Source organism: Vicugna pacos, unplaced genomic scaffold, assembly GCF_048564905.1.
Source record: "Vicugna pacos unplaced genomic scaffold, VicPac4 scaffold_19, whole genome shotgun sequence".
Taxonomy (NCBI): domain Eukaryota; kingdom Metazoa; phylum Chordata; class Mammalia; order Artiodactyla; family Camelidae; genus Vicugna; species Vicugna pacos.
Window position 1 is genome coordinate 23,230,095 of NW_027328740.1, and position 144,179 is coordinate 23,374,273.

The window sequence follows — 144,179 nt, forward strand, 5'->3', positions numbered from 1 at the left end:
CAAGGGAGCAGGGTACAAGATTAATGTAAAGAAGTCTCTTGCACTTCTACACGTTAATCATGAGATACCATAAAATGGATGTTGAAAGCAATAATATTTAAAACCCCATAACCCCGAATATCTTGGAATAAATGTAACCACATATATGAAAGATATAAACACTGAAAATAATAAAACATTGACAAAGAAATGAAAAATGATTCAAAGAAATGGAAAGATGTCTTGTGCTCTTGGATTGAAAGAGTTAATATTGTCAACATGGCCGTAATATGCAAAGAAACCTACAGATTTATTGCAATTCCTGTTACGAAGCTGTAGTATTCTCCACAGAACAAGAAAATAAATAACTCTAAGTTTATATGAAACCATAAAAATTGTCAAAATGACTTCGAGAAAAAACAACAAATCTGGAGGTATAACCCTCCCAGATACCTTACTATACTACAAACCTAAAGTAATAAAAACAACATGGCATTGGCCAAGATATAATCAATAAAAGCAGATAGAGAGCCTAGAAAAATTCCACACAACTCTGAGAAATGAATCTATGATAATAGAGGCAAGAGTACACAATGGATAAAAGACAGTCTCGTCAATGGATGGTGTTTTGGAAGCTGGACATCTACATGTAAAACAGTGAAATGAGAGCATTCTTTGACATCATATACATAAATAAACTCCAAGTATATTAAGGACCTAAATGTAAGACCTGATCTATAAAACAGCTAGAAGGGAATATTGGTGATACTTTATTGGATATATATCAAAGGAATATTTTCTTATTTCAGTCTCCTAAGGCAAAAGAAACAAAAGCATAAATCAGCAAGTGGGACCTAAACAAACTTGAAAATTTCTGCACAGCTTAGGACACTATAAGTGAAATAAAAACACTGCCTGTGTAATTGGAGAACATATTTGCAAACAATGCAAGTGACCAGGGGTTAATAGATGTAGGTTAATAGATGTAACATGGATTTAGTTTACACAACGTAAGGTAAAAAACAAAAAAACAATCAAAAACAAGAGAAGAATACCTGAGTTAATATTTTTCAAATGGAAACTTACAGATGAGTAACAGGCAAGTGATAAAATTGCCCAACATTGCTAATTATTAGATAATTGCAAATCAAAACCACAATGAGTTATCACTTAAAACTGGTCAAATGGCTATTATCAAAAAGTCTACAAATAGAAAATGTTGGAAACGATGTGGAGGTAACAAATCTCTTGTATTCTCTTGGTAGGAATGTAAATTGTTGGAACTTGTATGGAAAACAGTATTCAGATTTGTTTAAAAACTAAAAAGTTAACTATCATAAGACCCAGTAATAACTCTCCTAAAAGAAATCTGGGAAAAAAACCTAAATTGAGAAGAAACAATGTTTACAACAGCACTGTTTATAATATGCAAATCAGGGAATCAATCCAAGTGTCCAGAGTAGACTATGGACTTAAGAATATATGATGTTTCTATAAATATACAATGGAATATTACTCAGCCATGAAAAAGTATAACACATTGCTATTTCAGCATCATGAATGGACCTATTAAATATTGTGCTTAGTAAAGTAACTTAGACAAAGACAAAAGTATATAATATAATTTATATGTGGAATCTAAATTATAACAAATATCTATGTACATCTATCTATAGCTATCTATTGATAGGTGACAGGTAAATAGATAGATAGGAGGATAATACTTGATAGATTGCTACATAGATAGATAGATAGATAGATAGATAGATAGATAGATAGATAGATAGATAGATAGATAGATATTGACATGATGGAGTTGTAAAGAGTTTAGATAGACAAGACTTAAGAGACTCAAATATATGGGAAAAAGTTTATGTTTACCAAAGAGAAGGGAAAGAGATTTTAATGGTAGAACATTGACAGATAGAAAATAGTATACATAAAGGAGATTAGCAACATTGATAGTCTGTATAGATCATGGAATTATACACAATAGCTTAAAATAATTGTGTGTTACAATCATTGTAATAATTCATAATGCATTATAATCTACAAAGTGGTTATAATTAACTATGCTGTACATCTGAAACTACACAATATAGTAAATCTACTCTACTTCAAATAAAAAGAAAACATCTCAGGTATAATTTAGTCCTTTTTCCGCTGATAGCAGCTTCCTTTAATATTGTTTTATTTTTATTTTTACCTTTGATGGTTACTGACTCAAATTATTTCTTTTACTGTTGTAAACACTTTACCAGTTTGAGGTATCTATATTTATTGTCCCTGATTTCCTATTTTTCCCCCTTTAAACCAAATAGTATAGTAGCATTTAAAAGCACACCCAAAGAAACTGTTGAAACTTTCTCGGGGTATCTCCTTAGATTTTTGGACAATGTTTTGCATATATTTGCCATTTTATATTTCTTTGAAGATTTCTATTCTACACCTCTTATTAGGTGTATCGGTTTTGTTTTTTTATCACATTCAGGTTATGTTTGTCTGGTAAATTCTTTATTTTCACTTTATAAATAAGTGATAACTGTTTAATTATTATTGGGTGAGTTAGTTCTTATTTCAGTTGTTTGAAAATGTAATTTTATTTACCCTTGGCCTATGTTTTCTGCTCAGAAATCTTCTTATAGCTTAATGGGGGATACTTTGTAGATTTTCATAACTTTTTTTGGCTGCCTTTACAATATTTTCTCTGTCATTGACTTGCCATTTTGCATATGATTTATCTTGAAGGAGGTCCCTTTGTCTTAATGTTATTCATGTTTTGTTGTCTCACGGACTTGAATATCAGTTCCTTACACAGGTTCAGGAAGTTATCAACTATTACTTCTTTATATACACCATCAGCTGCCTTCTAATTTTCTTCTCCCTCCAGGATTCCACTCTAATGTGCACTTCCTGAGGAAGTCTGATGGCTACTTTTGAATATCCTCACTTTTTAATATCTTGTATCTCTGCACTCTCATATCATTTCTAGTTTTGTATTGGTGAGATTGCTAATCTCTCTTCCACAAAGACAGTCTACTTCCAATGCTTTCTGTTGCATTCTTCACTTCATTTATTAAGTTCTCCTGGCCCTCAAACAATGTTTGGCTATTTTATAGTTTCATTCTCTTTGGTAATGTATTTCTTATCATCATTTAATTTATTCTTGAGCTCACTAAACTACATTCTTAGTATTGTTTTTTGTATTGAGTTTCTGAATGACACCTATTTGGATTCTCTCTTAGTTATATGGCAATATACCATGACTTAAGTCTGTTTGCTGCATGGTTCACATTGTGTGTGTGTGTCTGTGCGCAGGTGCATGTGTGTCTGTGTCTGTGTGGGTGTATGTGTCTGTGTATCTGTGTGTGTGCGTGCCCTATAATGTAACTGTGATTGGTCATGGTCTTGTAAATGATTTCTCTGATGACACTTAATAACAGATTGGGAGTTGGAGTCCTTGCTTTTGTTTTCTGGTAGTTTGCAATATTGCACAATTTTTGGTTTTACTTTTCTGAGCTACCTCTGATAATATTTCAAAATGGCACTTTCCAGTCGCTACTGTCTGGATAACAGATGTGCTTTCACTGTCACTTCTTAGACTTCTCTGGTAATTAATGCCACTGTTGTCACTGGGACAGCGACAAAATATCTCAAGGGATATGATATCCCTTGAGACTCAGTGTACACATTGGGGAAATGTGTAAAGACAGGTGGGTATTTGGAATCAGGCAAGGGCCTTTATAATGTCCAGTGTTGCAAGGTATCTTGTTTCCACCACTGTGAAAAGGGAGTAGGGACATTGTCATGAATGTCTGAGTGTCTGAAGGATGGAATTTCTGTCTCTATTGTTGCTCACTCCTAGTTACATGTGACCATGAGTATTAGTGCAGTGGGGGCTGAAGCTGTGTGAACCACTGAGACCCTGTTTCTACTGGGTTCTCTGAACTTGTGGACTCAGATATCCTATTCAGGGGGCCTTGGTTGCAGACACCAAATCTGCTCTTCCCTCACTTCTGCCACCTTTGCGTGTTTTAATCCACCAAACTTCACCTGTTCACTTGAGTTCTGAAGTATTGTTTTGTGTTGTAGTTATTTTTGTTGAGATGTGAACGTTTTACTGACTGTAGATATAAGGGGAGAGACAAAAATAGTTTAAACTTATGTCACTTTTAAAAGTATATACTTTTCCAATTAAAAGCTTAAATTCTACATAGGACATTGTAAAAACTGTAAAGAAAGTGAACAAATCATCTCCCCTAAAATCATAGTACTACAAAATATTTTGATTTTCCTGGGTTCTGTTCTTCAAAGTTTTTCCCACCTACATGCATATTTTACTATAATATATACTTATAATCTCTTTAAAATCAATTAAATTATTAAAATATTTCTCTGCACTGTAAATATAGCGCTGTTGTTTCACTAATTAATTACTAGTAGCTTTCACATTTCTGCCTTCTCCATCCTTCTTCCCTGTCCACACAGGAAAACACTACTTGGTACAGTACACATATATATGTGATTCTGTTCCTGTTTTTTTATGATTATTTCTCTTATATCTTTATTTTCCTCATTTAAGTGACAACATAGAGTGTTTTCCTCTGTATGATTTATTTTCTTGTGTGCAGCACTCTCTGGGTCCAGTCACATTGTTCCAAATAGCAGAAGTTTATTTTTTAATATGACAATGACTAAGTATTTATTCTTTTATCTATATCTCACATCTACTTCAGCCAAACATCTGCTGATGGGCAGTTGAATTGTGCATCTATCCTTGGGTATTATAAATGTTAATGTTTAAAACATTGGGGGTAATATATCCTTTAATGTGAATGTTTTCATTTTTTTGAGATTTATAAAAATAACTGGAATTGCTGTAACATATACTGCTTGTATTTCTAGTTTTCTGAGCACTGACCACACTATTATAATAGTGGATGCATCAATTTATATTTCCACAAACAGTGTACCTGGGTTCCCTTTTATCGACATTCTTATTAATTTTTGTCATTTGTAGACTTTTTTTAATAGACATTTTGGTTGCTGTAAGTTTATATTTCATTCTGGTTTTGATTTATGATTTCCTAATGAATAGCAAAGTTATGTTTCTTCTTACGTGCAAGAAAATCATTCACATGTCTGTTTTTGAAAAGTTTCAATGAAGATCTTTCTACTGTTTTTAAGTTTGGGTCTTTGTTTTTTAACTATTGAGTCTAATATGCTATATATATATTATGTAGATTAATATCTTGTTGGTTTCATTGTCTGAAACTCTTCCTTCTATCTGTGTGTTGTCATAATTCTTGCTGAACATTTCCTTTGCTATGCAAAAGATTTTACACTTCACACTTATACAAGAAGTGGAATCCCTGTATCACATAATACATCTATTATTTCCTCAGTAATATTAAAAACTGTTATTGTTTGTTTTCCTTATTTTTTTCACTAAGGAGATAGATCAAAAGTAAATATTCATATGATTTATCTCAAAGGCGGTTCTGCTCCTGTTGGTCAGAAATTGTATAGTTTCAGGTTTTACATGTAGGAAATTAATCCATTTTTATCTTATTATGTATAATATGGAAGGAAGTGCTCTTACATCTTCCTTTTACTTGTACTGTCCAGTGTTCACAGAACTACTTGTTGAAGAGACTGCCTTTTTCCATTGTATACTCTTGCCTCCTTCATTGTAGACTAACTGACCATATGAGTGTGGGTTTATTTTAGGACTTTTTATTTTGTTCCATTAATCTATGTGAATCTTTTAGTGATATATTTTGATGTTTTGGTTACTCTAACTTTGAAGTATATTCTTAAGTCAGGGAGGATAATACCCACAGCTGTGTTCATTTACTGAAGATAATTTTAGAAAATTTGGGTCTTTCACAATTTTGTATAAATTTTATTATATTTCTCCTTGTTTTGTGAAGAAACACATTGATTCTGTGAGAATAGAAATTTTCTAAAAGGAAAAACCTGAGAAAAATTTTAAAGTGTGGTGGATAAATCATAGAATATTAAACAACCAATGGATTGATGCATAAATCAAAATAAAAATACATAAAGAATTATGATAAGAAAAACAAAGTCCATGGGGGTATAGCAAAAGCAGTATTAATAGGGATGCTTATAGCAAAATAATCCCACTTATAAAAATAAGAAACATCTCTCTTTTATAACATAATCTTACATACAAAAGAAGAAGAAAAATAATAAACAAACTTGATAGTATGTGGAAAGACAACTGAAAGGTCAGAACATAAATAAATAAAATAAAGATTAATAATAGAAACATCTAGTCAAACTACATAATGGCTTTTGAAAGATAAATATAACTGATAAACTTTAACGAGACTCATGAGCAAAAAAGTGAGTACAGATAAAAAAGCTCCAAAATAAATGAGAAGTTACAGCTTATAAAAAATAACACAAATCATCATAAAATTATACAACAAATTATATGCCATTAAAAATGTCCCTAGAAGAAGTGGACAATTATTTAGAAAGACCTAATCTCCAGGATGGAATGAGTAATAGAAAATGTTAACAGATTATCACTAATGGAATTGAATAAGTAATTAAACAAAATCTCCCAAGATACAAAATTCCAGGCCTAGACAGCCTCACAGGTGAATTCTGCCAAACATTTAGAGAAGAGCTATCACCTATTCTTCTCAGAGAATTCCAATAATTTGCAGAGGAAGGAAGGCTTCCTACCCCACATTTCTATATCACACTACTACTAAAACAGGAACAAATATCTCATAAAATTACAGGTTAAATACTACTGATAAGCATAGATGCAAAAATCATCAATAAATTGTTAGCAAAGAAAACAAAATATTAAAGGATTATACAGTATGATTAAGTCCCTTTTATGCAAGGGATGCAAAATTGATTCAATACCCAGAAATTAATCAATATGATACACCAAACTAACAAACTGAAAAATAAAAATTATATGGTCACCTCAAAAGTGTCATAAAATGTTTTGACAAATTCATTATCTATTTATGATTAAATTTCTCCTCAAATTGGGCATGAGGAAACATACCTCAACACAGTTAAGTCATATATGACAAGAATTCAGCTAACATGACACTCACTGATTAAAAGCTGAAAGCATCTCCTGTAAGAGAAGGAAGAAGAAAAATAATGCTCACTCTTACCACTGTTATTCAATATAGTATTGGAAATTCTAGCCATAGCTATCCATAATACAAGTAAATAAAATATAGCTATTTCAAAAAAAGGAGTAAAATTATCTGTTTGCAGATGAAATACGTTAAACAGAAATCATAAAGAAGACGCCATAAGACTACTAGGGCTTATGAATGCGTCTGGTAAAATTTCAGAATGTAAAATTAACATACAGAAATCTTGCATTTCTACACACTAACAACAAACTAACAGATAGAGGAAGTGAGGTAACTGTCTCACTTACAGTTGCATTAAAAAAAATCAAGAAATGTATCCATCCAAGGAGTTAAATATCCTGTAATAAGAAAACTATAAATATTTATAACAGAAATTGAAGATAATGCAAATAGATGAATGGATATACTGTGTTCATATATTAGGAAAAAATATTGTTTAAATGACAGTACTAGCCAAGAAAATACACAAATTAAATTCAGTGCCTATCAAAATACAAAGTGCATTTTCAGACACTTACAAAAAATAATTCTTAAATTTTCATGTAAACACAAAAGAGTTGAAATCACTAAAAAAGAAAAGAAAAGAAAAGAAAACAAACAAACTAAAAACACAAACAAGTTTGACAAAAACAAATAGAAAGTATCACTGTGCCTGATTTTAAACTCTAATACAAAGCTACAGTAATGAATATGGTAGTGGCACAGAACAAACAGAATAATGGAACACAACATAATGCCTAAAAATGAAATCAGACAGTTATGCTCCTTTAGCCCATTACAAATAAATTAATATACAGTGGTGTAAAGGTAATCAACAGGCACATGAAATTGGTCAACATCACTAATCATCAGAAAAATGCAAGTCCAAAACACAATTAGATTTTATGTCAGTCCTGTCAGAATGAATATGATCAGAACTATTACAAATATAAATGTTGGTGAGGATGTAAGAAAAAGAACCCTGATGCGCTGATTGAATGAATGTAAATTTGTGCTGCCACTGTGGAAAACAGTATGGAGTTTTATATAAAATTAAAAATGAAATATGATCCAACATTTCTATATCTGGATACTTATTCCAATAAAATAAAAACACTAAGCAGAAAAGATAAATTCAACCATATACTCACTGCGGCATTATTTGCAATAGCCAGGATATAGAAGCAAATTAATTGCTCATCAATATATGATGGACAAAGAAAATGTCTGTTTATAGTATATATATCTAACCATCTATTAACTGAAGATTTATCTATATTTGAATATATATATGCATACAAACTATATATATATTATGCATACTATATATATATATGTATGCACACACACACATAAAATTTCAATGGGTTATTACTCAGCTCTAAAAAGTATAAGTTCTTGTCATTTGCAAAAAATGGATAGACCAAGAAGGTAATATGCTAAGTGAAATTAGTCACACAGATAATGACAAATGCTAAATTATTTTTCTCATATTCTGATTTTAAAACAAATTAACATAACAAAACAGAAAAGGAGTAATAGATATAGAAAGATACAGGTTGTTTACAAGAAGGAGGGAAATGTAGTGAAGAAAAAGAAATAGTTCAGAAAAATTAAGAGGGAATATTTTCCAGTTGCAATTTAAATGAGTCAGGAACAAGAAATGTACTGTATGGGGAATAGTCAATAACTATGAAATATCTTTAAATAGCAACATATCATAAATAAATTTATTCTTGTTATCAGTTTGAAATGTATTAAAATTTGCAAACATTATGTAATGTAAGAGAAACTAACACAGTGTTATACATTAAAGTACACTTCAAAAACAAACAAATATACTTATAGAAAAAAACAGATTTGTAGTTAACAGAGGCAGGGGTTGGGAAAGAAGAATTAGATTAATACACTCGAAAGATACAAACTTCCAGCCGTTAAAAAACGTGTTCTAGGGATGCTACATTTTAACATGATAAATACAATTAATACTGCTTTTTGTTATATATGAATGTTGTTAAGAGGGTAGACGCTAAGATTTCTCAACACAACTAAAAACAAATTGTATTTCTTTAATATTATATCTAAATGAGATAATGAATTCTCTGTAAAATTGCTATATTTACTTCATGATACATGTGACTCAAATATCTACCCTTTGCACCTAAACTTACACAATGTCTTATGTCAATTATCTCTCAATAAAAGCAGAAGGAAAAATGGAAAGACAATGATCATTGTTTCCCATGTCATTTCTCATTACTGTTTTTGAAGCAAGTAATCGTGAGTCATGATAGAGTTATCCTAGATAAAGATGCAAATATATAAGTGATTCTAATAAATTATACATAAAGATACTAATATAACTAGTGTTCTACCATGCCTTAAACTTTCTTCATGATAACAGACCACTGATTTTGTAGGCATCAAAATTTCACTATGTGAATTCATCTGAGATTAGGGAATGGATAAAAAATGTAACCATGGCTGCTTTTCTTTGAGTGTTAATATTCACTGTCTCAGACCAAAATTCTCATCTCCCCAACAGCATCAGTAAGTAAGGAACATGCTAGGTTGCAAAAAATCTCAGCATGGTAAAACCTCAGAACTCCTACAGTTCTTAACTGTTTTGCAATTGGAATGCAATAATGACAAAGACTTGATTTTGGAAAACAATATGGTGTTTTCCCATGGTTGCATTAAGGGATGTGAGGATAATCCCTGAGATCCACAGGAATTATCCTCGCTCAAGTGCTGGCAAAGAACTATAAAGTTTCTGCATTATTAGGACTGAGGACTGCTTTCAAAATAATGACTATGCTCACTGTATTCCAGGTAGTCCAACGAAATAAAGGTTATTGCTATTTGTAGTTGAACGGGAATACATCAGCAGTTCAGTCTCTATAAATTAGTCAATGGGTGTTCAAAGCCAAAATATGATGTGTCAACAATGAGAATTAAAAGAGAAAAAACTTGGACATAAGCTTAAATTAAAAAGGAGACACAATCCTGTGCTGGGCTCTGGGGATTGGAGACTGTATATGCCTCAGTCCAATTCAAGGGTTCAGTGGCTTGGCCCTAGCATCAGCTCGGGATTCAATGAAAAGATAACAATTAGCATACTGGGAGAAATATAATATTCCTCTCCCTGATCGGAAGAAAATCTGGTGGCTCAATGAAACTCTTAATTCACAGAGATTCTGCCAGATGCAGAATAATAATTCACTGATGACTCAACTAAGACAAACTTCGTTACTGCTTAAAAATGCATCTTCACACACACACACGCAGTGGAAGACAGATTTGTTGTATTTAGTGGGAAGAATTCAGTGGACAAAGCTCAGAGAATAGTTTTCAAAGCACCAGGCAACTTTTGTTCATTTGCCAATATTCTAGTTTTCCCAGGTAGAAAACTAGAGATGGAGAAACAAACGATATAATTTTTTAGGATTTCTAATTTTGAAATTAAAGTGTAGCTTTTGACTTATCACTATAGAGTCTTGTTATGATGATTATGGTAAGACCCACTGTCTGATAAGGGAGCTGGAAACTAGCTGCTGAACCAGCCCTTCTGAACCCCAGACTGATAATGTAAGCTACAACATAGCCACCATCAGATTTGAGCTGACAAACTTGAAAGGTTGATGTTTCTGTTATAGGAACAATCACTTCTGTCCAGGCATAGATCTTCTGTTGCAAGTGGGCTCTTTCCTTCTCTTGGTAAAAGTCATATTGGTGGGAAGTTGCTAGAGCTTACCCTGGCCCGTTTGCCCATTCTCCAGATTATCAAAGGCTTTCTTCACAAATGGTGACACATTTTCTGGACTCAATTTTGCCTTTCCAGTCTTATCAGATGACACTGGCTGCATCATTGTGAGCAGAAGCCTTAGGCTCCCTGAACTTGCCTACAATTTTTCCAGAATTTCAGCTCATTTCACATTCTGAAATTGCTTCACCATTTATTTTAAATTAATGGGAAAGAGTCAAAGTCTTCCATTAATATTATATATTTCCTAATATCTGCAGAAATTTGGTATTCTTGCAGTTAGACAAATATTTAATTCTACCACCCTCACCTCTTTTTTGTCCACACAGTTCAGATTGCAATTCAGTTACTGAATACGACCACCCCAACCAAGGGGCTAGTACCTCGCAGATACTTCCTGTGTGAAGGTTAGCAAGGGCACAAGTTATGTGGGGTGAATAAACCTACACTAAATGTTTGCAATGGCATTGTCAATTGTGGATAAAGCTCTGATTCTAAGAAGTCAATTAATTAGAAATAAGTATAGTTATTGGTATGGGGAAGAGAATCAGCTATTTTGGGGTGGGTGGGTGATGAAGAGACAGGAAAAAATCCAGCAAATGAGAATGGAATGCTTTAGGTCTCTGGAGGCATGAATTAATACTTTGTCTCCTGTACCTATCTCCAATTACAGTCTTGAGTGACTAGCCTTGGGCTACGAAAAGAGCTAGTTTGTGGTGAAGAATAAAGACCATAATGAAACTGTTTGTAAACCATGAAAGTTTTGTTGTTTCAGGAAAGTAGATTTTGCTTAAAGTTAACATGTATTTTTCATTCACTAAATACTAAAATGCATCCTGTGGCATGAGCTGTGCTTACTGTGCTGGTATCCAAGTTAGACAAGGAAAGGAGGATAGACAGAAAATATCTAGAGAAGGTGATTTCTGTACTGAGACTGGGGAAATCTAAATAGGTAAAAGGAGGACATTCTAAGTCTAAGGATAAGCTGGAGCAATAGTTGTGAGTTTGGATTTAATATGGTTGATAAGCATTTGCCTGGATGTATTTCCAGAAACAGTGAAACATAAAGATATGCCAAATTAGTCAGATGCCAGATCGATAATGAAATGACTAAACCAAGATGAGTTTGTGGGCTTAGATTTGGAAAAGTATTAAGTGCAACCCTGAAGATGTAAGCTTGTGTTTGGCTGGAACATAAAAGTAACTTAAAATATTCACTCTAAAAATATAGTGCAGACTCTTGAGTGGAGAAAAATAAAGCAACATTTGGAATGCTTAGAAAACAGCACAAGGAAGACCATAGATAAAATTCCTTGTTAAATTTTACCACATGCTGAATGTACCATCTGAGACTATATCATGTGACTTTTATTATACCAGAGATGACATAATAAAGACCATGATCCCTGGGCCGGTTCCTGCATTTTCATCCTGTTCCAACATAACCTAACTTAACACATTTAATACTTTTCAGGATGAACCAGAAACCACTAAGTAATTTTCCCTCTCTCCATGTTTTAGTCTTTTTCCAAATTCTTCCATTTTCTCTTCTTCCTCACAGAAATTATTTAAATTTACACTCATGTTGTTCCATCAAATGATCATATCAAACAAATATCTCTTTTTTTCTTTAAATGGTAACTTAGTATCACTTTTAACTCTTATCTCTATTTAAAAAAATAAAGATAATAAAGTACAATTCTATGTTTATTGTTCAAATAAGAAAATTGCAGATATTTGTCAAAATTTGCAAACATCAATTTTAATCTTTGTTATCATGCATAACCTTGTAGTCCTCTGGTAGTTCAGTTGTAATTAGGATGACGTTCATAAACTGAAGATGTCTGATGAGGTGGCCTTGAAATAGAAGTAGCTGATGTATCAGCTATCACTGGCACTGGAAACCGTGGGTTACTCACAGGTTGAAGTTTACAAAAACGACCTTCATTGGCAGATATGTTGTGATATCTATTTGGAAAATAAGAAGGCTCCACCATCAGTCCAAAATAATTGCTCTGTAAGGGGGACAAAATGCTGTATTGAGAAGTAGAAGTTGTAGTTGTAATGAAGTTCACAACACGGCCATTTGCTTCAGTGTAGCTGCTTTGAGAGTGCCCGTGGACAGTGGTCAACTGATTTAAAATAGCTAGTTGTTCCACTGCAATATTTTCTGGTGGTCTAACTGACGTTGATGATGGAGGAGAAAAATCACCTCTGAGCGGGGTAGTTTTATCACAAATTATGTGGCCAATAGAGGGCTTTCTTATTAGAGGCATGTTTAAATCTGCAGAAGGTAAAAATGCACTTTCTCCACTAGTGTCAGCCACAAAATCAGAATTATTTTTACCAACATTACTTCCTCCTTTAAAGTGCTTCTTGTTGAAATCTCGAGCCAATAAAGACACCAGAGAGGCATTTTTAATCCCAACTCTTCTTTTTATTCTCACTAAAAGCTGAGGACAGCCTCGTTTAAAATTTGGATTATGGTAGAACTGCAGCTACAACTAAAGGAGAAAGGTTTTAGTAATAATTTAAACCAAAATACATAACTACAATAAGCCTTAACTTTAAAACCTCAGATTTCATGTTTAGTATGCAAAGATAATATCATCAAAATATGAACATTGCTGACGATATTTTGAAGTTCCTTATTTGGAAAATACACATGTAAATAGTATAGTCATCAAATTAAAGAATTTAGTGTTTGCAGTAACGGTGAATGCCACTTTTGAAAAGCAGCTTTCATACCTTCACTTAAATTTCTGATAAGATTCATAGCTGCTAGCAAACTTTCTCATAGTCTTGAAGAGTTAAGTCACTGTCCTCATTTTTAGAAAAAATAAAGAATTTTAGCATTTGTAGTTTTATACTCTTTTCAAAATCTAGCTTTACATTTATATTACCATAGATTGATTTACAAAATAAAATTTTATACATAAGTTACCAAGTCATAACTAAAATTTGTGTATACCTTGCTTAAAACAGAGGCTTCTTTTTCTTCTGCCAGAAAGTCAACTAGACAAGCAGATCTTTGACATTTCTGCCGCACTTTACTAAACCCATAAAGGTTAAGCTGTCTAACTAAACTTTTCATACTTCCAGTTTCAAATATTCTGAAAGGGGCCTTTCTTCCCAAAACTTCCTTCTTAAAGACATCTTCATCAATAACTATGGAAGTTCCATTATCATCCCACCAGATGGATTTAAATTGGTCACTCCCAGCCATTTTCCAGAGTTTTCTTGGAAATGTCAGAGAACGAAAATCATTATCTTCATCTGGTTCCAAGACACAATGTGTGTAACATGGTCTTTTTATCAAGGATTTTTCAGACAAAGTCTGAAAAGCATTTTCTTCAATCATACACCTCAAGTCCAAGTCCCCAGAGAATGTTTGATCACACGATAGAGATCTACCGGGGTTTCCTGAATCAGTTGGTCCATCTTTAGGAGGCACATCTTGAATTTCTGAAGAAATATGTGCCATCTCAAATAACATTTCCTACAGCTACTATTCTAATCTGCATGATTTTGAGCAGTGCAGCTTCAAATGCTGCTTAAGCAGGCCTGCACAGTTAAACTGATAGGCCATCAACATGGTTCTCAACCTGAGTGGCTGTGACATCACAAAAAGACTGGTCTCTTAGCAACCCAAGTGTAACAATCAGCCAGTGTTTCCTTCTCATTAATCCAGTTAAAATGAAATATATAGGATATTTATTTTTATACTGTGATGTGCAAATATTTTCCCGAGAATATCTTTTTAAACAATTTAACTTTGGGGTGTATGAGATAAAACAATCTCATTCCTTTTGTACCCAAATTTATACAACATTGGTGAACAGAGTATAAATATGCACAAAGTAAATAAAATAATTTTAAAATATTGGAATTTAAAGTGAAATTTGTGTAAAATTTTTACAGAATGGTTATAACAATTTCATTATCATTTGTAATTAAAGTGAATCAAAATTTGATTTGTAAACAGAAGTAGTTATTTCTCTGTGTACTTTACAATAAGTAGCTCTATATTCAAAACATCAGCAGAATAAATATCAGTTTATTTGTTATGTTTATAAATAAATGTTAAATATTTATGAATTAAAATTAAATTAAAATAATCAATCAAATTTAAGAAATTCCAAAGGGAGGAATTTTGTTTAAATTTTATTTCAGTGCTATAAGTAAAACAAATGTAATTTAATATTCTACTTTACAATTACACAAGAGAAAAATCTGATTGTACACTTACAAATGTTTATTTTTGCCATTCTTTCACTCAGAGGTTTTTAAGTCCCTAGAAGGAATAATTTTTCTTGTCATTTTTAATCCATACTCTTGTGGCTTCTGTTAAGTGTTCCAAAATGATGTTGATAAATAAAGTTATGCATAAGGTCCTGGGTTCTATAAGCAGTGACTCCATTAAGGGGCAAACAAACAAACAATCAAAAAACAAAAAAGTAACATTATATGTGGGTTAGTGTGGAAAAGACAAGGTAATGCATTTTAGGAAGCCATATGTTTTCCAGTCCTGAAACAGTTGGCATTGTTAGTATAATATTGCATTTTAAGGCAAGTGTTTGTTCACTAATTGCAAATAATAGCTATGCTCTGTATCAGTAAACTGTAGTAAGTCCAGTTCTACCAAAACTTATATTATTTATTTAGAAATAAATTCCATTAAACATAAGCCAAATTCAAATTATTGATAAAATTTTAAAATAAATAAATGTACACTCAAGCTACAATGTAAATTTTTCCTTCAGTATGTGTATATTCCATTCTAAATAAATATTATCAACCTGAATTCATTGCATATTATAAGAATTATAAACTATAGTTAAGTATGATTTAGCCCTGATTCATAAATATTATTTAACATACACAAATCAATAAATGTGATACCATCCCTTAAAAAACAGAGAATTCAAAGGTAACAATCTCAAAAAAATGTAGGAAAATTATTGACAGAACTGACCTTAACTTTTGAATACAAAAAATTCTTAACAAATTCTCTCTAGATAGAATATAACTAAAGATAAAAATAGCCATATATGAAAAACCCATGACTTTCATCAAGTTCAATATTAACATACAGGAAAGTTTTCCTCTGGTACAGTAATACGAAAAAGTAGCTCACCCTCACAAGTCCTAAATTACACTACAAGAAGTCCTAGCCAGAAAAACTAGTCAAGAAACATTAAAAAAGACATCCAACTTGTAAACAAGCAGTACTATTTTTACAGATGACGTAATTACACATAGATGGAAAACTCCATAGACTCCTCCAGTGACTGTTAGAAATTGTCAACAAACTTAATAAACTTGCAGAATACAAAATCAATATACAAATATCTGTTGCATTTTTGTATACTAACAACAAATTATCAGAAAGAGTAATTAGGAAAACTATTGCGTGTAAACTTATACCAAAAAGAATAAAATAGGAATAAAATAGATAAGTGAAATTAAAGATCTAAACATAGATCTATAAATTAAAGGTGCAAGAAATATAAGTAAACCAAATAAATAGAAAGATATTCTGTGCTCATAGATTGTATACAATGTGAGGAAATACTATAATCTATCTTTCGCATATTCAATCTCCCCAGCACTACTTATTGAGGAGAATGTCTTTGCTTCATTTTATACTCTTGCTTCCTTTTTCATGGGTAAATTGATCATAGGTGTGAGGGATTATATCTGGTTGCGCTATTCTCTTCTATTGATTGGTGTCTGTTTTTGATCCAATATCATGTTTTTTAAATTACTAAATCTTTAAAGGACTCTTTAACATCAGATTATTTTACACTATTAGATTTAATACTACTTTTCAAGATTATTTTGGCAAGTCATGATCTTTATGGTTACATATAAATTTTGAAAGTATTTGTTCTATATAATGGAAAAATCTCATGGGTATTTTGACATGAATCACACTAAATGTAGATTGCCTTGTGTAGTATGTTTGTTTCAACCACAGAGTTTCACATCATTAACATAAGAGATCTTTTCATTTCTTGGGAACAGATTTAATTACATTCATCAATGTCTTCTATTTTTTAATGCATAGGTTTTCATCTTATTTGTTACCTTGATTTTAGGTATTCTTTACATATGTAAATAATTATATATATTACATTTGTTAACTGGTTCCCTACACAAATATAACAGGCAGAAGGCAGTGGCAAGATATATTCAAAGTCTTGAATGAAAGAAAGCTGTAATCTAAGATAATTTATCAAGCAAGTCTATTTTTTAGAATAGAAGGAGAGATAAATAACTTCCATAAAAGTGAATACTTAAAGAATTTAGCAACAGAAATGAAATAATGAAAGATCTAGTCTAAAGAAAAAAAACAGAAATCTATAGAAAGTAGAAAGAAATAATTAGAAAGACAATAGCTGCCATGACATAAAACAGAATATACATGATGTTGTAAAACAGGACATCATAATTTTTAAGGGTCAGAGAGCGAAACAGGACAATACAGAGTATTTTCTTCTTGTTTCTCTTCTCTGTAGGAGGGGTTAGAGTTTGTATTCCTATCAGTCAAAATAAACAGATATATTAACGGGTCAATACACATACAAAAGACGGTAACCAGAAGTCAAAAGCTTACAATGAATTAATAAAGCCAAAAAGAAACCAAGATAATAAAGAAAAGTTATATAGCCACAAAAAGAAAAAGAAATGAACAAAAAGGAAATACAAAATCAACTGGGAAATGAAGTTCAATATGGAAATAAACAGCAATCTATCAATAATTATCAAAATTGTTAATAGACTAAGTGCTTCAATCAAAAGATATTTATTGTCAGATGGGATATTATAACGAGACCCTACATTATGAAGCATACAAGGGACCCACTTTAGTAAGAGGAAAACACATCAATTGAAAGTCAGAAGATGGAAAAATATATTCCATGCAAATGGACATGACAAGAAAGCAGGACTATGAGTACTGACTTCACACAAAATAGACTTTACATGAAAGGCCATAGAGAAAGATAAACAAGGACATGATATAATAATTAAAGGAGCAATACAAAATGAGGGTATTATACTCATTAAGATATATGCACTCAATATATGAGCACCTAAATAAGTAAAGCAAATACTAATAGATAAAAAGGGAGAAATCGGAGGGAACACAATCACAGTAGGAGACTCTAACTCCCCATTACCATGACTAGACAAGCTTTCAGACAGAATATAAATAATAGAACAAAGATACTAAAATATACGATGAAATAATTGGAGTTGGTTGATATTTTCAAAACACTACTTCTCCCCAAAGCAGAATATACATTCTTTTCTAGTGCACATGGAACATTTTCGAGGAAAGATTATGTACTCAGGTACAGAAGAGGCCTCAACAAACTTAAGAAGATAAAAATTTTTTCAAGCATCTTTTCTGAGTATAATACCATGAAAGTAGAAATAAATCACAGAAAAACAGGGAGAAAAATTTACGGCATGTAGATTAAACAACATGGTACTAAAACAAGTAGGGGAGGTGAAGAAGTAAAATAATAAATAAAAAATATATCGAGATATATGACAAATCCCTATGCAAAGTTTATGTAATACAGATAAAGCAGGCTTTAGAGGGAAGTTCATAGTGACAAGGCCCTCTTCAAAGAAGAGCAATTTCAAATAAATAATCTAACGTTCTATAAACACTAATCATGAAAGAAGAGCAAACAAAACCAAAAGTCATCAGAAAGAGGGAAATATTTAAGGTCATGGAAGGAAGAATTGAATTAGAGTTTAAAAAATAGAAAAAATCAAACTATTTTTTGAAATAGTAAACAAAATTGACAAAACTCTGGACAGACTCATCAACAAGAATAGAGAGAGTACACAAATAACATAAGAAATGACAATGGAGAAAATACAAAGAGTACAAAAAATTTGCAAAATATCATAAGGGAATAACATGAGCAACTATATGGAAACAAACTGGAAAAAAAGGAAGAGATTCAGAAGTTTCTGGAAACATTCAGCCAACCATTTTTGCATTAAGAAAATATTGACCATTTGAACAGAGAGATCACCAGAAATGGAATACAATTATCAATAAAATAAAAAATCGCTGCAAACAAAATTCAGACCCTAATAGCTTCACTGGGGAATTTGACTAATCATTCAAAGAAAAATCCATGCCACCCCTCCTCAAACTTTTCCAAAAGCTTGATGTGGAGAGAGTACTCCCAATCTCACACCATAGGGCCAACATCAAACTGATACCAAAACCAGAAAAAGACACTACACCAAAGACAACAATAGGACAATAACATTGATAAACATAGATATAAAATTCTTTATGAAATTATTAACAAACAGAATCCAACAGCATGTAAAAAGAGATTACACACTATGGTCAAGTTAGGTTCATACCAGGAACACAAGGATGGTTGAACATATGCAAATCAATCAATCAATTGTGATACACCATATCAACAAAGCAGGACAAAAAACCACATGATCATCTCAGTAGATACAGAAAAAGCATTTCATAATATTTAACACCTATTTGCAATAAAAGTTCTTATCACAGTGGGCATAGAGGGACCATATCTCAACATTATGAAAGCTATTTATGACCAACATATAGCCAGCAAAAATCTCAATGGTGAAAAACTGAAACCCTTCCCAAAAATCCTGAGACAAGACAAGGTTGCCCATTCTCACAATTTCAATTCAATATAGTCTCAGAAGTCCTAGCCACAAAGATCAGGCAAGAAAAAGAAATAAAATGATTCAGACTGGAAAAGAAGAGGTAAATTTGCCACGATACACAGACATGACACTATATAAAGAAAACTGTAAAAGCTTCACTAATAAGTACTTAGGCTAAAAAAGGAACTGGGCAAGGTACCCAGAGTAATGTACAGAAACTAATAGCATTTCTTTACACTACCATTCAATCAACAGGAAAACAAATATAGAAACAACCGCTTTTATAACTGCACCCAAAACTACTAAATGCTTAAGAATAAATCTAACCAAGGAGGTGAATATCTTATACAGGGCCAACTAGAAAACATTGATTGAGGAAATAAAAAAAATTTGAAGAATTGAAAAGATACCCAATGGACATGTAACGGAAGAAACAAAATTGTTAAAATGGCCATACTGCCCAAGGCAATCAACAGACTTATTGTGATTTCCTATCGAATTATGAAAACATTTCTTTTTAGGACTGAACCAAATGATCCTAAGACTTACACAGAGTACTAAAAAATCCATAATTTCCAAAGCAATATTCAAAATAAAGTAAGAGGCTGGAGGAATAAACCACCAGGTCTCCATACACTTTTGCAGAGATACAGTAATCAAAATGACAAGATATTGGTACAGAAAGAGGCATATGGAAAAATGGAACAGAATACAGGGCCTAGGAATAAATCTACAGACGTATGTTGAATGAATCATTGACAGAGTAGCCAAGAATATTACAGAGAAAAGACCATCTCTTCACCAAATGCTGTTGGGAAAACTGGATAGCAGCATACAGAGCAATGGAGTTAGAACACTCCTTCATTGCATACACAAGAATAAACACAAAATGGCTTGAAGACTTCAATGTACGGGAAGACACAGTAAATCTCCTAGAAGAAAACAAAGGCAAAACACTCTGAGGTAAATCTCAGCAATGATCTCCTAGAACAGCATACCCAGGTAATGGATGTAAGTGCAAAATTAATAAATGGAACCTAATTAAACATAAGTTTTTGGACAGCAAAGGAGATCATAAACAAAGCAAACTGACAACCTACATGACTAAAGAAAACATTTAGAATTGATGCAACTGACAAAGTCTTAATTTCCAAAATATAAAGACTTTATACAACCTAATAATAATAATAAAAAACAAGAAACCCAATCTGAAAATCAGCAGAAGCCCTAAACAAGCAATTCTCAAATAGACACATACAAATGCCACACAGATATATGAAAAAAAAATTCTCACTATCATTATTATAGAAAGGCAATTTAAAACTATGATGAAGTATCACCTCACAATAGTCACAATGGCCATCATTCAAAAATCCACAAACAATAAATACTGGGGAAGCTGTGGAGAATGTAAACCGTCATACACTGATAGAAGGAATGTAGTTTGGTGAAGTCATTGTGGAATACAGGATGGGGATTCCTCAAAAGAATAAAAATTGACAATATACATTCCAGCAATCCCACTTCTGGGTATATATCAAAGGGAACAGTAATTCAAAAAGACACCTGCACCCTGATGTTCTTAGCAGTGCTATATGTAACAGCCATGACATGGAAGCAACCTAATGGTCCAACAACTGATGACAGTATTCAGAAATTATGCCATATTTACACAATGGAGTAATATTCTGCAATAGAAAATGATAAAACAATGACATTTGCAGCAAAATGGATGTCCCCATAAAGTGACGTTCTAATTGAAGTAAACCAGAAGGAGAAAGAAAAATAATACATGACATAACATATGTGTAATATTAAAAAAAAATTTCGATGAGAACACAATGATTTCATGTACAAAATTTAAGCACACTCACAGACCTAATAAAAGATTTTATGATAAATGCGGAAAGGGACTTTGAGAGGATATATATGGGAGCTTTCATTTATAAAAAGTTATCCACTATATATAAAAATAGATTTTTTCAAAATTTCTTTCGTATGACACAGGGCAGTAAGTTAAATATCGTGAAGTAAACTTTAATAGTTACACAAATGTATACATGTACGGGAACACTGTGATCTACCCCACAGATTTACACATTGTAAATGGCTGTACTTCAATGATAAATAAATGAATAAATATGTAAATAAATAAATAATATATAAATTAATAAGTAAATAAATAAATAATATCTAAATAAAAAATTTAGTAATAAATGAAATACAAAGATTCACACTACTTAACTTTTCACCTCAAATTCTAGGGGAAAACTGAAAGAAAAAAGATGATAATTGAATGAATGATAGTAAGGAAAATAAGAGAAACAATTGAAAATATAAAAAAAAATATACCTTAGTCTTTTTCTTTTAAACATAAAGTGGACAAAAGTTTAGGCTGATAAAGAAATTAAAGACTCAATTAAACTTAGAAATAAAAGAGAATATATGACCACTGATGTTGTAGAGATGCAAAGCATTATAAGAAATTACCACTAGACAATGATTTGAATGACTTACAACAAAAGACAAATTCCCAGTAACATATGTCTTCCAATACTGAATCAAGAAGAAATAAGAATGTTAAATAGAGCAAAAGTGTATAGGAGTAAATCAATAATCCAAACTTCCCAAACAAGAAAATATTTGCAAGACGACTTTACTGGTCTTTACTGTCATTCATTTGAAGAAAATTTCTCACCAATTCTTCCCCAAATCTTCCAAGAATTTGAAGGGTGTGAAAGATTCCAAACATGTTTTATGATGCCAGCTTTATATGCATAACAATGATAGAAAGGACATTATATGCAAAATATAGAATATTACCCCTGATGAACATATGTGCCAAAATTCTCAACAAAACACAAGCAAAATGAATTCAACAACACATTTAAATTATAATACACACACATGAGTAAAGGGATTAATACCTGGGTTTAAGGATACTTCAAAATATTGACATCAATAAAGGTGACATCTCACACTAATAGAATGAGAAATAAAACTCACATAATCATCTCAATACGTGTGGAAAGTGCATTGTATATGATGCAACATACTTTTAAGATACTCCCATCAAATTAAATTAACCCTGTCAGTGGCACGATATCATTTACACACAAACACTGTGTGGAGAGAAACGAAGCAGTTCTCTGTTTTTGATTCTAAGAAGAAGGCTTTATATAGGACATACACAATGCCTCACATATCATTTAAGTTATAACAATGATAATAATCTTAAGCTATTTATCTCCCCATTCTACTGCAGTAAGCACAGGATGTTAAATGATCAAGGAATGTTTTAAAGTTCATCACGGAACTTCATTAAGTACGCCATCTCTTATCCAGCTGGCTGTGCCTTTCTTAGGTTGTCCTCCTCTGAGTATCTTACCCAGAATAAGATATCCATCCATTCATACTGGATACATTGAGTAGGCCATTTCTTATCCAGCCTGGATATGTGACATTCCTCACAGCTTATTTATCAGTTCAGTCCATGGGCTTATTCTCTAGAGCCTTCAGACAGGGGCCTAAAAACCCAACATCCCTTGACCGAAAAATGGATGAAGAAAATTTGATGTATATATGCAATTAAATCAATATTTTGCATACCTATCAACAGTTTCCTTGGTGTTCCTTTTTCTCCATAATCTCACCAATATCTATTTGTTTTCTTTTTGATGAGAGCCTTCTGACAAGTGTGAAGTCTTGTCTCATTTTTGGTTTATGACTTTCCTAATAATTTATAACTCTGAACATATTTTAATGGGTCATTTAGCCAACTGTATGTTTTCTACAGAAATTTGATTCATGTCTATCTATTCAGTTCCTATGGACATTTTTTTAATTGGATTGTTTGCTCTCTTTTGTTGTTGTTGTGGGGAAAGAGTTTGCCATATATTTTGGATATTAACACCACATTGGAAAATATAACTTGCAAATATATTCTCCCATTCTGTTTGTTCAATTTTCACTTTATTGATCATTTCTTCTGCAGTGTAAATCTCTTTAGAGTGATACAATCATATTTTGTTAGGTTTGCTTCTGCTTCCCATGCCAGAGGAGACATATGTAGAATCATATGAAGTCCAATGTCAGAGTGTACTTTTTATGTTTTACTCTAGGATTCTTTGTTTTCAGGATTTATATTTTATATGCCCAGGAGTGGGATTGCTGGGTCATATGAAATGTCTAATTTTATTATGTAAAGGAACTTCCATACTGTTTCCAAAGTGGTTGCATCAATTTTCATTCCCACCAACAGTGTTGGAGAGTCCCATTTTCTCCACAACTACCCAATTCTTTACAGATTGTAGACATTTGAATGACAGCCCTTCTCAATAGTGTGAGGTAAAACATTATTTTATATTTGTCTTACATTTTTATAATGATTAGAAATGTGAGCATGTTATTTTTCCTGTTTGTCATCTGTGTGTCTTCTTTAGAGAATTGTCTTCTGCTCATTTTCTGGCTGAGTTGTTTGTAGACTTTTGAAATGGAGTTGTATGAACAATGTGTGTATTTTAGAAATTAGCCTATTTTTGATTGCATTGTTTCCTAATATTTTCCCTCATACGGAAATTCATCTTTTCATTTTGTTTATTTTGCTGTGTAGAAGCATTTAAATTTAATTAGGATTTTTGTTTATTTTGTTTTTATTATTTTCAGCTTGGGAGAATGACATAAGAAAATTTTGCTACAATTTATGTCTTGTTTTGTTTATGTTAGTTTCCAGGATTTTTATTGTGTCATGTATTATATTCACATATTTAAAGCATTTTGAGTTTATTTTTGTACAGTGTGAGGGAGTGTTCTAATTTCATTGATTTACATGTAGCTATCTAGCTTTCTCAATATCACTTGCTGAAGACTGTATTTTAGACATTGTATATTTTTGTTTCCTTTGTCATAGTTTAGTTGACCATAGGTGTGATGTTTTATTTCTGCCTCTGTGTTACATTCCAGTGATATAGATGTTTGGTTGTTTTCCAGGATTTTGCGGTTTTGATTTAGGTATTTTTGTACTATAGTCTGAAATCTGGGATGGATATAGGTTTTGCCTCCAACTTAGTACTTTTTCCTCAGTGTTTCTTTTGCAGTTCTGGTTCTTTTGCAATTCCATACAAATCATAGTACTGTTTTTAGTTCTGTGGAAAGTATCATGTAGTTCGATTTGAATCAATTTATATCTGTAGACATCCTTTGTAGTATGTATATTTTAAAATTATTAATTCCTCTAAACTAAGACCTTGAGATTTTTTTCCATTTCTTGACATTATCTTCAGATTTCTTTATCAGTGTCCTATTCATTTTATTATGTTTTTTTATAGGTTTTTCATTTTTTGATCTGATTTCTTATGGATCTTTTAAAATTATGGATTATTTCATTGTTTGTGTAAAAAATGTGACAGTTTTTGTATATTAATCATGAATCATGCTACTTTGCTAAATGTCTTTATTAGATTTAGTTGTTTTGGTTTGGAGAATCTTTAGAGATCACTATATAGATTATCATGTCATCTAAAATAATAACAGTTTTACTTCATTCAATCCAACTTGAATAACATTTTTTCTTGTCCGATTACTGTTACTAGAACTTCCCATACTGTGTTTAATAAAACTGGTGAAAGTGGGCATCCTTGTCTTATTCCTTAATTTGGCTTTCAGGTTTTCACTTTTGCATATTATGTTGTCTGTGGTCCTGTAATTAACGACTTTAAATATGTTGAAGTATATTTCCTGAATCCTACTTTGCTAAGAGGTTTCTGCCATTGTTGCTTTTGTTGTTGTGGTTGTTGTTGTTGCTGTTGTTGCTGTCTTAATGAATAAATGTTGAATTTTACGAAATGCTTTTAATGGATTTATTGGGATGAATATGTCATTTTCTCTTTTCCTTTTGTTAATGTGGTGCCTCAAACTGATTGATTTGTGTATGTTGAACCTCTCTTGTGACCCTGCAATGAATCCAAGTTGATCATGGTGTATGATATATTTTAGGTATTGCTGGATTTAGTTTGCTAATAATATTTTGTAGAATTTTTGCTTGTAAATCTATCAAATATAATGGCTTGAAATTCCCTTTGCCAGTACTTTTTTTGTTGGTTTTGCTATCAGGGTGATGAAAGCTTCATAGAATTAATTTGGGATTTTCCCACATCTTCACTATGTTTGAATAGTTTGAAGACTATAAGTTCTGCTTTGTGTAATTTTACAGTTCTCCACGGGAGCTGTTTATATCTGCACTTTTATTCAACAGTTTTTTTTTAAATGCAGATTCTATCTTTCTTCTAGCAAACTTTTTTCAAATAATTTGTTTCTCCTTATCTCTGTGTCTTTCTAGACATTTGTTTATTTCTTCTAATTTGTCCAGTTTATTGGCATGTAAGTGTTGACAAAATGATCCTTTTGTATATCTGAGGTAACAATATTTATTTCTCTTCTTTTCTTTCTTAATTTTTTTCTTTGGAGCATCTACCTTTTCTTCATGATGCACTTGGCTAGAGGTTTATTGAATTGCTTATCTCAAAAAGAAAACATAAAACAAAATCTTTGGTTTTATTACTCTTTAGCATAGATTTTTTTCTCTATAATTTATATTTAAACCTCTAATATTTAGGATAATGTTTTTTCTGTTTTTTCAATTTTTTTAATTGATTTACAGTCATTTTAAAAATTTGTCTCCAATTCCAGCGTAGAGCACAATTTTTCAGTTACAGTGACCATATATACATTTTTTGTCCCATTTTTTGCCTTTCAGCTGCCATAAGATCTTTTATAAAATTCTCTATGCTATACAGTAGAATCCTGTTTTATCTATTCTACAATTTTGGCCTCCCAGTCTATCTCTCCCAACCCCCCGTCACATGGCAACCAAAACTTTATATTCTATGACTGTGGGTCTATTTCTCTTTTGTATTTGTCCTCTTTTTGTTTTGCTTTATTTTGTTTTTAGATTCCACTGATAAGCCATCTCTTATGGTATTTTTCTTTCTCTTTCTGGCTTACTTCACTTAGACTGACTTTCTCCAGGAGCATCCATGTTGCTGAAAATTGCATTATGTTGTCAGTTTATATGGCTGACTAGTATTCCATTGTATAAATATACCACCTCTTCTTTATCCAGTCAACTGTCGATGGACATTAAGGCTGTTTCCATGTCTTGGCTATTGTAAATAGTGCTGGCTATGAACATTGGTGTGCAGGTGTCATCCTGAAGTAGGGTTCGTTCTGGATATATGCCCAGGAACGGGATTCCTGGGTCATGTATTAAGTCTATTCCTAGGCTTTTGAGGAATTTCCATCTTGTCTTCAACAGTGGCTACACCCAATTGCATTGCCACCAGCAGTGAAGGACAGTTCCCTTTTCTCCACAGCCACTCTAACATTTTTCATTTGTGGATTTTTGAATGATGGCCATTCTGACTGGTGTAAGGTGATACCTCACTGTAGTTTTGATTTGCATTTCTCTGATTATAAGTGATATTGAGCATTTTGTGATGTGCCTATTGATCATTTGTATGTCTTCCTAGGAGAATCGCTTGTTTAGATTTTCTCCCCATTTTTGGATTGTGTTCTTCATTTTCTCTTATTCAGTTGGATGAGCTGCTTATATACTTTGAAGATCAAGCCTTTGTCTGTTTCATATGCAAATTATTTTCCCATTCCGTATGTTGACTTTTTGTTTTACTTCCGGTTTCTGTACTGTGCAGAAGCTTGTAAGTTTCATTAGGTCTCATTTGTTTTTTCTTGCTTTTATTTCTTCTGTGAGAAAATTTTCGAGAATTGTCAGTTAATATCTTGCCTATATTTTCCTCAAGGAGTTTTATTGTATCTTGAATTGTGTTTAAGTCTTTGATCCATTCTTATTATATTTTTGTGTGTGGTGTTCTAGCTTTATTGGGAGTGCTCTAGCTTCATTGATTTACATGCTGCTTTCCAGTTTTCACAACACCAGTTGCTGAAGTGTCTGTCTCAAATCCATTGTATTTTCTTGCCACCTTTGTCGAAGATTAATTGACCAAAAGTTTGTGAGTTTATTTCTGGTCTCTCTATTCTGTTCCATTGGCCTATATGTATGTTTTCCTATCGATTCAGTGCTGTCATGTTGACTGTAGCTCTATATTATTATCTGAATCATTAGCATAAAGAAATGTCACTGATTTTTGAATCTTAATCTTGTAACCTGCTACCTTGCTGAATACTTTGATCAGCTTTAGTAGTTTTTGTCCGGATCTTGCAGGGTTTTCTATATATAGTAACATATTACCTGCATATAGTAAGACTTTTACCTCTTCCTTTCAAATTTGCATCCCTTTTACTTCTCTCTCTTGTTTGATGGCTGTTTCTAGGTATTCCAAGTCTATCTTGAGTTGGAGTGGAGATAGTGTGCATCCTTGTCTTGTCCCAGATTTTAGTGGGAAGGTTTAAATTTCCTCACAATTGATTACTATGCTAGCTGTAGGTTAGTTATCTATAGCTTTCATGATGCTTAGTTATGTTCCCTCTATGCCCACTTTGGTGAGAGATTTTATCATACGTGGGTGTTGAATTTTATCAAATGCTTTTCCTGCATCTATTGAGATGACCATGTTGCTTTGGTCCTTTCTCTTGTTGATGTGCTGTATTACATTTTTTGACTTGTATACGTTGAACTACCCCTGTGTCCCAGGCATAATCTCTACTTGGCCATGAAGTATAATCTTTTTTCTGTGTTTGGATTCTATTTGCTAGTATTTTGGTGAGGATTTTGGCTTCTGTGTTCATCAGTGATATCGGCCTATGATTCTCTTGTTTGGTAGTGTCTTTGCCTGGTTGTGGTTTCAGGGTGATTGTGGCTTCATAGAATGACTGGGAGTATTCCTTCTTTTTCAATCTTCTGGAAGAGTTTAAGAAGCACTGGTATGAGTTCTTCTTTGTATGTTTTGTAGAATTCCTCATTGCATCAGTCTGGTTCTGGACTGTTATTTGTAGGGAGGTTTTATATTGCTTTTTTGATTTAATTTCTGGTGCTCTGCTTGTTCAAGGGGTAAGTTTCTTCTTGATTCATCCTTGGTGGACAGTATGTGTCCAGAAAATTGTCCGTTTCCTGTAGGTTATCGAGGTAGTTTCCATAAACTTTTCATAATATTCTCATATGATATTCTTTACTTTTATTTTATTTGTTGTAATTTCTCCTTTCTCCTATCTTATTTTGCTAATTTTTGCTCTCTCTCTTTTCTTCTTTTTGAGTTTGGACAGAGGATGTTCGGTTTTCCTTACTTTTATAAAAAACCAGCTTTTGGATTGGTGATATTTTTCCTATGGTTTTGTCAATCTCTATTATATTTATTTCCTCACCAATATTGATGATTTCCTTCCTTCTGCTGCCTTTTGTTGTTTTTTGTTCTTCTTTTTCTAGTTTATTCTGCTGGTGGGTTCAATTGTTTATTTGTGATTGTTCTTCTTTTATGAGGAAAGCCTTTATTGCTGTAAACTCCCCTCTCAGCACTGCTTTGCATGTGTCCCATAAATTTTCTTTGGTTTTGCTTTCATGTTCTTTTCTCTCAAGGAACTTTTCCATTTCAGCTTTGATTTCTTCCTTGACGCATTTGTTTTTCAATAACATATTGTTTAATCTCCATGTTTTACTTTTGTCCTCCTTTGTTTCTCTGTTGTTGATGTCTAGCTTCATGGTTGTGTGGTCGGTAAAGATGCTTGAGGTAATTTCTATCTTCTTAAAATTGCTGAGATTTCTTTTGTTCCCACCTATATCGTGAAATCTGGTAAATGTCCCATGTGCACTTGGAAAGAATGTATATACTATATTTTTGGGGGTGCAATGCTCTGAAAATATCCACCAAGTGTAATATTTCTATTGTATTATTTAACTTCTCTTTTGCCTAATTTATTTTCTGTCTGGATGATCTGTCCAGTTATGTTAATGCTGCGATGAAATCTCCAACTATGATTAGGTTCCCATCACTATCCCCCTTTATATCTGTTAGTAATTACTTTATGTACTTAGGTGCTCCTCTATTTGCTGCATATGTACTAACAAGTGTTCTATCCTCATCTTTTATCACTCCTTCAATCATTATAAAGTGTTCTTTATCTTTCTTTATGGTCTTTGTTTTAAAGACTGTTTTGTCAGAAATCAGTACTGCGACTCCTGTCTTTTTGGCTTTTCCAATTGTATGAAATACCTTTTCCATCCTTTCTCTCTCAATGTATATGTGTCCTTCTCCCTGAAGTGGATCTCTTGTAGGCAGCATATTGAAAGTTCTTGTTTTATTATCCACCCTGCCACTCTATGACTTTGACTGGAGCATTTAGTCCATTAACATTTATAATAATCGATGATATGTTTGCATTTATTGCCAATTTGACCTTATCTTTGCAGTTGATTTGGTATTTCCTCTTTGTTCATTTCATCTTCCTTTTATGGTTTGGTCATTTTCCTTTGAAATATCATGGAATTTATTTAGTTTTAGTGACACCCTGATAAGTTTTTGTCTTGTTGTTACCCTTTTATATGTCTTTTAGACCATTATTATAACTGTTTTTATTAAACTGATAGTAACATGATCTCAAAACCGTCCTACCGATAACAAAAATTTTTAAAAAGAAAGACCAAAAAAAAAATTCTCTATTTTCCTGCCTCCTTCTCCCTCTTTCAATGATTTGTATGTCTTTTTTTTAAATTTTGTGTTTATTTTATTTATAATTCATGAGTTATCACCTTTCCAGCTGTGAGATTCTCATTTCTGTATCATCCTGCTACTTTTCTTTTTAGAGTAGACATTTAAATATTTCTTTTAGTATGGGTACAGTGTTACTAAACCCGTGTAGCATTTTGTTGTCTGTGAAAACATTTATGTCTCTTTCTACAATAAAGTATAGCCTTTCTGGTTAAATTATCCTAGGGTATATCATTTTTTTCATTCAATACTCTGAATATATCTTGCCACTTCCTTATGTCCTGTAGTATTTGTGTAGTGAAATCAGCTGGGAGCCTTATGGGGATTCCCTTGTAACTCACTCTTTGCTTTTCCCTTTCTTCCCTCAGGATCATTTCTTTATCCTTGACTCTGGCCATTTAATTATATGTCTTGGTGTGGATGTATTAGTGTTCTCCCTGTTTGGGACACTCTGATCTTCCTGTACATCAATATTTGATTCCTTATATATGTTTGGGAAGTTCTCAGTCATGATTTATTCAAACACCTTTGCAATCCCCTTTGAACTTTCCTCCCCTTCTGGAACTTCTATCATGCCAACTTTGGCATGTTTTATATTATCACATAGGTCCCTTATGCTTTTTTCATTTGTTTCTCGTTGTTCCTCTTGTAGCTCTTCTGAATGGGTGCTTTCTTTTGTACTGTATTCTAAGTCACTAATTCATTCCTCTGCATTATCTAGTCAACTTTGCGACACATTTAGATTTTTCCTTATCTCAGTCAACGAGTTTACCTATTCTACTCAGCTCTTCTTTATAGATTTCATTTCATTTTTGACATATTTTATATCTCTAAACACTATCTTTTATTTCCTTTAGTAATTTGATCACTCCTTTTTAAGAATCTTGATCAAGTAAACTATCAATGTCTATTTCACTGATCATCCTTTCAGGGGATTTCTCTTGTTCTTTTAATTGTGAATGGCTTCTCTGCTTCTTCATCTTGCTCCTACCTCTCTGGCACTGTGGTTTATGGAGTAAGAGATAACTAATGTGGTCCTAAGGGAGTTCCTCTACCTAGTGTCTATGTAGTAATACAACTTAGAAAAGAGAAAAACGAGAGAGAGAGACAAGGAATTTTAAAAAGGGGAAATAAATTTTTGAAGACATTGTATAATGCATAATAGAAGAGCAAGTTGAAGCAGGGTGATGAAAAATAATAATAATAAAAATATTTTTAAATGTTTCAAAGGGTGAAAATAGGGGTATGTATATTTGCCAAAGAAGTGAAAATTTTAGGGTAACAGAAAATGGAACAGGTAAAAACAGATTAAAACAACGAGGTGGTCTGTGTCCTCCTGGAGACTGTGTTCATTTAATGTAAAGTCTTTCTGTATTCATCCTATTTTGGAAGCTCATCTTCCTGTTTTCAGAGGCCCTCCACTGGAGCCCTCAACTGTGTCGCTCCCAGTGCTTGTCGGCAAGCAGATCGCTCCTACCCCAAACACTGCGTCCGAAGCAGATCTCTTTACTTTGGGCTGGCTTGTCACTGCCCCGCCTGATGCTGCAGTGAGATGTTGCAGGCTGACCAGGCAGGAGTGGGCATCACGCCCTCTCCTAGCACCATGGTCAGGGGCTGCATTGCAGCAGAAAAGCTTGGGGGCCACACGCCCCCTCAGGTTGCCAGTCACTCTGCTGCTCTGTGCCACTCTACGGTCCGCCTCGTGTTTGCACACCAGAAGTGGGATCAGGGAAGACTGAGGAACATCCGTGTCCCTGGTCTGGCCCAAAACCCAGCTCCTTGTTTGCCTTGGTGAAGCAAGTTCTCTGAGGAACCAGGACAGAAAGATCCTAACTGTCTCAGGCTGTAGAGAAGTCTTCGTCAGGACGTTCAGGCTGTTAAGTACTTAATAATGAATGCAGATATTGCCCCTGCTGCTGCCTGGGTGCAAAGCACCAGAGGGTATGGTGGCTGTGTCTGAGCCCTAGCTCTCTTCACCTAGAAACTTTTGTGGATATTCAGACACGGTTATGCACCCTTCCACCCACAGGGCACATCTGCCCTGTTGTTTTATAAAGGGCCCAGGTTGTTCTGCCCTGTACACCTACAGCAATGACACACAGTCCCCTCCAATCCCCTGGACTGCCTCAGTGCAGCCATTCCCAACTTCCACCAAGCTCGTGCAGCATGGACCTGCCCCCAGCTTCCGGGCTGCATCTTGGCCTGGGTGTCTGTGCCTGTTTAACTTAGTTGTGTCAATCAACTAATACTCTGTACAGATCCAAGCCTTGGAGGCTCCCCCTCCGTCCTGCCAAAAACTCAGTTGGAGAGGGGTGACCCAGTGAATGAGCGCCAGTCATCTTTGAATCTCCCTCCCTGTGGGACCTGTTCCACTCTGTTTTGCCTTTTCTTCTTTCTTTCTTCCTTTTCTCCTGCCAGATTTTATGCATCTTTACCTTTTCAAGAGGACAATTTTCTGCAAGATTTCTACAGGTTCTCTGGTTAGCTGAGTGGGTCTATGGATGTGAGTCTTGGTGCATTTGTGGGAAAGGGTGAGTATCAAGCATCCTTCTACTCCACCATCTTGGCCAACACCCCCAGAATGTCTCACTTTATGGTGGAAGATAAACACAGCCTTGAAATAGATGGAAGAGGTATTTCATGGAAATGATAAGATAGTGCAAATTGCAATGCTCCACTCATACAAAGTATGTTGCAAATTAAGGGCCACAATGAAAGATATATATGAGACTATATAATGAAAAAGAGATCAATATAAAAATAGAGTATTACACTCATTAATTTATATATAGACCCAACACCATAGATAATAAGAATATTAAGAAATATTAGTAGACATGAAGGAATCATTTTATTATAAAACAATAATAGTAGATGAATTTAACGCCTCACTATTCTGATAGACAGATCATCCAGAAAGAATATCTGTAAGGAAATAGAGGTCTCAATATTATATTTGATCATTTGAACCTAACTGGGTTATTGGACACTGCATCAGAAAAGCAGAACACATAAACTTTCAAGTGTGCACAGGATGTTATATAAGGAATTAACCACAAATTATGTCATGAAAAGTGCCTCAGGAACTTTAAGCAAGTATATATTACAGCAAGTATTTTTCCACACACATAATCATGAAATAATGCATCAACTCTAGAAAGAAGAAAAAAAATGCACAAACATGTGATTAAACCACATGCTTTAAAATAATAAAATAAAACAAGGTCAATGAATAAATTAAAGAGGTAATAATATCATACGTATAGACAAATTACAATGAAAACACAGCTTCATAAAATGTATGGGATACAGCAGAGACAAAACTATGAGGGAAGCTTAGAACAATTAAGGTCTTCTACAAAGAAGAAAAATCTCACACAATGGGCCAAACATACCACCCAAAACAACTAGAAATAAGAACAAAAAAATCCCAAAGGCATTAGAATGAGAAATCTTTAATTAGTAGGTTGAAAATAAATGAAATATAAATCAAAAAATTAGTTGAAATTCCTATAAACATGAGCTAATTTTTTCTTAAAAATATTAACACACTGGTAAGCATTTAGCCAGGCTTTTCAAGAAATACACAAAGTGGACCAAAACAAAATAAGAAATGAAACAGTGGAAATAATATCTTTTATTACAGAAATGCAAAAAAGATTATGAAATCACTATGAGCAGTTATGTGACAACCAATTGGATGACCTAAAAGTAATGGACACATTTCTAGATACGTGCAGCCTACCAACACTGAATAAAGAGAAAACAGAAAACTTGAAAAGAGCAATCAGTATTAGTTAAATAAAATGTATAATTTTAAAAACACCCCAGGGACAAAATGCTTGGATGCCTTCACTAAAACCTCTTTCCCCCCAACTATTTCAAAAAATGAAGGAGGAAGGACAATTTCCAATGTTATTCTATGAGGCCACCATTACCCTGATAACAAATCCAAAGACACAACAAAGAAAAAATGAAAATGAAAAGCCAATATCCTTGATGAATATACATTCAAAAATCCTCAAAAGAACATCAGCAAATTAATCCAGCAATACATAGAAAGGATTATACACGATGATCAGTTGGATTCCTTTCAGAGTCACAAGGATGGTTCAACATACACAACTCCATCAGCATGACACTTATCTAATAAAGGAAGAAAAAATTCCACAGGACCTTGTCAATACAGAGAGAAAAAGGATTTGACACAATTCAACATACATTCATGACCAGAACTCTCACGAAAGTGAGTATAATGGGAACATCTCTCAGCATAGTAAAGGCCATTTATAGCAAATTATAGTACTCAGGGGTATAAGCTGAAAGCCTCCTGGGTAAATTCAGGAACAAGACAAGGACTCCTATTCTCACCCCTTCTGTTTCATAGTAATACAATAAAGGAAAAGGGAAAGAAAAAGAAGTAAAGGAAACACAAATGGAAAGAAAGAAGCAAAATTATCACCAATAATGATGGCATAACAATCTACACAGATAGTCCTAAGGGCCCCACACTGACTGTTATGAATAATAAATAATTTCAGCAAGGGAGCAGGGTACAAGATTAATGTAAAGAAGTCTCTTGCATTTCTACACATTAATCATGAGATATCCTAAAATGGACGTTGAAAGAAATACTATATAAAATTCCATTCCCTGGAATATCTTAGAATAAATGTAACCACATATGTGAAAGATCTACACACTGAAAAGTATAAAAAATTAACAAAGTATTTAAAAATGATTCAAAGAAATAGAAAGATGTCTTCTGCTCTTGGATTGGAAGAGTTCATATTGTTAGCATGGCCGTACTACACAAAGAAACCTACAGATTTAGTGCAAATAATGTTATGAAGTTGTAGAATTTTCCAAAGAAGCAGAAAAAATAACCCTAAGTTTTATATTAAATCATTAAAAATTGCCAAAATGATCTTAAAAAAACAACAAATCTGGAGATATAACCCTCCCAGGTACCTTACTCTACTACAAACCTACAGTAATAAAAACACCATGGCATTGGCACAAAGATATAATCAATAAAAACAGAGAACCTAGAAACAATTCCACACACCTATGAGCAATGAATCTATGATAAAAAAGGCAAAAGTATACAATGGAGGAAAGAAAGTCTCGTCAGTGGATGGTGTTGTGAAAGCTGGACATCTACATGCAAAACAGTGAAATGAGAGCATTCCCTGACATCATATACAAAAATAAACTACAAGTGTATTAACGACCTAAATGTAAGACCTGATAGTATAAAACTGCTAGAAGTGAATATAGGTGATACCCTATTGGATATATATCATAGAAATATTTTCTTTTGTCAGTCTCCTAGGCAAAAGAAATAAAAGCAAGAATAAGCAAGTGAGACCTAAACAAACTTGAAAACTTCTGCACAGCTAAGGACACAATGAATGAAATGAAAACACTGCTTGTGTAATTGGAGAACATTTTGGCAAACAATGCAAGTGACCAGGGTTTAATAGATGTAGGTTAATAGATGTAACATGGATTTAGGTTACACAACTCAATTTGAAAAGCAAAATCCCAATCAAAAATAAGAGCATAGTAACTGAGTTAATAATTTTCCAAAGAAAACTTACAGATGAGTAATGGTCAGGTGATAAAAATGCTCAACTTTGCTAATTATTAGGTAATTGCAAATCAAAACCACAATGAGGTAACACTTCACACTGGTCAAACGGCTATTATCAAAAAGTCTACAAATGGAAAGTTGGAGACGATGTGGAGGTAAGAAATCTCTTGTATACACTTTGTAGGAATGTAAATTGATATAGCTTCTATGGAAAACAGTATTCAGATTTCTTTAAAACCTAAAACAGAACTACCATATGAAACACTAATTCCTCTCCTAGGAAAAATCTGAGGAAAGATCCCTAAATTGAGAAGAACGAATGTTCACAACAGCACTGTTATTATCATGCAAGACTGGGAAGGAATCCAAGGGTCCACAGTAGAGTATGGACTTAAGAAGATATGATGATTCTATAAATATGCAATGGAATATTAGTCAGCCATGAGAAAGTATAACACATTGCTATTTCAGCATCCTGAATGGACTTAGTAAATATTGTGCTTAGTGAAGAAACTTAGACAAAGACAAAAGTATGTAATATAATTTATATGTAGAATTTTAAGAATAACAAATATCTATGTACATCTATCTATAGATATCTATTGATAGATGACAGATAAATAGAAGGATAGATACACAGACACATGGTAGATAAATAAATAGATAGATAGGCAGATAGATTGATTGATTGATAGAGACATGGAAGATAGATAGACAGACTAGATAGGAAGGACTGAAACAGAATGAAAGATACGGAAAAAATTTATGTTTACCAAAGTGGAAGGGAAGGACAATTTTATGGTACGATATTGAGAGATATAATGTAGTATACATAAAGGAGAGAAGCAACAATATAATCTGTATAGATCAGGGAATTATTCAAAATAACTTATAATAATTGAATGTTAAAAGTATTGTAATAATTTATAATGCAATATAATCCACAAAGATGTTGGAATCTCTATGCTGTACATCTGAAACTACACAATATAGCACATCTAATATACTTCAAATAAAAATAAAACATCTCATGTATAATTTAGTCCTTTTTCCACTGATAGCAGTTTCCTTTAATATTGATTTATTTTTACTCATTATCTTTTATGATTACTCTCTCAAATAATTTCTTTTACTCTTGTGAACATGTTACCAGTTTGATGTATATATATTTATTGCCCCTGATTTCCAATTTTTCTCTCTTTAATCCATAAAGTATAGTAGCATTTAAGAAAATACCCAAAGAAACAGTTGCAAATTTCTCGTGGTGTCTGCTTAGCATTTTGTTCGTTTTGCATATTTTGGCCATTTTAAATTTATTAGAAGAGCTCTTTTCTGAACCCCGTGTAAGGTGTCTCAGTTTTATTTTTTTTCATCTCATTCAGGATTTGTTTGTCTGGTAAAGTATTTTCACTTTGTATCTAAGTGATAACTGTGCAAGATAGAGTATTCTTGAGTGAGAGATTTCTTCTATCAGTAGTTTGAAAATGCCATTTAATTTACCGTTGGCCGATGTTTTCTGCTGAGTAATCTGCTGAAAGTCTAATGGGGTTCCTTTGTAGCTTATCATAACATTTGTTGGCTGCCTTTAAAATTTTACTCTGTCATTGACTAGCCAATTTGCATATGATGTATCTTGAAGGAGTTCTCTTTGCCTTAAAGTTATTGGTGTTTTGTTGGCACATGGACTTGTATATCAGTTCCTTACACAGGTTCAGGAAGTTATCAACTATTACTTCTTTAAATAAACCATCAGCTAACTTCTAATTTTCTTCTCCCTCCAGGATTTCACTCTAAAGTGCATTTCCTGAAGAAGTCTGATGGCTAATGTAGAATTTCCTCACTTTTTAATATCTTGTATCTCTGCGCTCCTCTATCATTTTTAGTTTTGTAATGGTGAGTTTGCTAAACTCACTTCCACAAAGGCAGTCTGCTCCCAATGCTTCCTGTTCCTTCATCTATCTCAGATATTAACTTCATCTGGTCCTCCAATATTGTTTGGATATTTTTTAGTTCCAGTCTCTTTGGTAATGTATTACTTATCAGCATTTAATTTATTGATAAACTCACTAAACTGCTATCTGAATTTTGTTTTTGTATTGAGTTACTGTATGACACTTATTGGGATTCTCTATTAATTATATGGCAATATACCATGACTATAAGTTTGTTTGCTGCAGGGTTGACATTGTGTGTGTGTGTGCGTGTGTGTATTTGTGTGTGTCTTTATCTGTTTCGGTGTCTATGCCTGTGTATCTATGTGTGTGCATGCAGTATAATGTTACTGTGATTGGTCATGATCAAGGTAAATTTTTGCTCTGATGACACTAAATAATAGTTTTGGAGTTGGAGCCCTTGCTTTTGTTTTCTGGTAGTTTGCAATATTGCACAATTTTTGGTTTTATTTACCTGAGCTACCTCTGATAATATTTCAAAATGGCACTTTCCAGTCTCTACAGTCTGCATAAAAGATGTGCTTTCATTGTCACTTCTTAGAATTCTCTGGTAGTTAATGCCACTGCTGTCACTGGCATGGTGAACCCTTCCTTTTATCTGATATCCCTTGAGACTCAGTTTATACATTGAGGAAAGGTGTAAAGACAGGTGGGTATTTGGAATCAGGCAAGTGCCTTTCCCATATCCAATTTTGCAAGATAACTTGTCTCCACCAATCTGAATGGGGAGTTAGGACAGTGTCATGAATGTCTGAGTGTCTGAAGGATGGAATTTCTTTCTCCATTGTGGCTCCCTCCAAGTTACCTGTGACCATGATTGCTGGTGCAGTTGGATGCCGAAGCTGTGTGAACCACTGAGACTCTGTTTCTCCTGGGTTCTCTAAGCCTGTGGGCTCAGACACCCTAGTCAGTGGGCCTTGGTTGCAGGCACCTAAACTGCTCTTCCCTCAGTTGAGCCTCCTTTATGTGTTTTAGCCCACCAAACTTCAGCTTTACACATGTGTTCTGGAGTATTGTTTTGTGTTGTAGTTATTTTTGTTGAGATGTGAACTTTTTACTGACTGTAAATTTAGGGGGAGAGACAAAAATAGTTTAAACATATGTCACTTTTGTCAAAGTATATATTTTTCATTTAAAAGCTTAAATTCTAATTAGGACACTATAAGAACAGTAAAGAAAGTGAACAAATCACCTCCCTTAATGTCATATTACTACAAAATATTTTTATTTTCCTGGGTTATTTTGTTCATTGTTTTTCCCACATGCATGAACATTTTACTAAAATATATGCCTATAATCTCTTTAAAATCATTTAAATTATTAAAATATTTCTCTGTGCTGAAAATATAGCCCTGTTGCTTCTCTAATTTACAACTGGTAGCTTGCATATTTCTGTCTTCACCATCCTTCTTGTCTGTCCTGAAACAAAGCCACTACTTGGTGCACTGCACATATATAAGTGATTCTGTTCCTGTTTCTTTATGATTATTTCTCTTATATCTTTAGTTTCCTCATATAAGTGATAACTTACAGTGTTTCTCTCCGTATGACTTATTTTCATATGTACAACACACTTTGGGTCCAGTCACATTTTTTCAAATGGAAGAAATTTATTTTTTGATATGACAATGACTAAGTATTTATTATGTTATCTATATCTCACATCTACTTCAGCCAATCATATGTTGATGGGCAGTTGAGTTGTGCATCTATCCTTGGCTATTTTAAATGAAGATGTTAAGAACAATGGGGATAATATATCCTTTAAAGTTAATGTTTTCATGTTTTTACAGATTTATGTCAAAAACTGGAATTGCTGTGACATATATTGCTTCTATTTATTGTTTTCTGTTCACTGTTTACACTTTTATAATAGTGGGTTTATCAATTTATGTTTCCACCAACAGTGTACCTGGGTTCCCTTTTATCGACATTCTTATTAATGTTTGTCATTTGAAGTCTTTTTAAATAGCCATTTTGGTTGCTGTGGATCATATTTCATTCTGGTTGTGATTTACGATTTCCTAATGAATAGCAACGTTATGTTTCTTTTTATGTGAATGTAAATCATCCTCATATCTGATTTTGAAAATTTTCCATGAAGATCCTTAAAATGTTGAGGCCTGTGTTTTAAAATATTGGGACTAATTTGGTACATATATATTATGGATATTAACACCTTTTTGTTCTCATTGACTGAAATTATTCCTTCTATTCTGTGTGTTGTCATATGTCTTCTAGAAGGTTTCCTTTACACTGCAAAAGCTTTTGCACTTCACACATATACAAGAAGTAGAATCCCTGTATCATGTAGTACATCTAATTTCTCCTACGTAAACTTAAAACTATTATTGATAATTTTCCTTTCCTTTTTTTTTTTTTACTTAGGAGACAGATCACCAATAAATATTGGTATGATTTATCTCAAAGTCAATTCTTTTCATGTTTTTGATCAGAAATTGTATAGTTTCAGGTTTTACAATTAGGAAATTGATCCATTTTTATCTTATTTTGTATTCTATGGAAGGAAGTGCTCATACGTCTTCCTTTTACTTGTACTGTCCAGTTTTCCCAGAATTACTTGTTGAAGAGACTGCCTTTTTTCCATTGTATACTCTTGCCTCCTTTATTGTAGACTAATTGACCATATGTGTGTGGGTTCATTTTCGAACTCTTTATTTTGTTCCAGTGATTTATGTGTCTCTTTTAGTGATATATATTGATGTTTTGATTACTGTAGCTTTGTAGTACATTATAAACACAGGGAGGATAATACCTACAGCATTGTTCATTTTTCAATGATAATTTTAGAAAATTTGGTTCTTTCCTATTTTTGTATAAATTTTATTATTATTCTCCTTGTTTTGAGAAGAAATGTATGGATTCTGTGAGAATAGAAATTTAGTAAATGTAAAAACCTAACAAAAATAGTAAAATGTGGAGGACAAATCATACAATATTAAACAACTAATGGATTGCAGTAAAAATCAAAGGAAATATATATACAGAAAAATGACAACAGAAACAAAGTCCATGGGGTATAGCAAAAGCAGTATTAATAGGGATGCTTATAGCAAAATAATCCCACTTATACAAATAAGAAACATCTCTCCCTTATAACATAATCTTACAAACAAATGATGTAGCAAAATAAGAATAAAATTGTTAGTAGAAGGAAAGACAGCTGAAAGGTCAGAACATAAATAAATAAAATAATGATTAAAAATAGAAACATTCAATCAAACTAAGTAATGGCTTTTGAAAGATAAATAAAGTTGATAAACTTTAACCAGATTCATGAGAAAAAAAGAGTACAGATTAATAAGCTCAGAAATAAATGAGAAGTTACAGCTTATATCAAAGAAATACAAATCATCATAAGAAGATATAAGAAATTATATGTAAATAAAATGGAAACACTAGAAGAAATATACAATTTCTGAGAAAGACATAATCTCCAGAATGGAATGAGAAATAGAAAATATGAACAGATTTCCACTAATGAAATTGAATAAATAATTAAACAAAATCTCCCAAGAAACACAATTCCAGGCCTAGACAACTTCACAGGTGAATTTTGCCAAACATTTAGAGAAGAGCTATCACCTATACTTCTCTGAGAATATCAAAAATTTGCAGACGAAGGAAGGCTTCCTACCCCAACTTTCTGTATCACACTACTACTAAAACTGGAACAAATACCTCAAAAAATTACAGGTAAAATACTACCGATAAGCATTGATGTAAAAGCATCACTGAAATGTTAGCAAAGCAAAAAATACATTAACAGGATTATATATAATGATAAAGTCAATTTTAATCCAGGGATGCAAAATTGATTCACTACCTACAAATTAATCAGTATGATACACCACACTACAAATTAAAGTATAAAAATTATATAGTCACATTAATAGAGTCATAAAATTTTTTGACAATTCATCAACTATTTAAGATTATATTTCTCCTCAAATTGGGCATGAGGAAACATACCTCAACACAGTTAATGTCATATATGACAAGAACTCAGCTAACATGACCCTCACTGATTAAAAGCTGAAAGCATCTCCTGTAAGAGCAGTAAGAAGACAAGAATGCTCACTCTTACCACTTTTATTCAGTGTACTATTGGAAATTCTAGTCATAGCTATCCAAAATAAATGGAAATATAATATAGCTAATTTAGAATAGGAGTAAAAGTATCTGTATGCAGATGACATACTTTAAACAGAAATCCTTTAGATTGCACCTCAAAACTACTAGGGCTTATCAATGCATTTGGTAAAATTTCAGCATGTAAAATTAGCATACAGAAATCTTGCATTTCTGTACACAAACAACAAGCTAACAGATAGAGAAAGTGAGGGAATTCTCTCATTTACAGTTGCATTACAAAAAGCAAAAGCTAGAAATATATCCATCCAAGGAGGTAAAAGTCCTGTACACAGAAAACTATAAAATATTTATAACAGAAATTGAAGACAATGCAAACACATGAAAGGTTATACTGTGTTCATTGATGAGGAAAAATATATTGTTTAAATGACAGTAATAGCCAAGAAAATACATAAATTAAATTCAGTGCCTATCAAAATACCAAGGGCATTTTCTGAATTTACAATAAAGAATTCTAAAATTTACATGTAAACACAAAAGTGTTGAAATCACAAAAAAAAGAAAAGAAGAGAAAACAAACAATAAACAGAATCATATTTGACAAAGAAGAAAGAGGATGTATCATTTTCCCTTATTTAAAACTATAATACAAAGCTACAGTAATAAAAAGAATATGGTAGTGCACACAAAAAAGAAAATAATTTAACACAAAAAATGTCTGAAATTGAAATCAGACAGTTATGGTCATTTAGCCCATTACAAAAAATGAATATACAGTGGGGAAAGTTAGTCAACAGGCATAAGAAACTGGTAAACATCAATAACCATCAGAAAAATGCAAGTCCAAAACACAAAAAGATTTTATGTCAGTCCTGTCAGAATGAATATTATCAAAAAAGATACAAAAGATAAGTGTTGGTGAGGATGTAAGAAAAAAAACCCTGATGCACTGCTGAAGTGAATGTAAATTTGTGCTGCCACTGTGGAAAACAGTATGCAGTTTTATCTAAAAATAAAGAATGAAATATAATCCAACATTTCCATATCTGGATACTTATTTCAAGAAAATAAAAACAATAACTAGAAAAGATAAATTCAAACATATATTCACTGCAGCATTATTTACAATAGAGAGGATATAGAAGCAAATTTATTGTTCATCAATAGATGATGGATAAAGAAAATTTGTGTTTATAGTATATATATCTACAAATCTATATTTTTTATTTTTATATATTATAGACTTATCTATATTTTTATATATATATATATATATATATATATATATATATATATGCACAACCACAGATAAAAATACAATGGGTTATTACTCAGCTATAAAAAGAATAACTTCTTAATTTGCAACAAATGGGTAGATCAAGATGGTATTATGCTAAGTGAAATAAGTCAGAAACAGAATGAAAAATGCTGTATGATTTTACTCATATTTGGAATTTAAAAGAAATGAACATACCACAACAGAAAAGGAGATATAGATACACAAAGAAACAGGTTGTTCACAAGATGGAGGGAAATGGTGTGAGGAAAAAGAAATACTTGACGAAAATTAAGAGAGAAAACTTTCCAGTTGCAAATTTAATGAGTCAGGGGCAAGAAATGTGCTGTATGGGGAATAGTATATAACTATGAAATATCTTTAAATAGCAACATATCATAACTAGATATATTCCAGTGATCAGTTTGAAATGTACTACAAATAGAAAAAAGCACGTTGTTTAAGAGGAACTAAAACAGTTTATAGATTAAAGTACACTTCAAAAACAAACATAGTTTAAGAAAAAAATTAGATTTGTAGCTAACAGAGGCAGGGGTTTGGAAAGGAGGATTTCATTAATGCACTTAAAAGCTACCAATCGCCAGTCGTAAAATATATGTGTCCTAGGGATGCCCCAGAGTAACATGAAAATTACAATTAATACTGCTTTATGTTACATATCAATGTTGTTAAGGGAGTAGACCCTAAGTTTTCTCATCACAACCAAAAGGCAAATTGTATCTCTTTAATATTGTATCTAAATGAGATAATGAATTCTCCCTAAAGTTGCTATGATAGTTATTTCATGATACTTGTAAATCAAATCACTATCCTGTGCACCTAAACTTACACAATATTCTACACCAATTATATTTCAATAGAAGCAGAAGGAAAAATGGAAAGTCTATATTCACATATTCCCATGTCATTTCTCATGATTGCTTCTGCAGCAAGTAAACTTGAGTCATGATATACTTATCCTAGGTAAAGATACTCATAAATAAGTGATTCTAATAAATTATACATAAAGATACTAATAAAGTTAGTGTTTTAGCATGCCTTTAAATTTCTTCATGTTAACAGCCCACTGCTTCTGTAGGCATCAAAATTTCACACTGTGTATTCATCTGAGATTAGGGAATGGATACAAATTTAAAACTGGCTGCTCTTGCTGTGAGTGATAAAGTTCACTGTCTCTGACCGATGGTCTCATCTCCCCGACAGCATCTGTAAGAAATGAACATGCGAGGTTGCTAAAAATCTCAGCATGGTAAAATCTCAGAACTCCTAAAATTCTTAACTGTTTTCCAATGGGAATGCAATACTGACAAAGACTTGATTTTGGAAAACAATGTGGTGTTTTCTCATGGTTGCATTAGGGGATGTGAGGAAATCCCTGAGATCCACAACAAAAATTCTTGCTCATGTGCTGGGCAAAGAAGTGTAAAAGATCTGCATTATTAGGACTGAGGACGGCTTTCAAAATGTTGTCTATGCTCACTCTATTCCAGGTAGTACAAGGAAAATAGGTAATTGCAATTTCTAGGTGAACGGGAGTAAGTCAGTTGTTCACTCTCTTTAAATTAGTCAAGGGGTGATCAAAGCCAAAATAAGATGTATCAACAATAAGAAATAGAAGAAAATAGAAATTAAACATAAGCTTAAATTAAAAAGGAGACACGGTCCTGTGCTGGGCTCTGGGGACTGGAGAATGTATATGCATCAGTCAAATTCAAGGGTTCATTGACTAGGCCCAAGCATCAGCTCGGGATTCAATGAACATTTAACAATTAGTATACTGGGAGAAATATAATATTCCTCTCCCTGATCAGAAGAAAATCAGATGGCTCAATGAAACTCTTAATTCACAGAGATTCTGCCAGATGCAGAATAATAATTCACTGATGACTCAACTAAGACATACTTAGTTACTGCTTATAATCCATCATCACACACATACACAGTGGTAGACAGATTTGTAGTATTTAGTGGGAAGAGTTCTGTGGGCAGAGCTCAGAGAATAGTTTTCAAAGTATCAGCCAACTTTTGTACTTTTGCCAATAGTCAAGCTTTTCCCAGGTAGAAAACTACAGTTGGGCAAACAATATTCTTGTTTAGGAATTCTAATTTTGAAATTATACTGTAGCTTTTGACTTTTCAGTATAAAACCTTGTTCAGAAGATCACGGTAAGACCCACTCTCTGATATGGGAGCTGGAAACTAGCTGCTGAACCAGCCCATCTGAACCCCAGACTGCTAATGTAAGCAAGAACATTGCCACCATCAGAGTTGAGCTGACAAACTTAAAAGCTTGATATTTCTGTTGTAGGAAAAACCACTGTTGTCCAGGCACAGATCTCCTTCTGCAAGTGATCTCTTTTCTTCACTTGGTAAAGGACATATTGGTGGGATGTTGTAAGAGCTTTCCCTGGCCCATTTGCCCTTTCTGCAGATTATCAAAATTTTCTTCACAACTGGTGACATATTTTCAGGAGTCAATGTTGCCATTCCAGTCTTATCAGCTGAGAATTTCTGCATGATTATGAGCAGAAGCCTTAGACACCCTGACGTTGCCTACAATTTTTCCAGCATTTCAGGGCATTTCACATTCTGAAAATGATTCACCTTTTATTTTAAATTAATGGGAAATAGTCAAAGTCTGCAATGAATATTATATATTTCCTAATATCTGCAGAAATTTGGTACTCATGCATTTGGACAAATTTATAATTCCACCACCCTCACCTCTTTCTAGTCTACACATTTTAGATTGCAATTTGATTACTGAATATGACCACCCCAACCAAGGATCTAGTACCTCTTAGATACTATCTGTGTTAAAGTTAGAAAGGGCACATGTTATGTGGGTTGCATAAACCTGCATTAAATGTTTGCAATAGCACTGATCTTCTGGACAAAGCTCTGATTCTAAGAAGTAACTTAATTAAAAGTCATTATAGTTATTAGTATGGGGAATTGAATCAGCTATTTTGGTTTGGGTGGTTGATGAAGACACAGGAAAAAATCCAGCAAATATGAATGGAATGCTTTAACCCTCTGGAGGCATGAATTAAGAAGAAAATAATACTTTGTCTCCTGTACCTACCTCCACATACTATCTTGAGTGACTAGTCCTTGGGCTAAGAAAAGAGCTAGATTGTGGTGAAGAGTAAAGACCATAATGAAATAGTTTGAAAACCATGAGAGATTTGTTGTTTCAGTAAAGTAGATTTTGCTTAAAGTAAACATGTATTTTTCATTCACTAAATTCTAAAATGCATCCTGTGGCATGTGCTGTGCTTACTGTGCTGGTATCCAAGCTAGACAAGTAAAGGCGGATAGACAGAAAACATCTGAAGAAGGTAGTTTCTGTACTGAGGCTGGCAAAGTCTAAGTAGGTAAAAGGAGGACACCCAAAGGCCAAGGGTGAGCTGGATCAAAAGTGGTGAGGTAGCAGCTAACACAGTTGACAAGTATTTGCCTGGATGTATCTCAAGATACAGTGAAACATAAAGATATACCAAGGAAGGCAGATGCCAGATGTAGAAAGAAATGACTAAACAAAGTTGATTTTGTGGGCTTAGAGTTGGAAAGGCATTAAGAGCCACCAAGACGACGTAAGCTTGCCTTTGGCTGGAAAATAAATGCAAAATAAAGTATCGACTAGAAAATATAGTATAGATTCTTGAGGGCAAAAATTAAAGCACCAATTGGAATGCTTTGAGAACAACACAAAGAAGACCATAAAAAAATTACTTCTTAAATTCTACCACATGCTGAATGTGCCATCTGAGACTACATCATGTGACCTTTATGATTCCAGGGATGACATAATAGAGACCATGAACCCTGGGCTGGTTCCTGCATTTATCTTCTGTTCCAACCCATCCTAACTTAACACTTTTAATACTTTCCAGGGTGAACCAGAAACCACTTTGTACTTTTCCCTCTCTCCATGTTTTAGTCTTTTTCCAAATTCTTCTATTTTCTCTTCTTCCTTATAAGAAGTTATCTAAATTAACTCCCATATTGTTCCATCAAATGATCATGTAAATCAAATATCTCTTTTCTCTTTAAATAGTGACTAAGTCTCCCATTTAAATCTTAACACTGTTTAAAAAAAAAGATTAATACAGGTACACATCTATGTTTATTGTTCAAATAAGAAAATTGAAGATAGTTGTCGACATTTGCCAACATCAATTTTAATCTTTGTTATCTTGCATAATCTTGTAGTCCTTTGGTAAATCAGTTGTAATTAGGATGTCGTTCATAAACTGCAGATGGCTGATGAGTTGGCCTTGAAAGAGAGGTAGATGATGTATCAGCTATCACTGTTATTGGAAACCGTGGGTTGCTCACAGGTTAAAGTTTACAAAAACGACCTTCATTGGCAGATATGTTGTGATATCTTTTTGGAAAAGTATAAGGCTCCACCATCAGTCCAAAATAATTCCTCTGTATGGGAGAGACGATTCGGTACTGAGAATTACAAATTGTAGTTGTAATGGAGTTAATCACATGGCCATTTGTTTCATTGTAGCTGTTTTGAATGTGCCCGTGGACTATGGTAAACTGATTTAAAATAGCTCGTTGATCCACTGCACTTTGTTATGGTGGTCTAACTGAAATTGACGATGGAGGAGAAAAATCACCTCTGATCGGGGTAGTTTTATCACCAATTATGTGGCTAGTATAGGGCTTTCTTATTAGAGGCATGTTTAAATTTGCAGACGGTAAAAATGCACTTTCTCCACTAGTGTCAGCCACAAAACCTGAAATATGATTATCCACATTACACCCTGCTTATAGTGCTTCTTGTTGAAATCTTCAGCCAATGAAGACACCAGAGAGGAATTTTTAATCCCAACTCTTCTTTTTATTCTCACTAAAAGCTGGGGACAGCCTCGTTTAAAATTTGGATTATAATAGAAATGCAGCTACAACCAAAGGAGAAATATTTTAGTAATATTTTAAACCAAAATACAAGTCTAGAATAAGCCTAACCTATAAAAGCTCAGATTCCACGTTTTCTATGCAAAGATAATATCATCAAAATATGAACATTACTGACGATTTTTTTGAAGTTCCTTATTTGGAAACTACACATTTAAATAGTATACTCATCAAATTTAAGAAGTTAGCAATTGCAGTAACGGTCAATGCCACTTTTTAAAAGCAGCTTTAATACCTTTATTAAGATTTCTGGAAAGATTCAAAGTTGCAAGCGAAGTTTCTCATAATATTGACTACTTAATGTAGTGTCCTCATTTTTTAGAAAAAGTAAAGGATTTTAGCCTTAGCAGTTTTATAAAATTTTCAAAATCTAGCTTTATATTTATATTACCATTGATTGATAAACAAAATAAAATTTTATATATAAGTTACCAAGTGGTAACTAAAATTTCTGAATACTTTGCTTAAAACAGAGACTCCTTTTTCTTCAGCCAGAAAGTCAGCTAGACAAGCAGAAGTTTGAAAATTCTGCCGTACTTTCCTAAACCCATAATGGTAATGCTGTCTAAGTAAACTTTTCATACTTCCAGTTTCAAATATTCTGAAAGGAGCCTTTCTTTCCAAAACTTCCTTCTTAAAGACATCTTCATTAATCACAATGAAAGATCCATTATCTTCCAACTAGATGGATTTAAATTGGTCACTCCCAGGCATTTTCAAGAGTTTTTTTGGAAATGTCAGAGAATGAAAATGATTATCTTAATCTGGTTCAGAGACACAATGTGTGTTACATGGTGTTTAAAACAAGGATTCTAAAGACAAAGTCTAAAAAGCATTTTCTTCAAACATAGACCTCACGTCCAAGTCCCCAGAGAATCTTTGATCACACAATAGAGATCTACCAGAGTTTCCTGAACCAGTTGTTCCATCTTTAAAAGACACATCTTGAATTTCTGAAGAAATATGTGCCATCTCAAATAACTTTTTCTACAGCTACTTTTCTAATCTGCATGATTTTGTGCAATGCAGCTTAAAATGCTGCTTTGGCAGGCCGGCACAGATAAATTGCTGGACCTTCACAATGTTTCTCAACTTGAGTAGCTGTGACATCACAAAACGACTGGTCTCCCAGCAACTCAAGTGTAACGTTCAGCCAGTGTTTATTTCTCATTCATCCAGTTAAAATGAAACATATTGGATACTTATTTTTATAGTGTGATTTGCAAATATTTTCCCCATAAAATCTTTTAAACAATTAAATATTTGGGTCTATGAAATAAAACCAATCTCCATTTGTCCACAAATTTATAACAGATTTGAGAACAGAGTATAAATAATGCAGAAAATGTATAAAATAATTTTTAAGTTTTGTAATTTACAGTGAAATTTGTGTAAAACCTGTACAGAAATGTATAACTATTTCATCATCATTTGTAATTAAAGTGAAATATAATTTGATTTGGAAATGGAAATAGGCATTTATATGTGTATTTTAGAATAAGTAGCTCTATATGCAAAACATGAGAAGAATAAATATCAGTTTATTTGGTATGTTTATATATAAATGGTTAATATACATGAAATATAATTAGATTAAAATAATCAATCAAATTAAAGATATCCCAAAGGGAAAAATTTTTTTTTTAATTTGTAGTTCAGTTCTATAAGTGAAACAAATGTAATTTAATATTCTACATTAAAATTGCAAAAGAGACAATCTTATTTTATATTTGCAAATGTTTATTTTTGCCATTCTACCACTCAGAGGTTTATCATTCCCTAGAAGTAATAAATTTTCTTGACATCTTTATAATCCATACTCTTGGGGTTTCTGTTAAGTGTTCCAAAATGTTGTTGATATATAAACTTATGCACAAGATCCTGGGTTCAGTAAGCATTGCCTCCATTAAGGGACAAAGAAACAAACAATCAAAAAACAAAGATATAACAGTATATGTAGGTTGGGGTGGAAGAGACCAGGTAAAATATTTTAGGAAGCAATACTTTTCTCAGTCCTGAAACAGTTGACATTGTTAGTATAATACGGCATTTTAAGGCAAGTGTCTTGTGCACTAATTGTAAATAATAGCTATGTTCTGTATCAGTAAACTGTAGTAAATCCAGTTCTACCAAATATTATATTCTTTATTAAGAAATAAATTCCTTTAAACATACGCCAATTCAAAATCAGTGATAAAATTTTTAAATAAATAAATGTACCCTCAAGCTACAATGTAAATTTTTCTTTCACTATGTGTAAATTCCCTTCTAAATAAATGTTAGCAACCTGAATTCATTGCATATTATATGTATTATAAACTATAGTTAAGTTGGTTTAGTCCTGATAGATAAATATTATTTAAATTACACAAATGAATATGTGTGATATCATCCCTTTAAAAAACAAAGAATTCAAAAATAACAATCTCAAAATATGTAGGAAAATTATAGACAGGTCTGATCTTAACATCTTTATAAAAATATCCTTAAATTCGCTCTAGATAGAATGTAACTAAGCATAATAAAAGCCATATATGAAAAACCCATGATTTATTTCAATTTCAATGTTAACTTACAGGAAGATTTTCTTCTGGTCCAGTAATAAGAAAAAGAAGCTCATTTTCACAAGTACTAAATTACACTACTAGAAGTCCTAGCCAGAATATCTAGTAAAGTGTCGGAGCCAGCCGACAATCGATCAGGTCCAGAAACCTGTGCTGCAGGACTGAGGAAAGAAAGACAAGACTAAAAGGTGGGGTTGAGAGGATCTCACTCTAGCCCGCAAGACGCTAGGTCAAGAGTGGACATCGAGTTTATTTCAGGCAGTTAATTTATACAAATTCAAGTGACTACCTTGTGCATTCTTGCACGTAGGCACAGGTATTGTTTTTCAGGGTACATTAATGGTGTGCACTAAAATCATTATCATTGTTTACTGTTCCACACACGAAGATTGACTGATCCCCTAAAGCTAAGATCATAGACTAATAGTATTGTTCCTTTAGGCTAACATCATGACTCGTGTATCATTAGCTCAAGTGATTGTTCTTTCAGACAAAGATCACTAACTTGTGGCCGATTGTATCTCTTTTTCCAGAAGCCCTAGTTCTTAATAACTCAATGGCATTAAGATGTTTTTCCGACTCCAAATGCACCTGCTGTTTTTCTAACAAAGGGGTGGCGGGACAGAGATTGTCTTAGCTCAATCAGCCTTAAAGCCTGACGCCCCGCACTCTGGGAGTTTAGGCCCAGTTTCTGTGCTCGGCAGTCCCAACCTCAGAGCCTGGCGCCCCACATTCTGGGAGTTTAGGCCCATTTTATGTGCTCGGCAGCCCTCAGGTCATGAGTGGCCCCCCGCAACTCCCCCTTTTTTAATTTTTAAATAATGACAGATGCATCCAGGTCCAGAACATCCCGCCATTATTGCCGATGAATTCGGCTAAACGCAAGCATCCGTTGCATCAAGAATTCGGACAAACAGGAGAGTATACAAAGGACCATACAAATCAGGATCAAAATTATTATGAGAATCACCAGAGCATGCTTCCACCAGTCACTTTTAAACCAATCAAACCATTGTGCTGGCAAGAAAGGTGTGGGAGAATCCATATTTTTAATTTGCTTTTGCATATCATCCACAGCTTGAGAAATATTAGCAGACAAGTCTGGTATAAACACACAACATTCTACCTTAATAATAGCACAAGTCCCTCCCTGAGCAGCTGTAATAATATCAAGAGCCATCCTATTTTGAAGCACTGCTTTTCTCATAAGCGTTTGTTCAACATTGATTTCTTCTACAGCATGCTTTACATCAATTAGAGCCTTCTGTGTAAAATTAGTTAAAGCATTTACTTTAGTCATGATATCAACATTTCCTAATGAAGGAATAAAAATAGCAGCAAGATAATCATACCACTTAAAAGCTGATCGAATCCAATGAGCATGCAAATTAGGCATATTAGCAGGAATGCCTTGTACAGATTTTACAATTCTGCCAGGTGCTATAACAAATCCTAGCGTACAACGTCCCACCCAGCCACAAGGTAACCAAGGCCAAATATTAGTTCCACAAATCCATTTTGTCCCATTAGGTGCAACACAACGATAGCCTGGATTATTCCAGTCAGAACCAGGCCATAAAAAAGGCTTTTTACATGTAAATGTAACATCTATGGTCCATTTACAAAGTCTTTGAGATAAATATCCCAAATATTTCCAGTCCTTTCTTGATAGAGTCTTTTCATTAAATCCACATGGTTGTTCTCTTTGTTCCCAACAAATATCCGCAGGACTCGTTAATTGTCCAGCTTCTGGTGTAACCCACATATGTTGGTCCCATATTTGATAGAATTGTCCCGTAAGACGTTCAGAAATATCTGCGTTCGGTTGTCTTGCTTGCGGTGGGACTTTACGATATAAATCTATAGCCTCTTTTTCTGTAGTATTAAGATCGAAAAGAAAATCTGACTGTGTAACCTTTACCGAACACCAGGCAAGTGCAGACACATTTTGAGAATACAACCCAGCATATCTTTCCCGTTGTTGAAAAAGCAATTCACAAATGGCATGAAATTCATGTTTAGTAACAGGCATAACCCACCAAGGCAAACTTCCAACGGATAAAGGCATAGCACTGCATACCCAACAGTCAGATGAGTTATGGAAATCAGCATAAGCTTGAGCCCAGGACAAAAACACATTGGCGTGTGCACCAGGAAAAGATGACAAGGTAATAGAACATGCCAGGCTCACAATTAAGAACATCAGTGACACAGGTGAATTTTCAGTCGTCTTCGCTATCTGATTCGCTTGTTGAACAAACTGCTGCACCTGTGTCTCTGTTGGCAGGGTCTGAAGTTGTAATCGTCGAAGTCTGGATAGCATCGTTCTTTTCCGCCTGGCGTACCAGCCTTTCCGGAAGCCAGCGCGGCGTATCGGCATCTTGCGGAAAAACACAAACATGGCCTCTTCCCCACATTAGAACTGGATCGGGGCCAGCCCATTGATTAGTTAGTGGATCCTTCCATCTCACCAAAGGGTGGTGAGTGGGTTGTTTTTTCCAAAAACTTTGGGCGGCCGAATTGCCTTTTATGTCGTAAGTCAAAACATTTAAAATAAAAAGGGCATGGTGTAAATAGTTCTGTGGAGTAAGGGGATATAATTCCCCCTTCTTTAATTTATGAATTTGATTTTTAAGCGTTTGGTGGCAACGTTCCACAATTCCTTGCCCTTGAGGATTATAGGCAATTCCAGTTTTATGCTCTATTTTTAAAGTTTGGCAGAAGCGTTGAAACATTCGGCTAGTGTAGCCAGGGCCGTTGTCGGTTTTTAGCACACGAGGTTGGCCCATGACAGAAAAACATTTTAAAAGATGATTAATACAATGTTTGCTTGCTTCTCCAGTTTGTAATGTAGCATGGATAAAACCTGAATAAGTGTCAATGCTGACATGGACAAATGGAGTGTTACGAAATTCTTTAATATGAGTAACATCCATTTGCCAGAGATGATTAGGTAAAAGTCCCCGAGGATTTACCCCATAGTGTGGGACGGAAACTGTAGTAGGACAGGTAGAACAGGTTTTTACAATTTGACGAGCAGCTTCACGAGGGATTTTAAATTGCAGCCGCAAGCTATGACTATTTTGATGATGAAGCGCATGAGAACGTTTAGCTTCATCAAAGGCAGGATAAAGCTGAGTAGCTCGATCAACATTAGCATTTCCTTCAGAAAGAGGGCCAGGTAAATTAGTATGTACCCGGAGATGACCAAAATAGCAAGGATGACGGCGACTGCGAATAATAAGCTGCACGTCAAAAAATAAACGGTTGACATAGGAATTAACAGTGCCAATAAAAGGAACAGTTTCTAAAATTTGTAAGGCACGAATGATATATTGGCTATCAAAAAAAAGATTACAGGGCACATGTTGCACCGCTATTAAAGCAGCTTGAACTGCTAATAGTTCTACTACTTGAGCAGAAGTTTGAGATGTTTGCCAAGAAACAGTTTTATCTTTAATAATATAGGCTGCAATACCATTAGATGATCCATCGGTAAATACTGTGGTAGCTGAGGAAAGGGGGGAGAGAACAGTATTGTTTGGGAAGAGAAATGGATGCGACTTTGCAAATTGAATTAGTTTATCAGCTGGATAATGAGTAGTAATGCGCCCTGTAAAATGGGCGAGAGCAAGGGCCCAAGAATCATTAAATTGTTGTAACTGAGCTTGTTGCTCTCTAGTATATGGAACTGTAATATAATGTGGGTCTCTGCCTAAATATAAAGTGGAGGCAGTACGTCCCTCTGCAATTAAAGAGCAGACTAAATCAGGATAAGCAGCTAAAGCTTTTGAAGGGGAAACATGCATATGTATCCAATACATAGGACTATGCTGATAAAGCACTCCGGTTGGCATATGAGGAGTGGGTAAAATAAGTAAACCCCATTCTTGATTATAGTCACAGTAAGTACATTGCTGGTTTTCAATGGCCTGTTCTACTTCACGTAAAGCCAAAGAAGCTTCAGCAGTCAATTTTCTAGAACGAGGATTGGTGTCTCCTTTAAGAATGTCAAACAAGGGTTTTAAAGTTCCAGTAGAAAGTTTTAAATAAGGACGAATCCAATTAATATCGCCCAGAAATTTCTGAAAATCATTTAAAGTTAAAAGGGAATCCGTGCGTAGCTGAATCTTTTGTGTTTGAAAAGTAAAATTATGTAAACGGAAACCCAAATATGCATACGGGCAAAATCGTTGAACTTTTTCATCAGCAATTTGAAGGCCAAAGGCTTTTAAAGAAATCAGCATTTGATCAAATACAGTTAATAAATAGCCTTCTTGAGAGTGTGCAATTAAAATATCATCCATATAATGAATCAAATAAACATCTGGATATTTTAAACGAATAGGCTGTAAAGCTTTAGCAACGAATTTTTGACATAAGGTGGGGCTGTTAGCCATGCCTTGAGGCAAAACTAGCCACTGATATCGTTGCATAGGCTCTTTAAAATTTGTGGAAGGAACACTAAATGCAAATCTCTTACAATCATCAGGATATAGAGGAATAGTATAAAAACAGTCTTTTAAATCAATAATAATTTTATAAGTTCCATCAGGTATAGCCATAGGAGTAGGTAGACCAGGCTGTAAGGCACCCATTAATTCTAAAGTTTCATTTACTTTGCGTAAATCTTGTAACAATCTCCATTTTCCAGACCTTTTCTTAATGATAAATATAGGAGAATTCCAAGGTGAATTAGAGGGAGCAATATGCCCGCTGTCCAACTGTTCCTGCACCAATTGTTTTGCAGTGGCAATTTTTTCTTGAGAAAGGGGCCATTGATCGACCCACACAGGTTGATCAGATTTCCATACAATAGGATCTGCGTGAGTCGCAGGACAGTCAAGGGCCCCCATTAAAAATAACCCAAACCTGTCTTATCCCTCTTTCCTTTTATTTGTAATGGTTGAGTAATTCCTTGATTATGTTTACCTAGGCCTTTATTTGGATATAATCCTTGTGATAACAACTGGTGAGAAACAGTGGGGTTGGGGCTATACAGAAAGACCCCCATATTAGACATAATGTCTCTTCCCCATAGATTAACAGGCAAACTAGGAAGAATATAAGGCTGAAATATTCCAGAATGTCCTTCCTCATCCTTCCAAGAGAGAAAAGCAGAACTTTGTTCCGGATTATGCGATTGTCCAATTCCTTGTAACATGGAAAGGGCAATATTTTTTGGCCAATTATCAGGCCAGTGAGAGGCAGCAATTACAGAAATATCTGCTCCAGTATCTAGAATGCCTTTAAATTTTTTGCCTTGGATTTCCAAAGTCAATTCAGGTCTCTGGTCGCTTATCTGTTGCATCCAATAAGCGTCAGAGGAACCAAAACCTGCAGTACCTCTTTTATGATCAGTTTTATGTCTTCCAACAGTAAGAGTCGGCAATAAGATTAATTGAGCAATACGTTGGCCTGCAGGAATGGCCGTTATCGTTCGAGGAGAGTGAGCCATTACCTTGATCTCTCCTTCAAAATCAGAGTCAATCACTCCTGGAGCAACAAACAACCCTTTCATAGTTGTACTACTGCGTCCTAACAATAGTCCCACACTGCCGGGAGGTAAAGACCCATAAATTCCAGTAGGAAGGGCCTGCATTCCCATTTCTGGGGTCAATACTGTGTAGGTGGAGGCACAGAGGTCCAGTCCTGCACTCCCTGGGGTTGCTCTATAGAGGTCTGAAATACTTGGTCGGGAAGAAACGGGTTGTGGCTGACCTGAGAGGTCTCCTGAATTGCCTCGTAACATTGTTTCAGGGCCTGGGGCTGGCCCCTCACCCAGTTTCCCTGGTTCAGAAGTTGTCCATTTATATCAGTTTTAGATCGACAGTCCTTAGCCCAATGTTTTTCCTTTTTACATCTGGGACACAGGCTTGGGCCTGTAACTAATATATTTTGACCCATTGGCTGCTGTCCCCGTTTAGGACATTGATTTGCTCAATGTCCCAATTGGCCACAAGCATAACAACTACCAGGAGGACCAGCTACTCTGGAAGATCCTTGGAAATTGTGTTTAGGACGATTTTGTTGAAATAAAACCTCTTTTACTGTTTTTCCTTGTAAAGCAGCGGCTAAGGCTATTCCTTGAACATAGGAAGGTCCTATATCAGCACAAATTCGTATAAAATCAGCCAAATTACTCTTTTTTCTATAAGGTCTAAGAGCTGCCTGGCAAGCAGAATTAGCATTTTCATAGGCCAATTGTTTAGCTAAAACCAATCCTGCTTGCTCGTCCCCTATAACCTTACCGGTCTCCATAAGGCGAGCAACAAAATCCTGATATGGCTCGTAGGGACCTTGTCGGATCTTAGACAGATCCTCAGTTTTATTTTCAGAGTTTGGCAGCTTCCTCCATGCTCTCAACGCTGCTGCATTTATTTGAGGATAAGCACCAGGCAAATATCCTAATTGTGAATAGGTATCCTGGTATTGTCCCTCTCCGGTCAGTTTTTCTAAGGTAACCTGAATACCTTGTCTTTGATTAATACTTGCTGTTGCTGCACAATTTTCATAAAATTCTGATTTCCAGAGTAAATAATTTCCTCCAGATAAACAGGCGCATGCCACTTGCTTCCAGTCATTAGGAGGCAAATATTGATTTCCTAAACTTTAAACAATGGTTTGTGTAAAAGGCGCAGTAGGTCCATATTGAGCACAAGCCATTTTTAATTCTTTTAATTGTTTAAAAGGAATAGTTTCATAGTATCTCTGTTGTTGGGCATCCTCAAGGACTGGATATACTAAAGAAAAACCAGGAATGTGTTCTCCTTCTTTACTAGCTTGTTGCAAAGCCTTTTGTAAAGGACTTAAAACAACAAATTTTGGTGTCCATGCCTCCTGGGATGTGTAACCAGGAGGGGGAGAAGAAGTTAGAGGTAAGGTCCTATGGTTATTTTTAGAAACATTTTGTTGAACACATTCTGTAATAATGTTTTTAAGCTTAGTCATGTCAAAATTTTTATTTTCTTCAGTTAAAAAGACACCCCAAGGGTCTTCATCCCTATGATATTGAGCAGCTTGCTCCTCTAATTCCTCCTGATCGGCTGGATCTAATTCTGAATCAAAAGGATTGTCACTTGCATTTACTGCAGGAGGAGCAGAGAGTGCTTCTTTCAATTCTGTATTAGTAGGAGCGGAAGGCTCAATATTTTCTATCTTGACTGTATCTAATTTCTCTCCCTCAGTAGCTGGATCGAGGCAATCTCGAATTAACTGCCATAAGGGCAAAACAGTGACCAGTAATTTATTTGGGCCATTAGCTGTATAATAATCTCTCAAACGAACCCCAACAACTCTCCAGGTTTCTAAATTGACAGTGCCTTGTTCTGGAAACCAAGGACAAATTTCCTCCACAAAAACAAGAAATTGTTCTAAACGTTGCTTTGTAACCTGAATTCCTCTTGCTTTTAACATAACTCTAAGCATCTGTACAAATAAGCCTCTACTATTATTTTGCCCCATACTCTCAAATACACTCCCCGCAGAAACTTACTTTCACCTTAAAATCGAGCGCTCCTCTTTCCTTCCGCGGCGGTCGCTGCAGCAATCTCTTCCAGATTTCAGGTCCCTGTTCGGGCGCCACTTGTCGGAGCCAGCCGACAATCGATCAGGTCCAGAAACCTGTGCTGCAGGACTGAGGAAAGAAAGACAAGACTAAAAGGTGGGGTTGAGAGGGTCTCACTCTAGCCCGCAAGACGCTAGGTCAAGAGTGGACATCGAGTTTATTTCAGGCAGTTAATTTATACAAATTCAAGTGACTACCTTGTGCATTCTTGCACGTAGGCACAGGTATTGTTTTTCAGGGTACATTAATGGTGTGCACTAAAATCATTATCATTGTTTACTGTTCCATACACCAAGATTGACTGATCCCCTAAAGCTAAGATCATAGACTAATATTATTGTTCCTTTAGGCTAACATCATGACTCGTGTATCATTAGCTCAAGTGATTGTTCTTTCAGACAAAGATCACTAACTTGTGGCCGATTGTATCTCTCTTTCCAGAAGCCCTAGTTCTTAATAACTCAATGGCATTAAGATGTTTTTCCGACTCCAAATGCACCTGCTGTTTTTCTAACAAAGGGGTGGCGGGACAGAGATTGTCTTAGCTCAATCAGCCTTAGAGCCTGACGCCCCGCACTCTGGGAGTTTAGGCCCAGTTTCTGTGCTCGGCAGCCCTCAGGTCATGGGTGGCCCCTCGCAGTAAAGAAAAAACATAAAATTCATCCAACTTGTAATAAAGTGAAGTTTTTAGATAACATAATTATGCATATATAGAAAACTCCATAGACTCCTCCAGTGACTGAAATAATGAACAAGCTTAGTAAACTTGCAGAATACAAAATCAATCTACAAATATCCATTGCATTTTTGTATAGTAAAAACACAGTATCAGAAAGAGAAATTAGGAAAACCATTGTGTGTAAATTGATACCAAAAAGAATAAAAAAGGAATAAATTTGATAAGTGAAACAAAAGTTCTAAACATAGATCTATATATTACAGGTATAAGAAATATAAATAAACAAAATAAAGAGAAAGATATTCTGGGCTGATGGATTGTATAAAATATGAAGAAATATTCTACTCTATCTTTCACATGTTCAAACTCCCCAGAAGTAATTATTGAGGAGAATGTCTTTTCTTAATTTTATACTCATGCATCCCTTTCCATGGGTTATTTGATCATAGGTGTGAGGGATTATATCTGGTTTTTCTATTCTCTTCTATTAATTGGTGTCTGCTTTTGAGCCAGTATCATGTTGTTTTAATTATTAAAGTTTTGTAGGACTGTTTAACATCAGAGAATTTTAACCATTAGATTTAATACTCTTTTTCAGGATTATTTTGGCAGCTCAAGATCTTTGTTGTTTTAAAATTATTTGTTCTATTTATTGGAAATATCTCATGGGTATTTTCACATGAATCACACTAAATGTAGGTTGCATTGGGTACTATGTTTTTTTCAACCACATTGTTTCACATCATTAACATAAGAGATCATTTCATTTCTTTCGATAAGTTTTAATTTCCTTTATCAATGTTTTCTGTTTTTTAACGTATAGGATTTCACCATGTTTGTTAACTTCATTTATAGGTGTTCTTTATATATATACAATTATATACATATTTGTAAACTCATTTCGTACACAAGTAGAGCAGGCAGAAGGCAGTGGCAAGACATATTCAAAGTCCTGAATGAAAGAAAGCTGTAATCTAAGATGCTTTATCAAGCAAGTTTAACTTTTAGAATAGAAGGAGAGATAAATAACATCCACACAAGCAAATACTTAAAGAATTTAGTAAGAGAAAGAGAAATACAGAAAGATCTACTCTAAATAAAAAAGAAGCAGGATGCTATAAAAAAGAGAAAGGCATAATTAGAAAGGCAATATCTGCAATGACTTATAACAGAATAAATATGATGTTGTAAAAAAGGACATCAAAATTTTTAAAAGTCACAGAGTGAAACAGGAAAATACAGAGTGTTTTCTTCTTGTTTCTGTTCTCTGAAGGATGGGTTTGAGTTTGTATTCTTATCAGTTAAAATAAACATATTTAGTACTGGCCAATATACATACAAAACAAGATACCATAAGTCAAAAGCTTACAATGAAGTCACAAAGACAAAAAGAAACCAAGGTAATAAAAGAAAACTTATCAAGCCATAAAAAAAAAAGAAATGAACAAAAAGAAAATACCAAATCAACTGGAGAAAGAAGTTCAATATGGAAATAAACACCAGTCTATCAATAATTACCACAAATGTTAATTGACTTAGTGCTTCAATCAAAAGATATATATTGTCAGATGTGATAACATAACAAGGCCCTACATTATGAAGCATAGAAGAGACCCACTTTAGTAAGAGGAACACACATCCATTTATAGTCAGAAGGTGGAAAAATATACTCCATGCAAATACAAATGACAAGAAAGCTGGACTAGCAGTACTGACTTCACAAAAAGAGACTTTATAAAAAGGCCATAGAGAAAGATAAACAAGGACATAATTTAATGATTAAAGGAGCAAATCAAAATGAGGGTATTACACCTATTAATATATATGCAGTCAATATAGGAGCACATAAATAAATAAAGAAAATACTAATAGATAAAAATAGAGAAATCCCTGGGAATACAATCAAAGTAGGAGACTGCAACTCCCCATTACAATCACTGGACTGGTCTTTCACAAAGAAAATTAATAAGGGAACATAGATAATAAAATAAATTATAAAATAATTGGAGATGCTTGATATTTTCAAAGCAGTACTTCTCCCCAAAATAGTATATACATTCTTTTCCTGTGCACAAGGAACATTTTCTATGAAAGATTATGTACTCAGGTACTCAAGAAGCCTCCACATGTTAAGAAGATAAAAATTATTTCAAGCATCTTTTCTGAGTATAATACCATGAAACAAGAAATCCACCACAGAAAAACAGGGAGAAAAAATGACAGCATCCTGATTAAAAAACATGGTACTAAAACAAGGGGGGGAGATGATGAAGTAAAGAAGAAATTAAAAAATACCTTGGGAAATATGACAAAACACTACACAAAGTCTCTGGAATACTGTTAAAGCTGGCTTAAGAGGGAAGTTCATAGTGACAAGGCCCTCCTCAAACAAGAGGTAGAATTTCAAATAAATAATCAATCATTCTATGTAAAGTAATAAAGAAAAGGAGAGCAAACAAAACCAAAAGTCAACAGAAAGACTGAAAATATAAAGATCAAGAAGAAATAATTGAAATAGAGTTTAAAAAATAGAAAAAAATCAATCAATTTATTTTTTGAAAGGGTAAGCAAAATTGACAAACCTCTGGACAGGCTCACCAACAAGAAAAGAGAGAGAACAGAAATAATATTAGAAATGAAAATAGATAAACTTCAAAGGGTACAACAAATTTACCAAATATCATAAGGGAATACCATGAGCAATTGTATGGAAACAAACTGGATAACCAGGAAGAAATGGAGAAGTTTTTAGAAACATTCAGCCCACCAATATTGCATCAAGGAGAAGTTAGCCATTTGAACAAACAGATCACCAGAAATGGAATAGAATTATCAATAAAATAAAAAATCTCTGCAAACAAAATTCAAACCCAAATAGCTTCACTGGGGAATTTGACCAAACATACTAAGAAAAATCCATACCAGTCCTCCTCAATCTCTTCCAAAAGACTGATATGGAGAGAGTACTCCCAAACTCACACCATAAGGCCAACATCAACCTGATACTAAAATCAGACAAAGACACTACCCCAAAAAGAAAACTATAGGCCAATATCATTGATAAACTTAGAAGTAAAAGTCCTTGAGAAATTATTAACAAACAGAATCCAAAAGCATTTAAAAATAAGATCATGAACCATGGACAAGTTAGATTCATCCCAGGAACACAAGGATAGTTTAACATATGCAAATCAATCAATCAAATGTGATACACCATATCAACAGAAGAGAAGACAAAAAAGATGATCATCTCAGTAGATGCAGAAAAAGCAATTGTTTACATTTAACACCTATTTGCAATGAAAGTTCTTATCACAGTGGGCATAGAGGGACCATATCTCAACATAATGAAACCTATTTATGACAAATATATAGCCAGCATAATAATGGTGAAAACCTGGAACCATTCCCACAAAAACCTGAGACAAGACAAGAATCCCCATTCTCACAATTTCAATTCAATATAGTCTTGGAATTCCTAGCCACAACAATCAGGCAAGAAAAAGAAATAAAAGGATTCAGACTGGAAAAGAAGATGTAAAATTGTCATGATATGCAGACATGTCACTATATATAGAAATTGCAAAAGCTTCACAAAGAATACATAGGCTAAAAAAGGAAATGGGCAAGGTAGCCACAGTAATGTACAAAAACAAATTACATTTCTTTACACTACCATTGAATCAACAGGAAAACAAAGTATAGTAACAACCCCTTTTATAACTACACCCAAATTTATAAAATGCTTAAGAATATCTCAGACCAAGGAGGTGAATGAATTGTACATGGAGAACAAGAAAACATTGATTGAGGTAATCAAGAAAGATTTGAAGAATTGAAAAGATACCCAAAGGTCTCATAATGGAAGAAATATTATTGTTAAAATGGACATACTACCCAAGGCAATCCACAGACGTAATATGAGTTCCTATCAAATTATTCAAAACATTTCTTTTTAGGACTGAACAAATGATCATAAGAATTATATAGATACAATAAAGATCGATAATTTCCAAAACAATATTGAAGACAAAGAAAGAGGCTGGAGGAATAACCTGCCTGCTCTCCATACACTATTGTAGAGCTACAATAATCAAAACGTCATGATATTGGTACAGAAACAGGCATATGGATCAATGGAACAGAATAGAGAGCCTAGGAATAAATCTACAGGCCTATGTTCAATTAATATTTGACAGAGTAACCAAGAATATGACAGAGAAAAGACCATCTCTTCACCAACTGGTGTTGGGAAAATTGGATTGCAGGATCAGAGCAATGGAGTTAGAATTCTCCTTCACTTCATACACAACAATAAACTCAAAATGACTTGAAGGCTAAAATGTAAGCCAAGCCACAGTAAATCTCCTAGAAGAAAACATACACAAAACACTCTAAGTTAAATCGGAGCAATGATCTCCTAAAACAGCCTACCCAGGTAATTGATGTAAGTTCAAAATTAATAAATAGGACCTAATCAAGCTTATAAGCTTTTGCACAGCAAAGGGAACCATAAACAAAGCAAAATGACAACTGACAGGATAAAGAAAATATTTAGAAGTGATGGAACTGACAAAGGCTAAATTTCCAAAATATAAAGAGTTCATACAACCTAATACTAATGCTTAAACACAAGAAACCCAATCTGAAAATTGGCAGAAGCCCTATACATACAATTCTCCATTAGAAACATACAAATGACACAGATATATGAAAAAAAATTGCTCACTATCATTATCAGAGAAAGGCAATTCAAAACTCTAATGAAGTATCACCTCACAATAGACACAATGGCCATCATTCAAAAGTCCACAGACAATTAATGCTGGGGAAGCTGTGAAGAAAGGAAACCCTCCGACACTGTTGGTAGGAATGAAGTTTGGTGTAGTCACTGTGGAAAACAGGATCGGGATTCCTCAAAAGAATAAAAATTGACTTAACATAATGATCCAGCAATCCCACTTCTGGGTATATATCAAAGAGAACCCTAATTCAAAATGTCAACTGCACCCCAATGTTCTCAGCAGTGCTATATACAGCAGCCACGACATGGAAGCACCCAAATTGTCCATCAACACATAACAGTGTACAGAAATTATGCCATATTTACACAATGGAATAATATTCTGCCATAAAAAATGATAAAACAATGAATTTTGCAGCAAAATATATGTCCCAATAATCTGTCATACTAATTGAAGTAAGCCAGAAAGAGAAAGAAAAATAATATATGACATGATATATGTAGAACCTTAAAAAAAATATTTGGAAGAGAACACTATGATTTCATCTACAAAACTGAAACATACATGCAGATCTTCTTTATAATCTTACGGTTACTGCTGAAAGAGATTTTGAGAAGATAGATTTGGGAGCTGTAGAGTTATAAATGTTATCCACTATATATAAAAACAGATATTTTCAAAATTTCTTTGTATGACACAGGGCAGTATGTTAAATATTGTGAAGTTAAATTTAATTAGCACACAAATATACGCATGAAGTGGGACGCTGTGCTAAACACTACAGATTGACCCATTGTAAATGGCAGTACTTCAATGATAAATAAATGAATAAATAAGTAAATAAGTAAGAAAGTTAACAAAGAAATAAATAAATAGTATTTAATAATAAAAGAAATACAAATATTCACACTACTTAAGTTTACACATCAAGAATCTAGGAGAAAACAGAAAGAAGAAGAAAATTGAATGAATGAGAGAAAGGTAAATAACAAGAGAAACAATTGAAAAGAAAAAAAATACCTAAGTCTGTTTGTTTTAAACACAAAGTGGACAAATATTTAGGTTGGCAAAGAAAATAAAGACTCAAATAAAATTAGAAATAAAAGAGAAGATATTACAACTGACGTTATAGAGATGCATAGCATCATAAGTAATTACCACTAGCCAACAACTTGAATGACCTAGAACAAAAGACATATTCCTAGAAACATATGTCTTCCAATAATGAATCAAGAAGAAATTAAATAGAGCAAAAGTGTGTATGAGTAAATCAGTAATCAAAACCTCCCAAACCACAAAATATTTACAAGATGAATTTACTGGTGAATTCTTTAATACATTTGAAGAAAATTTCTCACCAATTCTTCCCCAAACCATCCAAGAATTTGAAGGGGGTGAAAGTATCCGTACTTGTTTTATGATGCCATCTTTATTTGCTTAATAATGCTAGAAAGGACATTATAAGCAAAATATTGAATATTATCCTTGATGTATATATGTGCCAAAATTCTCTACAAAACACAAGCAAAATGAATTCAACAACACATTTAACGTTTCATACACATACATGAGTAAATGAATTTATCCCTGGGTTTAAGGATTCTTCAAAATATTCAAATCAATAAAGGTGACATGCCTCACTAAGAGAATGAGAAATAAAACTCACATAATCATCTCAACAAGTGCGGAAAGAGCATTGTATATAATGCAACATCTTTTGAAGATACTCCCAACAAATTAAATTAACCATGTCAGTGGTATGATATCATATACACACAAAAACAGTGTGGAGAGAAGAGAATCAGTTCTCTGCTTATTGATTCTTAGAAAAAGGGTTTATATAGGACATGCAAAATGCCTCACATAACATCTAAGTTATAACAATGATAATAATCTTAAGCTATTTATGTCCACATACTCCCGCAGTAAGCACAGGATGTTAAATGATAAAGGATTGTCTTAAAGTTCATCACCGAACTTCATTTAGTGGGCCATCTCTTATCCAGCTGGCTGTGCCTGACTTAGGTTATCCTCCTCTGAGTATTTTACCCAGCATAGGCTATACAGCCATCCATACTGGATACATTGAGTAGGCCATTTCTTATCCAGCCTGGATATATGACATTCCTCACAGCTTATCAGTTCAGTCCATGGGCTTATTCTCTAGAGCCTTCAGACAGGGGCCTACACACCCAACATCCCTTGATAAAAAACTGGATGAATAAAATTTGATGTTTATGTGCAATGGAATCAATACTTTGCATTCCTATCAACAGTGTCCACGGCGTTCCCTTTTCTCCTCAGTCTCACCAACATACATTTCTTTTCTTTTTGATGAGAGCCTTCTGACAAATGTGACGTCTTGTCTAATTTTTGGTTTATGAATTTCCTAATAATTTATAACTCTGAACACATTTTCATGTCATATAGCCAACTGTATGTTTTCTACAGAAAAATGATTCAGATCAATCTATTCAGTTCCTATGGACTTTGTTTTAATTGGATTGTTTGGATTTTTTGTTGTTGTTGTGTATGACTTTGCCATATATTTTGGATATTAACACTTGATTGGAAAATATCACTTGCAAATATATTCTCCCATTGTGTTGGTTGACTTTTCATTTTATTGATAATTTCTTATGCAGTGTAAATGTGTTTAGACTGACACAGTCATATTTTGTTATTTCTGCTTCTGCTTCCCTTGAGAGAGGAGACATATGAAAAATCAATTTAAATCAAGTGTACTTCTTATGTTTTACCCTAGGATTCTTTGTTTTCAGGTTTTATATTTTATATGCCCAGGAGTGGGTTTGCTGTGTCATATGATATGTATTTTTTTTTTGTTATTTAAAGGAAATTCCATACTGTTTCCAAAGTGGTTGCACCAATTTTCATTCCCACCAACAGCGTTGTACTGTCCCTTTTTCTCTACAACCTCCAAAGTCTTTATTATTTGTAGACATTTGATGAAAACCCTTCTCAATAGTGTGAGGTAAAACATTATTTTATTTTTGTCTTGCCTTTATATAATGATTAGCTAAGTGAGCATGTTTCTATATTCCTGTTTGTCATCTGTGTGTCTTTTTTAGAGACTTGTCTTCTACTCATTTTCTGGCTGAGTTGTTTGTGGATTTTTGAAATGGAATTTTATGAATGATGTGTGTATTTTAGAAATTAGCCTTATGTTGATTACATTGTTTCCTAAAGTTTTCTCCCATTTGGAAGTTCATCTTTTCATTCTGATAATTTTGCTGTGTAGAAGCTTCTAAGTTAAATTAGAACCTATTTGATTATTTTGCTTTTATTGTTTTCAGCTTGGGAGAGTGACATGGGAAAATTTTTCTACAATATATCTATAGTTTTGCCTATGTTAGTTTCCAGGAGTTTTATTGTGTCATGTATTAGATTCAAATATTTAAATCATTTTGAGTTTATATATGTACAATGTGCGGGAATGTTCTAATTTCATTGATTTACATGTAGATGTCTAGCTTTCTCAACATCACTTGCTGAAGACTGTCTTTAGGCATTGTATATTTTTGTTTCCTTTGCCATAGTTTATTTGACCATAGGTGTGATGTTTTATTTCTGCCTCTGTGTTCTGTTCCAGTGAGATAGTTGTTTGTTTGTTTTCCAGTATTCTGCTGTTTTGATTACTGTAATTTTGTAATATAGTCTGAGATCTGGGAGGGTTATGGGTTATGTCTCCAACTTTGTTCTTTTCACTGATTGTTTCTTTTGCAGTTCTGGTTCTTTTGCAGTTCCATACAAATCATAAGACTGTTTTTATTTCTTTGGAAAATATCATGTATTTCGATCTGAATCACTTTATATCTGTAGACATCTTTTATAGTATGTATATTTTAACAATATTAATTCCTCTAAGCTAAGACTTTGAGATTTCTTTCCATTTCTATTCATCTTCTTCAAATTTATTTATTAGTGTCCTTTCGAATTTATTATCTTGTTTTTTTATAGGTTTTTAATTTTTTGATCTTATTTCATATGGATTTTTTTAAATTATGGAATATTTCATTGTTAGTGTAAAGAAATGTGACAGTTTTTGTATATTAGTCATGAATCATGCAACTTTGTTAAATGTCTTTATTAGTTTTAGTTGTTCTGGTGTGGAGAATCTTTAGGGTTCTCTATATAGATTATTATGTCATCTAAAATAATAACAGATTTACTTCATTCAATCCAACATGAATAAATTTTTTTCTATTCCAATTGCTGTGGCTAGGATATCCCATACTGTGTTTAATAGAATTGGTGAGAGTGGGTATCCTTGTCGTTTTCCTTAATTTGGCTTTCAGTTATTCACTTTAGTATATTATATTGTCTGTGGGTTTGTGAGTAATGACTTTAGATATGTTGAGATATATTTCCTTAATCCTACTTTGGTAAGAGGTTTCTATTGTTGTTGTTGCTGTTGTTATTATTGTTGTTGTTGTTGTTGTTGTTGTTGTTGCTGTTCTAATGAATAAATGTTGAATTTTGTGAAATGCTTTGATGGATTTATTGGGATAACCATGTCATTTTTTCTTTTACTTTTGTTAATGTGTGCTTCAAACTTATTGATTTGTGTATGTTGAACCTCTCTTGTGACCCTGCAATGAATCCAAGTTTATTATGGTGTATGACTAATTTTTGGTATTGCTGGATTTAGTTTCCTAATAATATTTTGTAGAATATTTGCATCTAAATCAATCAAATATGTTGGCTTGAAGATGTCTTTGCCCGTACTTTGTTTTTGGCTTTGCTATCAGGGTGATGAAATCTTCATAGAATTAATTTGGAAGTTTCCCACACCTTCACAATTTTTGAATAGTCTGAAGAGTATAAGTTATGCTTTGTTTTTTTGTACAGTTCTCCACGGGAGTTGTTTATATCTACACTTCTAAACAACAATTTTTTTAAATGCAGATTCTATCTTTCTTCTAGTAAACAGTTTGCTCAAATTGTTTCTCCTTATCTCTGTCTCTTTCTAGACATTTGTCTATTTCTTCTAATTTGTCCATTTTATTGGCATATATGTGTTGACAAAATGAACACTTTTTTGTATATCTTAAGTAACAATTGTTATTTCTCTTCTATTATTTCTGACTTTGTTTCTTTGGAGCATGTCTCTTTCCTTCATGATGGACCTGGTTAGAGGTTTTCTGATTTTGCTTATCTTAAAAAGAAAACATAAAACAAAATCTTTTGTTTTACTACACTTTTGAATAGTTATTTTTCCTCTATAATTTAAATTTGCACCTGTAATATTTAGGATCATGTTTTTTTCTTTTTTTTTACTTTTTTTATTGGTTTACATTCATTTTACAAAGTTGTCTCCAATTCCAGCGTAGAGCACAATTTTTCAGTTACAATGAACATACATACATTTTTTGTCCCATTTCTTTTTCTGTGAGCTGCCGTAAGATCTTTTATACATTTCCCTGTCCTACACAGTACAATCAAGTTTATCTATTCTACAATTTTGACCTCCCAGTCTATCTCTCCCCGCCCTCCACCCCCTTGGCAAACAAAATATTGTATTCTATGTCTGTGAGTCTATTTCTGTTTTGAATTAGGGCTTTTTGTTTTGTTTTGTTTAGTTTTTACATTCCACTGATGAGCCATCTCACATGAAATTTTTTTTTTCTCTTTCTGGCTTATTTCACTTAGACTGATATTCTCCAGGACCATCCATGTTGCTGAAAATGCCGTTATGTTGTCATTTTATATGGCTGACTAGTATTCTATTGTATAAATATTCCACATCTAATTTTTCCAGTCAACTGTTGATGGACATGTAGTCTCTTTCCATGTCTTGGCTATTGTAAATAGTGCTGGCTATGAACATTGTGGTTCAAGTGTTATCCTGAAATAGGGTTCCTTCTGGATTTGTGCCCAGGAGTGGGATTCCTAGGTCAAATGATAAGTCTATTCCTAGGCTTTTGAAGAATCTCCATTCTGTTTTCCACAGTGGCTCCACCTAACCGCATTGCCACCAGCAGTGAAGGACGGTACCCTTTTCTCCACAGCCTCTTCAGCATTTGCCATTTGTGGATTTTTGGATCATGGCCATTCTGACTAGTGTGAGGTGATACCTCACTGTAGTTTTGATTTGCATTTATCTGATAATCAGCGATACTGAGCATTTTGTGATGTGTCTTTTGATCATTTGCATGTCTTCCTTGGAGAATCGCTTGTTTAGGTTTTCTGACCATTATTGGATTGCATTGTTTAGTTTTTCTATTCAGTTAGATGAGCTGCATATGTACTCTGAAGATCAAGCCTTTGTCGGTTTCATATGCAAATTATTTTCCCATTCCGTAGGTTGTCTTTTTGTTTCACTTCCGGTTTCTGTACCGTGCAGAAGATTGTAAGTTTCATTTTTTTCTCATTTGTTTATTCTTGCTTTTATTTCTTCTACAAGAAGAATTTTGAGACGTAAGTCAGATAATGTTTTGCATATATTTTCCTCAAGGAGGTTTATTTTATCTTGGATTATGTTTAAGTCTTTGATCCATTCTGATTTTATTTTTCTGTATGGTGTTCTAGCTTCATTGGGAGTGCTCTAGCTTCATTGATTTACATGCTGCTTTCCAGTTTACCCAACACCATTTGCTGAAGTGTCTATCTCAATTCCTTTGTATTTTCTTGCCAGCTTTGTCGAAGAGTAATTGACCAAAGTTTGTGAGTTCATTTATGGGCTCTCTATTCTGTTCCATTGGCCTATATGTATGTTTTCCTACAGATACAGTGCTGTCATGTTGACTGTACATCTACGGTATTATCTGAATCATTAGCGTAAAGATATGTCACTGATTTTTGAAACTTAATCATGTAACCTGCTAACTTGCTGAATTCTTCAATCAGCTTTAGTAGTTTTTTCTGGATCTTGCAGGGTTTTCTATATATAGTAACATATTATCTGCATATAGTGAGACTTTTACCTCTTCCTTTCCAATTTGCATCCCTTTTAATTCTCTCTCTTCTTTGATTGCTGTGGCTAGGACTTCCAAGATTATATTGAGTTGGAGTGGTGATAGTGTGCATCCTTGTATTGTCCCAGATTTTAGTTGGAATATTTCGACTTTCTCACCATTGAGTACTATGTTGGCTGTAGGTTTGTTTCTATAGCTTTCATGATGCTTAAATATGTTCCCTCTATGCCCACTTTGGTGAGATTTTTTATCATACATGGGTGTTTAATTTTATCAAATGCTTTTCCTGAATCTATTGAGATGATCATGTGGTTTTGGTCCTTTCTCTTGTTGATGTGCTGCATTACAGTGATTGATTTGCATATGTTGAACCACCTCTGTGTCCCTGGCAAGATCCCCAATTGGTCATGATGTATAATCTTTTATCTGTGTTGTTGGATTCTAATTTCTACTATTTTGGTGAGGATTTTGGCATCTGTGTTCATAAGTTATATTGGCCTATAATCCTCTTTTTTGTTAGTGTCTTTGCCTGGTTGTGGTATCAGGGTGATTGTGGATTCATAAAATGACTTTGGGAGTATTCCTTCATTTTCAATTTTCTGGAAGAGTTTGAGAAGAACTGGTATGAGTCTTCTTTGTATGTTTTGTAGAAATCATCAGTGAAACCGCCCGGTCCTGGAATGTTATTTTTAGGGAGGTTTTATATTGCTATTTTGATTTCATTTCTAGTGCTCTGCTTGTTCAAGGGGTCAGTTTCTTCTTGATTCAGTCTTGGTGGGCAGTATGTTTCTAGAAACTTGTCCATCTCCTCTAGGTTTTACAGTTTGTTTCAATATACTTTGAATAATATTTTCAAATGATATTCTGTATTTATTTTTTAGTTGTTGTTATTTCTCCATTCTCCTTTCTTATTTTGCTAATTTGTGCTCTCACTCTTTTCTTTTATTTGAGTTTGGACAGTGGTTTGTTGATTTTACTTACTTTTTCAAAAAACCAGCTTTTGGGTTTGTTGCATTTTTCCCTATGGTGTTTTTAATCTCTATTTTATTTATTTCCTCCCCAATATTTATGATTTCTTACTTCTGCTGCCTTTAATGTTTTTTGTACTTCTTTTTCAAGTGCATTCTGCTAGTGGGTTAAATTGTTTATTTGTAATTGTTCTTCTTTTTTGAGGAAGGCCTGTATCACTATAAACTCCCCTCTCAGCACTGCTTTTGCTGTGTCCCATAAATTTTGTATGGTTTTGTATTCATTTTCTTTAGTCTGAAGGTAATTTTTCATTTCAGCATTGATTTCTTCATTGAACCATTGGTTTTTTTAATAAAATATTGTTTAATCTCCATGTTTTCCTTTTGCTATCATTTGTTTCTCTGTTGTTAATTTCTACCTTCATGGCATTGTGTTCAGTAAAGATGCTTGAGGTAATTACTATCTTCTTAAAATCGCTGAGGTTTCTTTTGTGCCCATGTGCATCATGAATCCTGGAAAATATTTCACGTGCACTTCAAAAGAATGTATATCCTATTATGGGGGGTGCAATGCTCTGAAAATATGCACCATGTGTATTATTTCAATTGTATTATTTAATTTCTCTGTTGCCTAATTTATTTTCTGTCTCAATGATCTTTTCAGTGATGTTAATGCAGTGTTGAAATCTCCAAATATAAATCCCCCTTAATATAAGTTAGTAATTATTTTATGTACTTGGTGTTCCTGTATTTGGTGCATATGAATTAACGAGTGTACTATCCTCATATTGTATCACTCCGTCAATCATTATATAATGTCCTTCTTTATCTTACTTTATGGCCTTTGTATTAAAGAGTATTTTGTCTGAAATCAGTAATGCAACACCTGTTTTTTGGCTTTTCCAATTGTATGGAATACCCTTTTCCATCCTTTCAGTCACAATCTATATATGTCCTTCTCTCTGAATTGGGTCTCTTGTATGCAGCATATTGAAGGTTCTTGCTTTATTATCCAGCATGTCACTCTATGAATTTCAACTGGAGCATTTAATCCATTAACATTTACATTAATTGATGATAGGTTTGAGTTTATTGCCATTTTTACCATATTTTCCATTTGATTTATTATTTCCTCTTTGTTCCTTTCATCTTCCTTTTATGGTTTGGTAATTTTCCTTTGTATTTTCATGAATTTTATTTAGTTTTATTGACTCCCTGATAAGTTTATTTATTCTTGTTACCCTTTTTTATAAGTCTTTTTGACAATTACTATAACTGATTTTATTAAAATGATATTAACATGATCTCAAACCCATCCTACTGAGAACAAAAAATTTTAAAATGAAAGAACAAAAAAAATTCTCTATTTTTCTGCCTCCCTTTCCCACTCTCAATGATTTCTATGTCTTGTTTTAAAATTTTCTGTTTATTTTATTTATAATTCATGAGTTATCACGTTTCCAGCTGTGAGTTTCACATTCCTGTAGTATCCTGCTTCTTTTCTTTTTTTGAGAAGACCTTTCAATATTTCTTTTATCAGGGGTCTAGTGTTGCTAAACTCTTGTAGCGTTTTCTTGTCTGTGAAATTCTTTATGTCTCCTTCTACCATAAAAGACAGCCTTGCTGATCAAAGTATCCAACGGTATATCATTTTTTCCTTTCAGGACTTTGAATATGTCTTACCACTCCCTTCTGACCTGTAGTACTTGTGTAGTGAAATCAGCTGTGAGCTTTCTGTGCATTCCCCTGTAACTCACTCTTTGCTCTTCTCTTATTGCCTTTAGGATCATTTCTTTATCCCTGAATCTGGCAATCTTAATTATATGTCTTTTTGTGGGTGTATTTGGGTTCTTCTTGTTTGGGACACTCTGAGCTTCCTGTACTTGGATATCTGATTCCTTCTTTAAGTTTGGGAAGTTCTCAGTCATGATTTTTTCAAACACCTTTTCAATCCCCTTTGATCTTTCCTCCCCTTCAAGGACTTCTATCACGCCAATATTGGCATGCTTTCTATTATCCCATAGGTCCCTTATGCTTTTTTCATTTGTTTCTCATTGTTTCTCTTGTAGCTCTTCTGATTGGGTGCTTTCTATTGTACTGTCTTCTAAGTCACTAATTCGTTCCTCTGTTTTATCTAGTCAGCTTTGCGACACCTTTTGATCATTACTCATCTCAGTTAATGAGTTTACCTATTCTACTCGGCTCTTCTGTAAAGCTTCCATTTCATTTATGACATACTTTATATCTGTAAACACTATCTTTTTTATTTCCTTCAGTAGTTTGATCACTCCTTTTTTGAAATCTTGATGTAGTAGGATATCATTGTCTATTTCACTGATCATTCTTTCAGGGGATTTCTCTTGTGCTTTTAATTGGGAATGGTTTCTCTGCTCCTTCCTCTTGCTCCTACCTCTCTGGCACTGTCATTTTTCATGCATCAGTTATCTTCTGTGATCCTAAAGGAGTTTATCTAACTAATGCTTATGTAGCAGTACAACTTAGAAAAGAGAGAAAGAGATAAAGAATTTTAAAGAAGGGTGAAATAAAGGTTTGAAGATATTCTATAATGAATAATAGAAAAGCAAGTTGAAGCAGAGTTTTGAAAAATAATAATAAAAATATTTTTAAAAATTTCAAAGGTATTAAAATGGGGGTATATATAATTGAAGAAGTAGAAATTAGGAGGGTAATAGAAAATGGAACCGGAAAAACTGATTAAAACAAGAGTGTGTTCAGTGTCCTCCTGGAGAATGTGTACATTTAATGTGAAATCTTTAGCTTCCTGTTTCCAGAGGCCGTCAATTGGAGACCCCATCTGTGCTGCTCCCAGGGCATGTCAGTAAGCAGATCACTCCTACACCCGACACTGGGTCTGATGAAGCTCTCTTTACTCTGAGCTGGCTTGTCACTGCCCTGCCCAATGCTGCAGTCAGATGTTGCAGACTGACCAGGCAGGATTGGGCATCACACCCTCTCTCTACACAATGGTCAGTGGTGGCATTCCAGCCAAAAATGTGGGGGTCACCCACCCCCTTATTGTGCTGATCACTCTGCTGCTCTGTGCCACTGTACACTCTGCCTTGGTTATGCACACTGGAAGTGGGCTCAGGGAAGTCTGAGGAACTGCCCTGTCCCAGATCTGAGCCAAAATCCAGCTCCTTGTTTTTCTTAGCGGACAAGTTCCCTGAGGGACCATTACATTAGGACCCTATGTGCCTCATGGTTTAGACAAGACTCTGTCTGGCCCTTGAGGCTGCTAAGTCCTTAGATGTAGATGCAGTTTTTGCCTATACTGCCACATGGGTGCAAAACACCAGAGGATATGGTGGCTGTGTCTGAACCCCAGCTCTCTTCACCTAGAAAATTTGTGGATTTTCAGAGATGGGGAATGCACCCTTCCAGCCACAGGGCTCATCTGCCCTGTTGTTTTATGGAGGGCCCAGGTGTTCTGCCCTGTGCTCCCACAGCCATAGCACAAAGCCCACTCCATTCCTCCAGGCTGCCACATTGCAGCCATCCCCATCTAACACCCAGTTTGGGCAGCATGACCATGCCCCCAGCTTCCAGGCTGCATCATTTGCTAGGACTCACAGGGATCCTCTGTGCCTGTTTAACTTAGTTCTGTCAGTCAACTTATACTTTGTACAGGTCCAAGCCTTGGAGGCTCCCCGTCCATCCTGCCGAAATCTCAGTTGGATTGGGGAGACACAGTAAATGAGCTGCTCCCTCTTTGCTGCTCCCTCCCCATGGTACCTGTCCCACTCTGTTTTGCCTTTTCTTCTTTCTTTCATCCTTTTCTCCTACCAGATTTTTCACATCTTTATTTATTGAAGAGGACAATGTCCTGTTATAGTTATGCAGGTTCTCTGGTTAGCTGAGTGGGTCTGTGGATGTGAGTCTTGGTGCATTTGTGGGAAAGGGTGAGCTACAAGCATTCTTCTGCTCCAGCATCTTTGCCTCCCACCGAAAAATTCTCACTTTATTGTGGAAGATAAACATAGACTTGAAATAAATGGAAAAGTTATTCCATGGAAATGACAAGAAAGTGTAGATTGCAATGCTCTACTCATACAAAATAAGTTTTAAAATAAGGGCCAAAATGAGAGAAATTTGAGATTATATAAAGAAAAAAACATCAATAAAAAATTGGGAATTACACTCATTAAATTTTGTATGGCCTAACACCATAGATCCTAAGTATAAAAAGAAATTTCAGTAGACAAGATAGAATTAATTCCTTATAAAACAATAATAGTAGATGAGTTTAACACCTCACTATTGTGATGATCAAATGATCCAGAAAGTATATCTGTAAGGAAATAGAGGTCTTAATACCATATTAGATCATTTGAATCTAACTGAGCTATTGGACACTTCATCAGAAAAGCAGAACACATGAACTTTTCAAGTGTGCACAGAATGTTATCTAAGGAATTAACCATATATTATGTCATGAAATAAGCCTCAGGAACTTTAAGTAAATATAGATTATAGCAAGTATTTTTCCACACACAAAACTATGAAACTATGCATGAACTCTAGAAAGAAGAATGGGAAAAGCACAAACATGAGGTAAAACCACATCTTTTAAAAAATACAATAAAACAAGGTCAATGATGAAATCGAAGAGGTAATAAACTACCTGGAGACAAATGACACTGAAAACACAGCTTCATAAATGTATGGGATGCGTCAAAGAGTAATCTACGAGGTAAGTTGTGAACAAATCAGGCCTTCTACAAGGAACAAGGGAAACCTCATACAAAGGACCAAAATAACACAAAATAAGAACAAACAAAACCCAAAGGCAGTAGAATGAGAAATCTTTAATGATAAGGTTGAAAATAATAAACAATTTGAAAAATAAATTACAAATCATAAAATCAACAGCTTTAATTTTTCATAAAATATTAACAAATAAGAAAGCATTTAGCCAAGCTTACGAAGAAATACAGAGACTGAATCCAAAAAAAATAAGAAATGAAACAGTATATATAATATCTGATATTACAGAAATACAAAAAAAGTTTATGAAAGCACTATGAGCTGTTACGTGACAACCAACTGGACGACCTAAAAGAAATGGACAAATTTCTAAAACTGTACAGCCTGACAAGACTGCATAAAGAGAAAACTGAAAACTTGAATAGAGCAATGAGAATAAGTTAAATAAAATGTAAAATTTTAACAACACCCCTTGAACAAAATGCCTGGATTCCTTCACTAAAATCCCGTTCCCCCCAAGTATTTTAAAAAATGAAGGAGGAAAGACAATTACCAAAGTTATTCCATGAGGCCACCATTACCCTTATAAAAAAACCAGTCAAAGACACTACCAAAAAAAGAAATGAAAATGAAAATCCAATATCATTGATGAATATAGATTCAAAAATACTCGAAAAACTTCCACAAATTAATCCAGCAATACATAGAAAGGATTATATACTATGATCATTTGGATTCCTTCCAGAGTCACAAGGATGTTTCAACATACACAAGTCAAGCAGCATGACACATATCTAATAAAGGAAGGACAAATTTCACAAACCATGTCAGTACACAAAGGAAAAGCTTTTGACAAAATTCAGCATACATTCATCATCAGAACTCTCATGAAAGTGAGTACAATGGGAAAATTTCTCTCCATACTAAAGGCCATTTATAACAATTTATAATACTCAGGGGAAAGGCTGAAAGCCTTCTGGGTAAATTCGGGGACAAGACAAGGATTCCAACTCTAACTAATTCTGTAATATAGTAATAGAAGAAAGGAAAAGGAAAAGAAAAATAAGTAAAAGAAAGACTAAATGGAAAGAATGAGGCAAAATTGTCACCAGTATTGAAGATATAAATATCTACAGAGAGAGTCCTAAGAGCCCCACACTGACTATTATGAACAATAAATAACTTCATCAAGGAAGCAAGGTACAAGATTAATGTAAAGACGCCTCTTGCATTTGTCAACATTAATAATGAGATATCATGAAATGGACGTTGAAAGCAATAATACTTAACACCCCATTCCCCCGAATATCTTGGAATAAATGTAACCACATATGTGAAATATCTACACAGTGAAAATTATACAACATTGACAAAGAAATAAAAATGATTCAAAGAAATTGAAAGATGTCTTGTGGTCTTGGATTGAAAGAGTTCATATTGTTAACAAGGCTGTACTACACATAGAAACCTAAAGATTTAGTGCAATTCCTGTTACGAAGCTGTAGTATTTTCCACAGAAAGAAAATAAATAACTCTAAGTTTTACATGAAACCATTAAAAATTGCTTAAATGACCTTGAGAAATAACAACAAATCTTGAGGTATAACCCTCCTGGATAGCTTACTATACTACAAACATACAGTAATAAAAACAGTATGGCATTGGCACATAGATATAATCAATAAAAACAGATAGAGAGCCTAGAAATAATTCCACACACCTATGAGCAATGAATCTATGATAAAAGAGGCAAGAGTTCACAATGGAGGAAAGACAGTCTCGTCAATGGATGGTGTTGGGAAATCAGGACATCTACATGTAAAACAGTGAAATGAGAGCATTCCCTGACATCATATACAAAAATAAACTCCAAGTGTATTAAAGACCTAAATGTAAGACCTGCTACTATAAAACTGCTAGAAGGGAATATAGGTGATACACTATTGGATACACATCATAGGAATATTTTCTTATATCAGACTCCTAAGGCAAAAGAAATAAAAGCAAAAGTAAGCAAGTGGGACCTAAACAAACTTGAAAATTTCTGCACAGATAAGGACACTATCAATGAAATTAAAACACTGCCAATGTAATTGGAGAACATATTTGCAAACAATGCAAGTGACCAGGGGTTAATAGATGTAGGTTTATAGATGTAACATGGATTTAGGTTACACAACTCAAGGTGAAAAACCAAAACCCAATCAAAAGCAACAGCAGAGTACCTGAGTTAATATTTTTCCAAAGAAACATTCAGATGAGTAACAGGCAAGTGATAAAATTTCACAATATTTCTAATTATTAGGTAATTGCAAATCAAAAACACAATGAGGTATCAGTTCACAGTGGCCAAACGTCTATTATCAAAATCTCTACAAATAGTAAGTGTTGGAGACGATGTGGAGGTAAGAAATCTTTTGTATACTCTTGGTAGAAATGTAAATTGGTACAACTTCTAAGGAATACAGTATTCAGATTTGTTTAAAAACTAAAAAGTTAAATACCATATGACCCAGTAATAACTCTCCTAAGAAAAATCTGGGGAAAACACCCTAAATTGAGAAGAACCAATGTTCACAACAGCACTGTTTATAATATGCAAGACAGGGAAGCAATCCAAGAGTTCACAGCAGACTATGGACTTAAGAAGAAATGATGTTTCTATAAATAAGCAATGGAATAATACTCAGCCATGAAAAAGTATAACACATTGCTATATCAGCATCGTGAAAGATCCTAGTAAATTTTGTGTTTAGTGAAGTAACTTAGACAAAGACAAAAGTATATAATTTAATTTATATGTGGAATCTAAAGAATAACAAATATCTGTGTACATCTTTGTATAGCTATCTATTGATAGATGACAGATAAACAGATAGAAGGATAAATACATACGTACATGATAGATAGATATATATAGATAGATAGTTAGATAGATAGATCGATACTTAGATAGAGACATGATGGAGATGTAAAGAGATTAGATAGACAAGACTTAAGCATACTCAAAAATATGGGAAAAAATTTATGTTTACCAAAGTGGAAGGGAAAGAGAATTAAATGGTAGGACATTGACAGATACAAAGAAGTATACATGAAGTAGAAAAGCAACAAAGATAATCTGTATAGATAAGGGAATTAAACACAATAGCTTAAAATAATTGTATGTTACAATTATTGTAATAATTCATAATGCAATATAATCTACATAGTGGTTGGAATCACAATGCTGTACATCTGAATCTACACAATATTTTACATATACTCTACTTCAATTAAAAATAAAACATATCATGTATAATTTAGTCCTTTTTCCACTGATAGCATCTTCCTTTAATATTGTTTCATTTTACTCTTCACTTTTTATGATTACTGTTTCAAATTATTTCTTTTACTCTTGTGAACATGATACCTTATTGCCCCTGATTTACTCTTTTTCTCTCTTAATACATATAGTATACCAGCATTTAACAACATAACCAAAGAAACAAATGCAACATTCTCGTGGTCTCTCCTTAGCATTTTGGTCAATGCTTTGCATATTTTTGCCATTTTATATTTCTTAGAAGACTTCTTTTCTACACCTCTTATAAAGTGTCTGGGTTTTGTATTTTCATCTCATTCATGTTTGTTTATTAAAGTCTTTACTTTCAGTTTTTATCTAAGTGATAACTGTGTAAGTAATATTGGGTGAGTGATTTCTTATTTCAGTAGTTTGAAAATACAATTTTATTTACCCTTGGTGTATGTTTTTTGCTCAGAAATCTGCTGATAGACTAATGGGTGTTCCTATGTTGATTATCATATCTTTTTTGGCTGTCTTTAAAAGTTTACTCTGTCATTGTCTTCTCAATTTGCATATGACGTATCTTCAAGGAGGTCAATTTATCTTAAAGTTATTGGTGTTTTGTTGGCTCACGGACTTGTATATCAGTTCTTTACACAGGTTCGGGAAGTTATCAACTATTACTTCTTTAAATAAACCATCAGCTGCCTTCTAACTTTCTGTTCCTTACAGGATTCCACTCTAATGTGCACTTCCTGAGGAAGTCTGATGGCTACTGTGGAATTTCCTCACTTTTTAATATCTTGAATCTCTGCCTTCTCCTATCATTTCTAGTTTTGTATTGGTGAGTTTGCAAATCTCTCTACCACAAAGACACTCTACTTCCAATGCTTTCTGTTGCATTCTTCATATCATTTACTAAGTTCTCCTGGTCCTCCTATAATGTTTGGATATTTTATAGTTTCAGTCTCTTTGATAATGTATTCCTTATCATAGTTTCATTTCTTCCTGTGCTCACTAAACTGCTTTCTTAGTTTTGTTATTTTTATTGAGTTTCTGTATGACACTTATTTGGATCCTCTATTAGTTATATGGCAATATACCATGACTTTAAATTTGTTTGCTGCAGGGTTGACATTGTCTGTGTGCAGGTGCGTGTGCATGTGTGTCTGTGTCTGTGTTTGTGTCGGTGTCTGTGTGTGTCTATCTGTGTGTTAGCGTGCCCTATATTGTTACTGTGATTGGTCATGATCTTGATAAATTATTGCTCTGATGGCACTTAATAACACATTGGGGGTTGGAGTCCTTGCTTTTGTCTTCTGGTAGCTTGCAATATTACACAATTTTTGGTTTACTTACCTGAGCGACCTCTGATTATATTTCAAAATGGCCCTTTACAGTCGCTACGGTCTGGACAAAAGATGTTCTTTCATTGTCACTTGTTGGAATTCTCTGGTAGTTAATGTCACTGTTGTCACTGGGACGGCGCACCCTTCCCTTTATCTGATATCCCTTGAGAATCAGTGTACACATTGAGGAAAGGTGTAAAGACAGGTGGGTATTTGGAATCAGACAAGAGCCTTTCCCATGTCCAGTGTTGCAACGTAAATTGTCTCCACCACTGTGAATGGGGAGTAGGGACAGATTCATGAATGTCTAAGTGTCTGAAGAATGGAAACTCTGTCTCCATTGTGGCTCCCTCCTAGTTAACTGTGATCATGAGTACTGGTGCAGTTGGAGGCCGAAGCTGTGTGAACCAGTGAGACCCTGTTTCTACTGGGTTCTCTGAACTTGTGGACTCAGATATCCTATTCAGGTGGCTTTGGTTGCAGACACCAACTCGGCTCTTCCCTCATTTCAGCCCCCTTGGTGTGTTTTAGTCCACTGAACTTCACCTGTTCACATTTGTTCTGGAGTATTGTTTTGTGTTGTAGTTATTTTTGGTCAGATGTGAACGTTTTACTGACTGTAGATGTAAGGTGAGAGACAAAAATAGTTTAAAATTGTGTCACTTTTAAAAGTATATACTTTTTCAATTAAAAGCTTAAATTCTAATTAGAACATTATAAGAACACTAAAGAAAGTGAGCAAATCACCTCCCTTAATATCATAGTACTACAAAATATTTTGATTTTCCTGGGTTCTTTTCTTCAATGTTTTTCCCACCTACATGCACATTTTACTAAAATATATCCCTATAAACTCTTTAAAATCAATTAAAGTATTAAAATAATTCTCTGTGCTGTAAATATAGCCCTTTTGATTCTCTAATTTATTACTTGTAGCTTGCAGATTTCTATCTTATCCATCCTTCTTCCCTTTCCCCACAGGACACCACGACTTGTAACACCACATATATATGTGATTCTTTTTCTGTTTTTTTATGATTATTTCTCTTATATCTTATTTTCCTCATTTAAGTGACAATGTAGAGTGTTTTTCTCCGTATGACTTATTTTCCTATGTGCAACACTCTCTGGGTCAAGACACATTGTTCCAAATGGCAGAATTTTACTTTTTATTATACAATGATGAAGTATTTATTATGTTATCTATATCTCACATCTATTTCAGCCAATCATCTGTTGATGGGCAGTTGAGTTGTGTTTCTACCCTTAGCTAATATAAATGATGATGTTAAGAACATTAGGGGTAATATATCTTTTAAGTTAATCTTTTCTTTTTTTTAGATTTATACTGAAAACTTGAATTGTTGCAACATATAATGCTTCTATTTCTAGTTTTCTGAGCACTGTCTACTGTTTTATAATAGTGGATGCATCAATTTATGTTTCCACCATCAGTGTACCTGGTTTCCCTCTTATCGACATTCTTATTAATGTTTGTTATTTGTAGGCTTTTTGTTAATAGCCATTTTGTTTGCTCTAAAATTATATTTCATTCTGGTTTTGATTTATGTTTTCCTAAAAAATAGCAACGTTATGTTGTTTTTTATAAGGATGAAAATCATCCACATGTCTGTTTTTGCAAAGTTTCCATGAAGATTCTTCAACTGTACTTAATTTGAGGTCTTTATTTTTCAAATATTGACTCTAATATGCTATATATATATTATGGATAATAACATCTTGTTGGTCTCATTGTCTGAAATTTTTCCTTCTATTCTGTCTGTTATCATATGTCTTGTTAAAGGTTTCCTATGCTCTGCAAAAGTTTTTGCACTTCACACTTATACAAGAAATAGGATCCCTATATCACAGAGTACATCTATTTTTTCCTTAGTAAACTAAAAACTGTAATTGTTAGTTTTCCTTTTTTTTTAATTTGGAGACAGAACAAAAATAAAGATTGCTATGATTTATCTCAAAGTCAGTTATGATCCTGTTCTTTGTCAGAAATTGTATAGTTTAACGCTTTACATTTAGGAAATTAATGCATCTTTATCTCATTTTTTATACTATGGAAGGAAGTGCTTTTTTATCTTCCTTTTACATGTACTGTCCTGTTTTCTCAGAACTACTTGTTGAAGAGACTGCCTTTTTTCCAATTGTATACTCTTGCCTCCTCCTTGGTAGACTAATTGACCATATGTGTGTGGGTTTATTTTCGGACTCTTTATTTTGTTCCATTGATCTATGTGTTTCTATAAGTGCCATATATTGATGTATTGATTACTGTAGCTTTGTAGTATGTTCTAAACTCAGGGAAGGTAATACCAATAGCTTTGCTCATTTTTAAAAATAGTTTTAGAAAATTTGAGTCTTTCAGATGTATGAATAAATTTTATTTTTTTTCCTTGTTTTGTGAAGAAACTTATGGATTCTGTGAAAATAGAAATTTACTAAAGGAAAAAACCTGAGAAAAATACTAAAGTATGGAGGATAAACCAAACATTATTAACAACAAATGGATTGCTGTATAAATCAAAGAAAAAATATATCAAGAAAAATGACAACAAAAACAAAATCCATGGGGTAAAACAAAAGTGATATTAATAGGGATTCTTATACAAATTAATCCCACTTATACCAATAAGAAATATCTTTCTCTTATAACATATACTTACCACCAAATATGTAGCAAAATAATAAAAGAAACTTGTTAGTAGAAGGAAAGACAGCTGAAAGGACAGAACATAATTAAATAAAGTAAGGATTAAAAATATAAACATTTAATCAATCTAAATAATGACTTTTGAAAGATAAATAATATTGGTAAACTTTAACCAGACACATGAGCAAAAAAGAGAGCTAAAGATTAATAAGCTCAAAAATTAATGAGATGTTACTGCTTATATCAAAAAATACAAAGCATCATAAGATGATACAACAAATTATATGCCAATAAAATGGAAACCCTAGAACAAATGGACAACTTCTTAGAAAGACTTAATCTCCAGAATGGAATGATAAATAAAATATGAACAGATTATCACTAATGAAATTGAATAAGTATTTTAAAAAATTACCCAGGAAACAAAATTTCAGGCCTAGACAGCTTCACAGGTGATTTCTGCCAAACATTTAGGGAAGAGCTATCACCTATACTTCTCAGCGTATTCCAAAAATTTCGAGAGGAAAGGAGGCTTTCTACCCCACATTTGTGTATCACTTCTAGTAGAACTGGAACAAATACCTCAAAAAATTACAGGTTAAATACTACTGATAAGCATAGATGCAAAAATCACCACAAAATTGTTAGCAAATCCAACAATACATTAAGAGGATTAAGCATTATGATAAAGTCCATAGTATTTCAGTGATTAAAAAGTGATTCATTACCCACAAATTAATCAGTATGATACACCACACAAACAACCTGAATTATAAAAATTATATGGTCACCTCAATAGAGTCATAAAATGTTTTGACAAATTCAGTATCTATTTATGAATATATTTCTCCTGAAATTGGGCATGAGGAAACATATGTCAACACAGTTAAGGTCATATATGACAAGAAACCCACTAACATGACACTCACTGATTAAAATCTGAAAGCATCTCCAATAAGAGCAGGAAGAAGACAAGAATGCTGACTCTTACCACTTTTATTCAGCATTGTAAGGAAATTCTAGCCATAGCTATACAAAATAAAAGATAATAAAATATATCTAATTAAGAGAAGGAGTAAAAGTATCTGTTTCCAGATGACATAATTTAAACAGAAATCCTAAAGAAGTCGACCAAAAACTACTAGGGCTTATCAATGCATTTGGTAAAATTTCTGAATGTAAAAATAACATACAGAAATCTTGCATTTCTACACACTAACAACAAGCTAAAAGATAGAGAAATTGATGGAACTGTCACATTTATAGTTGCACTAGAAAAAATAAATCAAGAAATGTATCCAACCAAGGAGGTAAAATACCTGTACTCAAAAAACTGTAAAATATGTATAACAGAACTTGAAGATAATGCAAACATATGAAAGTCTATAATTTGTTCATAGATGAGGAAATAATATTGTTTAAATGACAGTATTAGCCAACAAAATACATAAATTAAATTCAGAGCCTATCAAATTACCAAGGGCATTTTCTGACACTTACAAAAATTAATTCTAAAACTTACATGTAAACACAAAAGAGATGAAATCACAAAGAAAAAAAAGAAAGGAAAGAAAACAAACTAAAAACAGAAACAAATTTAACAAAGAAAAAAGAGGATGTATCACTGTCCCTGATTTTAAACTATAATACAAAGCTACAGTATTAAAAAGGATATGTTTGTGGCACAGAACAAACAGAATAATGGAACACAACAGAATGCCTGAAAATGAATTCAGACACTTATGGTCATTTAGCCCATTACAAAAAAATGAATATACAGTGGGGGAAAGGTAACCACCAGGCACATGAAACTGATTAATATCACAAACCATCAGAAAATTTCAAGTCCAAAGCACAATGAGATTTTATGTCACTCCTGTAAGAATGACTATTATCAAAAAGATAACAAACATAACTGTTGGTTAGGATGTTAGAAAAACAACCCTGATGCACTGCTGGAGTGAATTTAAATATGTGATGCCACTGTGAAAAACAACATGGAGCTTTAAATAAAAATTAATAATGAAATATAATCCAAAATATACATATCAGGATACTTATTCCAAGAAAATAATTACACTAATTAGAAAAGATAAATTCAACCCTATATTCTCTGCAGAATTATCCACAATAGACAGGATAAAGAAGCAAATTAACTGCTCATCAATAGATGATGGAAAAGAAGATGTGTGTTTATAGTATATATATCTACCTATATTAAATACAGATTCATCTATATATATATATATACACAAACACACTTTATATATATATGCACTATATATATATATATATATATATATATATATATATATATATATACATGCACATACACACATAAAAATACAATGGGTTATTACTCAGCTCTAAAAAGAATAATTTCTTGCCATTTACAACAAATGGGTTGACCAAGTGGTTAATATGCTAAGTGAAATAAGTCAGAAATTGAATGACAAATGCTGATTGATTTTACTCATATTTGAAATTTAAAACAAATGAACATAACAACACAGAAAAGGAATTATAGACATAGAAAGGAACAGGTTGTTCACAAGAAGGAGGGAAATGGGGTGAAGAAAAGAAAATTTGAGGAATTGAGAAAAATTTCCAGTTGGAAATTAAATGAGTCAGGGACAAGAAATGTGTATGGGGAATATCCAATAACTATTAATATCTTTAAATACCAACATATCATAACTAGATATATTCTGGTGATATTTGAAATATATTAAAAACAGCAAACAATATCTTGTGTTGGAAAAACTTACACAGTTTTACAGATTAAAGTACACTTCAAAAACAAACAAACATACACATAGAAAAAAATTAGATTTGTAGTTAACATAGGCAGGGTTTGGGAAAGGAGGACTTGATTAATGCACTCAAAAACTATAAACATCCATGCGTAAAATAATCGTGTTCTAGGGATGCTCCAAAATAACATGGAAACTATAATAAATACTGTTTTATGTTCTATAAATAATTGTGTTCTCGGGATGCCCCATAGTAACATGAAAGTTAAAATTAATACTGCTTTACTTTCTATATCAGTGTTGTGAAGAGAGTAGACTATAATGTTTCTCATTACAAACAAAAGACAAATTGAATTTCTTTACAATTTTATCTAAATAAAATAATGAATTCTCCCTAAAGTTGCTATGATATTTATTTCATGATACTTGTAAATCAAATCACTATCCTGTGCACCTAAACTTACACAATCTTTTATGCCAATTATATTTCAATAAAAGTGGAAGAAATAATGGAAAGTCAATGGTCACTTTTTCCCATGTAATTTCTCATGATTGTCTTTGCAGCAATAAACTTTAGTCATGATATACATATCCTAGTTAAAGATACTAGTAAATAAGTGATTCTAATAAATTATACATAAAGATATGAATAAAATTAGTGTTATACCATGCCTTAAACTTTCTTCATGTTAACAGCCCACTGCTTCTGTAGGCAACATAATTTCATTTTGTGTATTCATCTGAGATTAGGGAATGGATACAAATTTAAAACTGACTGCTCTTGCTGTGAGTGATAAAGTTCACTGTCTCAGACTGAAAATCTCATTTCCACGAGAACATCTGTAAGAAATGAACATGCTAGGATTCTAAAATACTCACAATGGTAAAATCTCATTAACTCCTACTATTCTTAACTGTTTTGCAATGGAAATGCAATACTGTCAAAGACTTGATTTTGGATAACAATGTGCTGTTTTCTCATAGTTGCAATATGGGATGTGAGGATAATACCTGAGATCCACAACAGATATTACCGCTCAAGTGCTGGGCAAAGAAATGTAAAGGTTCTGCATTTTTAGGACTGAGGACTGCTTTCAAAATGATGACTACACTCACTCTAATCCAGGTAGTCCACAGAAAGAAAGGTTATTGTAATTTGTAGCTTAAAGGGAATAAATCAGTGGTCAGTCTCTGTAAATTAGTCAAGGTGTGTTCAAAGACAAAATAAGTGTTGTCAACAATGAAAATTAAAAGAAAAACAATTAGACATAAGCTTATATTAAAAAGGAGACACAGTCCTGTTCTGGGCACTGGGGACTGGAGAATATATATGCCTCTGTCCAATTCAAGGGTTCACTGGCTTGGCCTGAGTATTAGCTTGGGATTAAATGAAGAGGTTACAATTAGTATACTTGGAGAAATATAATCTACGTCTCCCTGATCGGGAGAGAATCTGGTGGATCTATGAAACACTTAATTCACAGAGATTCTGCCAGATGCAGAGGAATAATTCACTGTTAACTCAACTAAGACAATCTTAGTTACAGCTTAACAATCCATCTTCACACACACACACAGTGGTACACATATTTGTAGTTTTTAGTGGGAAGAATTCAGTGGGCAGGGCTCAGAGAATAGATTTCAAACACCAGCCAACTTTTGTACATTTGCCAATAGTCTAGGTTTTCCCAGGTAGAAAACTACAGATGGACAAACAAATAATATTCTTCTTTAGGGTTTATAATTTTAAATTAAACTGTAGCCTTTGACTTGTCAGTATAGAAACTTGTTATGATGATCACAGTAAGACCCACTGTGTGATAATAGAGCTGGAAACTAGCTGCTGAACCAGCCCATCTGAACCCCAGACTGCTAATGTAAGCAACAAAATAGTCACCATCATAGTTCAGCTGACAAAATTAAAAGCTGGATGTTTCTGTGTTAGGAAAAACCACTGCTGTCCAGACACAGATCTCCTGCAGCAAGTGGGCTCTTTTCTTCTCTTGGTAAAGGTCATATTGGTGGGATGTTGGCTAGAGCTTACCCTGGCCCATTTGCCCATTCTCCAGATTATCAAAGGCTTTTTCACAAATGGTGACACATTTTCAGGACTCAATTTTGGCATTCCAGTCTTATCAGCTTACAATGGCTGCATGATTGTGAGCAGAAGCCTTAGGCTCCCTGACTTTGCCTACAATTTTCCAGCATTTCAGGGTATTTCATATTCTGAAAATGCTTCACGTTTTATTTAAAATTATTGGGAAAAAGTCAAAGTCTTCAATGAATATTTTATATTTCCTAATATCTGTATAAATTTGGTATTCTTGCAGTTGGACAAATTTTTAATTCTACCACCCTCACCTCTTTTTTGTCCACAGATTTTAGATTGCAATTTGGTTACTGAATATGACCACCCCAACCAAGGGTCTAGTACCACTTAGATACTACCTGTGTGAAGGCTAGAAATGGCACAATATATGTGGGGTGTATAATCCTGCATTAAATGTTTGCAATGACAGTTTCCCTTCTGGACAAAGTTCTGATTCTAAGAAGTAAATTAATTAGAAGTCAGTATATTTATTGGTAAGGGGAAGAGAATCTGCTATTTTGGGGTGGGTGGGTGATGAAGAGACAGGAAAAAATCCAGCAAATGAGAATGGAATGCTTTAGGCCTCTGGAGGCATGAATTAAGAAGAAAAAAATACATTGTCTCCTGTACCTACCTCAAATTACTGTCTTGATTGAATAGTCCTTGGGCTATGAAAAGAGCTAGATTGTGGTGAAGTGTAAAGACAATAATGAAATAGTTTGAAAACCATGAGAGTTTTGTTGTTTCAGGAAAGTAGATTTTGCTTAAAGTCAACATGTATTTTTCATTCACTAATTACTAAAATGTATCCTGTGGCATGTGCTGCGCTTTCTGTGTTGGTATCCAAGTTAGGCAAGGAAAGGGGGATAGACAGAAAACATCTGGAGGAAGTGTATTCTGTGCTGAGAATGGGAAAATCTAAGTAGGTAAATGGAGGACATACTAAGTCCAAGGTTTAGCTGGAGCAAGAGTCGTGAGTTTGGAGCTAAATCTGTTGACAAGCATTTACCTGGATGTATCTCCAGAAACAGATAATCATAAAGATATGCCAAGGTAGTCAGATGCCAGACCTATAAAGAAATGACTAAACTATATTGAGTTTGTGGGCTTAGAGTTGGAAAGGCATTAAGTGCCACCCTGAGGATGTAAGATTGTCTTTGGCTGGAACATTAAAGCAACATAAAGCATTGACTCTAAAATATAGTGTAGATTCTTCAGGGCAGGAAAAAAGCACCAACTGGAATGCTTTGAGAACAGCACAAAGAAGACCGTCGATAAAATTAATTATTAATTTCTACCACATGCTGTATGTGCCATCTGAGACTACATCATGTGACCGTATGATTCCAGGGATGTCATAATAGAGACCATGAACCTTGGGCTGGTTCCTGCATTTATGTTTTAATACTTTCCAGGATGAACCAGAAACCACTTAGTATTTTTCCCTCTCTCCATGTTTTAGTCTTTTCCCAAATTCTTACATTTCTCTTCTTCCTTTCAAGAAATTATTAAAATTTACACACATATTTTTCCATCAAATGACCATATCAATCAAATATCTCTTTTTTTCTTTAAATTTCAACTTAGTGTCACGTTTAACTCTTACTCTATTTTAAAAAATTATGAGGAATATACAGGTACACATCTCTGTTTGTTGTTGAAATAAGATAATTACAGATAGTTGTAAACATTGGCCAAAATTAATATTAATCTTTGTTATCCTGCATAATCTGGTATTCCTCTGGTAGATCAGTTGTAATTAGGATAACGTTCATAAACTGAAGATGGCTGATGAGTTGGCCTTTAAAGAGAGGTAGCTGATGTATCAGCTATCACTGTCACAGGAAACCGTGGGTTGATCCCTGGTTGAAGTTTAGAGAAACGACCTTCATTGGCAGATATGTTGTGATATATTTTTGGAAAAGTAGAGGGCTCCACCATCAGTCCAAAATAATTGCTCTGTATGGGAGATACGATGCTGTTCTGAGAAGTGGAAGTTTTAGTTGAAATGAAGTTCAAAACACGGTCATTTGCTTCAGTGTAGCTGTTTGAGAGTGCCCGTGGACAGTGGTCAACTGATTTAAAATAGCACGTTGATCCACTGCAATTTGTTCTGGTGCTCTAACTGACTTTGATGATGGAGGAGAAAAATCACCTCTGATAGGGGTAGTTGTATCACCAATTATGTGGCTAGAAGAAGGCTTTTTATTAGAGGCATGTTTAAATTTGCAGAAAGTAAAAATGCACTTTCTCCACTAGTGTCAACCACAAAATCAGAATTATGCACAGTTACCCCCTGCTTTAAAGTGCTTCTTTTTGAAATCTTCAGCCATTGAAGATAACAGAGAGGCATTTTTAATCCCAACTCTTCTTTTTATTCTCACTAAAACCTGGGGAAAGCCTCGTTTAAGATATGGATTATGGCAGAACTGTAGCTACAACCATAGAGAAAGATTATAGTAATATTTTAAACCAAAATACAAGACTAAAATAAGCCTAACCTATAAAACCTCAGATTTCATGTTTACTATGCAAAGATAATATCATCAATATATGAACATTGCTGAGTTTATTTTGAAATCCCTTATTTGGAATATACTCATTTAAGTAGTATAGTCATCAAATTTAAGAAGTTAGCATTTGCAGTAACGGTGAAAGCCACTTTTTAAAAGCAGCTTTAATACCTTTATTTAGAATTCTGTTAAGATTCATAGTTGCTAGTAACGTTTCTCATAATCTTGAATGCTTAAGGCACAGTCTTCATTTTTAGGGAAAAAAAGAATTTTAGCCTTTGTAGTTTCATACAATTTTCAAAATCTAGCTTTACATATATATTACCATAGAGATGTACAAAACACAATTTTATATATACGTTAACAAGTCATAACTGCAATTACTGAATTCCTTGCTTAAAACAGAGACTTCTTTTCTTCTGCCAGAACGTCAGCTAGACAAGCAGATGTTTGAAAATTCTGCCGCACTCTACTAAACCCATATATGTTAAGCTGTCTAAGTAAACTTTTCATACTTCCAGTTTCATATATTCTGAAAGGGGCCTTTCTTTCCAAAACTTGCTTCTTAAAGACAATTTCATCAATCACTATAGAAGTTCCATTATCATCCCACCAGATGGTTTTAAATTGGTCACTCCCAGCCATTTTCCAGAGTTTTCTTGGAAATGTCAGAAAAGGAAAATCATTATCTTCATCAGGTTCAGAGACACAATGTGTGTAACATGATGTTTTTATCAAGGATTCTTCAGACAATTTCTGAAAAGCATTTTCTTCAATCATAGACCTCAAGATAAGTCCCCAGAGAATGTTTGATCATACAGTAGAGATCTACCGGGGTTTCCTGAACCAGTTGGTCCATATTTACGAGACACATCTTGAATTTCTTAAGAAATATGTTCCATCACAAATAACTTTTTCTACAGCTAATTTTCTAATCTTCATTATTTTGAGGACTTCAGCTGCAAATGCTGCTCTGGCAGGCCTACACTGATAAACTGCTAGGCCATCACAATGGTTCTCAACTTCAGTAGATATGACTTCACAAAACGACTGGTATCCTAGCAAATCAAGTGTAACATTCATCCAGTGTTTACTTCTCATTCATCCAGTTAAAATGAAACATATAGGATACTTATTTTTATAGTGTGATCTGCAAATATTATCCCCACAAAATCTTTTAAATAATTTAATATTGGGGTCTATGAAATAAAAACAATCTCCATACTTTTGTACACAAATTTATACCAGATTTGTCAACAGAGAATAAATAATGCACAAAATATTTAAAATAATTTTAAAGTTATGGAATTTAAAGTGAAATTTGTGTAAAACCTCTACAGAAAAGGTATACGTATTTCATTATAATATGAAATTAAGGTGAAACTTAATTTGATTTGGAAATGGAAGTAGTTATCTGTTTACTTTACAATAATCAGCTCTATATTCAAAACATGAGCAGAATAATTATCAGTGTATTTGGTAGGTTTATTAATAAATGGTAAATATTTATGGAATAAAACTAGATTAAAATAATGAATCAAATTTAAGAAATCCCAAAGGGGGTAATTTTTGTTTTAAATTGTAATTCAGTGCTATAAGTAAAACAAATGTAATTTAGTATTCTACTTTAAAATTACAAATACTAAATCTAATTGTGTACTTACAAAAGTTTTCTTTTGCCATTCTTTCACTCAGAGGTTTTTCAGTCCCTAGAAGAAATAAACTTTCTTGTCATCTTTACAATCCATACTCTTGGGACTTCTGTTAAGTGTTCCAAAACGATGTTGATAAATACACTTATAAACCAGATCCTGGGTTCAATAACCATTGCCTCCATTAAGGGGCAAACAACAATCAAAAACAAAGAAATAACAGTATATTTGGGTTGGTGTGGAAAAGACAAGTTAATGCATTTTAGGAAGCAATATGTTTCTGAGACATAAAACAGTGCATTGTTAGTATAATTTGGCATTTTAAGGCAAGTGTTTTTTACACTAACTGTTAATAATAGCTAGGTTCTATATCACTAAACTGTAGTAAATCCAGCTCTACCAAAAGTTGAATTTTTATTCTGACATATATTCCATTAAACATAAGCCAAATTCAAAATGAGAGAAAAAAATTTTAAATAAATAAATGTTCACTCAAGCTACAATGTATATTTTTCCTTCAGTATGTTTATATTCCATTCTAAGTAAATATTAGCAAGCTGAATTCATTGCATATTATAAGTATTATTTAGTATAGTTAAGTTGGACTTAGTCCTGACTCATAAATTTTATTTAGCATACGCAAATCATAAAATGTGATACCATCCGTTAAATAACAAAGAATTCAAAAGTAACAATCTCAAAATATGTAGGAAAATTATTCACAGAACTGATCTTAACTTATAAAAAAATTCTTAACAAATTCGCTCTAGAGAGAATATTACTAAACTTAATAAAAGCCATATATGTAAATCCCATGACTACCTTCAAGTTCAATGTTAACATACAGGGAGGTTTTCCACTGGTCCAGTAATAAGAAAAAGTACCTCCTTCTCACAAGTCCTAAATTAAAATACTAGAAGTTCTAGCCAGAACAACTAGTCAAGAAAAAATATAAAAGCATTCAACTTGTGAGCAAGCAGTAAAATTTTTACAGATGACATATTTATACATAGAAAACTCCATAGACTCCTCCAGTGACTGTTAGAAATAATGAACAAACTTAGTAAACTTGCAGAATACAAAATCAATATACAAATATCCGTTGCATTTTTATATAGTAACAACACATTATCAGAAAGAGAAATTAGGAATAGAATTGTGTGTAAATTTATACCAAAAAGAATAAAATAGGAATAAATTTGATAAGTGAAATAGGAGTTATAAACATAGATCTATAAATTACAGGTGCAAGGAATATAAGTAAACATAATAAATAAAAGAAATTCAGATCTTACTGATTGTAGACAATGTGAGGAAATACTCTAATCTATCTTTCACTTGTTCAATCTCCCCAGCACTTCTTATTGAGGAGAATCTCTTTTCTTCATTTCATACTCTTGCTTCCGTTTTCATAGGTTAATTGATCATAGGTGTGAGGGATTATATCTGCTTGCCCTCTTCTATTCTATTGATTGGTGTCAGTTTTTGAGCCAGTGTCATGTTGTTTAATTTACTAAAGATTTGTAGGACTGTTTAACATCAGAGAACTTTACCCTATTATATTTAATACTCTATTTCAAGATTATTTTGTCAACTCAAGATCTTTGTTATTACATATAAATTTTGAATTTATTTCTTCTAAATAATGGAAAAATCTCATGGGTATTTTGACATGAATCACACTAAATTAAGATTCTTTTGGGTAGTATGGTTGTTTCAACCACATTATTTCACATCATTAACATAAGAGATCTTTTCATTTCTTTGGATCAATTTTACTTTCGTTCATCAATATTTTCTATTTTTTAATGTATAGATTTTCTCCTTATTTGTTAACTTCATTTGAAGGTATTCTTTTCATATATATAATTATATACATTATATTTTTAAACACGTTTCCCACACAAATACAACAGGCAGAAGGCAGTTTCAAGACATATTCAAAGTCAAGAATGAAAGAAATCTGTTATGTAAGATAATATATCAAGCAAGGCTTTCCATTAGAATAGAAGGAGAGATAAATAATCTCCACACAAGCAAATACTAAAAGTATTTAGCAACAGAAAAAGAAATAATGAAACATCTCCTCCAAAAATAAAGAAGCAGGATGCTATAGAACGGTGAAAGGCATAATTGGAAAGGCAATAGCTAAAATGAATTACAACAGAATAAAAATGATGTTGTAAAACAGGACATCAAAATTTTTATGTGTCAGAGCTTGAAACAGGAAAATACAGAGTGTTTTCTTCTTGTTTCTGTTCTCTGTATGATGCGGTTGACTTTGTATTCATTTCAGTTAATATAAACAAATATACTAACGGGTCAATATATATACAAAACTGGGTAACCATAAGTCAAAAGCTTACAATGAAGTCACAAAGCCAGAAAAAAACCAAGATAATAGAAGAAAACTTATAAAGCCACAAAAACATAATGAAATTAACAAAAAGGAAATAACAAATCAATTGGAAAATGAAGTTCAATATTAAAATAAACACCAGTTTATCAATAATTGTTACAAATGTTAATGGAACTAGTGCTTAAATCAAAAGATATATACTGTCAGATGGAATAATATAACAAGACCATACATTATGAAGCATGCAAGAGACCCAATTTAGAAAGAGGAACACACATCAATTCAACGTCAGAAGATGGGAAAATATATTCCATGCAAATGCACATGAGAAGAAAGCAGGACTAGCAGTACTGACTTCACACAAAACAGACTTTACAAGAAAGGCCATAGAGAAAGATAAACAAGGACATGATATAATTATTAGAGGAGCAATACAAAATAAGGTTATTATATTCATTAATATATATGCACTCAATATAGGAGCACCTAAATACATAAATCAAATACTAATAGATAACAAGGGAGAAAACGATGGGAGCACAATCACAGTAGGAGAATATAACTCCCCATTACCACCACTAGACTGGTCTTTCAGACAGAAAATTAATAAGGGAACAAAGATACAAAAATATACGATAAAATAATTGGATTTGGTTGATATTTTCAAAACACTACTTCTCCCCAAAAGAGAATATACATTATTTTCCAGTGCAGATGGAACATTTTCTAGGAAAGTTTGTGTACTGAGGCACAGAAGAAACCTCAACAAATTTAAAAAGATAAAAATTATTTCAAGCATCTTTTCTGAGTATAATACCATGAAACTAGAAATGAATCACAGAAAAACAGGGAGAAAAATGACAGCATATAAATTAAAAAACATGGTACTATAGCAAGTGGGGGAGGTGATGAATTAAAAGAAGAAATTAAAAAATATCTTGAGAAATATGGCACAACACTACACAAAGTCTATGGAATACAGTTAAAGCAGGCTTAAGAGGGAAGTTCATAGTGAAAAGGTCCGCCTCAAAGTTGAAGAGCAATTTCAAATAACTAATCTAACTTTCTATGTAAACTAATCATAAAGAGAAGAGCAAACAAAATGAAAAGTCAGCACAAAGTGGGAAAATAAAGATCAAGGGAGAAAGAATTGAAATAAAGTTCAAAAAATAGAAAAAATCAATCACAGTGTTTTTTGAAATAGTCAACAAAATTGACAAAACTCAGGACAGGCTCACCAACAAGAAAGAGAGAAGACAAATAACATAAGAAATGAAAATGGGGGAAACAACGAAGAGTACATCAAATTTGCAAAGGATCATAAGGGAATACCATGAGCAACAGCATGGAAACAAACTGGATAACCTAGAAGAAATGGAGAAGTTTCTGGAAACATTCAGCCCATCATTACTGCATCAAGAAGAAATTAACCATTTGAACAGTCAGATCACCAGAAATGGAAGAGAATTATCAATAAAATAAAAAATCTCTGCAAACAAAAATTCAGACCCAAATAGCTTCACTGGGGATTTTGACCAAACATTCAAAGTAATACACATACCAGTCCTCCTCAAACTCTTCCAAAAGTTTCATATGGAGAAAGTGTTCCATAACTCACACCATAAGGCCAACATCAACCTGATAACAAAACCAGAGAAAGACACTATCTAAAAAGAAAACTATAGGCCAATATCATTGATAAATATAGATGTAAATGTACTTAGGAAATTATTAACAGAATCCAACAGCATGTAAAAAAAGATCACACACCTTTCTTAAGTTAGGTTCACCCCAGGAACACAAGAATGGTGTAACATATGCAAATCAATCAATCAATTGTGATACACCTTATCAACTAAAGAGAGGACACAAAACCACATGATAATCTAAGTACCATGCAGAAAAAAACATTTGATAACTTTTAGCACCTATCTGCAAAAAATGTTCTTATCACAGTGTGTACAGAGGGACCATATCTCAACATAATAATAGCTATTTATGACAAATATATAGCCAGCAAAATACTCAATGGTGAAAAACTGAAACCTATCTCACAAAAACCTGAGACAAGACAAGGTTGCCCATTCTCACAATTTCAATTCAATACAGTCTTGGAAGTCCTAGCCATAACGATCAGGCCAGAAAATTTGATTACCTAGCAAATTATGCAAAACATTTCTTTTTAGGACTGAAACAAATGATCCTAAGATTTACATAGAGTCATAAAAAATCCATAGTTTCCAAAGCAATATTAAGTAAAAGAAAGAGGCTGGAGGAATAACCCATCAGGTCTCCATACACTATTGCAGAGCTACAATAATGAAAATGACATGATATTGGTACAGAAAAAGGCATATGGACCAATGGAAGAGAATAGAGAGCCTAGGAATAAATCTACAGGCCTAAGTTCAATTAATCTTTGACAAAGTAGCCAAGAATATGACAGAGAAAAGACCAACTCTACAACAACTGGTGGGAAACCTAGATAGCAGCATGCAGAGAAATGGAGTTAGAACAATCCTTCAATCCATATACAAGAATAAACTCAAAATGACTTGAAGACTTAAATATAAGCAAGAAACAGTAAATCTCCTAGAAGAAAACATAGGCAAAACACTCTGAGTTAAATCTCAGCAATGATCTCCAAGAAGAATAGACTACCCAGGGAAGGGATGTAAGAGCAAAATTAATAAATGGGACCAAGTAAAACTTACAAGCTTTTACACAGCAAAGGGAATCATAAACAAAACAAAATGACAACCTGCAGGATTAAAGAAAATATTTAGAAGTGATGCAACTGACAAAGGCTAAATTTCCAAAATATAAAGGTATCATACAACCTATTAATAATAAAAAAAAACAAGAAACCCAATCTGAAAATGTGCAGAAACCCTAAAAAAGCAATACTCCAATAGAGACATTCAAATGCCACACAGATATGAAAAATAATTGCTCACTATCATTATCAAAGAAGGGCAATTCAAAATTATAATGATGTATCACTTCCCAGTAGTCACAATGGTCATCATTCAAAAGTCCACAATCAGTAAATGCTGGGGAAGCTGTGGAGAAATGGAAGCTTCCTACACTGCTGGTAGGAATGTATTTTGGCGCAGCCATTTTGGAAACAAGGATGAAGTTTCCTTTAATGGATAAAAATAAACTTAACGTACGAACAAGCAATCCCACTTCTGGGTATATATCAAAAGGAACCCTATTTCAAGTAGACACCTGCACCCCAATGTCCTTAGCAGTGCTGTATACAACAACCACAACATGGAAGCAACCTAATTGTCCAACAACAGATGACAGTATACAGAAGTTATGCCGAATTTATACAATGGAATAATATTCTGCATTAAAAAATGATAAAACAATGACATTTGCAGCAAAATGGATGTCCCCAAAAAGTGTCATTCTAATTGAAGTAAGCCAGAAAAAGAAAGAAATATAATACATGACATTATATATGAAGAAGCTTAAAAAATATTTGGATAAGAACATTATGATTTCATATACAAAACTGAAATTCACTCGCAGATCTACTAAACAATTTTAAGATTACTGCGGAAAGGGGCTGCGAGAGGATATATTTGGGAGCTGTAGATTTATAAATGTTATACAGTATATATAAAAATAGATGTTTTCAAAATTTCTTTTCTATGACACAGGGCAGTATGCTAAATATTGTGAAGTAATATTTTATAGGCACAGAACTATATGCATGTTTGGGGACACTATGCTATACAACACAGATTGACACATTGCAAATGGCGTATTTAAATGATAAATAGGTGAATAAATAAATAAATAAATAATAAATAAATGAATGAATGAATAAGTAAATAATTGAATAAATAGATAAATAAATAAATATTAACTAAATAAAAATATTTAATAATAAATGAAATACAAAGATTCACACTACTTAACCTCAAGTATCTAGGAGAAAACAGAAAGAATAAAGAAGAAATTTGAATGAATGTGAGTAAGGCAAATAACAAGAGAAACAATTGAAAAGATAAAAAAAATATACCTAAGTGTGTTTCTTTTAAACATAAACAGGACAAATGGTTAGGTTTGCTAAGAAAATAAAGACTCAAATAAAATTAGAAGTAAAAGAGAAGATATTACAACTGATGTTGTAGAGATGCAAAGCATCATAAGAAATAACCACTAGCCACCGATTTGAATGACCTAGAACAAAAGACAAATTCCCAGAAACATATGTCTTCCAATACAGAATCAAGAAGAAATGAGAAAGATAATAGAGTGAAAGTGTGTTTGAGTAAGTCAATAATGCAAACTTCCAAAACCAGAAAAATTTACAAGACGAGTTTACTGGTGAATTCTGTCAAATATTTGAAGACAATTTTTCACCAATTCTTCCCCAAATCATCCGAGAATTTGAAGGGGGTGAAAGATTCCAAACATTTTTTTATGATATGAGCTTTATTTTCTAAACAAGCTAGAAAGGACATTATATGCAAAATACAGAATATTATCCCTGATGAACATATGTGCCAAAATTCTCAACAAATCACAAGCAAAATGAATTCAACAACACATTTAATGTATCATAAACATATATGAGTAAAGGGATTCATCCCTGGGTTTAAGGATACTTCATAATATACAAATCAATAAAGGTGACAAGCCACACTAATAGAATGAATAAAAGCACTCACATAATCATCTCAATAGGTGCAGAAAGGGCATTGTGTATAATGCAACATCCTTTTAAGATACTCCCAACAAATTAAATTGACCCTGTCAGTGTCACGATATCATTTACACACAAACACTGTGTGGAGATAAGCGAAACAGTTCTCTATTTTTTGATTCTTAGAAGAAGGGTTTATATAGGGCTTGCACAACGCATCACATATAATCTAAGTTATAACAATGTTAATAATCTTAAGCTATTTATGTTCCCATGCTCCTGCAGTAAGCGCAGGATGTTATATAATCAAGTATTATTTTAAAGTTCATCATGGAACTTCATTAAGTAGGCCATCTCTTATCCAGCTGGCTGTGCCTGCCTTAGGATGTCCTACTCTGAGGATCTTACCCGTCATAGGCTATCCATCATTCCATACTGTATACATTGAGTAGGCCACTTCTTATCCAGCCAGGTTATGTGACACTCCTCACAGCTTGTTTATCAGTTCAGCCCATGGGCTTATTCTCTAGAGCCTTCAGACAGGGGCCTACAAACACAAAATCCCGTGACAGAAAAATGGATGATGAAAATTTGATATATATATGCAATGGAATCAATACTTTGCATTCCTATCAGCAGTGTCCACGGTGTTCATTTTTCTCCACAATCTCACCAACATCTATTTCTTTTCTTTTTGATGAGAGCCTCCTGAAAAGTGTGAGGTCTTGTCTCATTTTTGGTTTATGACTCTCCAAATAATTTATAACTCTGAACACATTTTCATGTGTCATATAGCCAACTGTATGTTTTCTACAAAAAATTGATTCAGATCTATCTATTCAGTTCCTATGGACATTGTTTTAATTGGATTATTTGCTCTTTTTTGTTGTTGTTTTGGGGTAAGAGTTTGCCATATATTTTGGATATTAACACTTGATTGGAAATTATCACTTGAAAATATGTTCTACCATTGTGTTGGATGACTTTTCATTTCATTGATCATTTCTTTTGCAGTGTAAATCTGTTTAGTGTGACACAATCATATTTTATTAGAGTTACTTCTGCTTCCCTTGTCAAAGGAGACATTTGTAGAATCAAATTAAGTCCAATGTCAGAGTGTACTTCTTATGTTTTACCCTAGGATTCTTTAATTTCAGGTTATATGTTTTATATGCCCAGGAGTGGAATTGCTGTGTCATATGATAGGTCTAATTTATTATTTAAAGCACTTCCATACTGTTTCCAAAGTGGTTTCACCAATTTTGATTCCCACCAACAGCGTTGGGGAGTCCCTTTTTCTCCACAATCTCCCCTGTCTTTATTATTTGTAGACATTTGGACGACAGCCCTTCTCATTTGTGTGAGGTAAAACATTACTTTATTTTTGTCTTCCCTTTGTATAATGATTAGCAATGTGAGCACGTTTTTATTTTCCTGTTTGTCATCTGTCTGTCTTTTTTAGAGAATTGTCTTCTGCTCATTTTCTGGCTGAGTTGTTTGTAGATTTTTGAACTTGTGTTTTATGAACGATTTGTGTATTTTAGAAATTAGCCTCTTTTAGATTTCATTGTTTCCTAATGTTTTCTCCCAATTGGAAGTTCATATTTTCATTTTAATTTGCTGTGTAGAAGCTTTTAAGTTTAGTTAGGACTTATTTGCTTATTTTACCTTTATTGTTTTCTGCTTGGGAGTGTGACATAAGAAAATTTTTCTACAATTTTTGTTTTGTTTTGCCTATGTTAGATTCCAGAAGTTTCATTTTGTCATGTATTAGATTCAGATATTTAAAATATTTTGAATTTATTCTTGTACAGTGTGAGGGAGTGTTCTAATTTCATTGATTTACATGTAGCTGTCTAGTTTTCTTAATATCCCTTGCTGAAGACTGTTTTAAGGCATGATATATGATTGTTTCCTTTGTCATAGTTTAGTTGACCATAGTTGTGATGTTTTATTTCTGCCTCTGTGTTCTGTTCCAGTGATATAGATGTTTGTTTACTTTCCAGTATTGTGCTGTTTTGATTACTGTATTTTTGTAATACAGTCTGAGATCTGGGAGTGTTAAGTGTTATGCCTCCAACTTTGTCCTTTTTCCTCATTGTTTCTTTTGCAGTTCTGGTTCTTTTGCAGTTCCATACAAATCATAGGGATGTTTTTAGTTCTGTGGAAAATATCATGTAGTTCGATCTGAATCAATTTATATCCTTAGACATATTTTGTAGTATGTATATTTTAACAATATAAATTCCTCTAAACTAAAACATTGAGATTTCTTTCCTTTTCTTTGCATCATCTTCAAATTTCTTTCTCAGTGTCCTATTGATTTTATTATCTTGGATTATCCATAGGTTTCTCATTTTTTGATCTGATTTCATATATATATTTTAAAATTATGGAATATTTCATTTTAAGTGTAAAGAATTGTGCCAGTTTTTGTATATTAACCATGACTCATGCTAATTTGCTAAATGTCTTAATTAGTTTTAGTTGTTCTGGTTTGGGCAATCTTTAGGGATCTCTTTATATATTATCATGTCATCTAAAATAATACCAGATTTACTTCATTCAATCCAACAGAATAACTTTTTTTCTTGTCTTATTGCTGTTGCGAGGACTTCCCATACTGTGTTTAACAGAAATGTGGAGATTGGGCATCCTTGTCTTATTCCTTAATTTGGTTTTCAGTTATTCATTTTTGCATATTACGTTGTCTGTGGGTTTGTAAGTAATAACTTCAATTATGTTGAGATATATTTCCTGAATCCTACTTTGTTAAGAGGTTTCTATTGTTGTTGCTATTGTTGTTCTTGTTGTTGTAGCTGTTGTTGCTGTTTTAATGAATAAATGTTGAATTTTGTGAAATACTTTTTATGGATTTATTGGGATGACCATGTTGTATTCTCTTTTCCTTTTCTTAATGTGTTGTATCAAACTGATTGTTTTGTGTATGTTGAACTACTCTTGTGACCCTGCAATGAATCCAAGTTGATCATGGTGTATGATTCATTTTTGGTATTGCTGGATTTAGTTTACTAATAATATTTTGTAGAATTTTTGCATCAAAATCTATCAATTTCATTGGCTTGAAGTTCCCTTTGCCTGTAGTTTGTTTGTTGGCTTTGCTATCAGGGTGATGAATTCTTCATAGAATTAATTAGGGAGTTTCACACATCTTCAATATTTTTGAATAATTTGAAGAGTATAAGTTCTGCTTTGTATTTTTGTACAGTTCTCCACAGGATTTGTTTAAATCTGCACTTCTATTTAACGATTTTTTTTAAATGCAGATTATTTCTTCTAGTAAACAGTTTGTTCAAATTATTTGTTTCTCCTTATTTCTGTCTCTTTCTAGACATTTGTCTATTTCTTCTAAGTTGTCCAGTTTATTTGAATGTGTTGACAAAATGATCCCTTTTTTGTATATTTGAAGAAATAATTGTTATTTCTCTTCTTTTATTTCTTACTTTATTTCTTTGGGGTATCTCTCTATTCTTCATGATGCACCTGGCTAGAGGTTTTTTGATTTTGCTTATCTTAAAAAGAAAACAAAAAAAATCTTTGGTTTTACTGCTCTTTTGCATAGTTTTCTTTTTCTCTCTAATGTATATTTACACCTGTAATACTTAATAACATTTTTTTAAGTTTTCTTTATTGATTTACAGTCATTTTACAAAGTTGTCTCCAATCCCAGCATAGAGCACAGTATTGAGTTACAATGAACAAATATATATTTGTTGTCCCATTTTTTCCACTGAGGGCTTCTGTAAGAACTTGTATATATTTCCCTGTGCTATACAGTACAATCCTGTTTATCTGTTCTACAATTTAGACCTCCCAGTCTATCTCTTCCCACCCCCCGGCCCCTTGGCTAACAAAACCTTCTATTCTATGTCTGAGAGTCTATTTCTGTTTTGTATTTGTGCTTTTTTGTCTTGTTTTATTTTGTTTTTATATTTCACTGATGAGCCATCTCATATGGTATTTTTCTTTCTCTTTCTGGCTTACTTCACTTAGACTGATTTTCTCCTGGACCATTCATGATGCTGAAAATGGCATTATGTTGTCGCTTTATATGGCTGACCAGTATCCCATTGTATAAATATACCACCTCTTCTTTATCTAGTCAACTGTCGATGGACATTTAGTCTGTTTCCATGTCTTCGTTATTGTAAATAGTGCTGGCTATAAATATTGGGGTTCAAGTGTCATCCAGAAGTAGGGTTCCTTCATGATTTATGGCCAGGAGCGGGATTCCTGGGTCATATGCTAAGTCTATTCCTAGGCTTCTGACGAATCTCCATCCTGTTTTCCACTGTGGCTGCACCTAACTGCATTGCCACCAGCAGTGAAGGACGGTTCCCTTTTCTCCAAGGCATCTCCTGCATTTGTCATTTGTAGATATTGGAATGATGGCCATTCTGAATAGTGTGAGGTGATACCTCATTGTAGTTTTGATTTGCATTTCTCAGATAATCAGTGATATTGAGTATTTTCTGATGTGCCTTTTGGTAATTTGTATGTCTTCCTTGCAGAATTTCTTGTTTAGGTCTTCTGCCAATTTTTGCATTGGGTGATTTATTTTTTCTTCTTTAGTTGGATGCACTGCTTATACACTCTGGAGATCAATCCTTTGTCGGTTTCATATTCAGTTTTTCCCATTCAGTGGGTTGTATTTTTTTTTACTTCCAGTTTCTTTACTGTGCAGAAGCTTGTAAGTTTCATTAGGTCTCATTTGTTTATTCTTGCTTTTAATTTTTCTACAAGGAAATTTATGAAATGTATGTCAGATATGTTTTGCCTTTATTTTCCACTTGGAAGTTTATTCTATCTTATCTTATGTATAAGTCTTTGATCCATTCTGTGTTTATTTTTGTGTATGGTGTTCTAGGTTCATTGGGAGTGTTCTAGCCTCATTGATTTACATGCTGTTGTCCAGTTTTCCCAACACCAGTTGCTGAAGAGATTGTGTCTCTTCCATTGTAATTTCTTGCCTCCTTTGTCTAAGATTAATTGACCAAAAGTTTGTGGGATTATTTCTGGGCTCTCTATTCTGTTCCATTGGCCTATATGTATATTTTCCAACCAATACAGTGCTGTCATGTTGATTGTAGCTCTATAGTATTGTCTGAATAATTAGCGTTAAGAAATGCCACTGATTTTTGAACTTTAATCTTGTAACCTGCTACATTGCTGAATCCATCGATCAGCTGTAATAGTTTTTGTCTGGATCTTGTAGGGTTTTCTATATATAGTAACATTGTCTGCATATAGTGAGACTTTAAAATCTTCCTTTCCAATTTGCATCCCTTTTACTTCTTTCTCTTGTTTGATTGCTGTGGCTAGGTCTTCCAAGTCTATGTTGAGTTGGGGTGGTGATAGTGTGCGTCCTTGTCATTTCCCAGATTTTAGTGGGAGATTTTGACTTTCTCATTATTCAGTACTATGCTGGCTGTAGATTTGTAATCTATAGCTTTTATGATGCTGAGATATGTTGCCTCTATGCCCAATTTGGTGAGAGTTTTTATCAAAAGTGTGTGTTGAATTTTATCAAATGCTTTTCCTGCATCTATTGAGATGTTCACGCAGTTTTGGTCGTTTCTCTTGTTGATGTGCTGTATTGCATTGATTGATTTGCATATGTTGAACCACCCCGTGTCTCTGGCATTATCCCCACTTGGTCATGATGTATAATCTTTTTTCTCTGTTTTGGACTCTATTCACTACTATTTTGGTGAGGATATTGGCTTCTGTGTTCATCACTGCTATTGGCTTAAAATTGTCTTGTTTGGTATTGTCTTATCCTGGTTGTGGTATCAGGGTAATTGTGGCTTCATAGAATGACTTTGGGAGTATTCCTTCCTTTTCAATCTTCTGGAAGAGTTTGAGAAGGACTGGTATGAGTTCTTCTATGCATGTGTGGTAGAAATCCGTAGTGAAACCATCCGATCCTGTACTGTTATTTGTAGGGAGGTTTTATACTGCTATTTTGATTTCATTTCTACTGCTCTGTTTGTTCAAGGGGTCAGTTTCTTCTTGATTCAGTCTTGGTAGACAGTATGTTTCCAGTAACTTGTCCATCTCCTCTAGGTTATCCAGTTTGGTTCAATGTACTTTTCATAATATTCTCATATGGTATTATGTATTTCTATTTTATCAGTTCTAAATTCTCCATTCTCCAAACTTATTTTGCTAATTTGTGCTCTCTCTCTTTTATTCTTTTTGAGTTTGGCCAGAGGTTTGTAGATTTTACTTACTTTTTCAAAAAACCAGCCTTTGGATTGGTTGATTTTTTTTCTATGGTCTTTTAAAACTCTATTTTGGTTATTTCCTCCCCAATATTTATGATTTCCTTCCTTCGGCTGCCTTTTGGGGTTTTTTTTTCTTTTTCAAGTTTATTCTCCTGATGGGTTAAATTGTTTATTTGTGGTTGTTCTTGTTTTTTGAGGAAGGCCTGTATCGCTATAAACTCCCCTCTCGACAGTGCTTTTGCTGTGTCTCATAAATGTTGTGTGGTTTTGCTTTCATTTACTATTGTCTCAAGGTACATTTTCATTTCAGCTTTGATTTCTTCTTGGACCCATAGGTGTTATAACAACATATTGTTTAATCCCCATGTTTTCCTTTTGTTCTCCTTTGTTTCTCTTTGTTGATGTCAACTTCATGGCATTGTGGTCAGTAAAGATGCTTGAGGTAATTTTTATCTTCTTAAAATTGCTGAAGTTTCTTTTGTGCCCAAGTATATCACGAATCCTGGAAAATGTCCCATGTGCACTTGAAAAGAATGCATATACTATTTTGTGGGTGGTGCAATTCTCCGAAAATATCCACCAAGTGTAATATTTCTATTGTATTATTTAAATTGTCTGTTGCCTAATTTAATTTCTATCTCAATGATCTGTCCAGTGATGTTAATGCAGTGTTGAAATCTCCAACCATGTTTCGATTCCCATCACTATCCCCCTTTATATCTGTTAGTAATTTTTTCATGTACTTAGGTAGTCCTCTATTTGGTGCCTATGTATTAACAAGTGTGCTATCCTCATCTTGTATCACTCCTTCAATCATCATAATATGTCCTTCCTTATTTTTCTTTATGACCTTTGTTTTAAAGACTATTTTGTCTGAAGTCAGTACTGCAACACCTGCTTTTTTGGCTTTTCCCATTGTATGGAATATCCTTTTCCATCCTTTCACTCTCAATCTATTTGTTTCCTTCTCGCTGAAGTGGATCTCTTTTATGCAGCATATTGAAGGTTCTTGCTTTATTATCCAGCATGCCACTCAATGGCATTGAATGGAGCATTTAGTCCATTAACATTTACAATAATCGATGATATGTTTGTGTTTATTGTCATTTTGACCTTATCTTTGCAGTTGATCTTTTATTTCGTTTTTGTTCGTTTGATCTTCCTTTTTTGGTTTGGTCATTTTCCTTTGTATTATCATGAAATTTATTTAGTTTTATTGACTCCCTGTATATGTTTTTGTCTTGTTTTTACCCTATTATATAAGTCTATTAGACCCTTAGTATAACTGATTTTATTAAACTGATAGTAACATGATCTCAAATACATCCTACCGAGAACAAAATATTTTATAATGAAAGACCCCCCAAGAAAAAATTCTCTATTTTCCTAACTCCATTTCCAATCTCAATGATTTGTATGTCTTTTTTTAAAATTTTGTGTTTATTTTATTTCTAGTTCATGAGTTATCACCTTTCCAGCTGTGAGATTCACATTTCTGCAGCATCCTGTTGCTTTTCTTTTTAGAGTGGACCTTTCAATATTTCTTTTTGCATGGGTATAGTGTTGCTAAACTCTTGTAGCTTTTTCTTGTCTGTGAAATTACTTCTGTCTCCTTCTACCATAGAAAATAGCCTTGCTGGTTAATGTATCCTAGGGTATATCATTTTTTTCATTCAGGAATTTGAATACATCTTGCCCCTCCCTTCTGTTCTGTTGTATTTGTGTTGTGAATTCAGCTGTGAGCCTTCTGGGGATTCCCTTGTAACACACTCTTTGCTACTCTCATGCTGCCTTTGGGATCATTTCCTTATCCTTGGCTCTGGCCATCTTAATTATATGTCTTGTTGTGGGTTTATTTGAGTTCTTCCTGTTTGGGACAGTCTGAGATTCCTGTACTTGGATATCTGATTTCTTCTTTCAGTTTGGGAAGTTCTCACTCATGATTTCTTCAAACACCTTTGCAATCCCCTTTTATCTTTCCTCCCATTCTGGGACTTCTATCATGCCAAGTTTGGCATGCTTTCTATTATCACAAAGGTCTCATGCTACTTTCATTTGTTTCTTGTTGTTTCTCTTGTGGCTGTTCTGATTGGGTGCTTTCTATTGTCCTGTCTTCTAGGTCACTAATTCATTCCTCTGCATTATCTAGTGAGCTTTGTGACCCCTTTAGATCATTCCTCATCTCAGTCAACAGTTTTACCTATTCTACTTGGCTCTTCTTTATAGCTTCCATTTCATTTTTAACATATTTTATGTCTCTAAACACTATCTTTTATTTCCTTCATTAATTTGATCCCACCTTTTTTGAAACCTTGATCTAGTAGGCTATTGATATCTAATTCACTGATCGTACTTTCAGAGGATTTCTCTTGTTCTTTTAATTGGGAATGGTTTGTCTGCTTCATCATCTTGCTCCTACCTCTTTGGCTCTGTGATTTATGGAGTATCAGTTATCTACTGTGGTCCTAAAGGAGTTTAACTTCCTAATGCCTATGTAGTAATACAACTAAAAGAGAGAAAAAAGAGAGAGGGAGACAAAGAATTTTAAAGAACGGGAAATAAATGTTTGAAGACAATGTATAATACATAATAAAAGAGCAAGTTGAAGCAGAGTTTTGAAAAATAATAATAATAAAAATATTTTTAAAAAATTTCAATGGGATATAAAAGGGGGTATATATAATTGCCTAAGAATTAAAAATTAAGAGGGTAATAGAAAATGGAACTGATAAAAACAGATTAAAACAAGGGGGTGGTCAGTGTGTCCTGGAGACTGTGTAATGTAATGTGAACTCTTTCTGTATTCATCCTGTTTTTGAAGCTCAGATTGCTTTTTCCAGAGGCCCTCCATTGGAGCCCTCATCTGTGCAGCTCCTAGGGCCTGTTGGCAAGCAGATCACTCCTACTCCCATCACTGGTTATGGAGCAGCTATCTTTACTTTGTGCTGTCTTGTCACTGCCCTGACCGATGCCTCAGTCATATGTTTCAGACTCACCAGGCAGGAGTGGGCATAAAGCCTTCTCCCAGCCACATGGTCAGTGGCTGTGTTCCATCCCAAAAGTTGGTGGGCCATCAGCCCCCTCAGGGTGCCTGTCTCTCCAATGTTATGTGCCCTGTCACTGATCTGGGCCAAAACCCAGCTCCTTGTTTGCATTGGCAGAGCAAGTTCTCTGAAGAAATTGGACAGAAATATCTTATCTGCCTCAGGCTGTAAACAAGTCCCCTTCTCGCACTTAAGGCTGCTAAGTCCTTAGGAGTGAATGCAGATTTGCTCTCGCTGCTGCCAGGGTGCAAAGCACCAGAAGCTATGTTGGCTGTGTCTGAGCCCTAGGTCTCTTGTCCTAGATAATTTTGTGGATTTTCAGAAATTTAGAATGCACCTTTCCAATCCCAGGGCTTGTCTGCCCTGTTATTTAATGGAGGGCCCAGGTTGTTCTGCCCTATGAACCCACAGCAATGGTGCACAGCCCCCTCAATTCCCCCGGGGTGCCTCAGTGCAGCCATCTTCATCTTCCACCCAGCTCAGGCAGCATGGCCCTCCCCCCAGCTACCAGGATGCCTCTTGGGCTGGTTGTCACAGGGATCCTCACTGCCTGTTTAACTTAGTACTTGTACTCTATAGAGTTCCAATTCTTGGAGGATCCCCCTCCATCCTGCTGAACTCTCAGTTGGAGAGGGGAGACCCAGTGAATAAGCACCAGGCCTTCTTTGCTGCTCCCTCCCTGTGGGATGTGTCTCAATCTGTTTTGCCTTTTCTTCTTTCTTTCTTCATTTTCTTCTACAAGATATTTTGCATTTTTATCTTTTGAAGAGGACAGTGTACTATCAGAGTTCCGTAGGTTTTCTGGTTAGCTGAGTAGGTCTGTGGATGTGAGTCTTGGTGCATTTGTGGGAAAGGGTGAGCTATGAGCATCCTTCTGCTCCATCATCTTCACTTCCCCCACAAAAGTCTCACTTTATGGTGGAATATAAACACAACCAGGAGACAGATGGAAAAGATGTTTAATGGAAACGACAAGAAAGTGCATTTTGCAATGCTCAATTCATACAAAATACGTTTTAAAATAAGGGCCACAATGCAAGATAAATATGAGATTATATTAACAGAAAGAGATCAATATAAAAATAGAGTATTACACTCATTAAATTATATATGGACCCAACACCGTAGATCCTAAGTATAAAAAGAAATATTAGTAGAAATGAAGGAATTAATTCATTATGAAACAATTATGTAGATGAGTTGAACACCTCACTATTCTGATGGCCATATCCTCCAGAAAGAATATCTGTAAGGAAACAGAGGTCTTAATGGCATATTAGATCATTTGAACCTAACTGAGATATTGGACACTGTATCAGAAAAGGAGAACACATAAACTTCTCAAGTGTGCACAGCATGTTATCTAAGGAATTAACCACATATTATGTCATGAAATGAGCCTCAGGAACTTTTAACAAATACAGATTACAGCAAGTATTTTTCCATACACAATATTATGAATCTATGCATCAACTCTAGAAAGAACAGGAAAAGCACAAACATGAGATTAAACCTCATCCTTTAAAAAAATAAAATAAAACAAGGTCAATTATGAAAGCAAAGAGGTAATAAAATCATACCTGGAAACAAATTACAATGAAAACACAACTTCATCAAATGTATGGGATGCAGTAAAGGCAAATCTAAGAGGGAAGCTTAGAACAATTGAGGCCTTCTATGAGGAAAAATGAAAACCTCACAGGAAGGATAAAGCTTACCAACTGAAATAACTAGATATAAGAACAAACAAAATGCAAAGGCAGTAGAATGAGTAATCTTTAATGATTAGGTTGAAAATAAATAAAATAAAAATTAAAAAATAAGTTAAAATTCATAAAATCAAAAGGTTTTTTCTTAAAAATATTAATAAATTGATAAGCATTTTTGCCAGGCTTATCAAGAAATACAGGTTCGACCCAAACAATATAATAAATGAAATATTAGAAATAATATCTGACAGTACAGAAATGCAAAGATTATGAAAGCACCCTGAGCAGTTACGTGACAACCAACAGGACGACCTTAAAGAGACAAATTTCTTGAAACATACAGCCTGCCAACACTGAATAAAAAGATAACTGAAAACTTGAAAAGAGCAATCAGTATAATTTAAATAAAGTCTATAGTTTTAGAAACACCTCTTGAACAAAATGCCTGGATGCCTTTACTAAAACCTCTTTCCTCTCAACTATTTCAAAAAATGTATTAGGAAGGAAAATTCCCAAAGTTATTCTATGACGCCTCCAATACCATGATAACAGAACCAAAGACACTACCAAAAAAAGAAATGAAAATATAAAGCCAATATCCTTGGTTAATATACATTAAAAAATCCTCAACAGAACATCAACAAATTAATCCAGCAATACATAGAAAGGATTATACTTGATGATCAGTTGGATTCCTTCCAGAGTCACAGGGATGATTAAACATACACAAGTCAATCAGCATGACACGTATTTAATAAAGGAAGGACAAAATGAACAGGACCATGTCAATACACACAGAAAAAGCATTAGACAAAATTCAACATACATTCATGATCAGAACTCTCATGAAAGAGAGTATAATGTGAACATCCCTCAACATACTATAGGCCATTTATAACAATTTATAATACTTAGGGGAAAAGCTGAAAACATTCTGGGTAAATTCGGGAACAAGACAAGGATTCCTACTCTCAGCACTTCTGTTCTATAGTAAAAGAAGAAAGGAAAAGGAAAGAAAAAAGAAGAATAAATGCAAAATTGAAAGAAAGAGGCAAAATTGGCACCAGTAATGATGACATAACAATCTATATAGAGTCCTAAGTTCTCCACACAGACTAATAGCAACAATAAATAATTTCAACAAGGGAGCAGGGTACAAGATTAATGTAAAGTTTTCTCTTACATTTCTACATGTTATTTATGAGATACCCTAAATTGGACGTTGAGAGCAATACTATTTAAAATCCCATTACCCCGAAAACCTTGGAATAAATGTAACCACATATATGAAACATCTAAACACTGAAACTTAAAAAACATTGGCAAAGAAATTAAAAATGATTCATAAAAATGGAAAGATGTCTTGTGCTCTTGGATTGAAGGAGTTAATATTGTTAACATGGCCGAGCTACACAAAGAAACATACAAATTTAGTGCAATTCCTGTTATGAAGCTGTAATATTTCCAACAGAAGCAGAAAATAAATAACTCTAAGTTTTACATGAAACCATTAAAATTGTCAAAATGATCTTGAGAAAAAACAACAAATCTGGAGGTATAAACTTCCTGGATTCCTTACTATACTACAAACTACAGTAATAAAAACAGCATGACATTGGCACAGAGATATAATCAATAAAATCAGATAGAGAGCCTAGGAATAATTCCACACACCTATGAGCAATGAATCAATGATAAAATAGGCAAGAGTACACAATGGAGAAAAGACAGTCTTGTCAATGGATGGTTTTTGGAAAGCTGGATATCTGTATGTAAAAAAGTGAAATGAGAGCGTTCCCTGACATATATAAAAATAAACTCCAAGTTTTTTAAGGACCTAAATGTAAGTCCTGACACCATAAAACTTCTAGAAGGTGATATATGTGATACACTATTGGATATATATCATAGGAATAATTTCTTGTATCAGTCTCCTAAGGCAAAAGAAATAAAAGCAAAGATAAGCAAGTGAGACCTAAATAAACTTGAAAACTTCTGCACACCTAAGGACACTTTGAACGAAATGAAAACACTGCCTAAGTAATTGGAGAACATATTTGCAAAAAATGCAATTGACCAGGGTGAAATAGATGTAAGTTAATAGATGTAATATGGATTTAATTTACACAACTCAATGTGAAAGACAAAAACCCAATCAAAAAATAGCAGAGTACCTGAGTTAATATTTTTCCAAAGAAAACATACAGATGAGTAACAGGCAAGTGATAAAAATGCTCAACATTACTAATTATTAGTTAATAGCAGTTCAAAACCACAATAAGTCATCACTTCACACTTGTCAAATGGCTATTATCAAAAAGTCTACAAATAGAAACCTTTGGAGATGATGTGGAGGAAACGAATCACTTGTATACTCTTGGTAGAATTGTAAATTGGTAAAATTTCTATGGAAAATAGTATTCAGATTTCTTTAACACCTAAAACAGAACTACCATATGAAACAGTAACATATATCCTAGGAAAAATCTGAGGAAGAAACCCTAAATTGAGAAGAACCAATGTTCACAACAGCACTGTTTATAATATGCAAGACATGGAAGCAATCCAAGAGCCCACAGTAGACTATGGACTTAAGTAGATATGATGGTTCTATAAATATGCAATGGAATAATACTCAGCCATGAAAAATATAACACATGGCTGTTTCAGCATCATGAATGGACCTAGTAAATATTGTGCTTAGTGAAATAACTTAGAAAAAGACAAAAGTATATAATATAATCTAAATGTGGAGTCTAAAGAATAACAAATATCTGTGTACATCTACCTATAGCTATCTATTGATAGATGACAGATAAGTAGATACATAGAAGGATAGATACATAGGCACATGATAGATAGATAGATAGATTGATAGAGACATGGTAGAGAGAGAGATTAGATAGACAAGACTGAAGCAGACTGAAAGATATGGGAAAAAATTTATGTTTACCAAAGGGGAAGGGAATCACGATTCAATGGTAGGAAACTGACAGGTAAAAATAGTATACATAAAGGAGATAAGCAGCAAGGATAATGTGTATAGATTAGGGAATTAGACACAATAACTTATAATAATTGTATGTTACAATTATTGTAATAATTTATAATGCAATCTAATCTAATAATTGGTTGGAATCATTATGCTGTACATCTGAAACTACACAATATAGTACATCTACTGTACTTCAATTAAAAATAAAAAATCTCATGTATAATTTAGCCCTTTTTCCGCTGATAGCATCTTCCTTTAATATTATTTTATTATTACTCATTACTTTTTATGATTACTGACCCAAATTATTTCTATTTCTGTTGTGAACAAGTTACTAGATTGAGGTACCTATATCTATTGCAACTGAATTACTATTTTTCTCTCATTAGTTCATATAGAATAGTAGCATTTAAAAACATAACCAAAGAAACAGTTGCAACTTTCTCGTTGTCTCTGCTTAGTATTTTGTTCAATGTTTTGTGCATATTTGCCATTTTGTTTTTCTTAGAATAGCTCTTTTCTGAACCTCTTGTAATGTGTCTCGGTTTTCTTTTTTCCATCTCATTCATGTTTGTTTGTCTGGTATATTCTTTATTTTTTCTTTACACCTAAGTGATAACTGTGCAAGGTAGAGTATCCTTGGGTGAGAGATTTCTTATTTCAGTAGTTTGAAAATGTCATTTTAATTACCCTTGGTGTATGTTTTCTGCTCAGCAATCTGCTGATAGCCTGATGGGGATTCCTATGTAGTTTAACATAACTATTTTGGCTGCCTTTAAAATTTTTCTCTGGCATTGACTTGCCAATTTGCATATGACATATCTTGTAGAAGGTCTCATTGACTTAAAATTATTGGTGTTGTGTTGGCTCATGGAATTGTATGTCAGTTCCTTACACAGGTTCAGGAAGTTATCAACTATTACAACTTTAATTAAACCATCAGCTGCCTTCTAACTTTCTCCTCCCTCCAGGATTTACTCTAATGTGAACTTCTTGAAGAAGTCCGATGGCTATTTTAGAATTTCCTCACTTTTTAATATCTTATATCTCAGCCCTCTCCTATCATTTCTTGTTTTGTATTGGTGAATTTGCTAATCTCTCTTCCACAAGACAGTCTTCTTCCAATGCTTTCTGTTGCATAAATCATATCATTTATTAAGTTCATCTGGTCTTCCAATAATGTTTGGTTGTTTCATAGTTTCAGTCTATTAGATAATGTATTCCTTATCATCATTTATTTTATTCCTGAGCTCACTAGTCTGCTTTCTGAGTTTTGTATTTTGTATTGAGATTCTGTATGACAACACTTTGGATTCTCTATTAGTTATACGGCAATATTCCATGACCTTTATTTGTTTGCTGCAGGGTTGATATTGTGTGTGTGTGTGTTCATCTGTGAGTGCGTTTGCCTGTGCGTGTGTGTCTGTGTCTGTGTCAGTTTCTGTGTTTGTGTATCTGTGTGTGTGCATGCCCTATATTGTTGCTGTGATTGGTCATGATCCTGGTAAATTATTGCTCTGATGACCCTAAAAAACAGATTGTGCTTTGGAGTCCTTGTTTGGTTTTACTTATCTGAGATACCTCTGATAATATTTCAAAATGACACTTTCAAGTCGCTACTGTCTGGATAAAAGATTGCTTACATTGTCACTTCTTAGACAAATCTGGTAGTTAATGCCACTGTTGTCACTGAGCCGGTGAACCCTTCCTTTTATCTGATATCCCTTAAGATTGAGTGCACACATTGAGGAAAGGTGTAAAGACAGGTGGATAGTTGGAATCAGGCAAGTGCCTTTGCCATGTCCAATGTTGCAAGGTATATTTTCTCCACCACCGTGAATGGGAAGTAGGGAGAGTGTCATGAATGTCTGAGTGTCAAAAGGATGGAAATTCTGTCTGCATTGTGACTCCCTCCTAGTTACCTGTGACCATGAGTACTGGTGCAGTTGGAGGTTGAAGCTGCGTGAACCATTGAGACCCTGTTTCTACTGGGTACTCTGAAACTCTGGGCTCAGATACCCTAGTAAGTGGGCCTTGGTTGAAGGCACCAACTGGTCTCTTCCCTCAGATCAGCCATCATTTTGTGTTTTAGCCCACCAAACTTCAGCTGTACACATGTGTTCTGGAGTATTGTTTTGTGTTGTAGTTATTTTTGCTGAGATGTGACCGTTTCACTGACTGTAGATTTAAAGGGAGAGACAGAAATAGTTTAAACATATGTCACTTTATTCAAAGTTTAAACTTTTACATTTAAAAGTTAAATTCTAATAAGGACATTATAAGAACAGTAAAGAAAGTGAACTAATCACCTCCCTTAATATCAGAGTACTACAAAATATTTTGTTTTTCTTGGGTTCTTTTCTTCAATATTTTTCCCAAATGCATGAACATTTTAGTATAATATATGCCTCTAAATTCTTTAAAATCAATTAAATTATTAAAATCTTGCTCTGTGCTGTAAATATAGCCCTCTTGCTTCTCTAATTTATAACTAGTAGCTTGCATATTTCTGTCTTCCCCATCCTTCTTCCCTGTCCCCAGTGGAAACCACTACTTGGTACACTACACATATATATGTGATTCTGTTCCTTTTTTTTATGATTATCTCTCTTATATATTTAGTTTCCTCATGAAAGTGATAACATAGAGTGTTTTTCTCTGTATGACTTATTTTCCTATGTGCAACAGTATCTGGGTCCCGTTACATTGTTCCAAATGGCAGAATTTTATTTTTTGATATGACAATGACTAAGTATTTATTATGTTATCTATATCTCACATCTACTTCAGCCAATCATCTGTTGATGGGCAGTTGATTTGTGCTTCTATCCTTGGCTATTATAAATGATGATGTTAAGAACTTTGGGGGTAATATATCCTTTAAAGTTAATGTTTACGTTACTTATAGGTTTATAAAAAAACTGGAATTGCTGCAACATATAATGTTTCTGTTTCTAGTTTACTTAGCACTGTCCACACTTTTATAATAGTGGATGCCTCAATTTATATTTCCACCAACAGTGTACTTGGGTTCCCTTTTATCGACATTCATATTAATGTTTGTCATTTGAAGACTTTTTTAATAACAATTTTGGTTGCTGTGAGATAGTATTTCATTCTGGTTTTGATTTATGATTTCCTAATGAGTAGCAACATTATATTTCTTTTTATATCCATGAAAATCATCAACATGTCTGTTTTTGAAAAGTTTCCATGGAGATCCTTCTACTGTTTTTAAGTTGGGGTCTTTGTTTTTTAAATAATGAGTCTAAAATACTATATATACATTATGGATATTAACACTTTGTGAGTTTCATAGTCTGAAATTCTTCTTTCTATTCTGTGTGTTGTGATAAGTCTTACAGAATGTTTCCTTTGCTCTGCAAAAGTTTTTGCATTTCACACTTATACAAGAAGTGGAATCACTGTATCACATAGTACATCTATTTTTTCCTCAGTATAATTAAAAACTGTTATTGTTTCTTTTCCTTTTTTTTAATTAGGAGATAGATCAAAAATAAATATTGTTATGATTTTCACAAAGGCAATGCTGTTCCTATTCTTGTTCATAAATAGCATAGTTTCAGGTTTTACATTTAGGGAATTAATCCATTTCTATTTTATTTTGTATACTATGTAAGGAAGTGCTCTTACATCTTCCTTTTACCTGTAATGTCCATTTTTCCCAGAACTAATTGTTGAAGAGACTGCATTTTTTCCGTTGTATACTGTTGCGTCCTTCATGTAGACTAATTGACCATATGTTTGTGTGTTTATTTAAGGACTCTTTATTTTGTTCCATTGATCTATGTGACTCTTTAAGTGAAATATTTTGATCTTTTGCTTACTGTAAATTTGTAGTATGTTCTAAATTCAGGGAGGATAATAACCGCAGCTTTGTTCATTTTTCAAAGATAATTTTAGAAAATTTGGGTCTTTCAGAATTCAGTAAAAATTTTATTATTTTTCACCTTGTTTTGTGAAGAAACATATGGATTATGTGAGAATAGAAATATAATAAAAGAAGAAAACCTGAGAAAAATTGTAAAGTGTGGAGGATAATTCATACAAGATTAAACAACCAATGGGTTGCCGTATAAATCAAAGAAAAAATACATAAAGAAATATAACAACAAAAACAAATTCCATGTGTTATAGCAAAAGCAATATTAATAGGGATGCTTATAGCAAAACAATCCGACTTCTACAAATAAGAAACAACTCTCTCTTATAACATAATCTTTCAAACAAAAGATGCAGCAAAATAATAAACAAACTTGTTAGTGGAAACAAAGACAGCTGAAAGGTCGAAACATAAATATATAAAATAAAGATTTAAAATAGAAACATCTAAACAAACTACATAATGGCCTTTGAAAGATAAATAAAACTGATAAAATTTAAAGAGAATCATGAGCAAAAAAGAGAGTACAGATTAAAAAGCTCCAAAATAAATGAGAAGTTACAGCTTATATCAAAGTAACACAAAGCATCATAAGATGATACAACAAATTATTTGCCAATTAAAATGGAATCCCTAGAAGAAATGGCCAATTTCTTAGAAAGGCATAATCTACCGAATGGAATGAGAAGTAGAAAATATTAACAGATTATCACTAATGAAATTGAATAAGTAATTAAACAAATTCTCCCAAGAAATAAAATTCAAGGCATAGACAGCTTCACAGGTGACTTCTGCCAAACATTTAAAGAAGAGCTATCATCTATCCTTCTCAGAGAATTCCAAAAACTTGCAGAGGAAAGAAGGCTTCCTAACCCATCATTCTGTATCACACTACTACCAAAACAGGAACAAATACCACATAAAATTACAGTTTAAATACTACTTACAAGCATACATGAAAAAATCATCAATAAATATTAGCAAAGCAAACAATACATTAAAAGGATTATACAGTATGATTAAGTTCCTTTTATGCCAGGTATGCAAAAGTGATTCATTATCCAGAAATTAATCAATATGATACAACAAACTAACTAATTGAAAAATAAAAATTATATTGTCACTTCAAAGGGACATAAAATGTTTTGACAAATTCAGTATATATTTATGATTATATTTCTCCTCAAAATGGGTATGAGGAAACATACCTCAACACATTTAAGGTCGCATATGACAAGTATTCAGCTAACATGACACTCACTGAAAAGCTGAAAGCATCTGCTGTAAGAGCAGAAAGAAGACAAGATTGTTCACTCTTTCCACTGTTATTCAGTATCATATTGGAAATTCTAGCCATTGCTATCCAAAATAAAAGTAAATAAAATATAGCTATTTCAGAAAAGGAGTAAAAATATCTGTTTGCAGATGAAATACTTTAAACAGAAATCTGAAAGAAGATGCCACAATACTATGTGGGCTTTTCAATGCATTTGGTAAAATTTCAGAATGCAAAATTAACATAAAGAAATCTTGCATTTCTGCACACTAACAACAAGCTAACAGATAGAGAAAGTGAGGAAACTGTCTCATTTACAGTTGCATTACAAAAAAAAATCAAGAAATATATCCAACCAAGGAGGTAAAAAACTGTACTCAGAAAACTATAAAATATGTATAACAGAAATTGAAGATAATGCAAACAGGTAAAAGGATATACTGTGTTCATTGATTAGGAAAAAAATATTGTTTAATGACAGAATAAGCCAAGGAAATACACAAATTAAATTCAGTGCCTATCAAAAGACCAAGGGCATTATCTGACACTTACAAAAAATAATTTTAAAATTTACATGTAAACCCAAAAGAGATGAAATCACTAAAAAAAAAAAAGAAAGGAAAGAAAAGAAACAAACTAAAAAGAGAAACATCTTTAACAAAAACAAAGAGGATGTATCACTGTCCCTGATTTTAAACTATAATACAAAGCTGCAGTATTAGAACGAATATGGTAGTGGCACAGAACATACAGAATAATGGAACACAACAGAATGCCTGAAAATGAAATCAGACAGTTATGGTCATTAAGCCCATTACAAAAAATGAATATACAGTGGGGGAAATGTAACCACCGGGCACATGAAACCGATCAACATCACTAAACATCAGAAAAATGCAAATCCAAAACACAGTGAGATTTTATGTCACTCCTGGCCGAATGACTATTATCAAAAAGATAACAAACATAACTGTTGGTTAGGATGTAAGAGAAACAAACCTGATGCACTGCTGGAGTAAATGTAAATATGTGATGCCACTGTGGAAAACAAAATGGAGCTTTAAATAAAAATTAATTATGAAATATAATCCAAAATATACAAATCGGATACTTATTCCAAGAAAATAAAAACACTAATTAGAAAAGATAAATTCAACCCTATATTCACTGCAGCATTATCCTCAATAGACAGGATATAGAAGCAAATTAATTGCTCATCAATAGATAATGGATAAAGAAGATGTGTGTTTATACTATATATATCTACCCATCTTAAGTACAGATTAATCTATATATATATACACACACACACAATTTATATGTATATATATGCTATATATATATATGCACTATATATATATATATATATGCACACACACATAAAAATACAATGGGTTATTACTCAGCTCTAAAAATAAGTTCTTGCCATTTGCAACAAAAGGGTTGGCCAAGAGGGTAATATGCTCAGTGAAATAAGTCAGAAATTGAATGAAAAATGCTGAATGATTTTACTCATATTTGGAATTTAAAACAAATGAACATAACAACACAGAAAAGGAATTATAGATATAGAAAGAAACAGGTTGTTCACAAGAAGGAGGGAAATGGGGTGTGGAAAAGAAAATTTGAGGAAATTAAGAAAGAAAATTTTCCAGTTGCAAATTAAATGATTCAGGGTCAAGAAATGTACTCTATGGGGAATAGCCAATAACTATTAAATAACTTTAAATAGCAACATATCATAACTAGATATATTCTGGTGATCTGATTGAATTATATTGAAAACAGCAAACAGTATGCTGTGTAAGAGAAACTAACACAGTTGTATAGATTAAAGTACACTTCAAAAACAAACAAACATACACATAGAAAAAAATTAGATTTGTAGTTAACAGAGGCAGGGATTGGGAAAGGAGGATTTGGTTAATGTATTCAAAAGCTATAAACATCCAGTCGTAAAATAATCGTGTTCCAGGAATGCGCCGTAATAACATGAAAATTAAAATTAATACTGCTTTATGTTCTATATCATGTTGTTAAGAGAGTAGACCATAAAGTTTCTCATCACAACCAAAAGACAAATTTAATTTCTTTACAAATTTATCTAAATGAGATAATGAATTCTCCCTAAAGTTGCTATGATATATATTTCATGATATTTGTAAATCAAATCACTATCCTGTGCACCTAAATTTACACAATGTTTTAAGCCATTTATATCTCAATAAAAGTGGAAGAAAATAGGGAAAGTCAATGGTCACTTTTTTCCATGTCATTTCTCATGATTCTTTTTGCATCAAGTAAACTTTAGTCATGATATACTTATCCTAGGTAAAGATACTAATAAATAAGTGATTCTAATAAATTATACATAAGGATACGAATAAAATTAGTGGTTTACCATGCCTTAAACTTTCTTCATGTTAAGAACCCGTTGCTTCTGTAGGCAACAAAATTTCATTGCGTGTATTCATCTGAGATTAGGGAATGGATACAAATTTAAAACTGACTGCTCTTGCTGTAAGTGATAAAGTTCACTGTCTCAGACCGAAAGTCTCATTTCCACAAGAGCATCTGTAAGAAATGAACATGCTAGGTTGCTAAAAATCTCAGAATGTTAAAATCTCAGAACTCCTACAATTCTTAACTGTTTTGCATTGGGAATGCAATACTGACAAAGACTTGATTTTGGATAACAATGTGCTGTTTTCTCATGGTTGCATTATGGGATGTGAGGATAATAACTGTGATCCACAACATACATTATCGCTCACGTGCTGGGCAAAGAATGTAAAGGTTCTGCATTTTTAGTACTGAGTACTGCTTTCAAAATGATGACTACGCTCACTCTAATCCAGGTAGTCCAAGTAAACAAAGGTTATTGCAATTTGTAGCTTAAAGGGAATAAATCCGGGGTTCAGTCTCTATAAATTAGTCAAGGGGTGTTCAAAGATAAAATAAGTTGTGTCAACAATGAGAATTAAAAGGAAAAAAATTGATATTTAGCATAAATTAAAAAGGAGACACAGTCCTGTGCTGGGCTCTGGGGACTGGAGAATGTATTTGCCTCAGTCCCATTCAAGGGTTCAGTGGCTTGGCCCTAGCATCAGCTCGGGATTCAATAAACAGGCAACAATTAGTATATTGGGTGAAATATAATCTACCTCTCCATAATCAGAAGAAAATCTGGTGGCTCAATGAAACTATTAATTCACCGAAATTCTGCCAGGTGCAAAATAATAATTTACTGATGACCTAACTTAGACAAACTTAGTTACTGCTTAACAATTCATCTTCACACACACACACAGTGGTAGACAGATTTGTAGTATTTAGTGGTAAGAATTCTGTGGGCAGAGCTCAGAGGATAGATTTCAAACACCAGACAACATTTCTACTTTTGCCAGTAGTCTAGCATTTCCGAGGTAGAAAACTATAGATGGAGAAACCAACAATATTCTTCTTTAGGATTTCTAATTTTAAAAGTAAACTGTAGCTTTTGACTTATCATTATAGAACCTTGTTAAAATGATCATGGTAAGACCCACTGTCTGATAAGAGAGGTGGAAAATAGCTGCTGAACCAGTCCATCTTAACCCCAGCCTACTAATGTAAGCAATAAAATAGCCACGATCAGAGTTGTGCTGACAAATTTAAAAGCTTGATGATTCAGTTGTAGGAACAACCACTGTTGTCCAGACACAGATCTCCTGCTGCAAGTGGTCTCTTTTCTTCTCTTGGAAAAGGTCATATTGGTGGAATGCTGCAAGAGTTTACCCTGGCCCATTTGCCCTTTCTCCAGATAATCAAAGTCTTTCTTCACAACTGGTGACATATTTTCAGGACTCAATGTTGCCATTCCAGTCTTATCAGTTAACACTGGCTGCATGATTATGAGCAGAAGCCTTAGACAACCTGACATTGCCTACAATTTTTCCAGCATTTCAGGGCATTTCACATTCTGTAAATCCTTCACCTTTTATTTTAAATTAATAGGAAATAGACAAATTCTTCCATGAATATTTTATATTTCCTAATATCTGCAGAAAATTGGTACTCATGCAGTTGGACAAATTTTTAAATTCACCACACTCACCTCCTTCTAGTCCACACATTTTAGGTTGCAATTTGGTTACCTAATACGACCACCTCAACCAAGGGTCTAGTACCTCTTTGATACTTCCTTTGTGAAGGTTAGAAGGGGCACAAGTTATGTGGGGTGCATAAACCTACATTAAATGTTTGCATTAGCACGGTCTCTTCTGGGCAAAGCTCTGATTCTAAGAAGTAAATAAATTAGAGGTCAGTATAGTTATTAATATGATGAAGAGAATCAGCTATTTTGGGGTGGGTGGGTGATGAAGAGTCAGGAAAAAATCCAGCAAATGAGAATGGTATGCTTTAGGCCTCTGGAGGCATGAATTAAGAAGAAAATAATACTTTATCTCCTGTAGCTACCTCCCCTTACTGTCTTGAGTGACTAGTCCATGGGCTATGGAAACTGCTAGTTTGTGGTGAAGAGTAAAGACAATAACGAAATATTGTGAAAACTATGAGAGATTTGTTGTTTCAGGAAAGTAGATTTTGCTTAAAGTCAACATGTATTTTTCATTCACTAAATACTAAAATGCATCCTGTGGCAAATGCTGTGCTTACTGTGCTAGTATCCCAGTTAGACAAGGAGAGGGTGATAGACAGAAAACTTCTGAAGAAGGTAGTTTCTGTGCTGAGACTGGGAAAGTCTAAGTAGGTAAAAGGATGGCATCCAAAGTCCAAGGATGAGCTGGAGCAAAAGTGTTGAGGTTGCAGCTAACATACTTGACAAGCGTTTGCCTGGATTTATCTCCAGATACAGTGAAACATAAAGATATGCCAAGGTAGTCAGATGCCAGATTTATAAAGGAATGACTAAACTAAGTTCAGATCGTGTGCGTAGAGTTGGAAAGACATTAAAAGCCACCCTGAGGACGTAAGCTTTTCTTTGGATGGAACATAAAAGCAAAATAAAGTATCGACTGAAAATATAGTGTAGACTCTTGAGGGCAGGGAATGAAAGCAACAATTGGAATGCTTCGAGAACAGAACAAAGAAGACAATAGATAAAATTTCTTCTCAAATTCAACCACATGCTGAATGTGCCAACTGAGACTACATCATGTGACCCGTATGATTCCAGGGATGACATATTAGAGACCATGATCCCAGGGCTGGTTTCTGAATTTCTCTCCTTCCACCCAATCCTAACTTAACACTTTTAATACATTCCAGGACGAACCAGAAACCACTTAGTACTTTTCCCTCTCTCCATGTTATAGTCTTCCTCCAAATTCTTCCATTTTCTCTTCTTCCTTACAAGAAATTTTTTAAATTAACTACCATATTGTTCCATTAAATGATCATATCAATCAAGTATCTCTTTTTATCTTTAAATTGTAACTTAGTCTCCCATTTATCTCTTAACACTATTTAAAAAAATAAGGTAAATAGAGGTACACATCTATGTTTATTTTTCAAATAACAAAATTGCAGATATTTTCCAACGTCAATTTTAATCCTTGTATCCTGCATAATCTGATAGTCCTCTGGTAGATCAGTTGTGACTAGGATGACTTTCATAAACTGAAGATGTCTGATGAGTTGGCCTTGAAAGAGAGTTAGCTGATGTATCAGTAATCAATAGCACTGGAAACCGTGGGTTGCTACCTGGTTGAAGTTTAGTTAAAAGACCTTCATTGGCAGATATGTTGTGATATCTATTTGAAAAATAGAAGGTCCCACCATCTGTCCAAAATAATTCCTCTGTATGGGATACAAGTTGCTGTACTGAGAAGTAGAAGTTGTAGTTGTAATGAAGTTCACAACACGGCTATTTGCTTCAATGTAGCTGCTTTGAGAGTGCCCATGTACAGTGGTCAACTGATTTAAAATAGCACGTTGATTCACTGCAATTTGTTCTGGTGGTCTAACTGACATTGATGATGGAGGAGAAATATCACCTCTGATCGGGGTAGTTGTGTCCCCAATTATGTGGCTGGTAGAGGGCTTTCTTATTAGAGGCATGTTTAAATTTACAGAAGGTAAAAATGTACTGTCTCCACTAGTGTCACCCACAAAATCAGAATTATGTTTGTCCACATTTCCCACTGCTTTAGAGTGCTTCTTGTTGAAATCTTCAGCCAATGAAGATACCAGAGAGGCATTTTTAATCACAACTCTTCTTTTTATTCTCACTAAAAGCTGAGGAAAGCCTCGTTTAACATTTGGAATATGATAGAACTACAGCTACATCCAAAGTAGAAAGATTTCAGTAATAATTTAAACCAAAATACATCACTATTATAAGCCTAACCTATAAAACCTCAGATTTCATGTTTACTATGCAAAAATAATATCATCAAAATATGAACATTACTGACAATATTTTGAAGTTCCTTATTTGGAAAATACACATTTAAATAGTATAGTCATCAAATTTAAGAAACTACCATTTGCAGTAATGGTGAATGCCACTTTTGAAAAGCAGCTTTAATACCTTTATTTAGATTTCTGGTAAAATTCATAGTTGCAAGCAAAGTTTCTTATAATGTGAATACTTAAGTCACTGTCCTCATTTTTTAGAATAAATAAAGGATTTTAGCCTTAGTAATTTTATACAATTTTCAAAATCTAGCTTTACATTTATATTACCATAGATTGATGTACAAAATAAAATTTTATATATGTTATGAAGTGGTAACTAAAGTTTCTGAATACGTTGCTTAAAACAGAGACTTCTTTTTCTTCTGCCAGAAAGTCTGCTAGAAATGCCGATCTTTGAAAATTCTGCCGCACTTTACTAAACCCATAAAACTTAAGCTGTCTAACTAAACTTTTCATTCTTCCAGTTTCAAATATTCTGAAAGGGGCCTTTCTTTCCAAAACTTCCTTCTTAAAGACATCTTCATCAATCACTATGGAAGTTCCATTATCATCCCTCCAGATGGGCTTATATTGGTCACTTCCAGCCATTTTCCAGAGTTTTCTTGGAAATGTCAGAGAACGAAAATCATTATCTTCATCTGGTTCAGAGACACAATGTATGTAACATGGCCTTTTAATCAAGGATTCTTCAGACAAAGTCTAAAAAGCAATTTTTTCAATCATAGACCTCAAGTCCAAATCCCCAGAGAATGTTTGATAACACAATAGAGATCTACCAGAATTTCCTTAACCAGTTGGTCCATCTTTATGAGACACCTCTTGAATTTCTGAAGAAACATGTGCCATTTCATATAACTTTTTCTACAGCTACTTTTCTAATCTGCATGATTTTGAGCATGCAGCTTCAAATGCTGCTTTGGCAGGCCTGCACAGATAAACTGCTAGGCCATCAGAGTGGTTCTCAACCTGAGTAGCTGTGACATCACAAAATGACTGGTCTCCTAGCAAATGAAGTGTAACATTCAGCCAGTGTTTACTTCTCACTCATTCAGCTAAAATGAAACATATAAGATGCTTATTTTTATAGAGTCATCTGCAAATATTATCTCCACAAAATCTTTTTATACAATTTAATTTTGGGGTTTATTAAATAAAACCAATCTCCTTCCTTTTGTACACAAATATATGACAGATTAGTGAACAGAGTATAAATAATGCAGAAAATATATAAAATTATTTTAAAGTTTAGGAATTTTAAATGAAATTTGTCTAAAACATGTACAGAAAAGTTATAACTATTTCAATATCATTTGTAATTAAAGTGAAACATAATTTGATTTGGTATTGGAAGCAGATATTTATGTGTGTACTTTAGAATATGTTGCTCTATATTCAAAACATGAGAAGAATAAATATGTGTTTATATGGTATGATTATGAAAAAATGGTTAATATTTATGAAATAAAATATTAAAATAATCAATGCAATTTAAGAAATCCCAAAGGGGGTAGTTTTGTTTTAAATTGTAATGCAATGCTATAATTGAAACAAAAGTAATTTAATATTCTACAATTATTTAGCAAAAGAGACAATCTTAAAAATTAAAAAAAGAGACAATCTTATTGTAAATTTACAAATGTTTATTTTTCCATTGTTTCACTCAGAGGTTTATCAACCCTTGAAGTAATAAATTTTCTTGTCATCTTTATAATCCATACTCTTGTGGCTTCTGCTAATTGTTCGAAAATGATGTTAATAAATAGACTTATGCACAAGATCCAGGGTTCAATAAGCAATGCCTCCATTAAGGGGAAAACAAGCAAACAATCAAAAAACAAAGATATAATCGTATGTGTCGGTTGGGGTGGAAAAGACCAGGTAATTCATTTTAGGAAGCAATATGTTTCTCAGTCCTGAAACAGTTGGTATTGTTATTATTTACGGCATTTTAAGGCAATTGTCTTGTGCACTAATTGTAAATAATAGCTATATTCTGTATCAGAAAACTGTAGTAAATCCAGTTCTACCAAAATTTATATTCTTTATTTAGAAATAAATTCCATTAAACATAAGCCAAGTTCAAAATGAGAGATAACATTTTTAATAAATAAATGTACCCTCAAGCTACAATGTAAATTTTTCATTCAGTATCTGTAAATCCCATTCTAAATAAATATAAGCAACCTGAATTCATGGTATTTTATAAGTATTATAAACTATAGTTAAGTTGCAATTAGTCCTGATTCATAAGTATTATTTAACATACACAAATTTACATATGTGATACCATCCTTTTAAGAAACAAAGAATTCAAATATAACAATCTCAAAATATATAGGAAAACTATTGACAGATCTGATCTTTACATTTTTATAAAAATATTATTTAATTCGCTTTAGATAGAATGTAACTAAGCATAATAAAACCATATATGAAAAACCCATGACTTAAATCAAGTTCAATGTTAACATACAGGAATGTTTTCCTCTGGTCCAGTAATAAGAAAAATTAGCTCATTTTCACAAGTCCTAAATTACACTACTAGAAGTCCTAGGAAGAATTACTAGTCAAGAAAAATTATAAAATTCATTCATCTTGTAATAAAGGAGTGGTTTTTACACATGACATAAATATGCATACATAGAAAACTCCATAGACTCCTCCAGTGACTGTTAGAAATAATGAAGAAACTTAGTAAACTTGCAGAATACAAAATCAATATACAAATATCCGTTGCATTTTTGTATAGTAACAAAACATTATCAGAAATAGAAATTAGGAAAACAATTGTGTGTAAATTTATACCAAAAAGAATAAAATAGGAATAATATCATAAGTGAAATAAAAGTTCTAAACAAATATCTATATATTACAGGTGCAAGAAATATAAGTAAACAAAATAAATAGAAAGATATTGTGTGCTCATGGATTGTATACAATGTGAGGAAATATTGTAATCAATCTTTTACCTGTTCAATCTCCCCAGCAGTAATTATTGAGGAGAATGTCTTTTCTTAATTTTATACTCTTGATTCCTTTTTCATGGGTTAATTGATCATAGGTGTGAGGGATTATATCTGGTTGTTCTATTCTCTTCTATTGATTGATGTCTGTTTTTGAGCCAGTATCATTTTGCTTTAATTACTAAAGTTTTGTAGGAATGTTTAATATCAGAGTATTTTACACCATTAGATTTAATACCCTTTTTCAGGATTATTTTGGCAACTCATGATCTTTGTGGTTACATATAAATTTTAAAATTATTTGTTCAATTTACTGGAAAAATCTCATTGGTATTTTCACATGAATCACACTAAATGTAGATTCCTTTGGGTAGCATGTTTGTTTCAAACACATTGTTTCACATCATTAACATAAGAGATCATTTCATTTCTTTGGATCTGTTTTAATTTCCTTTATCAATGTTTTCTGTTTTTTAACGTATAGTTTTTCACCATATTTGTTAACTTCATTTATATGTGTTCTTTACATATATATATACTTATATACATAATATTTGTAACCTCGTTTCCTACACAAATACAGCAGGCAGAAGGCTGTGGCAAGACAGATTCAAATTCCTGAATGGAAGAAAGCTGTAATCTAATATACTTTATCAAACAAGGCTTTCTTTTAGAAGAAAGAGATATAAATAACTTCCACACAAGCAAATACTTAAAGAATTTAGCAAGAGAAAAAGAAATAAAAAAGATCTACTATAAATAAAAAAGAAGCAGGATGCTATAGAAAAGAGGAAGTCATTATTAGAAAGGTAATATATATAATGACTTACAACAGAATAAATATGATGTTGTAAAAGAAGAGATCAAAATTTATAAGGGTCACAGAATGAAACAGGAAAATTAAGACTGTTTTCTTCTTGTTTCTGTTGTCTGTTGTATGGGTTTGAATTTGTATTCTTATCAGTTAAAATAAACAAATATATTACAAGTCAATATGCATACAAAACAAGGTAACCATAAGTCAAAAGCTTACAATGAAGTCACAAAGCCAAAAAGAATCCAAGATTATAAAAGAAAACTTATCAACCATAGAAACAAAAACAAATGAACAAAAAGAAAATATCAAATCAACTGGAGAATGAAGTTCAATATGGAAATAAACATGTCTACCAATATTTATCACAAATGTTAATGGACGTAGTGCCTCAATCAAAAGATATTTATTGTCAGATGGGATAATATAACAAGACCCTACATTATGAAGCATAGAGAAGACCCACTATAGTAAGAGGAACACACATGAATTGAAAGTCAGAATTTCAAAAAATATATTCCATGCAAATGTACATGACAAGAAAGCAGGACTAGCAGTACTGACTTCACACAAAGAGATTTTACAAAAAAGGCCATACAGAAAGATAAACAAGGACATGATATACTGATTAAAGGAGCAAATCAAAATGGGGATATTATACTCATTAAGGAATATGCACTCAGTATAGGAGCACCTAAATACATAAAGGAAACACTAATAGATAAAATTGAGAAATTCCTGGGAACAGAATCAATGTAGGAGACTATAACTCCCCATTATCATCACTGGACTGGTCTTTCACACAGAAAATTAATAAGGGAACAAAGATACTAAAATACATAATAAAATAATTGGAGATGCTTGATATTTTCAAAACAGTTCTTCTCCCCAAAACTGAATATATATTTTTTTCCTGTTCACAAGGAATATTTTCTATGAAAGATTACATACTCAGGCACTCAAGGAGCCTCAATAAATTTAATTAGATAAAAATTATTTTAAGCAACTTTTCTGAGTATAAGACCATGAAACTAGAAATCAATCACAGAAAACCAGGGAGAAAAAATAACAGCATCCAGATGAAAAAACATGGTACTAAAACAAGGGGGTCAGGTGCTGAAGTAAAAGAAGAAATTAAAAAAATACCTTGAGAAATATGACATACACTACACAAAGTCTATGGAATACTGTTAAAGCAGGCTTAAGATTGAAGTTCATAGTGACAAGGCCATCCTCAAATAAGAAGAACTATTTCAAATATGTAATCTAACGTTCTATGTAAACAAATCAGGAAAAGAAGAACAAACAAAATCTAAAGTCAAAAGACAGAGGGGAAAAAATAAAGATCAAGTAAGAAATAATTGAAATAGAGATTAAAAAAAAGAAAATTCAATCAATCTCTTTTTGAAATAGTAAACAAAATTGAGAAATCTCTGGACAGACTTACCAACAAGAAAAGAGAGAGAACAGAAATAATATTAGAAATGAAAATGGATAAACTACAAAGAGAACAACAAATTTACAAAATATCATAAGGGAATACCATGAGTAACTGTGTGGAAATAAACTGGACAACCAGGAAGAAATGAAAAAGTTTTTGGAAAAATTCAGCCCACAAATATACCATCAAGGAGAAGTTAGCCATTTGAACATACAGATCACCATAAATGGAATAGAATTTTCAATAATATAAAAAAATCTCTGCAAACAAAATTCAAACCCAAATAGTTTCACTGGGGAATATGACCAAACATACAAAGAAAAATCCATGCCAGTCCTCCTCAAACTCTTCCAAAAGATTGATATGGAGAGAGTACTCCCAATCTCACACCATTAGGCCAACATCAACCTGATACCAAAAGCACACAAAGACACTACCCCAAAAAGAAAACTATATGCCAATAACATTGATAAATATTGAAGTAAAAGTTCTTGAGAAATTATTAACAAACAGAAACCAAAATCATGTTAAAAAAGATCATGCACCATGGACAAGTCAGGTTCATCCCAGGAACACAAGGATGGTTGAAAATATGCAAATCAATCAATCAATTGTGATACACCATATCAACAAAAGAGAAGACAAAATGATATGATCATCTCAGTAGATGCAGAAAAAGCATTTAATAAAATTTAAAACCTACTTGCAATAAAATCTCTTATCACAGTGGGCATAGAGCGACCATATCTCAATACAATGAAAGCTATTTATAACAAACATAAATTCAGCTGAATACTCAATGGTGAAAAACTGGAACCCTTCCCACAAAAACCTGAGACAAGACAAGGAAGCCCATTGTCACAATTTGAAATCAATGTAGTCTTGGAATTCCTAGCCACAACGATCAGGCAAGAAAAAGAAATAAAAGTACTCAGACTGGAAAAGAAGATGTAAAATTGCCACGATATGCAGACATGACAGTATATATAGAAAACTGTAAAAGCTTCACAAAAAAATACTTAGGCTATAAACGGAACTGGGCACTGTAGCCAGAGTAATGTACAAAAACCAATTACATTTCTTTACACTACCATTGAATCAACAGGAAAACAAAGTATAGAAACAACCTCTTTTATAACTGCACCAAAAATTACAAAATGCTTAAGAATAACTGACCAAGGTGGTGAATGACTTTTACGTGGAGAACAAGAAAACATTGATTGAGGAAATCAAGAAAGATTTGAAGAATTGAAAAGATACCCAATGGTCTCGTAATGGATGAAATAATATTGTTAAAATGGCCATACTACCCAAGGCAATCTACATACATTATCTGAGTTCCTATCATAGTATTCAAAACATTTCTTTTTAGGACTGAAACAAATGATCATATGATTTATATAGATACAATAAAGATCCATAATTTCCAAAACAAAATTGAAGACAAAGAAAGAGGCTGGAGGAATAACCTGCCTGGTCTCCATACACTATGGCAGAGCTACAATAATCAAAACATCATGATATTGGTACAGGAACAGGCATATGGACCAATGGAACAGAAAAGGGAGCCTAGGAATAAATCTACAGGCCTATGCTCAATTAATATTTTACAGAGTAGCCAAGAATATGACACAGAAAATGCTCTCTCTTCGCCAACTGGTGTTGGGAAAACTGAATAGCAGCATCAGAGCAATGAAGTTAGAACACTCTTTCACTCCATACACAAGAATAAACTCAAAATTACTTGAAGACTTAAATGTAAGGCAATACACAGTAAATCATCTAGAAGAAAACATACGCAAAACACTCTGAGATAATTCTCAGCAATGATCTCCTAGAACAGCCTACCCAGGTAATGGATGTAAGAGCAAAATTAATAAATAGGACCTAATTAAACTTATAATCTTTTGCACAGCAAAGGAAACCATAAACAAAGCAAAATGATATCTTACAGGTTTAAAGAAAATATTTAGAAGTGATGTAACTGACAAAGGCTAAATTTCCAATTTATAAGGAGTTCATACAAACTAATAGTAATACCTAGAAAAACAAGAAACCCAATCTGAAAATGGGCAGAAGCCCTAAACAAGCAATTCTCCATTAGAGACATACAAATGCCACACAGATATTTGAAAAAAAATTGCTCACTATCATTATCAGTGAACGGCAATTCAATACTATAATGAAGTATCAACTCACAATAGTCACAATGGCCATCATTCAAATAATTCAATAAATGCTGGGGAAGCTGTGGAGAAAGGGAACCCTCCTACACTGTTGGTAGGAATGTAGATAGGTGCAGTCACTGTGGAAAACAAGATGGGGATTCCTCTAATGAATAAAAATAGACTTAACATATGATCCAGCAAACCCACTTCTGGGTATATATCAAAGAGAACCCTAATTCAAAATGTCACCTGCACCCCAATGTCCTTAGCAGTGCTATATACAACAACCACGAAATGGAAGCTACCTAATTGTTCATCAACATATAAAAGTATACAGAATTTATGCCCTATTTACACAGTGAAATTATATTCTGCCTTAAAAACGATAAAATAATGACATTTGCAGCAAAATTGATGCCCCCATAATGTGTCATTTTAATTGAAGTAAGCCAGAAAGAGAGAGAAAAATGACACATGACATGATGTATGCAGAAACTTAAAAAAAAAATTTGGATAAGAACACTATGATTTCATCTACAAAACTGAAACACACATGCAGATCTGCTTAATAATCTTATGGTTACTGCTGAAAGGGCTTGGAGAGGATATATTTGGGAGCTGTAGATTTATAAATGTTATCCACTATATATAAAAATAGATTTTTTCAAAATGTCTTTTGTATGACACAGGGCATTATGTTAAATATTGTGAAGTATACTTTAATAGGCACACAAATGTATCCATGAAGTGTTACACTGTGCTATACACCACAGATTGACACATTGTTAATGGCAGTAATTCAAAGATAAATAAATGAATAAATAAGTAAACAAGTAAGTAAGTAAATAAATAAATTAATTAATTAAATATTTAATATTTAAAAAATACAAAGATTCACACTACTTAAGTTTACACATCAAGAACCAAGGAGAAAACAGAAACAATAAAGAAGAAAATTGAATGAATGAGAGTAAGGCAAATAACAAGAGAAACAATTGAAAAGAAAAAAACAAACTTAAGTCTGTTTGTTTTAAACATAAATTGGACAAAGTTTTAGGTTTTCTAAGAAAATAAAGACAGAAATAAAACTAGAAATAAAAGAGAAGATATTACCACTGATGTTGAAGAGATGCATAGCATCATAAGAAATTACCACTAGCCAACAATTTGAATGACCTTGAACAAAAGACAAATTCCCAGAAACAAATGTCTTTCAATACTGAATCAAGAAGAAATTAAAAAGTTAAATTCAGCAAAAGTGTGTATGGGTAAATCAGTAATCCAAACCTCCCATACCAAAAAATATTTACAAGATAACATTACTGGTGAATTCTGTGATACATTTGAAGAAAATTGCTTACCAATTCTTCTCCAAACCTTCTAAGAATTTGAAGGGGTTGAAAGTATCCAAACTTGTTTTATGATGCCAGCTTTATTTGCATAAAAATGCTTGAAAGGACATTATATGCAAAATAATGGGTATTAACCCTGATGGACATTTGTGCCAAAATTCTCAACAAAACACAAGCAAAATGAATTCAACAACACATTTAACATATCATACACATAAATGAGTAAAGGGAATTATCCCTGGGTTTAAGGATACTTCAAATTATTCAGTTCAATAAAGGTGACATGCCACACTAATAGAATGAGAGATAAAACTCACATAATCATCCCAATAGGTGCAGAAAAAGCATTGTATATAATGCAACATAATTTTAAGACACTGCCAACAAATTAAATTAACCCTGTCAGTGGCACGATATCATATACACACAAACACTGTGTGGAGAGAAGCGAAGCAGTTCTGTTTATTGATTCTAAGAGAAAGGTTTTATATAGGACATGTACAATGCCTCAAATATCATCTAAGTTATAACAATGTTAATAATCTTAAGCTCTTTATGCCCCCATGCTTCTGCAGTAAGCACAGGATGTTAAATGATCAAGGAAGGCTTTAAAGTTCATCATGGAACTTCATTAAGTAGGCCATTTCTTATCCAGCCTGGATATGTGACATTCCTCCCAGCTTGTTTATCAGTTCAGCCCATGGGCTTATTCTCTAGAGCCTTCAGACAGGGGCCTACAAACCTAACATCCCTTGACAGAAAACTGGATGAAGAAAATTTGATGTTTATATGCAATGGAATTAATACTTTGCATTCCTATCAACAGTGTCCACGGTGTTCCCTTTTCTCCACAATCTCACCAACATCTATTTTTCTCTTTTTGATGAGAGCCTTCTGACAAGTGTGAGGTCTTGTCTCTTTTTTGGTTTATGACTTTCCTAATAATTTATAACTCTGAACAGATTTTCATGTGTCATTTATCCTACTGTAAATTTTCTACAGAAAATTGATTCAGATATATATATTCAGTTCCTATGGACTTTTTTTAATTGGATTGTTTGGTCTTTTTTGTTGTTGTTGTGTCTAGTTTGCCATATAATTTGGATATTAACACTTGATTGGAAAATATCACTTGCAAATATATTCTCCTATTGTGTTGGTTGAGTTTTCATTTTATTTATCATTTCTTCTGCAGTGTAAATCTGTTTAGCCTGATACAATCATATTTTGTTAGATTTGCTTCTGCTTCCCTTGACAGAGGAGACACATGAAGAATCAAATTAAGTCTAGTGTACTTCTTGTGTTTTAATCTAGGATTCTTTGTTTTCAGGTTTATGGTTTATATGCCCAGGAGTGGGAATGCTGGCTCATATGATAGGTCCATTTTTATTATTTAAAGGAAATTCCATACTGTCCCAAAGTGATTGCACCAATTTTCATTCCCACCAACAGAGTTGGAGTGTCCCTTTTTCTCTACAACCTCCAAAGTCTTTATAATTTGTAGACATTTGATGACAACCCTTCTCACTAGTGTGAGGTAAAATATTATTTTATTTTTGTCTTGCCTTTGTATAATGATTAGATATGTGAGCATGTTTTTATGTTCCTGTTTGCCATCTCTGTGTCTTTTTTAGAGAATTGTCTTCTGCTCATTTTCTGGCTTAGTTGTTTGTAGATTTTTGAAATGGAGTTGTATGAACTATATGTGTATTTAAGAAATTAGCCTCTTGTTGATTGCACTGTTTCCTAATATTTTCTCCCATTTGGAAGTTCATCTTTTCTTTCTGTTTATTTTGCGGTGTAGAAGCTTTTAAGATTAATTTGAACCTAATTGATTATTTTGCTTTTATTGTTTTCAGCTTGGGAGTGTGACATAGGAATATTTTAATACAATTTATCTATTGTTTTCCATATGTTAGTTTCCAGGAGTTTTATTGTGTCATGTATTAGATTCAGATGTTTAAAACATTTTGAGTTTGTATTTGTACAGTGTGTGAGAGTGTTCTAATGTCATTGATTTACATGTAGATGTCTAGCTTTCTCAACATCACTTGCTGAAGACTGTCTTTTAGGCATTGTATATTTTTGTTTCCTTTGTCATAGTTTAGTTGACCATAGTTGTGATGTTCTATTTCTGCCTCAGTGTTCTGTTCCAGTGATATAGATGTTTATTTGTTTTCCAGTATTGTGCTGTTTTGATTACTGTATTTTGTAATATAGTCTGAGATCTGGGAGGGTTATGGGTTATGCATCCAACTTTGTTCTTTTTCCTGATTGTTTCTTTTGCAGTTCTGGTTCTTTTGCACTTACTTACAAATCTTAGGACTGTTTCTATTTCTGTGGAAAATATCATGAAGTTCGATCTGAATCACTTTATATCTGCAGACATCTTTTGTAGTATGTATATTTTAACAATATTAATTACTCTAAACTAAGACCTTAAAATTTTTTTTCATTTCTTTGCATCATCATCCAATTTATCAGTGAATTTTCGATTTTATTATCTTGGTTTTTCATTTTTTTGATCTGATTTCATATGGATTTTTTAAAATTATGGAATATTTCATTGTTAGTGTAAAGAAATATGACAATTTTTGTATATTAATAATGAATCATGCAACTTTGTTAAATGTCTGTATTAGTTTTAGTTGTTCTGGTGTGGAGAATCTTAAGAGTTCTCTATATAGATTATCATCTCATCTAAAATAATAACAAATTTACTGCATTCAATCCAACTTGAATAAATTTTTTCTATGCCGTTTGCTGTTGCTAGGACTTCCCATACTGTGTTTAATAGAAATAGTGAGACTGGGCATCCTTGTCGTATTCCATAATTTGGCTTTCAGTTGTTCACTTTTGCATATTTTGTTGTCTGTTGTTCTGTAATAAATGACTTTAGTTATGTTGAGATATATTTCCTGAATCCTAGTTTGATAAGAGGTTTCTATTGTTGTAGTTGTTGTTGTTGTTGCTGCTGTTGTTGCTGTTCCAATGAATAAATGTTGAATTTTGTGAAATGCTTTTGAAGGATTTATTGAGATAACCACATCATTTTCTCTTTTATTTTGATATTGTGGTGTATCAAACTGATTGATTTGTGTATGTTGAACCTCTCTTGTGACACTTCAATGAATCCAAGTTGATCATGGTGCATGATTCATTTTTGATATTGCTGGATTTAGTTTGTTAATTATATTTTTTTAGAATATTTGCATCTAAATCAATCAAATATATTGGCTTGAAGTTGTCTTTGCCTGTACTTTCTTTCTTGGCTTTGCTATCAGGGTGATGAAAGCTTCATAGAATTAATTTGGGAGTTTCCCACATCTTCACTATTTTTGAATAGTTTGAAGAGTATAAGTCCTGCTTTGTATTTCTGTTCAGTTCTCCACGGGAGCTGTTTAAATCTGCACCAATGTTTAAAGATTTTTTTAAATGCAGATTCTAACTTTCTTCTAGAAATCAGTTTGTTCAAATGATTTGTTTCTCCTTATCTCTGTCTCTTTCTAGACATTTGTCTATTTCTTCTAATTTGTCAAGTTTATTGGCATATAATTGTAGACATAATGAACAAATTTTTGGATAACTGTGATAACAATTGTTATTTCTCTTCTTTTATTTCTGACTTTATTTCTTTGGAGCATCTTTCTTTTCTTCATGATGCACCTGGGTAGAGGTTTTTTGATTTTGCTTATCTTAAAAAGAAAACATAAAACAAAATCTTTGGTTTTACTAAAATTTTGAATAGTTTTTTTCCTCTATAATTTATATTTGCACCTGTAATATTTAGGATCATGTTTTTTATTCTGTTTTTCCTTTTTTTTATTGCTTTACAGTCATTAGACAAAGTTGTCTCCAATTCCAGCATAGAGCACAATTTTTCAGTTACAATGAATATATATACATTTGTTGTCCCATTTTTTCTTCTGTGAGCTGCTGCAGATCTTTTATATATTTCCCTGTCCTATACAGTACAGTCCTGTTAATCTATTCTACAATTTTGACCTCCCATTCTATCTCTCCCCACACTCCGCCACCTTGGCAACCAAAACATTGAACTCTATGTCTGTGAGTCTATTTCTGTATTGAATTTGGGCTTTTTTTTGTTTTGTTTTGTTTTTAGATTCCACTGATGAGCCATCTTATATGGTATTTTTCTTTCTCTTTCTGGCTTACTTCACTTAGACTGATTTTCTCCAGGAGCATCTATGTTGCTGAAAATGGTGTTATGTTGCCGTTTTATATGGATGACAAGTATTTCATTGTATAAATATTCAACATCTTCTTTATCCAGTCAATGGTCGATGGCCATTTAGGCTGTTTCCATGCCTTGGCTATTGTAAATAGTGTTGGCTACGAACACTGGGGTTCAAGTGCCATCCTGGATTTGGGTTCCTTCTGGATTTATGCCCAGGAGCGGGATTCCTGGGTCATAAGGTAAGTCTATTCCTAGGCTTTTAAAGGATTTCCATCCTGTTTTCCACAGTGGCTGCACCAAACTGCATTGCCACCAGTAGTGAAGGATGGTTCCCTTTTCTCCACAGCCTCTACAGCACTTTTCATTTGTGGATTTTTGAATGATGGCCATTCTGACTAGTGTGAGGTGATACCTCACTCTAGTTTTGAATTGCATTTCTCTGATCATCAGTGATATTGAACATTTTCTGATGTGTCTTTTGATCATTTGTATGTCTTCCTTGGAGAATCACTTGTTTAGGTTTTCTGCCCATTTTTGGATTGTGCTGTTTATTTTATTCTTATTCAGTTGGATGAGCTGGTTATATACTCTGAATATCAAGCCTTTGTCGGTTTCATATGCAAATTATTTTCCCATTCCATAGGTTGTCTTTTTGTTTCACTTCCAGTTTCTCTACTGTGCAGAAGCTTGTAAGTTTCATTATGTCTCATTTGTTTATTCTTACTTTTATTTCTTCTACAAGAAGATTTTCGAGACTTATGTCTGATAACATTTTGCCTATGTTTTCCTCAGGGAGGTTTATTATATCTTGTCTTATGTTTAAGTCTTTGATCCATTCTGAGTTTATTTTTGTTTATGGTGTTCTAGATTCATTGGGAGTGTTCTAACTTCATTGATTTACATGCTGCTGTCCAGTTTTCCCAACATCATTTGTCTGTCTCAATTCCATTGTATTTTCTTGTCTCCTTTGTCGAAAATTAATTGACCAAAAGTTTGTCGATTCATTTCTGGGCTGTCTGTTCCATTCCATTGGGCTATATGTTTGTTTTCCTACCAATGCAATACTGTCATGTTGACTGTAGCTCTATAGTATTATCTGAATCGTTTCTGTAAAGATATGCCACTGATTTTAAACCTTAATTTTGTAACCTGCTAACTTGCTGAATTCTTCGATCAGCTGTAGTGATTTTTGTCTGGATCTTGCCGGGTTTTCTATATATAGTAACAAATTATCTGCATATAATGAGACTTTTACCCCTTCCTTTCCAATTTGCATCTCTTTAAATTCACTCTCTTGTTTGATTGCTATGGCTAGGACTTCCAAGATTATATTGAGTTGGAGTGGTGATAGTGTGCATCCTTGTCATGTCCCAGATTTTAGTTGGAAAATTTTGGCTTTCTCACCATCGAGTACTATGTTGTCTGTAGGTTTGTTTTCAATAGCTTTCATGATGCTAATATATGTTCCCTCTATGCCCACTTTTGTGAGAGTTTTTATCATACGTTGGTGTTGAATTTTACCAAATGCTTTTCCTGCATTTATTGAGATGATCATGTGGTTTTGGTTTTTTTTCTTGTTGATGTGCTGTATTAAACTTATTGATCTGCATATGCTGAACCAACCCTGTGTCTCTGGCATGATCCCAACTTAGTCATGATGTATAATCTTTTTTTCTGTGTTGTTGGATTCTCTTTGCTACTATTTTGGTGAGGATTTTGGCGTCTGTGCTCATAAGTGTTATTGGCCTATAATCCTCTTTGTTGGTAGTGTCTTTGCCTGGTTGTGGTATCAGGGTGATTTTGGCTTCATAGAATGACTTTGGGAGTATTCCTTCTTTTTCAATCTTCTGGAAGACTTTGAGAAGGACTTGTATGAGTACTTCTTTGTATGTTTTGTATAATTCCACACTGAATCCATCCGGTCTTGGGCTGCTATTTTTAGGGAGATTTTATTGCTATTTTGATTTCATTTCTAGTGCTCTGCTTACTCAAGGTGTCAGTTTCTTCTTGATTCAGTCTTGGTGGACAGTATGTTTTCAGAAACTTGTCCATCTCCTCTAGGTTATCCAGTTAATGTCCATATACATTTTATAATATTTTCCTGTGGTATTCTGTATTTCTTTTTTATTTGTTATAATTTCTCCATTCTCCTTTCTTATTTTGATATTTTGTGCTCTCTCTCTTTTCTTTTATTTGAGTTTGGACAGAGGTTTGTTCATTTTACTTACTTTTTTGAAAAACCAGCTTTTGGATTCATTGAACTTTTCCCTATGGTGTTATTAATCTCTATTTAATTTATTTCCTCCCCATCATTTATGATTTCCATCCTTCTGCTGCCTTTTGGGGTTTTTTGTTCTTCTTTTTCTAGTTCATTCTGCTGGTGGGTTAAATTGTTTAATTGAGATTGTTCTTCTTTTTTGAGGAAGGCCTGTATCACTTTAAACTCCCCTCTCAGCACTGTTTTGCTGTGTCCCATAAATTTTGTGTGATTTTGCTTTCATTTTCTTTTGTCTCAAAGTACTTTTTCATTTCAGCTTTGATTTCTTCATTGAACCATTGTTTTTTTAATAAAATACTGCTTAATCTCCATGTTTTCCTTTTTTTCTCCTTCGTTTCTCTGTTGCTGATTTCTAGCTTCATGGTATTGTGTTCAGTAAAGATGCTTGATGTAATTTCTATCTTCTTAAAATTGCTGAGGTTTCTTTTGTGCCCAAGTACATCATGAAACCGGGAAAGTATTCCATGTGCACTTCAGAAGAATGTATAACCTATTTTTTGTGGAGTACAATGCTCTGAAAATATCCACCACTAGTAATATTTCTATTGTATTATTTAACTTCTCTGTTGCCTAATTTATTTTCTATCTCAGTGATCTGTCCAGTGATATTAATGCAGTGTTGAAATCTCCAAATGTGATTAGATTCCCATAACTATCCCACTTTATATCTGTTAGTAATTATTTTATGTACTTAGGTGCTCCTCTATTTGGTGCATATGTATTAACGAGTGTGTTATCCTCATCTTGTATCACTCATTGAATCATTATAAAATGTCCTTCCTTATCTTTCTTTATGGCCTTTGTTTTAAAGACTATTTTGTCAGTAGTGGGTACTGCAACACCTGCTTTTTTTGCTTTTCCATTTGTATTGAATACCCTTTTCCATCGTTTCACTCTCAATCTATATGTGTTCTTCTCTCTGAAGTGGGTCTCTTGTATGCACAATATTGAAGTTTCTTGCTTTTTTATCCAGCATGCCACTCTATTATTTTCGACTGGAACAATTAGTCCATTAACATTTACATTAATTTATGATAGGTTTGATTTTATTGCCATTTTCACCTTATTTTTCAGTTGATTTAGTATTTCCTCTTTTTTCCTTTCATCTTCATTTTATGGTCTGGTAATTTTCCTTTGTATTAACATGAATTTTATATAGCTTTACTGACTCCCTGAAAAGGATTGTCTTCTTGTTACCTCTATTTATATGTCTTTTAGACCATTATTATAACAGCTTTTATTAAACTGATAGTAACTTGATCTCAAACCATCCTACCGAGAAAAAAAAAATTTAAAATGAAAGACCAAAAAAAAAAAAATTCTCTGTTTTCCTGCCTCCCTCTCCCATTCTCAATGATTTGTTTGTCTTGTTTTAAAATTTTGTGTTTATTTTATTTGTAATTTATGACTTATCACCTTTCTAGCTGTGAGTTTCACATTTCTGTATCTTCCTGCTTCTTTTCTTTTTAGAGAAGAATTTTCAATATTTCTTTTAGCATGGGTCTAGTGTTGTAAACTCTTGTAGCTTTTTCTTCTCTGTGAAATAATTTATGTCTCCTTCTACCATAAGGATAGCCTTGCTGGTCAAAGTATATAATTTTTTTCATTCAGGACTTTGAATATATCTTGCCACTCCCTTGTGACCTGTAGTATTTGTGTATTGAAATCAGTTGGGAGCCTTATGGGGATTCCCTTGTAACTCACTGTTTGCCCTGCTCTTATTGCCTTAAGGATTATTTCTTTATCCCTGACTCTGGCCATCTTAATTATATGTCTTTGTGTGGGTGTATTTGGGTTCTTCTTGTTTGGGACACTCTGAGCTTTCTGTACTTGGATATCTGATTCCTTCTTTAAGTGTGGGAAGTTCTCAGTCGTGATTTCTTCAAACAACTTTGCAATCCCCTTTGATCTTTCCTCCCATTCTGGGACTTCTATCATGCCAAGATTGGCATGCTTTCTATTCTGCCATAGGTCCCTTATGCTTTTTTCATTTGTTTCTCATTGTTTCTCTTATAGCTCTTCTGATTGGAAGCTTTCTATTGTCTTGCCTTCAAAGTCAGTAATTCGTTCCTCTCTGTTATCTAGTCAGCTTTGCGATGCATTTAGATCATTCCTCATTTCAGTTAATGGGTTTACCTATTCTACTTGGCTCTTCTTTATAGCTTCCATTTCATTTTTGACATATTTTATATCTCTAAACCCTCTCTCTTTTATTTGCTTCAGTATTTTGATCACTCCTTTTTTGAAATCTTGATCTACTAAGATATCTTTGTCTATTTCACTGATCGTCCTTTCAGAGTATTTCTCCTGTTATTTTAATTGGGAATGGTTTCTCTGATCTTTCTTCTTGCTCCTACCTCTCTGGCACTGTGGTTTCTGGTGTATCATTTATCTACTGTTGCCCTAAAGGGGTTTATCTACCTTATGCTTATGTAGTAATACAACTTACAAAACAGAATAGAGAGAGAGAGATATAAAGAATTTTAAAGAAGGGAGAAATAAAGCTTTGAAGACATTGTAAAATGAATAATAGAAAAGCAGGTTGAAGCAGAGTTTTGAAAAATAATAATAATAAAATTATTTTTAAAAATTTCAAAGGGATGAAAATGGGGGTAAATATAATTGCATAAGAAGTAGAAGTTAGGAGGGTAATAGAGAATGGAACCGGTTAAAACACATTAAAACGAGGAGGTGGTCAGTGTCCTCCTGGAGACTGTGTACTTTAAATGTGAAATCTTTCTGTATTCATCATGTTTTGGAAGCTCAGCTTGCTGTTTCCAGATGCCCTCCATTGGAGCCCTCATGTGTGCTGCTCCCAGGGCATGTCAGCAAGCAGATCGCTCCAACACCCAACACTGCTTCAGGTGCAGCTCTCTTTACCATGGGCTGGCTTGTCACTGCCCCACCCGATGCTAAAGTCAGATGTTGCAGAATGACCAGGCAGGATTGGGCATCATGCCCTCTCCCAGCACCATGGTCAGGGGCTGCATTCCAGCCCAAAACATGGGGTGCCACCCGCCCTCTATGTGTGCCGGTCACTCTGCTGCTCTGTGCCCCTGTATGCTCTGCCGCAGGCTTGCACATTGGAAGTGGGCTCGGGGAAGACTGTGGAACTCCCCTGTCCATGGTCTGGGCCAAAATCCAGCTCCTTGTTGTCTTGGCGGACAAGTTCCCTGAGGAACCATTACAGTATTATCCTATGTGCCTCAGGCTGTAGTCAGGTCTCTATCTGGCCCTTGAGGCTGCTAAGTCCTTAGGTGTAGATGCAGTTTTGCCCCCACTGCCAGCTGGGTGCAAAGCACCAGAAGCTATGGTGGCTGGGTCTGAGCCCCAGCTCTCTTCACCTACAAACTTTCGAGGAATTTCAGAGATGGGGAATGCACCCTTCCCCCCACTGTGCACATCTGCACTGTTGTTTTATGAAGAGACCAGGTTGTTCTGCCCTGTGCACCCACTGCCATGGCACAAAATGCTCTCCATTCACCTGTGCTGCCACAGTGCAACCATCCACATCAACCACCCAGCTCGGGCAGCATGGCCCTGTCTCCAGCTTCAAACTGCATCATTTGCTGGGTCTCACAGGGATCCTCTGTACCTGTTTATCTTAGTTCTGTCAGTCAACTTATACATTGTACAGGTCCAAGCCTTGGAGGCGCCCCCTCTGTCATGCCGATCTCTCAGTTGGAGAGGGGAGACACAGTGAATGAGTACCTGTACTTATTTGC

At 33.5% G+C, this 144,179-nt stretch overlaps 1 protein-coding gene across 1 annotated transcript; it reads right to left on the reverse strand.

Annotated features, from left to right (window-relative positions):
* Nucleotides 1–12,575: 12,575 nt before the first annotated feature.
* LOC140693317 (heat shock transcription factor, Y-linked-like) lies at nt 12,576–14,458 on the reverse strand. Its single transcript, XM_072957255.1, has 2 exons — nt 13,853–14,458; nt 12,576–13,379 (listed from the first exon to the last, which is right to left on the reverse strand). The coding sequence occupies exons 1-2, from the start codon at nt 14,375–14,377 to the stop codon at nt 12,687–12,689; spliced, it is 1,218 nt and encodes a 405-aa protein (XP_072813356.1). The 5' UTR covers nt 14,378–14,458; the 3' UTR covers nt 12,576–12,686.
* Between the last annotated feature and the right edge of the window lie 129,721 nt (nt 14,459–144,179).

What these genes read in the sequence shown, in the direction of transcription:
- LOC140693317 (XM_072957255.1), bottom strand. Translation starts at nt 14,377, where the DNA reads ATGTTATTTGAGATGGCACATATTTCTTCAGAAATTCAAGATGTGCCT. An exon ending in AAGCCTCTGTTTTAAGCAAG is followed by an intron (nt 13,380 to 13,852) that starts GTATACACAAAT and finishes CTTTAGTTGTAG; the next exon opens with CTGCAGTTCTACCATAATCC.